Source organism: Pimephales promelas, chromosome 6, assembly GCF_988280905.1.
Source record: "Pimephales promelas chromosome 6, fPimPro1.hap1.1, whole genome shotgun sequence".
Lineage (NCBI taxonomy): Eukaryota > Metazoa > Chordata > Actinopteri > Cypriniformes > Leuciscidae > Pimephales > Pimephales promelas.
In genome coordinates this window covers 3,667,264-3,789,159 of record NC_142774.1, presented here as the reverse complement: position 1 = coordinate 3,789,159, position 121,896 = coordinate 3,667,264, and the positions used below count along the sequence as shown (strand labels likewise).

Below are 121,896 nucleotides of genomic sequence, written 5' to 3'. Positions count from 1 at the left end.
TTTTTTTTTTAGACAAACACAAAAACACGTAAATGAAAAAAATAAAAAATAAAACTTGTACGTCTCATATTCTAATGCAAATAATAATATGTCTAAAACTTCAGGTTGTAAATTACCGTCACTTTTACGCACACACAGCAGCGCACTGATGTGTTTGGTTGGTTGGTTGGTAGGGGCTGGTTGCAAGCGAGCCGCATTGTAAAGCGTGGGACAGATTGGGGGTAGCGGTTCATTAGCATATTATTACCCCGGCATGTGGCACCCCGTATAAAACTGGCGGCAGGCGGCCTCGCTCCAGATACAAACGCACAGTGTCCGTCGGAGAAAGACGTGAGGAGGGATGTTGGACCAGTGACAAACCCTGGTTTAGGATCAGACGAAGAAGGAACTATAAGAGCACACACGCGCATTCTTCTCCGAATTTTGAGGATTATATCATTCCGACGGAATTCCACAAGAATTCTATTTTAATTTGGAACTTTCACTTTGTTTTTGGACGCACTCTTTTTTTTCGCGGGGAAGAACTGGGAATTGTTTTGACATGAAAGGGAACTGCGTGCACGCTCAGTATCTTTTGAAAGCAAGCCTCTTCCAATGAAACAGCCGGCGAAAAGAAGAGGCTTTTAATACGAGGGATCTCCTGACTGATCCAAGTTTGCTCAAAGACTTTTATTAAAAAAAAAAAAAACCCTATCTATTTATTTATTTATTTATTAATCATGGGACGCCACTTACTGTTGCTCTTCTCCATCCTGTGCATGCTGCTCTGCCAGGTAAGGACTCCTCACTCATGTCAGAATAAGGTAATGTGTTAAACTGCAATCACATTTAGATCTAATTCTCATACGTTCATTCTTATCCAGGCGTCTTCCTCGGGCGTCTTCGAGCTGAAGTTGCAGGAGTTTTTGAACAAGAAGGGCGTGCAAGGCAACAAGAACTGCTGTAAAGGTGGACTTACCACCCCGTACCAGCAGTGCGACTGCAAGACTTTTTTCCGCATCTGTTTAAAACACTATCAGCCCAATGCATCTCCAGAGCCACCCTGCACCTACGGAGGCACCGCCACCCCTGTGCTGGGGTCCAACTCTTTCCAAGTGCCCGATAGCTTACCGGATGGCTCTTTCACCAATCCCATCAGGATGAATTTCGGTTTCACGTGGCCGGTGAGTACCCTTTAGTATACCAATGCACTGACTTCAAAAGTGAGCTCATTTTCTAATGGAGAAATCTGTTTTTGCTGTTGCAGGGAACTTTTTCTCTCATCATTGAAGCGGTGCATGCTGATTCCAAAGAGGATCTGACAACAGGTATGTTATCTGACAGTAAAAAGAGATTTGTGTATGAATATTGTTTTGAACGGCATGACTGAAAAAATCAATTTTCCACACAGAAAACCCAGAGCGCATCATCAGTACCATGACCACACAGAGGCACTTGACTGTGGGCGAGGACTGGTCTCAGGACCTTCACAGCGTGGGTCGGACCGAGCTCAAGTACTCCTACCGCTTTGTGTGTGATGAGCACTACTACGGAGAGGGATGCTCCGTGTTTTGCCGGCCCAGGGACGACGCATTCGGTCATTTCACCTGTGGGGGAAGTGGAGAAATCATCTGCGACGCGGGATGGAAGGGCCAATACTGCACAGAACGTGAGTAAAAAAATATTCTATATTACTAAACTATTGATGGTATAGTAAACGTAACGTTCTGCTATCATGAAGAACTCTGTGTAAAAGGCTGTGCTGTTATTTAGAAAAGAGAGGGAGAAAAAAAAAGTTAACGGTTACAAACAACTTGTAACTAAAACCCTGCCCCCCACACTCACACTCACTCACACTCCCCCTTCCAGCCCACTCTCACAACACACCACTTGATTTATTCCAGTCGGGAGGAGGAAAGTTTTTAGGAATAATCTCACGCGTGCCATAAATTTACATGCTGCCGTTCGATTGGCTGCTCGCGGAGTGGGCCGGCTGCCGATTGGCTGGCGGAGGGGAGGTATTGTTTGAAGTGGGCAGCTGCCGGGAGTGCGCAGACAATGGAGCAGCTGTCGCCCGCTGGCCGCGCATACACCAGCTGTCCACTCTTATCTTCCCTACCCGGAGACATCGAGAGCACAGGGGAGGAGAAAAAAAGTTTTGACCCATAGTGAAGAGAGGGAGGAAAGAAGGGTCCCCTTGTTTGCGAGCGCCCTATTGTTGTCATGTGTTAAGCAGAAATTCTTCAGAGGTGATTAGGAGATTTGAGCATTTATTTTCAAAGCTAGACAGAACGCTAATAGGTTTACGTGGCTACCTCATTTGAAATGAACATTTTATGGGAAAAGTTGTGGATCCTTGATCCTAATGCAGGTGTTTTATCCTCCTTACAGCAATCTGCCTCCCAGGATGTGACGAGGAGCACGGCTTCTGCGAGAAACCTGGAGAGTGCAAGTACGTTCGTCACAATGCTCACACTGTTGAAATCACATTCAGGACTGATTTTCCAACTGGATCTTTTGTGTATATTGTGCATCAGGTGCAGAGTGGGCTTCAAAGGACGCTACTGTGATGAGTGCATACGTTACCCAGGATGCCTTCATGGGACCTGCCAACAACCATGGCAATGCAACTGCCAGGAAGGCTGGGGAGGCCTCTTCTGCAACCAAGGTAAGACACACAAAAGATCAAAGAAAAGCATTTATAATGGCCTTCGAAGACTAAATGACAGAAGGATGTTTGATAGAGAGGCTGGCTGAAGGAGAAATATGAGTTCCCAAGTGCACAAGACCACAAAAGAAAGAGCGAGCAACAGCTGTCCAGCTGTGGTTCAACCATGTGTCGCTGCTTAATCCACATGTGCTCAACATATGTCCGCCTCTGTTACAGATCTGAACTACTGCACACATCATAAGCCCTGCCTGAATGGAGCCACTTGTAGTAACACCGGTCAGGGCAGCTACACCTGCTCCTGTCGCCCAGGATTCACTGGAGCCAGCTGTGAGATCGAGGCCAACGAATGCACAGGGAACCCCTGCCGTAACGGAGGAAGCTGCATTGTAAGTGTACTTGTTTTATACAAATTAGCCACCGTCTTGTCTCGGTCCGGTTCCAAACGAACTCTGGCATGGTTCGAATTTCTGCCCAATGAATGGATGACCTTAGCACACATGTGTTTTTGTTTACAAATTTTGGTTCACTTCCAAAACCAAAAATCAACTTTGTATTTGGTCTGGACCAAAGCAAGTGAACTAGCGGACTTTCCTGGTGTTTGCAATAAAACACTCGTTCTGTTTGCTGAGCATCCCATACCTTTTGCTTTCACAGGACATGGAGAACACCTACAGCTGTAGCTGTCCACCGGGCTTTTATGGCAACAACTGCGAGCTTAGCGCCATGACGTGTGCGGATGGGCCGTGCTTTAACGGCGGACGCTGCGCCGACAACCCAGACGGTGGTTATTTCTGCCAGTGTCCCACTGGATACGCAGGGTTCAACTGCGAGAAGAAGATCGACCATTGCTCCTCCAGTCCGTGCTCCAACGGTACGTTGCACTTTTGTATCGATCTTTGTGTTGAAACCAGTCCAGAATCTCATTCTCTTCCCACTTTGATCCACAGGTGCACGATGCGTCGACCTGGTGAACTCGTACCTCTGCCAGTGTCCGGAAGGGTTCACGGGTATGAACTGCGATCGCGCCGGGGACGAGTGCTCGCTGTACCCTTGCCAAAATGGCGGGACATGTCAGGAAAGCGCCAGTGGCTACATCTGCACATGCCCACCTGGTTACACCGGACGAAACTGCAGTTCACCGGTGAGCCGCTGCCAACACAACCCCTGCCATAACGGCGCCACCTGCCACGAGAGGAACAACCGATACGTGTGTGCTTGCGTTTCGGGATATGGAGGACGCAATTGCCAGTTCTTGCTTCCGGATAGAGCCTCCCAAATAGCCAGTGACGTTCCCTGGACTGCCGTGGGATCGGGAGTCCTGCTGGTGCTGTTGTTGGTGGTCGCATGTGCCGTGGTGGTGGTTTGCGTCCGCTCGAAGGTTCAGCAGCGCCGCCGGGATAGGGAGGAGGAGGTCGCCAATGGGGAAAACGAAACGATCAACAATCTTACAAACAACTGTCATCGTGACAAAGATCTGGCTGTAAGTGTCGTCGGGGTAGCACCTGTCAAGAACATCAACAAGAAGATCGACTTTCACAGCGATCACGACGACCTGAGCATGATGGCCGAGAAGAGGAGCTATAAGACAAGACATCCACCTGCAGACTACAACCTGGTGCATGAGGTAAAATACGAGGTGAAGCACGAGGTGAAACTGGAGCACGCCGGGAAGGAAATGACGGCGAAGGAGTTGTCCGATAGCTGCGAGGACGTAAAGTGCCAATCTCTGCAGGACTCTTCCGAGTTCGAGGAGAAGCGCAGGAAACGTCTGAAAAGGTAAAACTGGTGTTATTCTCGTATTGCGGTTTCTTCTCGTAACTATCGACTCTCAAACGTAAGCATCGCTAACACACCATTCCCTCTCTTTTCTTTACAGTGATGCATCAGAAAAGTCAAAACATTCAGAGTCAAGGTATTCTGAATCAAAGTATTCTGAATCTAAGTACTCAGAATCAAAGTATTCAGAATCAAACTATTCCGATTCGCTGTATTCCGAGTCAGCATGTGCGTCGGCATGTGCATCGGCATCCACGTCGGCTTGTGTCGACACCAAATACAAATCCGTCATGGTGATGTCGGAGGAAAAAGATGAATGTGTAATTGCAACAGAGGTGAGTTGTCTTTGCATCAGGCAAAGAAAGTACATCCATTCAGCATCCTTACCTTGAATCTGGGAACTAACAGACTTTTTATTGTCTCGTCCTTTTCCCAATCCCAGGTGTAATGGGCCTGCAGGAAGCCGATGCTCATTGTGTCCTATGGGAGACATTTTGAACTCCCTAAGAAAATGCTGCTGCTCGAAACCTTAGGTGGAAACGTCCCACCTCGTGACTACTGCTGCTGAGAAACTAAGACTGATTAACTGATATTCAGGATGAGCTGGTTCTCTGTACTGAAGGAAGCACAGGCAGTGGTGGCCTGTAGGCTTGGAAACTTGTGGAAATGATAATGATGGCAGGAGTGTCATTGAAATTTCAAATGTAGTTGTAAAATTTACCTGTAAAGCCATTTTAAAGGTGTTGGACAATGTGTGTCCATTTTTAAAGTTTTTTTTTTTTTTAAACGTGGCCTCATCACACACGAAAATGGCATTAGGAAAAAAAACGTAACGGAAAGATACAAGGAAAGTAAAGTGTTTTGCCATGTGATGTCCAATACTTTGTCAGCATTGTGGCAACGTTTTAACAATATTTTGGCAACATTTGCTGGTTTTTCGCCAATAATTCCCACAGGCTTTTACTGTGCCCAGAGACTGCACCAAACATTAAGGATGTTAAGGAAGTAGTTTAAAATAAATGTGTCACAAATTTTCTTTGTGACAAGTTGTGACAACATTTTAGCAATATTTTGGCAACATTTGCTGGCCCCACAAGTCAGTGTACAAGGGACTACATCAAAACGGTGGATGTTACCAGACCATACTGGCCTGTCTTGCACTGGGTTAAAATGTCACATGATGTCATATCCTGTCACATGACCAGTGGAAACTATGTTTATTACTTGATCACTGTGTAAATGGGAAAAATAAGTGCTCAAAAAAAAAAAAAGAAATCTCAAAGTCTTCCAAGCCTCCGCTTTTTTTGCATTATGGTTTAGAAAATGTGCGTAATTTGTTTTTCGACGTAAGAAAATACGTTTTTGTTGATGATGAATAATATCCTCGTTTGTATGTATTTTTGCTTTCTTTTTTATAACAAGAGTTGTATGATTTAAGTTAATTTATTTTTATTTAAGTTTCTAAATATTTGTAATGTTTTTAAGATTATTTAAGTTTGCGTTTTTCCTAAGTTGCTCCTGTTACTTGCAAAGGCACTTCGGGTTGCTGGGATGTTTTGAGAAAAAGATATTTAAAGAAGGATTGTAAAAAAATGTTATTAATGCTATCGTTTTCATTAACAGGTTTTTGTTTGATTTCCTTTCTCTGAATGAAGGTTTAGCTTAAATTATTTTTCCAAATAAAGATTATGAACTATTGAATATATGTTATTGTTTTATTGACCGCTGCACCACATACATTGGTCTTAAATGTCGACGCTCAGCATCTTTACATTCATATTTCAAAACCGACACTATTATAGTTACAGCATTTTTAGTATAACGTAAAGACAAACTTTTAAACCACATGAACATAACACCAAAAACAATCTTTTAGAGGCTGCTAAATTGGAGCCTCTTTTTATTTAAGCCTCTTTTGTGGTGATTCACGTCTTTATCAAGTCTTTTCTGGGTGTTGGATTTATGACTTTTATGTGTGCCACTCTGTAAGGGTTAGAAATGGTTCCTTAGAAGAAAATAGGGAATAGATTGGGATGCGAGTTCTTTATAGGGATGAGAACGAAGCTAATCATTAACATCTGCTCTGGCCTCTTGGTCACCCCATACTGGGCTATTCATCGCTTTACCCCACATTCTGCCTGCCGCGGGTGCATCGCTCAAGCCTTTGAGAAAAGCCGTCAAATAGCTGCAGGATGTTTACAAGTTTTCCAACCAGACTAGAGAGACACAATTTAAAGCTTTGGGAAGAGCTGAGGGGGGAAAAAAAACCCTGAAGTAGTTGGCAGATTTCCTAAATGGATGAATCTATTTGGCAGGTGTTTTGGCGGGAAAGCCTTTCTTGATTTCAAACATGCGTCACTACAACAACCAAAACCAAAAAAAGTTGTTTTCAATGCATTTCTCTTAAAGACGTTTGTGCTTTCTATTAAGAAATAACGTTGCAAGAAATTTTGTATCCTAACACTGAAGTAGCTAGAGAACAAAACGTTCTTTGTTGAGCTTTTATGGCTAAACATTAAGCTGGAGGAGAAGTTCAGAGGAGTTCTGGCTGAGGTCTCTTACAGCACTCATCAATGGAGCTCTGGGGAACAGGCAGAGTCACACAATGTAGTGGCGGACAATAGCCGATACAAAAGGGCACCATTTGGGAGAGGCAGTGTGTGCCTATGAATGGAGGGAAGGGAGGGGGCAAGGAACGACAGATGTTGTCTGTCCTCCTGAGTCAAAGCGTCCTGCAGCCAGAAAACACCAGCTAGACCCCACATGGCCATGGATGAGAGACACAATGGAGACCCTTCAGCTCACGTCTCTTGGTCTTCTCTGATATTTCGCATCTGAACGTAACTTAAAACTACTTCGCATTGCACTGCAACAAAAAGCAATTCATTTAATTTAGATAATTCAATAATTGTTGATCAATAATTAAGAACTTTATTTTAGGGAGTTTTAAACTTTATTTACACCAAGACAAGCCTCACTATTATTACTACTCATACTTAAAGTTATGGATGTTTTCAAAACATAACTCGCAACTCATTCACTCATAGAACACATGTGAATTTTGATTGACAGCCGTCACAACCTTCCAATCATTGGATAGGATTTTTAAAAAAAAGGCTGATGTATTGGTACTTCTGATGAAGCGCTGTTAATATAGGTTAAAAACTAGGCCACAAAAAGAATAAATAAAATGCTTTCAGGCAAAAGAAGGCATGCATGTTTTCTATGATCACGGGTGGTCACCCTAAAAAACACATTAGCAATCTTAAACCTTTGACACCACCCAGAACACCCTAGCAATCACATAGCAACACCCTGGCAACTACTCAAAACACCCTAGCAATCTCAAACCTTAGAAACCACCCAGACCAGAACACCCCAGAAATCACATAGCAACTACTCAAAACACCATAGCAATCACGTGGCAATGCCCTGGCAACTACTAAAAACACCCCAGCAATCACATAGCAACACCCTAGCAACTACTCAAAACACCCCAGCAATCACATAGCAACACCCTAGCAACTACTCAAAACACCCTAGCAATCACATGGCTATGCCCTGGCAACTACTAAAAACACTATAGCAACCTCATAGCAACACAATGGCAGCCTCAGCAAGACTCTGGCAACCACTCAGGTTGCAATGTCATAGCAACACCCTGACAACCATCACTGTGGTGAGTTTCGCATGGGCAAACACTTACATCTTTTAGAAGATGTAAAAATCGAATTAAACTTGAAATATTTAATATTTGGTGCCTAAAGAATAAATATGGGCATGGAGCAATCTTAAGTTGCAACCAAGAAACATAGTTTTGCACAAAAACAACCCAAGATCAAACTGGGTAAGCGTTCTGCACTTCAATTAGCACTAGATCTTGAGCTGGCATCAACGTGACTTCATGGAAAACGAAGAAGGCAAGGCAATAAGAGGTTTGCTCTGTGATCCCTTGCATTTTAATGAGCCGATCATGTAGAGTCCTCAGGGAACAGACAGTAACACTATATTCCGGCACAACATGGACGCTAAAATACTAAACAGAAGCGTGCTCAAAACCGCAAAGTCATCATCAGTCACATCCAACTGAGTCGTGAGGGCTCGGTTCACGTCCACTGACTCTAACTGTTAGTTAGGCTATTAATGCGCCATTATTACCAGCAGGTGAAGTTGGAAAACTGTCCAAGGAAGAAACTGAGGCTGGTTCGGGCAGAGCTGAAGAACAGAGGACGAGAAGAAAATGTGAACTGGGAACAGGAGAACAAGGAAGAGGACTCGGGTGCAATAGGGACAGACCAGGTGTGATGAAATAGTCATGAGGAGAGGCAGAGTCTAGCTTGAGTTACACCTGCCGGTCCTAAAGTAATGAGGAAACAGCGAGAGGAGGAACGCCACAGAGATGGGGAGAAGAAGGAGAGATACAAGACGCTGGCAAGGGCATTAGTGAAGTCCTGGGAGCGCTGAGAAGGTTTGTGTTTTATGTGTGGACTTTGCTTAGCTTAGCTAGTCTATCTTTGCTGGCTATTTTCTGCTAACTCTAAAAAGTGTTTGCTAACTTTGCTTGTTTGTGCTGTTAGCTCACGCATCACATCGTAGTGTAGCTATTGCTTTTTTGAACGTGTGTTGAGTTATTTGACATAGTTAACATTACTTGATTAGTTGCTTGAGCTCTGGCATAACATCCATCTAACCTTTAAGCCTCGAGGAACTTGTTTAACCCACAAGCTACATTAAAATATCCTGTTTCTGGTACAGATCCTGCTAAGATTGCACTTATCGCTGTATTTAGGAGTTAAAAGTCTCTACCTTCACCTTAGCGATGTAAATTATTCAAGAGCACTTGGATTCCGTCACAATCTGCCAATCAGGAAGATTAAGGTGATCCTGAACAAGCAGCTGCTGTGATGTGAATTTGTTCTTCTCTACTTGATGTATTGACGTTTTGGAGGGTCACTAGTCTCCAACAACATAATCAGGAAAATCAGATCCTTATAAATTAGGGCTGTCAAACGATTAATCGCATTCAAAATAAAAGTTTGTGTTTACATACTGTAATATATGTGGGTGCACTGTGTATAATTATTTTTTATATACAAATACACACACATGCTTGTATATATTTAAGAATATTTTCATGTATACACTGTGTATAGATTTATATATAATTTAGATTATATATTTCATATATAAATAATATTTTTTTCTTAAATATACATACATACACAAAATAATTATGCACAGTGCACCCACATATATTATGTAAACACAAACTTTTATTTTGGATGCGATTAATCGCAATTAATCGTTTGACAGCCCTAAATATAATATCAATGATAGTAAAACATACTGCTGTGGACCGAAGGTTAATGTTGCATTATATGCAACTCTTTTATTTTCAAATTTACATTCAGAAATTTCTATTTATAATATCACATTTCAATAAGAAAATAAGTTAAAACAATAACATAAATTAACAAGAAATTAAATTGCACACTATTTCCCCCTTCTGTTAATATGGCAGGGCAAACCAAAGGTCATCAGTGGCCAAATGATTCAGGCATCTCTGGCTTAAACGGTTTACAAGCTTCTCTCGAATCAAGAAAACATTGAAGAACGGCATTCACATGACCTGACACACATCTGTTTCTTAAGGTCAGCATCATTCTCCTCGAACTGCAGCACTATTTGAAATATGTCAATATGTTACTTGACCGTGTCTAATTCAGATAATGGATGAAGACGAAGACTCATTAGAGAGTGATGTACCATCTGCTTTAATCTACTATTATAAACTACACTGAAAACCAGGAACAGGCAGTAAAGGGTCCATTTCTACGACATCCACAAGTTCAGTAGTTTAGTGAAAGTGTCAAAATTGAAACAAAATACCATTAATAGCACTGTATAAATATGCTACACAATTTCAAAGATAACATGAAACACAACCGAGCAATTGCCATGTGCACTCCAAACTTTTTCTTTCTTAGAATTTGAGCTTCACTTTTCTTGTTTTCCAGTATTTAAATATTTAAACATTCCTAAATGAAGATATTAGCATGAGAAGCAAAATGACAAAAATATCATGTGTCGTGTTTTGAAAAATGCATCAAAAGTAAGTGAGTTCATGTTTAATGGGGTAAGAAAAAAAATAATCCCTTTTAATTAAGTTATTTTTTCTTGTTCACTGTAAAAAAATGTTTTAACTTAAAAAAGGTATTTGTTCGTTTTGCCTTAAAATTTTAAGTTTAGGCCCGGTTTCACAGGCAAGGTTTAGATTAAGCCAGGAGTTTAACTATGACATTTGATAGCGTTTGATACCTTGTAAGGACCATTAGATTTGGATGAGATGCATTTGCATATTTTTTTCTCCTTCTCTTGTCTGATCTCTCCTTAATTTCTTTTCTTTATTTAACAGCTTTAAAATAAAGTGTGACCTCTGAGAGAGGACCTGAAGAACTTCTCTGCAATCTGAAGGAGCGATTGTTTCAGATCTGAAGTTCTCCGAGTCAGACCTAAATCATGACTCGACTGGAACCGGCTCTCCAGCGCTCAGAAAGTCGCTCAGTGATAGAAACGCAGAGCAGGAGAGGAAGCATCAGCATGAGCAGAAGAGAAAGTGTCAGCCAACACACAGGTGAGATTTACCGTAATTACACAAGGACAGCCCTTGACGTTCTTATCGTCGCTTTTCACGTCTGCGTTGAAACATTCCCTGCTCTGCGTTTCATCAAAATGAACGAGTCTTTTTCTGAGTCGTTTGATTCATTTAACGAACGAAACGAACTAATTGACTCAGGAAAAAGATTCGTTCAGTTTGATGAACGAGTTCGAACAGTTGAGTCACAAACGTACGTCACAAAACAGAGCAAGGTGAGCATTTGAGCTTATAAAACTTAAACTTTGTTATTTATTTATTAAATGAGCGATCGTTTCACTTGATAAGACCCTTATTGACTGTCTGGAATCGAAAAAACCCCCAAACAATTTAATTAAAAACAAAAAAAAGAAAAAAAGAAAAAAGAAGCAATAGTTTTCTCTCCCATCCTGTACCGAACTGTGACTTACGCACCGGACCGTCATGTTTGTGTACCGTTACACCGCTAATAAATAATAATAAAAAAATGATCATACATGGATTTATAAAACATTAATTATGTATGTGTCAATGCCTTTTCTTCCTCAAACAGAGACTAGAACAGAAACAGAACAAAGTGGTGGACGTGCCATTTTTAAAAGAGCCAATCGTTTCCTCTCACGAGACCGGGAACAAGAAGATGGCAGACCTCCATCTCCCTTGCGTCACTACGAGAGAGGCCACCCTCTTCCGGCCAATCACAGTCCAGAACGTAAAGCCGCTATCCCTTTCCGAAACCGTGACCTGGGCCTCCCGTCCCATAGGAGGCGCACTGACAATTTGAGCGATGAGGCAATGAGCGGCCTCTCCCCCCAGAGACACATGTCCTATTCAAATTTCAGACGTGGAGACAGCCAATCCCGCGCAAGTCCTCGTTCCTGCAGCCCGAGATCTACGAACGTCTCCCCACAGAGGCGGGGGGAATCACGAAGTTCGTCCCGTCGCCGAGGTTCAACAACGCACGGCCATCGCACATCCTCACGGCAGGCTTCTGGGAAATGCACTCCGTCACGAAGACGAGATTCCATAGTCACGCGCACCACGACCCCCACAGGTACGAATAAATATGCAGACTCCTTTAGCCCCGCCCACAAAAGAAGCCCCTCCCAGAGTTCTTACGGGCACAGCTTGGATTCTGAAAAGCTGTATAAGAATCTCAAGTCAATCGCGAGTTCGGCCGAGTCAGACGCCTCCGAAGAAAGGAACAGCTGGTCAAAAAGTTTACATTCTGATATGGAAATCGACGGCGACTATAACGAACGCAACCACAGCGGTCGCAGCAGTCGAAAGAGTGGTGGTGGTCGCCATACTGGCTACAACAGCAGGGATTTCTCTCCAAACGGAGACAATCGTCGAAATAGTGGTGGTTATAATAGTCGCAACAGCAGAAATAGTGGTTTTAACAGTGCTGGTAATTCGACACCTTATCGAGATTATGATGAACATGGTACTTTAAAAAGCAGTTCAAAAAATAAAAATCGCAGGAATGGCGTGTTCACCTCAGAAAAACAGTCCAGATCTGATTCGCGTCAATCACTAAGCCCCACCCACTCTCACCAAAGCCCCACCCACTCACCTATAAGCTCCACCCACTCTCCTCTAAGCCCAACTTCACCAGCATCAACACCAAATATCTCCCAATCAAGGCGGAGTCGGAATCCAGTTCCTACCCCTGATTTGCCCAAATCCCAAGCCTTAATTGCAGAGACGGAAAAGCCGGTCACTGATCGGAGCAGAAGCAACATCAGGCGGGGCTTGGAGGCACTAATTCTCTCCGAAAACACCAGGTCTTCCAGCCAACCAGCAGTGCCAGAGATGACCATTGAGGACTACGTGATCATAGCAGATATTCCCCGATCAAAGCTGTACCCTGAGGAAGAAGAAGCGATAGTAGTGAGAAGGAGACCGCAGAGCAGGAGCCCACGCAGAGACAACCAACACAGGTCAGAGATGTAAAGAGAGAGGGAGAGCGATACAACTTTACCGCTGATATGGTGCCGGTGCACCATAATCATCGTCTTTCAGCTTTCAAGCCAATGAAAATACAGACTGTCTGGTTCTGAGAAAGCACCAGCACCATTTCAGTGGCAAAGGGGCATGAGTGAGTGAGTAAGAGACAAAGTGAGAGAGAGAGAGAGAGAGAGAGATTTACAAAAAGAATTTAAGATATAACATGAACAAAATCAGCTAGAAGGAGCGCAAATTGCCCAATGGATTTAAAAACAGAGTCTCAAGACGTGAAATATCATCTTAGAAACACAACACTTGTTTAAAAAAATACAAACTTTACAATCAGACTTCATAAATTTGAAGACACCCATCAGGGTCAACATCGCAAATACGTGTTTTTATGCCCCAATTTACGGAAAACATCCAAGTCATTAACCAACTTGTAATGGCTAAACTCTATTTTGAAAGGGGATTTTAGAGAGAGAGAGCGAGAGAGAGAGAGAGAGAGAGAGAGAGAGAGAGAGAGAGAGAGAGAGAGAGAGAGAGAGAGAGAGAGAGGAAACCTTGTCAGTAAAATGTGCTTCTTCTTTCTGTGGCTAAAGCTATGGGGATGGGAGATATGGTGATGATGAGCATGAGGTTTCAGAAGAGCGAGGCAGAGGACGAGAAAGAGAAAGAGGAAGAGACCGCAGAGAGAAAGAGCGGAGATTTCCAGACAAAGAAATAGGACGGTCATCATCAAAGACCAACAGCACTACATCAGGCCATTCACAGGTGCTGGAGTTCGCAAAGCTTCACACACTTCCTTTTCTCATCTACTCATCATACTTAAGAAATCCCAATAGACTTACACTTAAATCTGAGACATTATAGAGATTTTGGTGTGGGTCGGTGTGTAGCAACCCAGCAAGCAATATCCGTCATTTCACCATCTAGGTTAACCATAGACCCGATATAGTCCAGCTATGTAACCCACCTAGCCAAAATAACCTTGAATTTGGTTACATGTCGGTTTTGCTAAAATAACTAATGTATAATATTTATAATACTCCATTATTAAGCAAAGTGAACAGGGATTACAAGGTGTTTGGTTTCATTTCTTCACTCATTTCATTTCTTTGTTATCTAACTGAAGACTATTCTTAGGTTATGGTTTAGACATCTATTAAATTTTCACTGACGGCCACTGACTGTGTGTTTGGATGGCTATTAGACATCTTTTAAACACAAAGTTGCTTGCTGGAAACTAAGCAACCACCCAGAACCTAAAACTACACACTAAAAAAAACACCAAGAACACCTACACAAAGTTACCGACACATGCCCTGCCGTCTGCCAACCACCCACAACAGTGATTCCTTGAGAAAATAAATACATTTATAAATATAGCTTATTAATTTTGCTGAGTCAGTATCTCTCTGAATATGTTCTCAGAGGTCCAGTAAAAAAGCAGAGAACATTAGGACGGTAAACGGAGGACACACAGGTCCACAACAGCCCCCTCAGATGCAGGTAAAGTCACACACGACACTTTACCAACACTGAGGTATTCAGTTTCTAGTCCAGAAGCAGGTGTTTATGCTCGCAGGACGGACGAAAACGCACTTTTGAGCTACTAGACAGAAATAACATTATATTTAGCGCTCGATATAGATGTTTTAGTGAAGTTATGAGCGGATTTGAAGCTTAAATCATTCTGAGAAAAACTGTAGTGTATAGTTTAGTGGTAATGTGTCAAACCGCGAGCTGCTAGTTCGCGGAAGCTTGAGGTCACATGACCAGCTGTAGCGTAGAGATGCTTGTCTTGTCTAGTCACGAAGAAGAAGGGATAATTTAACGTGTTTGTATTAATGATTATTCAATTACGTGCGGACACTATTTAAATTAGCGCGAATTTGTATTTATTTAATTCACAAGTGCAAATATTCAGTTTGACGACACAACGTACTAGCTAGAATTGAGCAACTAAACCAGTTTGTTCCCTATTTCATGCCAACAACCGGATAACCATGTCGGTAAGTCTTTAAAAATGTATGTAATTGTTGAAATACTTGTTGTGAATGATTCATTCACGCGCTCGTCCCTCCTGGCGCGCGCGCGAGACTGGAATGTCTCGTGCTCGGGATTGCTGTGTTCTGGAATGTCACACTGTTGCTCTGAAACATTCATACTGTAACTGTAGACGTTGAGTTGATTATACACATCAAATTGCTTATGCATGCACTTGTTTTAACGCAACTGGTTCTGTTTTCTATAAGCTTGACCTTCTGAACTGTAAAAAGGGATGGATGTATTTGCTGGATGAAGATGAAGAGGTAAGGATACAGGACTTTCTTTGAACTCGATCCTTTGAATGATCGATCTGTCTATGTGACTTCCTATTTTAACACTTACTAACTCCCGTTTTATGGCATTTTGTATTATTCAGGAGACTATGTAGGATATTTGTGCTTTCAAAAAAATGTTTTAACTTTTAAAAGGCGATTAGACATAGTGAAGGAAATGAGAAATGGTGCTCATTTACAGAACCTAAGATAGACGTTCTCTTATATTTACCTTCCCTATAAGGTTCAGAGAGATTTTGCTTGGTTTGTGTTACGGCATATATATGTTTGACATCCTTCTGTTTAACTGCAGTGGAGGAAGCACTGGTTCGTGATCACTGATTCAGAACTGAGATACTATAGAGACTCTGAAGCTGAAGAGGTGAGCGACCGTCAGTGATGATTATTAACTAAAGATGTACAGATAGTGCTTGAGGAAATAAACATGAACATGGTAAAATGTGTAAATGAAACCGAGAGTACTATATTTATTATACTGTAGTATTCTCAGATTATCTGAATAGGCATGGCAGATAATTAATAATAAAAACTATCCTGAATTCTGTTTGTTTTTCACTTTGGTAGAGAGATGAGGCAGATGGTGAGATTTATTTACGTCACTGTCTGCAAGTGGAGGAATATGATGCCGACAAAAACTATGGACTTCAGCTGCATGTGAGAACTTGTCACAAACGTTTTTAGAGGCCAGAACGCAAGAATATATTTCTAAAGTGTCCCGAATCTCTCTGATTGGTTTGCAGATGCGCGATGGACTGGTGACGCTGTCAGCGATGACCTCCAGGATCAGGAGGAACTGGATCGACACGCTGAGGAGGAGGATCTCCTTCAGGGATTCAGCTGAAAGCATACAGTATGATCAAACCGAGGGGCATAAAAATGCCGAGAATCAATTAAATTTCATTTTTAGTTAAGACAATAAATACTATTTTTAGGGGTGTAATTGAGCATATATCATAGTACACAGTGGTATTTGCTACGAAGTCTTAAAAATATGCAAAGCAAATCTAAATAAAAGAAGTAATTGAGAGAGCATCTAATGAGTTTCATCATTTAAAATGAATAATGAGAATTACAAACAGTCTTAAAAGTAAAATAGCTGGATTTCCGGCAATGAGATTTTGAGGGGCGCGGAAATTGTGATTAATTTTCATGAAAATAATGTCAGAATGTAAAATTTGGCTTAATATTTCTTAATCTCTATGAAAAAAAAAATAATACAACAAATCTTAGACCTAATTTTGTGCTAAATACAATTTCTTCTTGTTGTTTTTTTCATTTGATTTCAGGTTCATGTTTTTGTGATATTCACCCATAGAGAATTTATTTGGATATTCAAAACATATCAAATATCCACATTAAAACATTGCTATATTAAAGTCCCTCTGTAGTCAACAATTTTATCCCTTAAAACTCATCTTTGATCAAAAAAAAGTCTACACCTTTGCCTCATTTAGTAAATGCAGAATATGCAAATGAGCCCCGCCTCCACTCACTCAGCTCAGAGTTCCACTCGTTGGTGATCACACGTTGATCTGATTGGTTACAAGGTAGTGTGTGACGTCAGAAACACCAACGATTTCAGTGTTTTTGAGATTGTCTTTGGCTCAGTTTTAAAGAGCAAATACTCAGTAATGCTGTCGACTTATGAATTTACACATGGTTTGTCTTAAAGCATATTAAAAACACCACACATACACATAAACACACATTAAAAGCTGTGTTTTCACCACAGGGGGACTTTAAGGTAATCTAAGATTTTGCTTTGGACTTTTTAAAACTGAAATTTAAAACCATAATTGATGTCCAAGAGGTTTGACTCGAGTTTGTAATTCTCTCTCTGTTCTCAGACACGCAGACCACAGTGACATCAGCGACAGAGAGAACTCCAGTTCCCAGAATGCACCATCCCGAACCTCTCCCGAACCCCATGACCCAGGGTCAGATGTCGGCAGTCCATGTCAAGGTCACAGCGACATGACGTCCTCACCTTTGACCAACCGAAGGGAGGCGGGCGAGGGCCGTGACCGAGATCAAGAAAGACGTCTGGAGGACCGAACCAAGTGGTTCCAGGAGGGAATATCCGACAGGGAGGGTGAGGACCCCTGGGAAAAGGTGGAGTTGAAGAAAGGTGCCACTCCGGTGATCCCGGCTAAGACTCAGGTTCCCAAAACTCAGACGGTGCCGGACATCGAGAGAAAGTGGGCCGACTTTGAACAGCTTCCAATCGGATTGAACAAGTCACCTGTCGGCTCCCAGAATCCACAAGCGACAAATGAGGTGCTTCAGCGAGAGGTGTGTTTTTGGATCATGGTTGATGTAGTAATGGGATTTAGGCAACATAGCTTAAGGTTACACTTTATTTTACAGTGTCGTCGTTGTTACATGTACTTACCATATTAATAACATTAAATTATGCATAATTACACGCAGCTAACCCTCAACCAAAACCCTAACCCTATAGTTAATTATTAGTACTCAGTGCTTAAATATAGACTTACACTGTAACACAGATACCTTAAAATAAAGTCTAACCGTAACTAATTACAAGTACTTTCGATTCAGTACTTGAGTAGATTTTTTAATTTCATCTACTTTCTTGAGTATAATTAAACTGTGGTACTTTTTCTTTCACTTGAGTTAGTTAAAAAATAATGTATTCAACTTCGCTAGGCCTCTGAATGAAACAATGAAACACATGTGCATTTAGCGCTCCATATTGCTAACATCGCCTCATTTTGGATAAAAAATAGAAACATATACTGAACACTGAAGTACTTTGTAATGTAGTAACTTGAGTAGTTTTTCAGCAAACAACTAACTTACTCTTACTTGAGTCATATTATTTTCCAGTAATTTTTTTATAGTTTTACAATATCAAAACCGTGGTACAGGATTTTAATGGCGGCATATACAATCATCCATAAACTGGTAGTTCAAGGATCGGGTGAAGGGTAATAGCAAAAAACAAAACAAGAGTCAATAAATAAAGACATTCAACATATTCTTTCTCAAGAAAGTTCCAAAGAGGGGAGCAAATACACCAGAAATCATTCTTCCACATAATAAAAGTGAACAGAAGTATACATTTTAAGTAGCTACACTATAAAGAGGTAAAACACATTCTAGATCATGGTTGAGGTGTAATTCATTTTCCAGTACTTCCACTTGTACTCAAGTCAATTATTTTTGACAAGTACAATTGTTTAGTACTCTTTAGAAGATAACGTTTAGTAAGCATCATCTTCATGGGTCAGGTGGGGTCTCTGAGGCAGCAGATCGAGGCTCTTCGCGAGGTCCGTGTGGCGGCCGGGGTCGGGGGTCTCTGCGCTCCGGATGCGCCCTGCGCTCTGAGACTGGAGCAGATGGAGCGAGAGCACAGAGAGAGAATGACCGAGATACACAATGAGCACGAGAGAGAACGCAGAGAGTTGGAGAGAGACAAACAGAGACTGCTGCAAGAGGAAGCCAAAAATACTCTTCAAGGTCAGTGTGGGTCGCATATGGGTGGCATAACGGTACCCCACAGACAAAGTATTCTGAAATAATTCTACTTTCTATTCGTCAAAAAATCCTTGATAAAATGTCTCCGATTTCTGAAGGATCATGTGACACTGAAGACTGGAGTAATGATGCTGAAAATACTAAAAAAAATATGTTTTAACTTATTCACTTATTTTTAATTTTAAACAAATATTCACTTAAAAACAGTTATTTTAAATTGTAATAATATTTCACAATATTACTTAAAGCGTTTTTGATCAAATAAATGCAACCTTGGTGAGCTGAAGAGACTTCTTTGAAAAACATTGAAAAACCCTAAAATTTCAACTAGGAATGCACCGATATGAAAAATGAAAGCCGATACCGATAACCGATAATTCTTTAAATTTGAAAACCGTTATATCGGCCGATAAATCTAAATCAAATTTGTATCAAATTTTTGAGAGCCTGATTACAAAAACAAAAATCTCACCATTAAAATCCATGTCCCAAGCACACGATTATAACGATGTTCTCGTTATGATTTTATGTAGCCTATGCACGTTGAAATGCATTTTCCTTTTTTTGAAGTGCTTCCAATCATATTTCAAGCAATTAAAAACCATCACGGTGAAGAGTGCGCGTCTGAAGATTCTCAGTGGAAGGAAATCATCTTTAATATATCAGCCAAATGTTCTTATCGGGCCGATAACAATAACATTGAAAATAAACATGTATCGGCCAATACCGATACGGTGGCTGATATATCGTGCATCATGCAACAGTGGCGCCCATCCCAAAAAAGACCTAGTGCTTAAATTGAGTGATTTTGATGTATATCAATGTTCATTTCAAATACCAATACTTTTTTTCATCTTTATTCATGCAGCTATGGAGGCTCTGAGGAAATCTCACCAAGAGGAGATTGAGAGACTGAAGGTTCATGGAGGAGGAGAGCCAACAGACCCCTCGATCAAACAACAGCTGTACGTCCACAAATTACTCATAACACTCAATCAAATGTGCACAACCTACACAGTCTGACAAGGAAACACCACAAAACTGCTCTAAGCTCATTTTTTTTGGTGCGTCGTATAAAGTGTATCGTATCGAAGCGAACCGTGACACAAGTGTATCGTATCGAATCGAACCGTGACACAAGTGTATCGTATCGAACTGAACCGCGACACAAGTGTATCGTATCGAACTGAACCGCGACACAAGTGTATCGTATCGAACCGAACCGTGACACAAGTGTATCGTATCAAAGCGAACCGCGACACAAGTGTATCGTATCGAACCGAACCGCGACACAAGTGTATCGTATCGAACTGAACCGCGACACAAGTGTATCGTATCGAACTGAACCGCGACACAAGTGTATCGTATCGAACTGAACCGCGACACAAGTGTATCGTATCAAAGCGAACCGCGACACAAATGTATCGTATCGAAACGAAGCGCGGCACAAGTGTATCGTATTGAACCGCGACACAAGTGTATCGTATCGTACCGAACTGTGACACAAGTGTATCGTATCGAAGCGAACCGCGACACAAGTGTATCGTATCGAACCGAACCATGACACAAGTGTATCGTATCGAAGCGAACCATGACACAAGTGTATCGTATCAAAGCGAACCATGACACAAGTGTATCGTATCAAAGCGAACCATGACACAAGTGTATCGTATCGAAGCGAACCATGACACAAGTGTATCGTATCGAAGCGAACCGCGACACAAGTGTATCGTATCGAACCGAACCATGACACAAGTGTATCGTATCGAAGCGAACCATGACACAAGTGTATCGTATCGAACCGAACCATGACACAAGTGTATCGTATCAAAGCGAACCATGACACAAGTGTATCGTATCGAAGCGAACCGCGACACAAGTGTATCGTATCGTACCGAACTGTGACACAAGTGTATCGAACCGAACCATGACACAAGTGTATCGTATCGAAGCGAACCATGACACAAGTGTATCGTATCGAAGCGAACCGCGACACAAGTGTATCGTATCGAAGCGAACCATGACACAAGTGTATCGTATCGAAGCGAACCGCGACACAAATGTATCGTATCAAAACGAAGCGCGGCACAAGTGTGTCTTATCGAAACGAAGCGTGGCACAAGTGTATCGTATAGAACGGAACGGTGACACAAGTGTATCGTATCGAACCGAACCGCGGCACAAGTGTATCGTATCGAACCGAACTGCGACACAAGTGTATCGTAACGAACCGAACTGCGACACAAGTGTATCGTATCGAAGTGAACCGTGACACAAGTGTATCGTATCGAACCGCGACACAAGTGTATCGTATCGAAGTGAACCGTGACACAAGTGTATCGTATCGAAGTGAACCGTGACACAAGTGTATCGTATCGAACCGTGACACAGGTGTATCGTATCGAACCGAACCGTGACACAGGTATATCGCATCAAACCGAACCACGACACAAGTGTATCGTATCAAACTGAACTGTGACACAAGTGTATCGTATCAAACTGAACTGTGACACAAGTGTATCGTATCAAACTGAACTGTGACACAAGTGTATCGCATCGAACTGAACTGTGACACAAGTGTATCGCATCGAACCAGGTGTTTGATTGGGAAGAATCAATTGATCACTCAGTTAATCGATGACTGGGTCTGTGTGTCCATCAGCCACGAGTCGCTCTCTCTGCAGCGGGAGCTGGGCGGTCTCTCCGAGCGTTATTCCCAGCAGTGTGTGGAGCTCAGCCGCGTCCAGAACAGCACCGAGGAGCGAGAGGGGGCGATCCAACAGAAGGAGAGAGAGATGGAGCAGCTCCGCCAGGAGAACCAGGTAGACCGGAAGCGGGATGAGAGGAATGAAGCCATTGGAAGATACACAATACAAATAATAGAAAATAAAATTTAAACTTCTAGCATCCCCAAATTTCAGATAAGCCAATTAAATAATGCATGATACACACACGGATCTGAGACTTACTGGACCAAAAAACATATTCTTCCTGGGATGATTGCCCATACAAGGAAATCATAATTATGACATTATGATTGTCATAATTGGACTTTTTACATTTCTGACAAACACAGGAAACTTTTTTTACTTCTGCTGTTTGTAACTGACGCTTTATGTATTTTATAAAATACGCTGAAAAAAATCCCACTAGTAATTAATTATGGTGACATTCAGGCGTGCTGATTTCATAAACACGCTCGTTTAGACATCACATTTCATCCTGTGACTCAATCCATCATGTCATATATTGAAATCTAACCCAGAGCACCTTTAAATTTTCAACACACATCAGTTATTCAGAGGGACAGAGCGACTGATTTCAGTGTGTGTGATATGTCTCGACACACAGCATCCTGTTTCACTGTCGGTGTTATTGTCACCAAACAAACGGTCGCCTCGCTGTCAGTGTGTGAATGAGCAAGGCTTCTTGTGTGGTTTTTAGCTTGGATGTGTCAATCACATTTCCTCTTCCTGTATACACAGGAACTGCAGGCGCGTCTGACGGAGGAGATAAGTCTCATGCGATCCTTCATCACTGGTCAAAGGTCAGGAGTTGTTCCCCTCGGCAGCTACGAAAGGAGCACCTCCGAATTAGAGGTGAGGCTCTGACCTTCGACTAGATTATGTCTTCATGATAATTCAGAGAGAAGTATATTAGAATATTCTAATTAAATCAGCATGTAAAAATTCACTACTGTTCAAAAGTTTTGGGGTCATATTAGAGTGATTTCTGAAGGGTCATGTGACACTGAAGACTGGAGTAATGATGCTGAAAATTCAGCTTTGATCACAGGAATAAATTACATTTTAATATATATTCACATAGAAAACACTCATTGTGAATTAGAAAATATTTTCACAATATTTCTGTTTTTACTGTATTTTTGAGCAAATAAATGCAGCCTTGATGAGCAGAAGTGACTCGTTCAGAAACATTAAAAAAATCTTACCGACCTCAAACTTTTGACCGTAGTGTAATGAAATAAGGAAGAGTAGATAAATTGATGTTTTTGTAAGAAATTTCCTGATATATCAAAAGTTACTAAAACTCAAAAGACTGTTGTAAGATGCTAAACACTATATTTGATACTGTACGCAAAGAATAATCAATAACAAACCAGTCAATTCACTACCCATCAAAAATATGCTAAAATAGATTAGGAAAACACACAAGAATTGACAATACTGTAATCCTCCATTTTGTGTCCAAAAATGATCCACTACATGATTAATCCACAAAAAATACTTCACAAATAAATCACAGATTGTAAGTGAAATTATATTTCTATATAATCCATTTAGAAGGAAACAAGTATTCAAGAGGTCTCTTTCCTCATGGCTGTCACCGTTGTTGACCCAGTTTCCTCTTTCATATAACCCTGATTAAAAGTCCTCTGCACTTTTGGTGGTGTTTAGGAATCAGAAGAAATGTCTCCAAACATCACACCATCCAGTAGAAGAACATAGGCTCATTTTTAAGTTTGAGGGGTGAGATTGAAGGTGCCTTTAGGGTGTAATTATGACATCAACCAGCAGGGGCTAATTGACCATCCCAACGATCCCAACCATCAATCAATCAATCCTCGACTCCTTATTATACGTCACATTTTCTGGAAAAGCATTTAATAACCAGGGATTTCCACTCAACTTTGCATTACTGTGTTTCAGAACATATAATGCATAAAAAAAGAGTGTGTAGTTTGGCTTGTATTGGAGTGTAGAGACACGTGAGGTGGATGGCGTCATCAGGGGCGGGGCATGTGATGTGCGCGATCTGTGGGCAAACGCTGCCATCTATTGATCATACGACTAAATAAACCTTTGTTATTTAGCAGATCCATGGTTTTCCGTTCTAAATCCTTATAAGTGTTTGTGGTTTATAAATTATTAATGATAAAACTAGTTTGGGCGTTGTTGACAAATAATATTAACAATTGAAAGAATATATTCTAGGTGCTGTGACTGGTCCTTGTTTCCTTTTTTTTTTTTTTTGCTCTAATAGTGTGATAAAATAATTTTTTCAGGAACAAAATGAAATTTTTGGATTAATATGAAGTAAAAAAACAAATAAATATTTGTATCAGAAATGGAGAAATGGTTTAGTATAGTCATTCTGTCGTGTCCATCTGTAGATGTTGCTGAAAGTGAAGGAAAGTGAGGTGGATTATCTTCACAAGGAGATCAGCTGTCTCAGGAAAGAGGTCCAAACTCTAACTAAGGTACAAATTCAGCATTAAATCAAAATATTATCCATTATTCATGCTTATTACGGAGAAAATAACTTTTATATTGTTGTATTCGGCCATGAATAATTGATTGTTGATTGTAATGTTGTTGTGTGTGGGTCCAGGAGAATGAAGCGCTGAGCGAACGCTATAAGGAGGTGTATGTGGAGCTGACTGAGTTAAGGGGCCGCAGTGAGAGAGACATCAATGCACTTAAAGAACACCTCAAACTCACTGATGCTGCGCTGGAGGAGGGGCGTCTCCTCGGCAACAGCAGAACCGGCCAATGAGAACACACCACGAGATCAGACGTTAACTCATCGGATTCGCTCATGTGTATACAGGATATTGTGTTATGTAGAGGTCTTTTCTTGGTTAACTTAAAAATCATATTCTTTAGAAATGACAATGGTGCTAAAAATTCAGAAATATTACATATTCTTAAAGCAAGATGTATTTTAAGTTAAACACAATAAAAATGCCTCTGTTGGACTTTCTAAGTGTGTGAAAATGTATTAATATTAATGTAGTCCAATCAAACACGCACTCACTCACTCACATTTATAACAAAAACACAACGAGCAACTTAACATTCAATCAATTTATTAAATAGAAGAGAGGCTATTGATGAGGGCAGCCTCAAATCATATTGTCCTAGACAATGTTTTAAAAGCTAAAAATAGCATTAAACGTTGGCTTCTAGACATGTTTAGTGTAATGTGGGAATCTGAACACTAGAGTGTGTTGAAAATCTTTATTATTGCATAAATATATATTCTGTTGATCTGCATCTGGCACCTCTTGGAAGATCTGCAGACCGCTGGAGTGAAGCCTGCACAAGAACATAAACATCTGCAACCACATACACACAATATAATAGTAATACATAAGTTACACATTATAATGGTATAAGTCTACCTTTGCTCAATCGTCATCATCATCATCATCTGGGACGAAGATCTCATGTTCCTCCAGAAGAGCAGCGAAATTTTTACTGATCAGATTACCAACATAAAGGAACGGAATCACCACTATAAACATGCGGGTCAGACCGAACGGGACCTGGGGAAATATTATAGAAATAGATCAAAAATTATACCTAAATTAATAATGTGTTGATATTGAAACCTTCACAAAGAATCATTTGGCGTTTTAAATATAAATTTAAAAACATATTTATATTTTGTATACGGTACACTGAAAACACAGTCGATAAACTGACATATAAATAATTGATTTTTAGAAACAGCCGTCACGTCACGAAATACACTTCCTCTTTTGATAAAATATGTGCCGCTCCAGCAATATGATTGGCCATCAGTCATGTCAATCAAGACGTTCTTATTTTTCATTGGCTACAAGAAGCCCTACCCTGGTTCCAACGTATCCTTGGGAGCCTCTAACTGAAATGCACATGTATAAACTCACCTTAACTGGTTTAGGAAGGACTCTCCCCGTTGTGGATGTCACGGCGTTTCGGCTGAGAGTCAGTCCTGTCACATTCACTGATTTTGGACCAGTGTTGCGGCTCAGTGTTGCTGTATTTCTAAAGACAACTGCTCGAGAGAGACGAGCCACCAAAGACGCCATGTTTCCTGTTTGTGCGCTTCAGAGGAACGCCTAGTGGACCCGCCTCCTTTGGAATTTGGATTTATTATTAGGGGGAGGAGTGAAAATGCTCCATAGTGTTATTTTTTACAGTCTATGGTGTTAACTCAGCAAAAAAAAAAAAAAAAAAAGACAGAATTGATGTTAATAATGTCAATAAAGATTAAATGACAACGACGCTATTCATTTTAATGACTAAATGGGAAATTGTTTCACAGAGACACGCCCGTCAGTACAAGGTCCTCCTTGGCCTTGATCAAGCTCGACATGATAAAGCACGATAATATGACAGATATTTATAAAATATTTATGTTAATTATTAAAGTGTACTTGAAAGTGATCATGTAAAATAAAAATTAGAATATGAACATTTTAATTAACTGCAGTATAAATCGATTGTGATAATGTTGACTTGAATGCATATGCCAAACTAACGTTGTTGATTGGTTGAAAAATTTTCAGACCCAGAACGTGGGAAGTAACCCGCCCTCATTTCCTTGATTGACGGCTTTTGTGACCAATCAAAGCTCTCATTGGAGAAGGCAGAGCCAATCGGCGAGCTGCTCGGGCTGGACTGATGGCAAATCCAAAGAACTGGCAAAAATCAAAAATGGCGCCCAGCTCGAAATCTGAGAAAGATGACAACAAACAAAAACACCAGAGAAAACATAAAGATCACATCATCAAACTCCTCACTCGAGGGCGGGTAGGTAGAAAGAGGGACGTTGGCCCAAATGTCGCATTTGTTGCGTGAAATGTTTCAACAGCATAACGTAGATAATAAAGTGTATGTTATTAGCATGTTTAGCTGTAGCCTCATTAAACGCCTTTATTATGTGTCTATCAGAGTTCATTATTTGTGTATGTGAAGCTATTAAAGGCCAATCTTCAAAAAAGCGAAAATATTCCTTTGCAGCAGTACATGGGTCTTTAGGGCAGTTACAACAACAAACAATAGTCCTGTTTATATGAATCTGTCATGATTGAGATGTCCATCAATTATAATAACATAATTATCTTATTTATTGGTTTGCACTGACATCTATCAGTAACATTCAAATAACAGCATCTGTCCTGAACCCCATCTCATTTAATGAAAAATGTCATTTTTAACATACACGAATGGTAGGAATGCCTCAGCCAGGTTGAGTTCAGTGCAAAGATGATTTCAATAGGTTATCATAACTATCAAGGTCTTGATATTTAGCAATTGATTAAGGAGATTTGTCAGTCTAAAAGGGTTTGGCTCACGTGTCTCTGTAACTGAATTAAAGTCTCTGTCTGTCTGTCTTTTAGCTGAATGGGCAGCTCTCGCAGCGGCTCTTCCGAAAACTCCCTCCTCGCGTCTGTGTCCCGCTGAAGACCATCGTCAGTGAGGAGTTCCTCAGAGCAGGGTGAGGAGAACGTGCGATCTGTGTCGGAGCGATGTGAATGCTGTGTCTGATTCATCTCTCTGCTATCACAGGCACATCTTCCTGGGCTTCACCAAATGCGGGCGGTACGTGCTGTCCTACACCAGTGACTGTGGAGAGGACGATGACTTCTCCTTCTACACGTATCACCTGTACTGGTGGGAGTTTAACCTGCACAGCCGCCTCAAACAGGTCTGTCAGAGCTTCGGATCCTGATTTAAGGTCACCATGAAATCGAAATTGACTCTCATAGTACTCATTATAAATTGCAATCTTTAATCAAAATAACTTACTTGACATGTTTACTCAAATGAGAAACATAATAAAATCAAGTCCCACCCTACTTTTGTTCTTAAGCCAGAAAAACTGTGAAACAAACATATATATAAGGCTGAAATCCCCTCTAAAACATTAAAGAATACATTTTATTTAATATAGTACATTATTTTTTTTTGTCTGTTTTGACTGGAGAGGATCACAAGTGTGACCTCTAAGTGAGGGTTTGACTATTTGAACAGTCTTGTGGCTTCTTCACATCTAGAGCGACGTGACAGGTCAGTTTCTTTCTCTTTGCAGGTGCATCATGTGCGTTTGTTTGCGGGCGAGGACATCTACACCGATCTCTATCTGACCGTCTGCGAGTGGCACAACGATCATTCCAAGCTGGTCGTCTTCGGCTTCAAGTAAGAGTCTGTCTTCCTCCTCTGCGCTGGGTCGGTGGCAGGGTTGCTTTAGTAAGAATTTAGTTTAGATAAATCTAAAGCCATAAAAAAGTTTGTATCTTGAAATAAAACAATCATTAACTGAATTAAAATATTAAAAAATATATATAATTCAGGTTTTGTTTTTTGTTTTTTAGCTTGGGTGTATGTAAACCTGTTGTAGGAGACTCAAAATAGCACAATAGTGGCGCTTGAACTAAAAATTCAAAATGAAATGTCGTATGGATGATGTAAACTTGTGTTTTCTGTGATCTGTCAGCACACGCAGCTCCAGTTCAGCCCTGATGAACATGATGATGAGTGATGAGAACAACAGAGACATCTACATCACCATCACCTCAATGCCTCCTGCAGAGCCGTGCAAACAGTGCTGTCCCACGACCACCGTGTCCACCATACGCACAGGTACACACACACACACGCTTTATTACTGAACGCTCATTAGGGATTGAAACGGAGCGGCTGAACACCTCTCTCCGGTCTCGGCTCAGGGGGCGAGTGTCTGCAGCACGGGTACGTTCTGAACGCTCGCTATCAAGTGGTTTATCCGTTCCCGACCTTCCAGCCGGCGCTGCAGCTGAAGAAGGACCAGGTGATCCTGCTCAACACCAGCTACTCTCTGGTGGCCTGCGCCATCTCCCTCTGCCCAGGTACACACACACACACACACAGCGCACTGCTTTGTTGATGTTTGTGTGCTCTCTCAGGTGTCAGCTCTTAATCAGGAAGTTAATGATGGTCAAATTCCTCCATCAGATATCAGGCCGATTATTAACCGATATTTTTTAAATGAGTGGCAAGAAGAGTGGAATATGTGCAAGAATAATAAGTTGTATGAAACTCATCCGGAAATAACAAACAGACTTTATACCAATTTTAAATCTAGATTTGACCAAGTGGTCTACACCAGATGACGTATGGGTCATACACGTTTGACCCATGCTTTTTTGCTTAAAGGTGAAGACCCAACTTTATGTATGTTTTGTAAAATTCCCTTATCTGTCAAACATGTTTTATTAGATTGTCCTGGACTTAACTTACTTCTTTGAAGGACATATTTAATGAGATTATGCCTGAAAAGGTTCTGGATTTTTTATAATTTAAAAAAAAATATTGTATAATATGAGTTCTTGTTTATATTTGTTTTGTTTTTGTTGTATTTATATGATATTTGTATTTTTGTAAATGAATTTTTTGCCATGAAAATAGACTCCTGACATGGCATGAAATAAAATAATCTGAATCTCTCAGGTGTCAGGATGTGTGATTCGTTTAAGAAATTGTTCAATTTCAATTAAATGGATAAAGGAAGTAATTTACTTCAAACTCATGAATTTACTTTTTCATTTAAAGACTCACAAAGTGTCATTTGTAAGAATAAAAAAATACAAAAAAAAATATTGCATATTTATATTTAATATTTTTATATAGCTTATTTATTTATTCATGTATTTGACTAAATTATTTCAAATGTAAATTATGTTATTTAATACTATTTTTAATTAATTTGTGTGCTCTACAGTTCAGACGGGGACTTGAAATTAAAAATGAAATGAATACTTTTATTCTGTAAGAATGCATTAAATGAATGAGACGAAAGATAATAAATGCTGTTGTTTAATCTCTCTCTGTAGGAGACGAGCAGCAGAATTGTCAAAACAACCAGATTCTGTACCGAAAGAGAGAAACGTCCTCCTCCTCTCCTCCTCCTCCTGCTGGACCTTCCTCACCATCCTCATCCTCATCGACCTCATCTGAGGGGTCACCTGACCTCAGCCAGTTAAAGCCCCATTTCATCCCGCTCTCTCCCGGCCAATCACAGGCTGCCGTGCGGGCCAGGGAGTTCGCCGCTGACATCTTCCGCCGAGCTCAGGCCGGAACGAGGGAACACGACAGGTGCAAAGCCAAAGAGAAAGAAGAGAGAGAACCCCAGCGATCCCACGGCGAGGAAGAGCGAACGAGGGAGAGACGTGAACGAGACGCTGAGGTCCCGGGACCCTCGTCTTCCTCCTCTGTGGGGAACCAAAGCTCAGTGCTGCCCGCAGAGGCAGAGGAAAGCGCTGTGTGTCGCGCTGTCATGTCTCCGGGATCCGTCTCCTCTCTGTCTCCACACGCTCATGAACCTTCATCCTCCTCTTCCTCCTCCTCAGAACCTGCTTACGTCAACTACTCCACTCTCAGATACAGACTCCCACAGGCCCGAGCGGCGGAGCAGCCCAGTGGTACTACAATTACTAACATCTAATCTATCTATCTATCCATCCATCTATCTGTCTATCTATCCATCTATCTATCTATCTATCTATCTATCTGTCCTATCTGTCCTATCTATCTATCTATCTATCTATCTATCTATCTATCTATCTATCTATCTGTCTGTCCGTCCGTCCGTCCGTCCGTCCGTCTGTCTGTCTATCTATCTATCTATCTATCTATCTATCTATCTATCTGTCTATCTATCTGTCTATCTATCTATCTGTCCTATCTATCTATCTGTCCGTCCGTCCGTCCGTCCGTCCGTCCGTCCGTCTGTCTGTCTGTCTGTCTGTCTGTCTATCTATCTATCTATCTATCTATCTATCTGTCTATCTATCTGTCTATCTATCTATCTGTCTGTCTGTCTGTCTGTCTATATATCTATCTATCTGTCTATCTGTCTATCTGTCTGTCTTTCTATCGTTCATTCGCTCTATCGTTCATTTTATCTATCGTATCTTTCTAACTAATCTTTCTTTCTAACTAATTTTTTTTTCTAACTAATCTTTCTTTCTTTCTAACTGTTCTTTCAGTCTGTATGTTTTCTACTCTCTAAAACGAATCGTTTGTTTGTGAATCAGTCTACAGTGGTAGTAGTACTGTATTTAATTTTGATTTACTTGAAGTAATTTATTCATAAACCAGGCTTCACCAGTTGTACCTTATGATTTTGATTCTGATTCACTAAAAAGAACCATATTATAAGAGTCATTTGTGTGTCTCACGCTTTCTTTTCTTTTTTGGGGGGATTTACTAAAAAAAGAAATTATTCAGATGAGTCATTTGTTTGTGAATCAAACTACCCCGGTTGCACTGTATGCCTGTGATTCACTTAATGGACAACCGAGTCACAAGAGTCGTCGTGAATCAGTCGACTCTGCCAGTGCTGTGTGTTTTTGATTCACTTAATAGAACTGGTTCATAATAGATGTGATAATTCGTCAATGCATCTGACTATTTAGTATAAAGTGTGTAGAAATTGTCTCATTTCTTTTTTCCTGAACCAGTATATAATCTGTTGTCTGTGTGTGTGTGTGTTGTCTTCAGGAGAGGAGGATGATAAAGTGCAGCTCCCGTTCACTGTGACGGACCTGAAGGGGCGAAACTTACAGCTGGTGACGGGACAGTACAGCGGTCAGGTGTGTGTGTGTGACGTTATCATGAGACTGCACATGCCCAACTCTGCAGGATGTTGTGTGTGAACTCTCGTGTGTGTCTCTCAGTGTGTGTGTATCGAGCAGCTGACGCTGGATTTCGAGTACCTCATCAACGAGGTCATCAGGAATGATGCGGTCTGGGGCTCGCAGTTCTGCTCCTTCAGCGACTATGACGTCGTCATCCTCGAGGTGCCGTGATTTCTGCTGTTTTGTGTTTCAGTCTTCACTTGAGTTGTTCATGAGCACCATTTATTCATATCACACATTTAAGCTAACGAATATTTCAACGATCAACACAAATAGTTTCACGATTAAAAGTTGAATTGAGCATTTTTTGGTTCGGTTCTGATGGCTTGGCACATTGGAGTGTTTTTTGTTACTGGAACTGGAAGAGGTTAAAGGTACAATATTTAGGATGTGTTGTAGTAAAATATCCAAGAACCACTAGGCCAATGTTATATATTTTGTTTAGTTGATTACATACAATATCCCCAATGTTTCCAACTATTCGCGAGAAAATTGCGATTTTAACCGAGGAAACCGCACTTGTGTATAGTTCGCTAGAATGAAATGTCCTTATTCCTTTATATCCGGGGGACTCGCGTCTCTCTTTAGCAATCGCACCCTGCTTCACCACAGTCATGATAAAAACATCAATGTATTCAATCATCAATCAAGATCCATAATTCCGCTTCATGCTTTGCGTCATCAATATACGCATTTGTTATTGTAAGAGGTTAGCGACCCCTGGTGGCCAAAAATCCTACATATAGTACCTTTAAGGAAAAAAAAAGACTATTTATAATGCTAAATTCTTAAATTTGTAAAATATGTATTGTGTGAATATATATATATATATATATATATATATATATAAATTAACCCTGGCGGCTCATATGGGTGCGAAAGCTCACATCTCAAATCAATGTTCCTGTGGACAGAATGAGTGTAGTTGTACCGGCGGAACCCAGCTGTCACTCTAGCATGTGTTCTGTTGTTGCTATGGTGACAGGTTTGCCCGGAGACCAACAAAGTGGTGATCAACATCGGCCTGCTGCTACTGGCCTTCTCTAATTGTGAGGATGAGCACTGCAGGTACACACATACTCTCTTTACACACACTTACACACACACACACAAATGAAATGCTCATTAACACTTTCTGCTCTGTCTTTGTTTGTAGACCAAAGTCGTATCACTCCAGTCTGCAGGTCAGTTGGGACTTAAACACGGGAGCCTGTCGCACAGTCGGCGTGGGCGACCTCACTGAGGTCAAAGGTCAGACCAGGTAACGCCCTTCAGATGCTCTCCCCGAGTAGACAGATTTGTGTGTGTGTGTGTGTGTGTGTGTGTGTTGGCCCATTCACTCAGATTCACTCGTGTGCTTGTGTCTCAGCGGGAGTGTGTGGAGCTCCTACAGGAAGTCGTGTGTGAACACCGTGATGCGGTGGCTCGTCCCCGAGAGCAGCTCGCGCTACATCAACCGCATGACCAACGAGGCCATGCATAAAGGTGTGCTGTACACACACACACACTTGCATCAATACACCAACGTTTGGACATAATTTTAAAACTGTAATGTTGTGAAATATTAATGCCATTTAAAACGGCTGTTTTCTGTGTGAATATCTGTTAAAATTGTTCTGGGTGGTTGCTATGGTGTTGCTAAGGTGTTCTAATGTATTTTGGGTGGTTGTTAGGGTGTTGTAAGGTATTTTAGGTGGTTGCTAGGGTATTTTGAGTGGTTGCTTGAGTTTTCTGTGAAGTTGCTATGGTTAACTATTTATGAGTTTTAAAGTTCATAAGTATGAATTTATGAGAGTATGTTAATGAAACACATGATTTCTGAAAACATAAATCATTAGTAAACATAAATCATAAATCGCACACACGCATCAATACACCAAAGGTTGGACATAAGTTTAAAACTGTAATATTGTGAAATATTAATACCCTTTAAAACGGCTGTTTTCTGTGTGAATATGTTAAAATTATGATTATTATCTATGTTGTAAACAATATGGGTCGAAACCTTATATTTTATATGCATTGAAACATATTTTACAGGATTCTTTGATGAGTGGAAAGTTCTAAAGAACAGCATTTATTTAATATACTAATTATTTGTAACATTATATAAATGTCTTTACTGTCACTTTTGATTCATTTAATGCATCCTTACTGAAGTATTATTAATTAATTAATTTTTTTCTTTAAAAAAAAAAAAATCATACTGACTCCAAACTTTTGAACAGTAGCGTATAAATTGGTATTTTTATATTTACAGATTTATATTTTCTTTTCTGGTATTTTAACTTTAAAAATGGAAGCCACGTGTTTTTTCCTTCAAGTAAAAATAATAAAAAGCTAATTTAGAGATTAATAAATTGTCACATAGTAAAGGGAGGTGAGTTACGTATTTAAAATGCATTATTTGATTATTTAAAATAATTTATTCAATTTTAAATTATATTTTTGCCTTTTATTTTATTAACTTTATTTAATAACTAATAAATTAACTCATTTACTTGACTTCAATTAAATAATACCACTTTATTTGTTACTTCTAAAAGCAGTTCGTTTCCGCCACAGAAAAAAAAAATGAAATTGAAAAAATGAAATCTCGCAATTTTTGACTTTTTTTCCTCAGAATTACGTGATGTAAACATGCAATTGCGAGTTATAAAATCAGAATTGTGAGATATAAACTTTTAAATTGTTTTATTCTCTGGCGGAATCAGGCTTCCATAAACAATACACGTGTTACTTGTAACATGTTACCCACAATCCTTTGTGTGATGTTGTTTTTGCAGGTTCTTCTCTCCAGGTGTTGGCTGATAATGACAGAAGCACGTGGATCGTCCTGTGAGACACACACACACACACGTGCTGCTCTACAGTCCAAACGCACTCGCTCTCCGTGTCTCCGTCATGTGGGAGTGCATTATTCAGGGACCGGCAGATAAAGACTCGTTTGGGCCAAACCGATCCCGCCTGTGTGTCCCGACACTCTGGGATCTCCACATCAGACCTGTGACTTTACGAAACACGCCATTCAGATGCAAAACACTGCTGAAGAACTGAAGTCTGCCCACACACACACTTGTTTTGATGTTGTTTGGAAAGTGCATCAGGACGGTTTGGTGGGCGGATAGAGACAGCAGAGAAGAGACGCTGCTTTGTTGTTATTTTTGTTTTGTTTGTTTCAGGACACAGTTGTTTACACCATTTAGACATCAGCCAATCAGAAGCCGTCGACGATGACAGTGGTCGTGGCCTCACAGCTGGACTGGATGAGAATATTGTTTTTACGCAACATTGTTTTACTTTATTTTTGATAAAATTAAATATTCCTTGAATAGTTCATGGGGTTTTATGACTCTCATTGCATCAGCAGTGCTGATTTATATATGGTTATAATATTTATCACCTTTTCAGATTTCAAGATTGTTTATAATGTCCATTTTAGTCATTTGCATTAGTTTCTTTAATATTTCTATGTCTGTTTTTAGTCATTTCAGAACGTACTTTTTCAGTTGGTTGCTCCTATCTAATATTTCAGCTTTATTTCAATTACTGAAAAAATAGTTTTAGGCAACAAGTATTTGTCTTCCGAATGCAAGAATTTTCTTAAAAGCTTTTTTTTAAAGGGACACTGAACTTTGAGGCACAATAATACAGATTTTTACATCAATTTCTGCTACAGTTACACTTCAAATAAGGCCATTATGGTTTCAACAGTACATGATAATAAAACTATATCATACATTAGCATAATCAAACACTGGAATCATTTTCATACGACTAAATCCATACAATTTGCATATAGTACAATTGAAGAAACACTGATATATATGTAGTATATATATTCAAAAACAATATAAACCTGTGCATTCATAATCATAAAGCATATCTATAGCGTTTAACCATCATTAAAACTGCTGCCAAATCATTAAAGTCCCTGTAAAGTCGAAATTAAGTATGTATTCTGAGTTTGTCACACCACAGAAAAATGTGTAATTAGCCACCCAGCCAAATTTGAATGATAAAAACAGTCGGGAAGTACATAAAATAAGCTATCAAAATCATGAAAAAATGAGCAGATTCTCTGCTCTCAAACGCTGGGGGCGTGTCCGCTGGCTGCGCTGAAACCACGCCCACTCACGGGAAAGCTGTTGACGGTGATATTAGCTGATTAGCTTAATAGCTTTTGGAGACGGGAGGATGAACACTGAGGCGGGAGATCGTCGTTTCGGCCACGTTCACCAGTAACAGCGGATCATCAGTGAATCCTCTTCATCAAGGTAACGTTAGGCTCTCTAAAAACCTCTTCTTGATGTGATCGTTTTTAAGGGAATTTAAATGAAGATACCGATCTGTTTTGTACATGATCGCATCCAGGTACGTTAGCAGCCCATGCATGTCCGTGTCGAAGGCATAGCTAGCTAGAAAACTGTAGGCTCAGCTGTAGTAACTAATAGTACTGACAGACACTCGCGATTGAGCGGTGAATGCGAATGTGATCGGGGAGTGTGTGTGTGTGTGGAGAGGGGGAGATCAGACTCCGCGTCATTAAATAGTGGGGTGTCCAGCAGCTCATGGGTTCCAGTGCGTCATCGAGCCCTGTTTTAGCCCCGCCCAATTAATCCGTAAAATTGCAATGGTGAAAAACTGTTTAACGGTCTAACTCCACATTTCAGTACTTCACAGTTCAGACTTTGTAATATGTTTTAGCAATACATATGCAACATTTATAATGTGTTTAGAACTTTTTTGTAGAATTGACTTTACAGGGACTTTAAATTTGACTTTGAACATCGTCCACACCACAACTATGACGATATCGCCGCTTTCAAAATGACTTTCCCCCCATAAAAACACTGACAGCCAATCAGAATCGATCCTGCTTTAACGAGCTCGAGCATTTAAAGCGACAGACGACAAAACTGCAGCGCGCGCTTATAATAAACAGAACATGTCTTCCGTTAGTGTGTATGCTAATATCGTTATAGAGCATCACAGTCCCGCCCACAGCCCGAGAGAGCGCTGCTGCCGGAAGTAAATTTCCCATTCATTTCTCCCATTGACATTTTGTAAAATCCATATCTAAAGAGTATTAGAGCATGTCTGAGGATAATCAGCTACGGCTGAACTCATAAGCATACAACACATCATTTCGAGTGAAAAAACGAAGAGAAAAATCCCAAAAAAGTCGAGGGTACAAGCCTGTGTACATATTTTCATTTCCGAGCAAAGGACCCAGATAGCAAACTGACATTGAATCAACATGGAAACATGACATCGAAACAACGTTGATCGGACATTGTTTTGCTCATCGAATTGACGTTGAACCAACGTCAGACGTGTCATTCTTTCAAAACTAACGGAAAATCAACTTGAAGTCAACGCGTTGTTTCAACGTTATGAAAGCAAACCAATTTTCGATTTTCATTTAGCTTTGAAGAATGCCGCGTCTGACGTTGGTTCAACGTTAATTCGATGAGCAAATCAACGTTGTTTCAATGTCATGAGAGACGTCGTTTCCACGTTGATTCAATGTCAGTTTGCTGTCTGGGGAACTACTCCTCCCATAAACCACCGCGCCTCACTGAAGACGTCTGAAAGCCACCCTGAAAGAGCCTTTGTGAGTGACTTCCAAATCTGACGACGGGCACGTGGACTTTTTCCTCCAGTGAATTTTATATAGTGAATGTGCAGGGAAACTCCTTTTCCTCAATTTACTCAAGCATTTGCAGCTCGACATGCAAAAACATTGAGTATCTGGCTCGCTCATTAGCTAAGCTGTGGCAACTGCACATCCAATGGCGCGCGGGCGTCTCAGAAGTGCGACCAATGATCTTAGCCCTACGTCATCACGCGATCTTCAGTCTTCACGTACCTTCGCGGGGTTTCAGACACGTGACACGACTTCCACCAATCAGATGCATCACTGTTGGATTGTGGGATTGTTCTGGATTGTGGGTAATGGAAGTACTTATCCAATACATCGCGAATAAAAGGCATTTATCTTAAAACCGTGAACTTTTGGCGTTTATATGAGCAATCGCTTAGTACAGCCGTAGCTGGTTTTAAGTCTACCATTTATGGTTACGTTTTTATGGCTTATATCTCAAATGTCAATGGAGAATTTGTATTGAATTTTTTCTTCCGGCACCGGCTGTGGGCGGGACTGTGATGCTCTATAGGTGTGTGAACGTGCCTTAATTAGTGCGTGACCGAAGCGTCCAATCACTAAACAGCTTTACTAATAAGCGTGTCCAGTGTGTTTGTGAATGAATCAGAATGAATGATGAGTGTGACATGAAGGACACTGACAGATGAAATGAATCTCATTATGAACACATGATTCTTTTAATTCATTGTAGTGGTCAATGATTAAACAGACATTGAGCCTCATTCATGAAACTTGTGAGGGAAATGTACATTTCTGCATTGAACTGAACATGATAGTTATGCAATAACTGTTGACACAACTAATTCTCCTCATGTTTAATGAACGAGGCCTGAAAATGTAAAGCATCCTCATTATGATTGTTTTTCGACATTTATTAATACGTTTATGGATCTCAGGATTGAATAATCCCTTCAAGGCACATTTTGATCCATTAGCATCGGACAATCCGACCAAATCAAAAAGCATCGAAATTAGACGTCCGATTAAAGCATAACAGCTGTATATATTTTCATTAATATTTAAAAAAAAAAAAAAAGAAGAAAATTCAAAAGCATGGAAGGACGTGAAATGCAAAATCTCTTCAGTGACTACACTCATGAATATTAATGAGGAACGGGTCAAGGTAAGGTATGATTGGCTTTGGCAAAGGATGATTTCAATGGCAGCATGGAGTATCAGAACCAGACTCTTAAAGGGACAGTTCACACAGAAATGACGTTGTTTACTCTCTCGTTCCGAACCGTATGTCTCTTTCTCACACTTTAGCAAGACTTTAATTGAATACTTACATTTTTGGATGAACTGTTTCTTTAAGAGTAAAGACACATGGCAGCTTTGATTGAGAAAATGAAGGCAATGAAAAATGTGTGTGTGAGCGCTTAATTAAGGCATGTGGATGTTACCGTTCATTTAGCAGCTCTGGGGTCTGATGCACCATAGGAAAGTCACATGATCACTTTCTCATTGTGAACTTCCTCGAACAATTCAGCAAGACTGACTGTGAAAGCATTGACTGTGGAACAGATGAACGCGTGTGTTAGTTCTGCGTGGTGTTGTTGAACAGCTCTGTTCTGGCCAGTTTTGTGGGCGGCTCCAGTGACTCCTCCCCCAGAACCAAGGAGTTTTCCGGAACGGCCATGTCCTGATCCTCATCGGTCTCGTCCGTCTCGTCGTCCTCTTCCTCATCTACACACATTCAGACACATGACATTTCCTGATGCTAGAATGTTCTGTGTGGTTGCTTACAACACGTGAATTTCTATGAAAGCTCACTCGACTTGACATTAACTTCTAACGGTTTCCAAGGTTACTTAGGCCACAATTTTGACAGACACCATGGGGGAAAACTGCCATATAGGCATTTTTTTTACATTATCTTATAATTTGGCAGCAGGTAAATTAGGCTGATGTCACTTTAAGACCTAACGCATGCGTTTTCTTTCTCGACTGTGCGCTCACTTGAAACATAACTTACTGTTTACGTGAATACTCGTCAAGACTAGGGTTGGGTATCGTTTGAATTTGAACGATTCTGATTCCGATTCCTTGTTTCGATTCCGGTTCCTAACGATTCTCGATTTCGATTCTTTTAAGAGGCAGGGTCAAAAAAGTTTAGCTAACCTTGCTAACCAACGGTCTTTCTGAAGGAAATAATCCTTCTGTCACAAATACTTGTCACAAATTTTGCCGAGATTTCATTAATTTTTTACAAAAGTGAAGCCACACTTTGGACCGCCGAGGTAAGCTACTCATGTTCGACTCGCGCGGTTATGCTAACACTGCAGGTAGACGCTTCTTCGTTGGTGTTGTTCAGCAGTTTCTTCTTCCGCTCAGCGGACTGTGAATATCGAAACTAGGAATTGAAATTTTAACTTTTGAACGATTCCGGGAAAAACGAAAAGTTAGTCCCGGTTCCAATCGATACTCGATTCTCGATACCCAACCCTAGTCAAGACTGACATTATTTGACTGTTTAAGTGCAATAGCACTCAATTTAGTACCGAGAGGCGGCTTATGTGGAAAAGTGCGAAAATCTGTTCAGCTGAAAATTAGTTTTGGAAGTGTTTTCGAAAAACACTACATTGCACCTAGTTTATTATTCGAGATGCCTTTTTGATGCTGAAATCGGGTGTTAATGTCAAGCCCTGCTCGGAAGAAAGATGTCAGGCATTTTGATTGTTCTGACTCTGTACCTTTATCCGGATCCATTGACCTCTGACTTCTGTTCAGACAGGCAAACTGAAACAACGAACAGGAAGTTAAATCGCTGAATGACTGTCTATTTGACAGTACGCGAGTGAGTGTGCATGCGTACCTCTCCCATAACAGCGATGGGCGTCTCTCCTTTGGCCTGTGCGACTCTGTGCTCGATCAGGTAGTACATGTACTCGTCATACAGCAGTCGGATCAGGTGAAACGAGCCGAAGCTGGCTGCGCTGCGCAGGGTCAGATCTCGGATCACCATTGAACTGTAAAACACAACACACACAGAGTAACTAAACACTCTAAAAGCACAGAGAATTTTGTTTAATCAGAGAATCAATACACAAAACTAAACTAGGCTTGGGTATCGTCTGAATTTGAACAATTTCGATTTCGATTCTGCTTTGCAATTTTCGATTCTTATTGATTCCTGATTTCGGATGCGTGTGCACCGTATAAAACGGCGTTTGAGTCGTCTTGTGCTTGAATGGTTTAAAGTCATTTTGAAATGTTTATTTTATGGCATGTATTCGATTGCCAACCCTAGTGATCACTTGGGGTGTAACAATATATATTGATAGTGAGACGACTCGACGCCAGGAGACGACTCAATGTTATGCCCTAAATAAATACTTGATTAACTAACTGTATCTTAACTGTACGTTTCTGAAATGCACTTTCTGTGAAGCTGCTTTGAAACAGTATGTATTGTGAAAAGCGCCATACAAATAAATTTGAACTGAATTGAATATATCGCAATTAGGGCTGTCAAATGATTAATCGCGATTAATCGCATCCAAAATAAAAGTTTGTGTTTACACAATAATATATGTGTGTGTAGTGTGTATAATAATTTTATATATATAAATACACAAACATTCTTGTATATATTTAAGAAATATTTTAATGTATATATTTATATATAATTTATATTTAAATATTTTATATATCAATTATATTTTTATCTTAAATATACATGCATGGGTATGTATTTATATATATACAAAATAATTATACACAGTGCACCCACATATATTACGTAAACACAAACTTTTATTTTGGATGCGATTAATCGTGATTAATCGTTTGACAGCCCTAATCACAATACAAAAATGCAACAATATGTATTGTGTATAGTTCACCCGAAATTTATTTGAATTATTTTCTCTTATTATTATCAGAGTTTTCGTGTCAGTACTACATTCTACATACACTAATGTATAGTAATGCAATGGGGGCATATTTGTGGGTGCCGATAATGTCAAATGTCACCAGTAAAAAAGGCCGACATTATTTTAAATATATCCAGTCAGTTCAAGCATATTCGTGCAAAATAATTCTTTTCAGCTTCATAGTCATGAATATTGTTATTCTGGTCTCTATTGTCCTGTGCTTTGGGTTTCCAGCACCAAGTTCAAGCCTATTCATTTACAATGTAACACCAAATTTAGCATTTTAAATCAACTTTTTAGTAGAGCCAGACCGATATATCGGCAGACCGATATTATCGGCCGATATTAGGCATTTTCCAAACTATCGGTATCGGCAGTTATAATGGCCGATAAATGAATATTTCAAAAATAAAATAAAAACGGACGAAACACGCTTGAACCATGTCCTTAATGTTGGAGTTGTATAGTTTGTCCACCAGAGGGCGCTCTACACCGTTCCTGTTGGCAACACTCGTTGAGTTGGTCACGATAACAATTAAAAGAACATCCCCATCAGTTCTCTTAACTCAAGTAAGCATGACAAAATTTGTGACTATCATGTCCAGTTTAAAATAAATAAATAAATAAATAAAATATCGGCCGATATATCGGAATATCGGATATCGGTCGGGCTCTACTTTTTAGCACATGTCTCAGAGAATCGCAAGATCGTGAGTTCAGTATCGCGATATGTATGGAATCGTGAAATGAGGGCCTCTTTACACCCCTAGTGTTCACTGATCGGCAAGCAGTTCCCTCACCTGTAGAAGCTCCACTTGAGCAGGAAGAGTTTGGCCGCTTTGGGTAAGGTCTGGCTGTCGGTGTACGGCTTCAGGACCTGTGAAACCACCCCATCCAGCCATGCCGCCCACTGCTCCAGAGAGTTCTGCTGCTGCAGGGTGATCTTAAAGTCCTGCTCCAGCCGCTGGACCATGCCATCTTCACAGCCACACACCCACGAGGCCTGCTCCTAAACCGTGTGGAGCACTTTTATCATGGATGGATGCACTTTGACGGACTTTTAAAAAATAAACGCCCATTCACTGCCACCATGACCTGTTTTAATATAACTCTGTTTGTGTTCGTCTGAAAGAAGACGAACACCTAGGATGGCTCGAGTGTGAGTAAATCATGGGGTAATTTTCATTTTTGGGGGAACTATCCCTTTAATATAAGACCTGCAGGGAGATAAGCGAGCTGTGTTACCTGTACGTTGGTGAAGTCGACGCGGTTGAGGTCGCTGAGCATCTGTGTGATCTGAGCCGTGTTCTGCAGGACGGCGCGGGCCGCCTGAGCCAGATGATTGAGAGACGTGTAGCGACGCAGAGTCTGAGCGAACGCTCCCGCACACACCACCTACACAAAACAACACACACCGTCCGTTAGCATGACCACGCCGAGGACAGAGGCGAGTCAGAGGCACATCTGTGTGCGTGTCACACCTTGATGCGGACCATCTCCTCCGGGATGCTGATCATGGCGTTAGTGAGCCAGTTCTCCAGATTCTTAGCAAAGTTACGGATGGCTTGAGTTAAGGCACCTGCAGGAACCGAGAGAAAGAAAGAGTCAAAATAGAGATAACCAGACCTCAAATTCTGCATCCAAAGTACAATTTTAATTTATTTTTATGGTGATTTGCTGCAACAAGATAACTTTTAGGATAAGAAAGTGTTGATAATGTTCTGTTGAATAGTGTAGAGTTATATTGAATTGTGAGGAGTTTGTTTGTATGTAAAGTTGTGTAGAGTTTCGGTAGCTAGCTATGTATATAATCTTTGGGACTAGACAATTTTTTATAGAGTTTGTGCAACTTACCAGGGATGATGTTTGTATGGAGTTTGTGTAAAGGGTTGTGTCTTAAAGAATTCTGTAATTTACTGTGGATTGAGTTGATATAGTTTGTGTAGAGTTGTAATTCACCGGAATGGTGTTTATAGTAAGTTTGTTTGGAGTTTGTAGAGTTTTGTGATTCATTGGGACTAGAGTTGATATAGTTTGTGTAGAGTTGTAATTCACTGGAATGGTGTTTATAGTAAGTTTGTTTGGAGTTTGTAGAGTTTTGTGATTCATTGGGACTAGAGTTGATATAGTTTGTGTAGAGTTGTAATTCACTGGAATGGTGTTTATAGTAAGTTTGTTTGGAGTTTGTAGAGTTTTGTGATTCACTGGGACTAGAGTTGATCTAGAGTTTGTATAGCGTTGTGTATCCCAGAGAGGTTGGTGATTATACATTTTGTAAATTCCATTGTGTAGAATTTTGTAACTTAGTGGGATGGAGTTTATATAGAGTTGTGTAACTCACTGGGAATGGGTTTTAGGAGATCAGGGATGAGGATTGCGAATATAGTTTGTATAGAGTTATGCAGAGTTTTGTAACTAATTGGAATCTATTTATATAGTTTGTGTAGAGTTTAGTAACTCACTACGGATATTGTTTACATGGAGTTATGTAAGGCTTTAAAGGCTTGTCTTGTAGACTTGTGCAACTTACTGTGGTTGGAGTTGATATAGAGTTTGTATAGTGTTGTAACTTACAGAGGATGTTGTTTACATGAAGTTCATGTAGAATTATGTCTTATAGAAGTGTGTGACTTAACATGGATGTTGGTTTAAAATTGTGTAGAACTGTAACGTATTGGGACTAGAGTTGATATAGAGTTTGGGTTGGGTTACATAGGGTTGTGTATGGCAATGGTGAGTATGCATAGCATTGTGTAGAGTTGTGTAACTCACTTGGAATGGGGATCTCCATTAGACTTTGGTACTTATATAAAGCTTGTTTAGAGTTTGTAAAGTTTTGTAATTAATTGGGACTAGAGTTTATTTTGAGTTTGTATTACACTATGTAGGATTGCGTAGCTCACTGAGGATTGCGAATATATATAGTTTGTATAGAGTTATGCAGAGTTTTGTAACTAAATGGGATGTATTTATATACTTTGTGTAGAGTTTAGTAACTCACTACGGATATTGTTTACATGGAATTATATAAGGCTTTAAAGGCTTGTCTTGTAGACTTGTGCAACTTAGACTTGTGTGGTTGGAGTTGATATAGAGTTTGTATAGTGTTGTAACTTACAGAGGATGTTGTCCTTACAGAGTCATGTAGAATTATGTCTTATAGAAGTGTGTTACTTAATGTGGATGTTGGTTTAAAATTGTGTAGAACTGTAACGTATTGGGACTATAGTTGATATAGAGTTTGGGTTGGGTTGGGTTGGGTTATGTAGGGTTGTGTATGGCAATGGTGAGCGTGCATAGCATTGTGTAGAGTTGTGTAACTCACTGGGAATGGGGATCTCCATTAGACTTTGGTACTTATATAAAGTTTGTTTAGAGTTTGTAAAGTTTTGTAATTAATTGGGACTAGAGTTTATTTTGAGTTTGTATTACACTATGTAGGATTGTGTAGCTCACTGAGGATTGCAAATATATATATTGTTTGTATAGAGTAATGCAGAGTTTTGTAACTAATTGGGATGTATTTATATAGTTTGTGTAGAGTTTAGTAACTCACTACGGATATTGTTTACATGGAGTTATATAAGGCTTTAAAGGGTTGTCTTGTAGACTTGTGCAACTTAGACTTGTGTGGTTGGAGTTGATATAGAGTTTGTATAGTGTTGTAACTTACAGAGGATGTTGTTTACATGAAGTTTGAATGTGGATGTTGGTTTAAAATTGTGTAGAACTGTAACGTATTGAGTTGACTAGAGTTGATATAGAGTTTGGGTTGGGTTACATAGGGTTGTGTATCTCACAGACAATGGTGAGTGTGTGTAGAGTTTTGTAACTCAGTGGGATGGAGTTTATATAGAGTTTGTGTAGAGTTGTGTAACTCACTGGGGATGGGTCTCAGGACATCAGGGATGAGGATTTCGACTAGGCTTTGGTACAGGAAGTTGTCGCATTCACGGGTCCAGTGCAGGACGGGCTCATATTTACACAACAGAACCAGAACTGACTTGGGCAAACGCTTCTCTGATTCATCATGACTGTCGAGACAGAGAGAGACATCAGGGAGACTCGCATCCCAACGCCTGTGACTGTATGAGAAGTCAATACACGTGTGTGTGTGTAAACAGCTCTCACAGGTCAAGTGTGTCCGTGTCGCTGGTTTGTCCTTCACTGAACCTCCAGAAGCTCTTCCACAGCGTCTCCACAAGAGGGAACTGCAGGTTTACCATCACGTCCAGAATCGCCTACAAACAAACACACATTATTCAAAAAAACACTACAATAAACACACATAGCTAAGCACACACACACACTCACCTCGCAGTGCTCTCTGTAGATCACCTGATATGTGTGTATGTGTTGAGGAAGGAGTCCGTCCGGCAGAAATTTACCCTCATCCTCGATCACGGGGAACTCAGGCAGACTGTGAGACGTATCTGAGACACACACATTCAAACAGTTGATGTCATTTCCTGTAGAATATGTGTCCGGAAGAGAGAGCCGCTCCTATATTTCCATTTTCCAATAACCGGTATATAGACAGATGTTTGTCCTACCCAAAAACTGCTGATACTGGTGAACCTGGGCGCTGATGTCGGATAGCCCCGCCCCTTGTTGATGCCCCACCCCCAGGCCCATTCCATTGGTCAGTCCTTCAACCTTCTGCACAGGCTTTATTCTATATAAAGAGACGAGGGCTGTCAATCAAACTAACAAAAGCAAGTGATCATCAACACAAACCTTAAACACACACACACACACACCTCTGTTTCTGCGAGTACGGCTGTTGTCTCATGGCCAGGTGTTGCTGGTCCTCTACCAGCCTGTGCAGAGGGGAGTTGCTCTTGATTCGAAGGCCATAGTAATGGTACTTCGAGTTCCCTCTGAAATACACACACACACACACACATTGATATACTATTATAGTTTTGCTGTTAAAGTGAATCAAACAACCAAAGAAAAACAGATAATCACTCGCTGCTCTTGACTGAATAACTTCAGTAGCTTTAATAATGCTCTGGCAAGGAGATAAATGTGTTTACTGAGGGGAGGAGCTAAGCTAATAGGGTAGATTCTGGGCCTGTCATGACGTCACACTGGAGCGTATACCAGAACGGCTAATTTTGAGACGCTGTTTCGGATTTTTACAATAGGGTGGTTGTGTTCACACACTGCGGACACATGAAAATGGTTCAAAACAATATGAAAGTGAATTTAGCATAATAGGTCCCCGGAAATTTTGTTGTGTATTTTGGCTTTTTGTATAATTCTATATATTTTTTAGTCTTTCTAAAAGTATTTCTAAAACCCTCCCACTTCATATTAAGTCCTGCAATACAATTGTCAGTTTTAAGACAAATTTGAAAACCCACTTTTACTCTCTTGCTTTTAATTCTCTTTAATTTTTTATTTATTTATTTAAGTGTATTTAAGGAGCCCTGTACTCATTTTATGAATTTGTTAAGGCATATTGTTTCTGCCTTTCCTGTTTTAACCTGTGAAGCACTTTGGGTCAACTGTTGTTTGGTTAAATGTGCTATACAAATAAAATGACTTGACTATTTAGTATAGTATTATTAGTTCTAGTTATTTTAGTACTTCAAGTTAAAATAAACGAAAATGACAAATGCGTTGTTGGTTGTTGTTCGTTGTTTGTAATTTTGGTTACACTTTATTTTAAGGGGACGTAGTTACATTGCACTCACTCAAATTCCATTCGTAAAATTTATTCGTTGTTCCTTGTTACTGGATAAAAAAAAAATATCTGGACATTTCGTTTCAATTAAATCTGACTGTGGGCGGAGTTACCCAGTACAATGAATATAGAAATATAGTGAAATGTTGCGTGCCGTGTCGTGCTTAAAGCTTTATTGTGCCACACCTGGTCTGGACAGTGTGTTTGTTTGTACCTGGTGCCGAGACGTCTGGTTCTGAGGCCCATGAACACGGAGCGGATGAGTTTTCCAAAGGAGGCGGCGTTCACGGGTTCTAGCTTGGTCTGCTGGCAGTGCAGGAGGTAATGACAGTAGAGAGTACAGCGAGGAAGACTTACACCTTCAGCTGTCTCGTAGTTATCCATCAGCCACTGCACCTGAAGACAGACAGCAGATGTCGAACGGTTAAAGGCTGACATGATGGGCCTTTAATAAATCTGGGCTGTTTATGCAATGTTTTTAAAATCAGTGCCACAAGACTAGAGAAAATGGGCTGTGAAAAAAAATGTAAACATCCATAATGCACATTTGATTTTGCAACCGCCCCAGTCCGTGGGTGAGAATACAAAAAATGTGAAGTTTGATCTGCAATTCTAACAAAAAAAAAACCCCTGAGCTGTCAAAAGTCAATCAGATATCCACGTTTATTTGTCAACAAAAGTCTGGTGGATGACATAAAACTAGGGATGCACGATATATCGGCCAGCATATCGGTATTGGCCGATATATGTTCATTTTTAATGTTATCGTTATCGGCTTGGTAAGAAAATTTGGCCGATATATTAAAGGGTTAGTTCACCCAAAAATGAAAATTAAGTCATTAATTACTCACCCCATGCTGTTCCAACCCCGTAAGACCTTCGTTCATCTTCGGAACACAAATAAAGATATTTTTGATTGGTGAGGACGTTCTCCTTCGACTAACTTTTGTTACCGGCTGCTGACCGCTTAGGAGTTTTACCGCCACCTACCGTATAAGATGATGATCCATATATAAGGCGCTCCGGATTATAAGGAACACTGTCGTTTTTTGAGAAGATTAAAGGGCACCTATTATGCCCCTTTTTACAAGATGTAATATTGGTCTCAGGTGTCCCCAGAATGTATTTGTGAAGTTTCAGCTCAAAATACCCCACAGTTAATTTATTATAACCATTTGAAAATGTAATTTTGGGGCCTGCTTAAAAATGAGCTGTTTCAGGGGGTATTCCACCTTAAATGCAAATGAGCTGCATATCCCCGCCCTGCCTTTGGATGAGGGCGTAACTTGATACCTATGGCAGGCAGTCGGTACTGAGAGAGTGAAGAGACGCGCCGTATTGAATGTCTTTCAGAGTACGTTTGAATCGGAATATATAAATAGTATGAAGAGACTCCGGCAGAATAAACAAATGAGAATGGACCAGTACGTCTCGGTATGGTTATTTGATACTTTTATGTACTTTAGAGTTGTAATAGCGTCCCATTTGAAATGATGGATGTCCAACACACACACACAGACACTAGCGCAATTTTTTGAAACTACATACACATTCTGTGATAAAGTTTGCTACGTACGAGCGAAATTACATTTATGCGAGGGACCTGTGGCGTCATGTTTAGCTACTTGTCATAGGTGCTTCTGTGGCAAATGTGAGAAGATGGCTAACTTACAGAACACCAACATATATGCAGTTTTTAATACAATATCTTTAAAAATATATATATTTATAAACGTGTGGTTACACACTATACAAACAAGGTTTTAAATTATATACACAGACATCCTATGACGGCAATACCTTTAGACGCATTTGTTGTTGAATTGGCTGATATTGACTGAAAAGTCATAAAAAAAAAATGACTTGAAAAATCATAAAATACACTTACTGTTACTGGGGTGACGGTGGATCGCAAACAGTAGACGACAATCCACACTTGAGGATTAACTTTTAAGCCACAACAACAGGATTAACCCACGAGTCCACGACAGAACATACATTTACGTTTCCAAGACACATTACCGGCTGTCGTCGTTGAAACAATGAAGGATGGTGTGTACAGATCACCGAGGGCGGGGTCTAGGCCACAGCCACACTGTCAATCAACCCCCTGTCTCCCGTTCTACGTCACAAAGACCTGGATCTCAGAACAGCTCGTTCTGAGACAGTGCATATGATTTATTGAGATTGTAAAAAAACTACTGGATGGATTTTTATCATTCTAGGGTGGTTTTGCTCACACACTGCCAACACACATTTATGTTCAAACACCATGTAAAAGTGAATTTTCCATAATAGGTGCCCTTTAAAGGCTTTTAAGTGCACCTTGTAGTGCGGAAAATACACTAATTGAAAAGCGTATGTACAGCGCGCATCTTCCTCTGCTTGTAAACAGAAAGTTTTGCGCTTCCAGCTATATCAGCACATCATCTTATACAGTAGGGGGCGGTAAAACTCCCAAGCCGTGAGCAGCCGGTAACAAGTCGAAGGAGATCGTCCTCGTCTCAGTTCTCGCGCATGCGCCCATAAGGAAGTAATGGAATAGTGGAATAAAGTCGTTATTTATGTTTTTTTCGCACAAAAAGTAGTCTTGTCGCTTGATAAACTTATAATTGAGCTGCTGTAGGCACATGGAATATTTAAACCAGTCCCTTAGGCAGTCTATATAGGACTGATCCAGCTCTCAGATTCAATCAAAAATATTTTTATTTGTGTTCCGAAGATGAACGAAGGTCTTACGGGGTTGGAACAGCATGGGGGTGAGTAATTAATGACTTAATTTTCATTTTTGGGTGAACTAACCCTTTAAAGCCGATAAATAATGAGACACTTGTTGAGAACTGTTTATGTTTTTGAATTTCTTGAAATATGATTGAAATCTCTTCAAAAAATGAAAATCTGGTTCGGGACAACATGTGCACCGCAAATCTGTCATATCGGCTATAAAACACTATAATGAGAACATCATTATAATTGTGCGCTTGGGACATGGATTTAATTGTGAGACTTTTGTTTTTGTAATCAGGCTCTCAAAATTAGATACAAATTTGGATTTAAGTTTATCGGCCGATATATCGGTTATCGGCCAAAATTTTCATATCGGTGCATCCCTACGTAAATCACTGCGTGAAACTCTCTCTGGGTGAGAATCCGAAGCTTCTTTCGTGCCCGTGCCACCAATGAACACAAACATACTCACAGTCGCAGGTGAAGCGCGTGTGTTGTGTGAGAAATTCTGGTTCCCTCCGCCGAGCATGTACCCGCCCTGAATCACGTAACTCCCCGCCCCTCCGCCGGTGGCCACGCCTCCTGCCCCGCCCACTTCCGAGGAAGCCCCGCCAGTCACCACGGTGATCCCCGAACTGCCCTCTGAGAACATGGACACCACCCCTGTGCCCATCCCGGACGTCACGGACACAGCCTGAGTGGTGGCGGGGGACGTGACCAGGGAGCCGGTGGTGGGGGAGGTCTCATAATAAGTGACAGAGGGCGTGGCTTGAGGGTAGAGGGAGGGGTCTGCGAACGAGTAACTATTGGAACGACTGAAAAGGGAAGAGAGAAAGAGAAATACAGAGCAAGATAAATGTTTTCAGGAGCATAGAGCTAAATATATCCCCAAAGAACTGTGTTTATGCTCACATTGCAGCATCGTTGTAGTTGGCGTCTCCCTCCACAAACTGGCCCGAGTACACATGCTGTAACCGACACACACAAACAAACATCAGTGTCACAGCAGACGTTTAAATGGCTCATCTGCATCCGTCAGATATAAGGGCGGACATCACAAATCATATTTATATGATGTCAAATCTAAATTGTGTGTGTGTGTACCTCAGGTGTGATGTGTAGATTACTGACCCCCAGTTGTCCACTTTGACTCTTGGTTACAGCCTGAACAACTGACCTCTGCTGGACACAGATCAGCACAGTTTATACATTTAACATTTATTACGGCTTTGATGTGTATCTATACACACACAAATGTACGTGCATTACCTGTGCTGTCTGCACCTGTTGCACTACCTGTGTGGGTACACCTGTCTGTCCCGCCGGGGGAGAACTAGATTCAGAGTCATTTGAGTGAACCGAGCCCTCTATATAAACAAACAAAAAACAAGTTACATAAGCATTAAATTACTGTATGATGTGCTCATTTGCATATTAAAGAGATCATATGATCAAATCTATTAAAACTAACTGTAACTTTAAGAACTCAAAGAAAACCATTTGACTCAAAACTGCAAAAGTGAGCTCTGGAATGATGAGCTCATTAACATAGGACCGCCCATATTCAGTGAACAGCAAATTGTCAATGGCATTGTTACTTATTTCACATGTAAAGAGGTCACCAGTCATAAGAGGTCATTTACATATCAGAATCTTAAAGGTACAGTAGCCAAAACAACCTAGAGGAACATTCTGGGTAAAAAAAGCTAAACAAAATGCAGCAAAAGTTAGACTATGGCCACTTTACGCTGCTGAATCTAACATCCACCACATCTTACTACAAAGGCGTATGTGTGTGTGTGCAAGAGAGACACACAATGAGAGGAAGACGCACTGAAAGGGAAGATAAAGAGACAAAAAAAAAAAACGAAATGAGAAGGAAACACGTGACAAAACCGCTCTCAGAAAGGAGGAAATGATGACTGTGTAAAAGGGGAAGATGCGAGTTAACTTTTACTTAGTACAAAACCTACAGAAGGAAATCCAAATATAATATCAACACAGATGCAGCTAACAAACAAGCCCTCATACTTACGATACAGCACATCCAGACTGTACAGACAGCTACTGTAAAACATGATCTGAACACACACACACACACACATCCAGCCATCTCTCTTTATATATCACGCTCATACGGGCCGGCCTTGAACAATTAATCTCCACAGATGGGGCAAGAAAGCTCTCGTTCAGGTAAACACGGGTATCAGATAGAGAACGGATGAGGATATGCATCGTTTACTTCACCTGTGGCTTTTATTTTGATTTTCGTTCTGTATTTTCCGTTTATCTCGCCCTCTCTCTACTCAATTCAATTATTCTCTGATATCGCCATCCTTCATGTGGTCAGCTTTCAACTATAGCTTTTCTACAGGTGTTTTGCTGCTCTCGTTTTTTCAAATCGAATACACGTTAGATAATATACTTACATTAAAAAAAAAACTACTTTTTCGATATTTTACATAGACATGTAATTTATGTTGATGTTTTATGCTGAGATTTTAATAATATATAACAAATAACTTAGCGATAAATACGTATATATTGATTTTTATTTAAATATAAAAATATAGTATTTTATTTTCTATTCATTTTAATATATTGATCAAATTATTACTGAATAATATAATTAATAATAATATAGTAAAAACAGAAATATATTACAATTTAAAAGAACTGTTTTTTAATGTGAATATATTCTCAAATGTAATTTATTGCCGTGATCAAAGCTGAATTTTCAGCATCGTCACCCCAGACTTCAGTGTCACATGATCCTTCAGAAATCGCACAAGAAATATTACAAGAACAGCATTTATTTGAAACATCATAAAAGTCTTTCCTATCACTTTCATTTGAGGTTTTTGTGGCCACTATCTATAATCTATCAGGTCATCTATTCAGCATATAACTCACACACACTTCTCCAGTCACTAAAGCACACACGGCTGCCAATTAGAGCGTTAGGATGTTCAGTCATCAGAAAAAACATGTGTATTATACAATAATCAGGATAATTAACAGTTTATTTCTTTATATACTGTTAATTATAGTGAGGAGGATTATTCAGCATACCACATGTCAAATTAAAAGTACAGGCACATGTGTGGAGATTTATTTTGAGGTCTTTCTATTCAGGGAGAGACCCAGAAAGTGTCAGGTGTCTGTTAGATCGCATTACACACACTTTTGTACATGCAATGCGTGTAAACTAGTAATGGTCTGTCTGCAGGTTCAATCCCAACTAAGAGTGACATGGAAAGTTAAGTCTACATGTATCTAGTAAAGTGCATGTGCTCACCAGTAACGGTCACCACTATGTACTGGGCGCTCCGGCCGTTTCCGGCTTGGGAGGCGGGGCTTTGTATCTCTCCTGTGACGTACTGCGGTCCCTGAGGGGGCGTGGCCAAGACTGCTTTCTTTTGAGTGACCGAGGGCGCGGCCTGTGCTCTTATGATAGACCCCGTCTGCGATGACGCAGACCCCGGAGAGCTCTGCATGTCGGACAGGAACTGAGACGTGCCGGTGGTGGAAGTGGCTTTCTGCTGGGTCGATGAGGCTGTCGTGACGTTGCCCCCTTGTGACTGGGAGGGTTGAAGATCCTCGGCGGTGTAGCCTGAAGTTGCCATGACGACAACAGCCGAAAATCCCTCTGCAAATAGAAGTGAAAAAACTCAGATTAAGCCATGCAGGACGTTAACAGATTTGGACTTGTTGCTTTAATTATAGGCAGTATTGCTTGCCTTGCACTGGAAGATATTTCACAAATACATCTGTTTCCTTATGGGAGAACACTTCAGGCAAACCTATTGGTTTTTTCATGCAGTAGTAAATTAAAAAACGCTGATTCATCCAGTAAATTCATAAGTCGACGGCATTGCTGAGTATTTTCTTCTTAAAACTGCAGTGAACTCAAAAACACGGTTTGAAATCGCTGGTGTTTCTGACGTCACACACTGCCTTGTAACCAATCAGATCAACGTGTGATCGCCAACGAGTGGATCTCTGAGCTGAGTGAGTGGGGGCGGGGCTCATTTGCATATTCATATAGCCACGCATACTGAATTAGGCAATGGTGTCGAGTTACATACAAGAGTTACGGGATTCAGAGTTACATTCAAGCTATTTTAAAGCATGAAGAAATTTCTTTCAAGGAAAAAACGTTTCAATACGTAATTTTGGATGAGTTTTAAGGGATAAAAAAAATGTATTGACTACTGAGGGACTTTAAAGTACTGTGTGATATCTATTGGTTAAAATATTTACCCTAATAAACGCGGACAGCCAAAACGCAGAAGTGAGTTAGCATTTTAGCACTCCCGGTTCCCTCGCTCTAAAGTCTATGGGTTTTTCGAATGGGTTTTTTGCTAAATCGCCTGAAATAAGGTCTGTGACGAACAAAGCCTCTAAATATTTCCACGTTTTGATCTATGACATAGAACACACAGTTATAACCTGCTTGTGGTTTTTTACACTTTATTGTGTCTCCTTGTGTTTTTTAAAAACTTTATATACGCTTCAAAATGTATAAATTTTGGATTAACCTGTAAAGATTATCTTGATAGACTAAACGTGTAAGGGTCACAACTCTTTGTTGAACACAGATCTTATCTTTTGCGATTTTCCAAAAGTCTATGGGGAAAATGCATAGCTTTTCGATCGAGGGAACTCATGCGCATGCTACAAAGTGACGTCCTCACTTCGGCACTCTATAGTACCTTATAATAAGGACACACATTTTCATTATGTAAAATATTATTTTATTAAGCAAATTCACAGGCATTTTTCTTCTGGTTTAAAACATAATATGCATTTAGAATATTATTAACAATTAAGCTAAAAAGTGTTAAGCATTTTGTCTCACTCAAATTCCAGTAGTAGTTTTGTTCAGTTAGGTCGCATTTCGTACATGTGGTAGTTTTTTTTTTTTTAGACTAAAACAAAACACATTCTCTTTCCCTGTCACACGCACATAAATCCTTTGTGGTTTTGAGCTGGCTAAACTTGTTTAACAGTACTCTCATTTTCCCTCAAATTAGAGGCAACAGGCGGCCCTTGCGTGCCCCGTCTTGTGATATGAAGCTCCTGTCAGAATTAGTCAGGAAGTCATTGTGTTAAACAAACTAAAAAGAACCACTCACATTATTAAAATCATGCCATAAAAAGAAAAACACGAGCGCATGAAATCACAACATGTATACGTTCATATCAAAGTAACTTAACAAGCATATATTCTTGGCTTATTCTCAAATTTACACGCAAAAATGTCAGAGATTCATTAACTAACTTAATAACTAATGATTTTTACTACTGAAATGAATCATCACTGAACTTAAACTGGACTATGACACCATTTACAGCTGCTGTACAGCCAAAAACAAACTTTGTTGCATTACTGTTATCACAGTAAAGCTGCTTTGAAACAATCTGTTTGTAAAAAGCACTATATAAATAAAGGTGACTTGACATGAGCGTCAACTTTGACTTTGATGAATCTTCTGTTATGACAGACCATAAATCTGTCCAAGAAAATCTTCTTACTATAGTCCAAGTGTATATGGTCAATGTTGTTATGTACTGAAGTACAACAGTAATAAATATATTTGTGATCTTTATGCTCATTTCGCCTCAATATAGTACCCGTGTTAAGATTGTATTGCATAATATTTACACATGTGTCTTGTTATTTATGACGTTTTTTCTTCATTGCTGCCAGAGAACAAAGTATATATGTAACTAGATAGACATCTGTCAATCACGCCCTTTTAAGTTCACACGCCCCGCCCCATTCGCAGACCACTCCCCCTCCACTCCCTCCGCACTGGAGCTGATCTGGCACACATATGGCTGTTCGACGACTCCCTCTACAAAGTTTTCAACCCTCTGAAAATACAATTCACGAGTGTTTGATCCAGCGAACGCCAACATTTCATCGTCATTTGCGTTAAATAAACGGAGCGCCGAATTAAGATTACAGTCGAATGCAGATTCACTGTCAAAAGTCGCTCTTTGACATTTGATCCTAAACTGTTCGCCCGTTTCAGTCATCAAGTCAGTTAAACACACTTCTGACGTCACGGTCAGCAACCATAAACAAACAACAACAAGTAAAAGTCACACACTCTCACGTTACAACACCCGCCATTTTGTAGCGCTCGAGAAGATTTGACATCGTCATAACAACCGCCAGCGCGTGCGAGAGGCGCGGGGTCGAGTTGAGGAGCGATAACTGAGGAAATCGCGTCAGGCACACTTCAGCACTTGCAACACAAAACAAGAGGAGGTTGCTTAAAATAAAGTTGTTGCGTTCACCTTTCGCTTCTTGCTGGACGATCTTAGTTTGGCGCGGAGTTTTATTTTCTTAATGCCTCAAATTGTTGTTGTTGATTCTCGTTGCTGGGTTCTTGTCGCCACGACTACCGTGACTATGGCGCCTCGTCCTCACCGGGGCAACTGTTGCTACCCACCCGTCTAAGCACCGCCCTCTTGCTTAGCAGCGATTGGCTGCGTGTCTCCAAGGAAAACGCTGTTCTCTCTTCATTATTGGATAAGACGAGTGCCTATAACTAACTGACATTGTCATTCGCTGACAGTTGCTGTCAGTCGAGTTGCTCTGTTACGCAAGAAGTACACGCCCCCTTCGCGTTCATTCATTGGACCGCAATTCTATCAGTCAAACTTCACGGTCAACCGTTACCCAATCAGTCAAGACGAAAACTGAAGCTAAATTAAAAACAAAACGTATATATATACACAATTAAAATGTATCAAAATAGTGTGTACAACTATAACAAAATCATTTATTATCATTACTCTTACAAAACGGTATATCAATGGTATATCAGTTTTTGAACATCATAAAGTATAAATACTTTATAACATCATCAGATGGCAACACACTGTGGAACTTTGATATATATTTATGTATTGTATTATATTATATTAACGTTCCATTTGCAAAGTAAATATAATCCAACATATTTTAAAGCTACACATCTACAGAAACATGCCCCCCCCCAAAAAAACAAACAAACAAACAAAACAATACTTTTTCATATTTCTTCCATAAAACAAGACAGAAATTAAGACTTGTATCCGAATACTGTACCCTGAATAAACAAATTATTCTCAGTTTAAGTCTCCAAATGTTTCATTTTATTTCTAATTTCGTATTATTTTAATTATAGCTATGCATGCAGTGTGAGCTCATTAGCATATTATTCATAATACTATAAATTATCTCTAAGGTCAGACAGGCAACCAATTAGCCCATTTGCTGAAGGCTCATCCATGTGCTGTTATCTCTGTGAATGCCAGTGTCTGAATCATATTCTCCAGACTTTCTTATCTCATGACTGTATGATTAAGAAGAAACGGGCTTTTGCTGATATGCTTATAAGCCGGTTTCTGATTCTAAATTACCACTTGCACATAACCATCACTTTCTCACATCCATATCCTCGACCTCTTCTTATCTGTCTGAAATGTCACCGGGGCTCTTTGTGTCAGGAGAGATCAGATAACCCAGCCTGCACCCCATAAGTTTTCTATTCTTCAATTCTTTATTCTGTATTGATTGAGATATTACTTGTAAATTCTATGGAATGGAAATAATGGAAATAATCAGTGCACAAGTCCTGGGTTTAAATTTTCTGATATATATATATATATATATATATATATATATATATATATATATAGTTTATAATCTAATAGTTTAATTATTTTGTTTTCTCTTCTGATGTTTAAAATTGAAAATCATCATGTGTCTGTAGGTGTAAATTCCTTTTGTTGAATACGACTATCAATGCATCAAAATGTAGATCCTTTGTTTACACACAATTAACATCTTGTAAGAGCTTCTGTCAAGTTCTGTTAATAAAAACAAATCTCAGAAAATATTAGTTTTCTGCGATTAGACGGTCGGTATAGCGTAAAAAAGGTCATCATGAGTAATGAGATCAGGTCGTCTCATCCGACATCTCCCCCATAGAGGAGCGCTGGGCCGGGGCTTTGTTTTCCTAAAGGTCTTAACCTGCTATCACAGTCTGCCCTGATGACACACAAGCAACGCTGGCTCCATCAACCCCTATAAAAGACACACCAGGCTGAGGCGACGTTAGACCCTCTTTCAAACCAAGAAGGACAACATTTCCAGCTCCTTAAACTTCCTCTCTCCACTTCCTCATGTGTAGAGCTGCAGTTCTCGCACTCGGCCTGTTGGTGGCGCTGCTGTATGGAGGCGCTCAGGCCACAGACGGACTCCCGATGTACGGAGTGAAGCTGTGCGGCAGAGAGTTCATCCGGGCGGTCATCTTCACCTGTGGAGGCTCGCGGTGGAGGAGGTCTCTGGATGTCTCAGGTGAGATAAATCAAGAAAGCAGAAGTTTTACTTATATGTTCATTCCAATAGAATTTACACAGTTAGAGGAATCCACATTTTGTTTCATAGATGATGCAAGTTTTAGCCTACCTTCTTACAGCAATACATAATATTTAACATTAACATATTGAACAGTATACATAATATTTAACATTAACATATTGATAACAATATTTAAATTAAATGATTATTTTTATTATTAATGTATGTTCATAGATATGTAGCTATGTATTGTATATTTATATATATACAGTATACAATAGTGTTGTCACGGTACCAAAATTTCAGTATTCGGTACCGATACCAGTTAAAATTCACGGTTCTCGGTACCAATTTCGGTACCAAAGCTTAGTTTAAATTTACATATATTTAAGTGTTTATCACGGTTACAAGTATGGAAACTGTACATTTGTATTATAAACACTTTAGAAAAAGATTAGATAAAATGACCTAAAATAAATTATACATTATACACTAACACATTTTTAAAGTTGTTTGTAAAGTTTTAATCCATTATTTATTTAATGCACAATGAATTAAGTGAACAAACATTAACAATCAGGTGTTTGTAATAAATAACATTTTCAAACATTAATTAATGTTGTAAAAATATATTGTTCACTCAATGTGTTGATAACTAAGTAATGTTTATGAATGGTATCTTTGTAGCATTACCATAAAACATGTTTTATTTGACTTGACTGTCCTTTTATTTAATCTAAAACTGCATTCATGTTTAATTTTAAAAAGGCTTTTTAAACCTGCTGAGTTATAAAGGCAAGAATACGCCTAGAACTGGCACTGACATTAAATGACAATACTAATACCATAGTACTCTGGTGTCGGGTAGATACTACTGTGTTCATGTACTCGTAAAACTACCCCGAAAGCACTTTAGAGGCCGTTCACATGTCGCGCGTGTTTTTTAATTATATAATTTTTGCGCGTGCTTATTCTTTCCAAAGCGCTTGCTCTCACGCGGCGTCTGTCGTTGCTATGCAACGCCAACGAGTTTTTATTATGAGCGCGCTTGCCTCGCGCCTATATTTGAAATTGCGTGTAATCGGCCTCTTATGGCAACGTGACATTAGCCTAATCCAAAATATTTCCATATGTGGCTCTTTCCTCCTTTCGTTTCAACAAGTGGATTCAGAGAGAGAGAGCCATATCAGCGTTATGAAGAGGACGCAACTGTGCACGTTTCAGACATCGCGTCTAGAACAGAACTGGACGAACCTGGTATTCGGTACCTAGAAAAGCTGGTACCGTAACATTTTTTTTTTTTAGTACCGACTTGGTACCGAAGTACCGAGTTTTTTGACAACACTAGTATACAATTATTATAAATAATAACATATTTATACAGGAGTAGTGTTCTGAAATGAGGAGGCGCAGTTTTTAATGTTTTTATTTTTTTAATAAATCAAATGTAAATTCATGTCCCAATTAGTCACATTACATTTCCATGGTTAAATAAACATTACATAAAAAAAGAAACCAAATAAATGTTTGAATTTTTTACAAAAACAATGTTATTATAGTGCTATTTATTAAAAACAAGTAATGTTTTCAAGCCTTTTTACATTTATTCCAACATAATAACTAAAGGCAGTGATAACTTAAACAAAATCTTTTATTTGTGATATAACTGATGTTCAGCTATTTAATAGAATCATCAGTCATCAAGCACTTTAAAAATCTGATCAACAAGACACATGATTTGAGGAATGTCTGTACTGAATATATAAGTTCAGGTTTGCTCAAATAGCTATACGCAGTAATAACAGTGTTCCTCCATTGTTCTCGGGTCAGGTGACCTGTCCAGTGACCCGCTCTCCACTCATGACGACGAGGCGTCTGACAGCTGGGACCCCATCCTCCTCCCGGGACTGTCCCACAGACCCCGTCCCGACGCAGAGGGCCTGGCCTGGGCCGGACAGAGTCAGGAGAGCCCCGTGTTCAGCCGTCCCGCTCGCTCCATCATCTCAGAAGGAGTGCTGGAGGCCTTGCGCACCTCAGACCGGAAGGGTCGGGACGTGGTGGTCGGGCTGTCCAACGCCTGCTGTAAATGGGGCTGCAGTAAGAGCGAGATCAGCTCGTTATGTTAAAGAACTGCACGATCCCATTCCCCTTCCACTTCCATCCCAGCCTTCCCAGATGTGAAAAATGAAGAGGTTGTTCTGATGAAAATACTTGTTTCATTGCCAAAGTGAAGCGCTTGTTTGTTACCACGTTCAAAACCATCTCTTCATCTCTGTCTTTGTATGTTCTTGTGTGGTCTTTGATTTAATAACAGCAAACAGGAATAAAGTTTTGATTGGTTAGATAGAGTTTATTGTAATTTGGTTTATATTGGATCATTCAATATAAAGTTTATAGAGTGCACACTTCAATTATATGCAGTACAATAAAAAAAAAAAATCTATGGAATTGGTAACATAGCTTAGCCTAAAGCATTTATTTTATTTTTATGTATCCAGGAAGGTCCCATTGATATTAAAATAAATTACCATATTAGCATGTATGTTGTGAATTCTGTACATTATGCAAATTAAGCTGTATAATAACATAATTGACTAAATATGTACGTATATAGCCTACAACAGAACACACTGCACTGGACACTATCCTGGAGATAACTGTCTTTTTTGGTGGGTCATAATCATACCTGGTATTTGTTGCCTTTTGTCCATCATAAAAATCAAATCACACTCAGGTTTTTCATTTAGTCACGATAGGGTGATGCAAAACATTTGAAAAAATATTCTGGTCAAACTCGGGTAAATAAATTGAACCATTTATTCAACAAAATAAATGAAATGGAGGAGCAAAATTGTCCACCCAGTTAGGGACATATACTTTTAAAAAGTATTACATTATTGATACTCTAGTAAATGTTCAATATCACTGAATTATTAGGGTTTTTTGCTGATTTTATGAAATTATTGTATAAAAGCTCAACAGGGTGGAAAAGTGGTATAACGAATGGATGATTTCCTATTGCTCACATACAACCAATAACATTATTACTTTAGTTTGAACTGGATTTATTTCCAATACGAAAAATGGACACCGGTCAGTGAATTGAACTCAAAGAGATGGGGATTTGAAGAATATGGGTAACCAAACAGATGATGGGCCTCATTGACTTCCATAGTATTATATGGTTATATATATGGTTACCAACACATTCTTCAAAATAGTGTCTTTTGTGTTCAACAGAAGAAAGAAACTCATACAAATAAATGAGGACATTTTCATTTTTGCGTGAACTATCCCTTTAATGAGGCCACGTGACCATCTTGTAGTATTGCAGTATGCCATTCTAGAGCATCATGAGGATAATGCCATACGATGGGATACCATGTAAATACACATTAATATAGTAATAATCACACATTATTTTGGCAGATCACAGTACCATGATACTTCTAATGGAGGCCAATGAACCTAAATGACCCATTATTTCACCGTTGTCTCCATCTACAGGTCACAGCATGAATAACAGTTCTCCACAATCAATTTAAATCCGCCACAAATCTTCTTTAACAAAACATAGATCACAATTAATGTGTTACTCGCGATATATACATTTTTTCTCGCATAAAGTAGGGTGAGTACTTACTAAGTAACTTAGTAGTAGCGCCGCTTCTTGTAGTTTTATGTTAATGAGGTATGATGTCAGCGTAACGGTACGGAAGCCGCGCAGATCCAGACTGCGCGATTAACGCGTCCGCCATGCATCAGGCGCCGCCGGTGAAAGAAGAGCACAACGATTAAATCCCGCAGAAATCCCGTAGAAACCCGCGGCGAGCCATCCGTTACCGCGACCCGACGTCCATCAGCGCTCGTGCCGCGGCAGAGAGACATAAACGCAGATAGACGGACAGAGAGAGCCACTGACTGAAGGTGAGAGCGTTTGGCGGGTTAGCACAGCGGCTAACGGCTACATCAGCGCCTGTGTGTGTTTATTCATCATCTTTACAAACGCTCAACGCGCACATCTAACCGATTTAATGTGTTTTTTTTTCGTGTGTGATCGGTTAACGCGTCTGATATAAGCTGGGGAATTGGGTTAAACCGGGCCGCGTAAACACACACACACACACACGGCCTACACTCGTACACAGAAAGATTATACACTAATACAAATACACAACACACAGTAATACATACACAAATACCACACATACTCACTCACGCAGACAAACAGAAACATGTAACAGTTAGCTACACACCCTCACATACACTACACTTGGATCATACACACACTCAGTTTTATACTCAATATTTATATACTATATATAATATATATGTATATTATATATAATTTAGATATATATAGAGATAAAAAGATAGTCATAATATAGCTTATATACACTTAAATATAGACTCTTATAGGTTTATACAAACAATATGCATAGAGGCACTTAAAGGGATAGTTCGCCCCAAAATGAAATTTCTGTTATTAACTACTCCTCAGGTTTCAAACCCGTAACATCTTCGTTCATCTTTGGAACACAAATGAAGACATTTTTAATGAAATCTGAGAGCTTTCTGTCCCTCCATTGACAGGTTTTAAGCCCCAGAAAGATAGTAAAGACATCATTGAAGTAATCCCTGTGACTCCAGCGGTTTACCCTCAATTTTATGAGGTGACGCGAGTGCTTTGTTCAATTGGTATTTGCCACTTTATTGAATCTTTTACGCACGTTCGACGACAGCAACACGCCACGTGTCTGTGTGTCATGTCTTGAACAATTTTTGCTCAAACAAAGCACGAATTGAGGTTAGAGACTACCACTGAAGTCACATGAATTTCTTTAATGATGTCTTTACTACCTTTCTGGGGCTTCTGGTAGTTGCGTAGCCTGTCAATGGAGGGACAGAAACACTCCGATTTCATCAATAAGATCTTCATTTGTGTTTTGAAGATGAACGAAAGTCTTGCAGGTTTAAAACAACATGAGGATGAGTAAATAATGACAGAATTTTCATTTTGGGGTGAACTAATCCTTCAATAAAATAAGTGCACAATAGGTTCACAAGTCCACATTGAAACTTGTAAATGAACTGTGAAGCAAAGCAACATCATCATGAATAAAGAAATTTGAATATTCCGCACCATTTCTATGTGACTAATCAAATGAGTGGCTTTGATCATGTGACTCTTTGTACATATGGTCTGATGCTCTTCCATTGAAGCCCGAGATGCTGGAGAAGATGATCGGCTTTTGTTCATGAAGCTCCTGCAGACGTCATCAAATTAATCGTTTCACATGCAGAGTTAAGAGTGCCGGCCGGGAACCCGGTTCCTTCTAGACTTTCCCTATGGGGGTTTTCAATTTGTGTTGAAACACAACATGATGATGCTTTGACTTTATCATCTACAACGTAAATCACACACCCATGAAACATGTGATATTAAAGGAGATAAATGCAAAACCCATGCATTTTCATGAGCGTCGAAAGACTCATTCACACACACGGCCCACTCAGCCTCCGCTCACATTCACACTCTCGTCTGCCTCGATCCCAATTAAACCTGATCAGATGGTAAAGCGGATGTGTGAACGTCCCGTCCAGCTGCTCGGGTGGATTAGCCTGCTTTCAACAATTAATAGTGTTTTAAATGGGGTATTTGCCTTCGGTCTGAGTGCATGTGTCTGTGGACGATAGTTTTGTGTGTTGTTTGCTCAACTACCAAGAAAGCAGTAATGGTGTTTCCTACAAGTGTGTGTGTGTCACTCATCTACCTATGTTTTCTGTTGTGGCACAGGATGGAGTGGCAGCCGGATGAACAGGGTTTACAGCAGGTGCTCCAGCTGTTGAAGGACTCTCAGTCTCCAGATACGGCCACACAGAGAGCCGTTCAAGAGGTGTGTGTGTGTGCACATCATCACTTCTGATCAATATCAGTGTTATCTGTCTGTGAAGCTCATTTGTTCAGGTTATCGCTAAATGAAATGTGAAATTTAGCTGTTACAGCGGAATGAATGGCAGGATTGTTTAAAGGAACACTCCAACTTTTTTGGACTTTGGCTTATTCGCTGTATCCCCCAGAGTTAGATAAGTCCATACATACCTTTTTCATCTCCGTGCGTGCTGTAACTGTCTGACGCACCCACTGCTAGCCTAGCTTAGCACAAAGACTGGATGTAAATGGATACAGCTAGCATACTAATCCCAATAAGAGACAAAATAACGAAAACATTTACCTATTTAAAGCCGCGTTCACTTCGGTGTGTTCCTTGAACACAGGGCTCTTGTGACTGTAGAGATATTGTTAATGTTACAAAATATTTATATTTAAAGTAAATGTGGTTCTTTTGAGCTTTATATTCATATAAAAAGTATCAGCAAATCATATTAGAGTGATTTCTGAAGGGTCATGTGACGCTTTACATTTATTGTGACAATTATTACATTTTATATTGTATATTTTGTATTGTAATTCACCTGCTCGGGGACTACAGATGGAAACTAGCTTAAGCTAAATCTGGTGCAAAGCATCTTTAATTAATGTTTTTTTTTTGCATATTGTCCCTGTTGAAATAAATAAATAAATAAATAAACTAAACTAAACTTTCTTTCATATGCACCAATATAACAATTCATAGTATTATTTAGTGCTATATTTCTACAAGCAATGCAGAGATTTGAAATGATGATCCGTATGATTTTTTGAATCAGATTCTTGATTCGTCATTCGTTGAATCAGACCGTAAACGAGTCATTTGTGGAAATGAATTGAACTTCTTCACTCCAATGCCATTTTTTCTTTTCTTTTAAGGATTAAACCAGACAGACTAATCTACAGGCATGGGTTTTAGGCAATAAATATTCGAATAAAAAAAAGTGTATTACATATAGATATGATTTAATATTTGCTTCAAATTATGTGCAACTATTAAGAACTAAAATCTAGTGGTTTCGTTTTCATCTCAATGTCTGATATCCGATCTCTCCGTCGTCTGTGCACTTCATCATGATCTTTTTATCAATTTTCCAATAGAAACTGGAGCAGCTGAATCAGTATCCCGACTTCAACAACTATCTCATCTTCGTCCTCACCAGCCTCAAATCCGAAGGTCTGTATTATCCCATCATGCTTCATCTCATCTCACACACACACACTCTCTCCGGTCACACGAGGAACACGTGTCTCTGTGTCTCTGCAGACGAGCCCACCCGTTCTCTGAGCGGTCTGATTCTCAAGAACAACGTGAAGGCTCACTACCAGAACTTCCCTCCGGCTGTGGCCGACTTCATCAAGAGAGAGTGTCTCAACAACATCGGAGACCCGTCCCCGCTCATCCGCGCCACCATCGGTCAGTCCGCATTAAACCCCACAAACCTCTTTAGAGTTGTCTGGCTGAGTTCATTTGATTCGATCAGTGTTTATTAGTGTGCGTTTTCTTTTAGAGAAGTATGCATTATTGTAAAGGGAGCAAATATGGGCCAAACTGCTTTTACACCCGTAGTTGAATTGGTGTGTGTGTGTCCGCAGGTATTCTCATCACTACTATCGCCTCTAAAGGGGAGTTGCAGACATGGCCAGAACTGCTGCCTCAACTCTGCAACCTTCTCAACTCCGAGGATTACAACACCTGCGAGGTAACACACTCAATCACTCACTCACTCACTCAATCACTCACTCAATCACTCACATACTCACTCACTCACTCACTCAATCACTCACATACTCACTCATATACTCACTCACATACTCACTCACTCACTCACATACTCACTCACATACTCACTCACTCACATACTCACTCACTCACTCACATACTCACTCACTCACTCACTCACTCACATACTCACTCACTCACTCACATACTCACTCACTCACTCACTCACATACTCACTCACTCACTCACATACTCACTCACTCACTCACTCACTCACATACTCACTCACTCACTCACATACTCACTCACTCACTCACTCACTCACATACTCACTCACTCACTCACTCACTCACATACTCACTCAATCACTCACTCACATACTCACTCACTCAATCACTCACTCACTTACACACTCACTCAATCACTCACTCACTTACACACTCACTCACTCTCATTCACTCACTCACATACTCACTCAATCACTCACTCACATACTCACTCACATACTCACTCACTCACATACTCACTCACTCACTCACATACTCACTCACTCACTCAATCACTCACATACTCACTCACTCACTCACTCACATACTCACTCACTCACTCACTCACTCACATACTCACTCAATCACTCACTCACTCACTTACACACTCACTCACTCTCATTCACTCACTCACATACTCACTCACTCAATCACTCACTCACTCACTCACTCACACACACACACACACACACACACACACACACACACACACACACACACACATAATGTAGTATAGTTATTGTTTACTACATGTATATTTAGTGTTTTCTAAAATGACCGGTATTCACCCCAAAATGCAGTGCTCTTGATGTGGCCTTCTGTTTGAATAAAAGTGTGTGCTCGTGTGTGCTTAATTTGTCTGCAAAAATACACTGCCGATGTTTGGCAAGCCGAAGTTATGAAGTTATGTGTTTTCAAGATGATAATGACAACGTAGTGAGCAGAGATCAATCGATATCTGCATCATAATTGTGTGATGAACTTTAAAGTTAAAAAACATTAAAAACATTGACTTTTTTAGAAAATTATAACAGTACTATAACATTACTGTATTTCTTGTTACATATTGTTTGCAAATGCTGTTTAAAAAACAGTTATACTGTGCAGTAGGCAGTGTTTGTATCTCACACTAAGGGAATGGAATCGTCCATTTTGATTTCATGGTGACTTTAACCTGTGTGTGTGTGTGTGTGTGTGTGTGCAGGGTTCTTTCGGTGCGCTGCAGAAGATCTGTGAGGACTCGTCTGAACTGCTGGACAGTGATGCTCTGAATCGACCCCTCAACATCATGATCCCCAAATTCCTGCAGTTCTTCAAACACTGCAGCCCCAAGATCAGGTACAGGGCCGCGCGCACATCTCTTTACAATTAAATACGGTCTGTTTTATAACGAGTAACGTGTCTGTCTTCAGGTCTCATGCCATAGCGTGCGTGAATCAGTTCATTATCGGCAGGGCTCAGGCTCTCATGGACAACATCGACACATTCATAGAGGTGAGTTGATCACTGATTGCTGTTATTTCAAGCAGTGATTTTAATCTGGCTTTTGAAGCAGAAAGAGTTTTTAATGACAGATTCACACTAACCATACAAATGAGCTTTTTGCCTTAAATTTGCCTTAAAGGAGTAGTTCACTTTAAAAAAAACATTTGCTGATAATTTACTCGCCCCCATGTCATCCAAGATGTCCATGTCTTTCTTTCTTCAGTCGAAAAGAAATGAAGGTTTTTGATGAAAACATTCCAGGATTTTTCTCCATATAATGGACTTCAATGGGAACCAAACGGTTCAAGGTCCAAATGAGAGTTTCAGTGGCACTTTAAACGACACCAGACGATGAATAAGGGTCTTAACGTTGGACCCTTATTCATCAAAACGTTAGAAAACGTTAGACGTTTTGAAAATGAATAAAAACTTTAAGATTTATAAGCACTGTTCTGTGATGCGCGTTTCTGACTCTCCTGTTCAAACTCGTTCATCAAAATAAACGAATCTTTTTTTCAAGCCATTTCGTTCATTTTGTTTGTTGATAAGACCCTTATTCATCGTCTGGAATCGTTTAAAGCCCTTTGAACAGTTTGCACTGAAACTCTCATTTGGACCTTGAACCGTTTGGTTCCCAATGAAGTTCATTATATGGAAAAAATCCTGGAATGCTTTCATCAAAAACCTTAATTTCTTTTCGACTGAAGAAAGAAAGACATGGACATCTTAAATTAAATTATCAGCCATTTTTTTTTTGTAAAAGTGAACGACTTTTCCGAGTTTTCCGTTCAGTGAATCATCTGAGCCGACTGATTGATTCAGAATGATTCGATAAAAAGAATCACATGATTACACGGCACGGTTATGAATAACACTTGTAGACTTCATCAAATCACGGTTGTAGTAGTTTCTAAAAAGCATACTTTACTAAACAAGTACAATTGTGTTGACGGTGCACTATGAATGAATCTGTAGTTATTCCTGTGGTGAAGGCTGAGCTCATCTGTGTTTTCAGTCTCTGTTCGCGTTGGCGGCTGACGAAGACTGCGAGGTGAGGAAGAACGTGTGCAGAGCTCTGGTCATGCTGTTGGAGGTCCGAATCGACCGTCTGATACCGCACATGCACAGCATCATACAGGTGACACATGCGAACATATGAGGCGTTGTTTACTGTGGAAAGGTGGAGGTTTGAGTCTCACCCGTGTCTCTCTGCAGTACATGCTTCAGCGCACGCAGGACGCGGATGAGAACGTGGCGCTGGAGGCGTGCGAGTTCTGGCTGACCCTAGCGGAGCAGCCCATCTGTAAAGAGGCTCTGTCGGGACACCTGGTCCAGTGAGTACTGCAGGCCATCACACACACACACAGATGAAGCCCCTGGCCTCCGCTAGGGTCTGTTTGTGAGATCTGATCTGATGTTAATGTGTGTCCCTGCAGACTCATCCCCATCCTGGTGAACGGAATGAAGTATTCTGAGATCGACATAATTTTACTGAAGGTGAGTCACCAGATATGACGCACAATCTGTTGAGTCAAATCATGTTTATTGCATTAGTTAGGTGTGGTCACATTATCAATTCTGATGCAATCGCAGTATTTATTACAGGGCTCGACGTCATGTGCTTGTCCTTTGACTAAAATGCATGCTTGTCCTGAATTATTTTTATTTTTTTGTGGTGTCAATTTTTATTCTGAAGGAATTTTCTCATCAGCTTTGACATTTAAATCTGCATATTTATGGCATTTTAGGCCGCGGAAATCAGAAAAGGTCAGAACACAAAATATCAAAACAACAGCTAATTAAAAATATGAATACAGGGCTCGACATCATTAACACGAACAAGCTGATTTTTTTTTTAATTGAAAGACAATTTTACTTGACCAACCGCATAAGTGGCCTGATTAAAGTGTCAAGTTTCACTAAGGAATCACCAAAACACGAGATTTTGTTAGAGGTAGTGTGTGTGGCGAGCAATAGTGGATAGTGATATATAATAGGGCTGAATGTTATATTGCGATTATTGAGGTCAATATTGCGATTGCGATATAATAAACATGGTTTCATGGGTCAACTTGCTTGGTTTTAAAGTAAAACGCACACAAGATTAGTGATCATTCTGTGTATTTCTCAACTCAAACTAGCAACAACTGAATGATTGATCAATAAACCATTGGATAAATGGTTGATGTCTGGATAAAAATGACGACACCCCCCACATTTTAAACGTTAATTATAGCCATCCAACATTACAGTGATTTCATCATTACAATTGAAAGCTATCTATTTTTTAAATATTTATTAGGCTTAAAAAATATAACAGCTTCAAACAATCCTCACATAAACCCATAATGCCATATTTAGCTGTGCCCTTCATGTCTTAAAGGGATACCTCACTTTTTTTTTGTTTGGAAATAGGCTCATTTTACCACTCCCACCAAGTTAAAGGGTTAGTTCACCCAAAAATGAAAATTCTGTCAGTATTACTCACCCTCATGTTGTTCCAACCCCGTAAGACCTTCGTTCATCTTCAGAACACAAATTAAGATATTTAAGATATTAAGATCGCTCCTGCATACAGTCCATAGGCTTCTTGAGGGACTGGCTCTTGCTGTCCACGAAAAGTCATTAAAGACATCGTTAAAATAGTCCAAGTGACTACAGGGGCTCAATCTTAACTTTATCAAACGACGAGAACACTTTTGTGCGCAAAAAAACAACAAAAATAACGACTTTATTTCAACTATTCGTTTATTTCTCCCTCTGCGCGAGTCAGGTTACTAGTTTAATAGCGTAAGCTTCTGTTATTGTACGTCACACGCATCACACACACATGACCAGCGTCGGCCAATAGTGAGCCTACGTGTGACGTAGCTCTACGCTATCACACTACGTTAACTGACTAGAGGCGCATAGAGAAGGAAGTGAATAGTTGAAATAAAGTCGTTATTTTTGTTGTTTTTTTTGTGCACAAAAGTGTTCTCGTCGTTTGATAAACTTAAGATTGAGCCCCTGTAGTCACTTGGACTATTTTAACGATGTCTTTAATGACTTTTCGGGGACAGCAAGAGCCAGTCCCTCAAGAAGCCTATGGACTGTATGCAGGAGCGATCTTAATATCTTAAATATCTTAATTTGTGTTCCGAAGATGAACGAAGGTCTTACGGGGTTGGAACAACATGAGAGTGAGTAAATACTGACAGAATTTTCATTTTTGGGTGAACTAACCCTTTAAACAGTTGAGTTTTACAGTTTTCGAATCATTTCAGCCGATTTTCTGATATTTAGAAGAATATCAGCAACCAGACAGTTTCTGGTCTCATTGACTTACATATAGGAAAAAAAAATAGATTTTCCTGCTTTTTTGTCCTTAGCCAATCACATGCCTGCTACTGAAACGGTCTGGTTACTGATATTCTTCTAAATATCAAAAAATCGACTGAATGGATTCGAAAACAGTAAAACTCAACTGTTTAACTCTGGGGGAGTGGTAAAATGAGCCTATTTCCAAAATATACCCAGCGCTGCTAATTTATCAAGATCTCCTGAGGAGCGAGCACTATGTAGGTGTGAATCAGAATGCAGCTGCAGTGTGTTTATGTGTGTGTGTGTGTGTGTGTCTCAGGGTGATGTGGAGGAGGACGACAACGTTCCTGACAGCGAGCAGGACATCAAGCCTCGCTTCCACAAGTCCCGCACCGTCACGCTGCAGCACGAGGGAGGAGAAGGAGAGGAGGGCGAGGACATCGACGAAGATGAGGATGACGACGACGACACGCTGTCTGACTGGAACCTACGTGAGTAAACCGACCGATCGGAAATGTTCTTATGCGTGTATGTATGTAATTGAATTTGCAACATCAGCACTGTTATTAATCTGATTCCAGCTGAATAACGACACTATTGCTTTCTGTACAGCTGCTTATAACCGAATTGAACTCGTTTCGAAATTGTTGAAATTTACAGTTATTGATCTAAACTGAATCAACATTCAACTCGCTGAAATATGACACTATTGTATTTTTAGAGCTGATTTTTGAGCTTGACTTATATTGGATGTTGGGATGCACCGATATGAAAATTTTGGCTGATACCGATAATTCTTTACATTTGAAAGGCGATAACCGATATATCGACCGATAAACTTAAATTCTAATTTTGAGAGCCTGATTACAAAATCAAAAGTCTCACAATTAAATCCATGTCTCAAGCACACAATTATAATGATGTTCTCATTATAGTGTTGTATAGCCGATATGACAGATTTGCGCTGCACATGTCGTACCGAACCATATTTTTATTTTGAAGAGATTTCAATCATATTTCAAGAAATTCAAAAACATAAACTGTTCTCAACAAGTGTCTCAGCTGAAGGGAATAATACATTATTCATCGGCTTTAATATATCGGCCATGTTTTCTTACAAGGCCGATAACGAGAACATTAAAAATGAACATATATCGGCCGATATGCTGGCCGATATATCGCGCATCCCTAATTTGATGTCTTATGCTTGCATTGTTGATCATTATTTTCCTGTTTATTCCTGTGAGGCTGCTTTGAAACGTCCTGTATTGAATAAACCGCTGTAAATAAAGGTGACTTGACTTGTATGTGTTCACAGGGAAGTGTTCTGCTGCGGCGCTGGACGTGTTGGCTAACGTCTTTCGGGACGAGCTGCTGCCGCACTTGCTGCCGCTGCTGAAGGGTTTGTTGTTCCACCCGGACTGGGTCATCAAAGAGTCTGGGATACTGGTGCTGGGAGCCATCGCTGAAGGTCTGTATCTCTCACACACACTCATTTCACACAATTTTGTTTTGTGTTTATGGTTGTAAGAGTGCATATTTAATATTATTTACCTTTTTTTAAACAAGAGCTGAGAGTAATTACAAAAAGACATTTCAAAATAAAAGTCCCGGTGTAATTCAGGCTTGTTTTATAGAGATAGGAATCTTTTGGTATATCACGACTCGATTTGAATCCGTTCTTGAGGCCATGATTCAATTTTTAAATCGTGCAAAACGTGCATTTTGATTGTAGTTTATTGTTTTGTGTTACTTATTTGATTCTGTAGATCGTTTATTAGGTCTGGAAGGGAAAAAATCCTATTGAATTAATTAATTGTGAACCTTGAAATTTGTTTAGTTTTTCTTCCCATTTTTCAGTCTGCTGTAGGGATGGGCAACGATTAATCGCATCCAAAATAAAAGTTTGTGTTTACATAATATATATGTGTGTGTGTTGTGTACAATTATTTTGTATATATAAATAATAATAATAATAATAAATTTTATTTGTATTGCGCTTTTCTTGTACCCAAAGCGCTACAATCAATACTAATACTAAATACTAACACATGCATGTATATATTTAAGAAAAATGTGTTCTTAATATATCAAATATTTATATTTATACATAATATTAATTATGTATAAATATATATATATATAAAGTATATACATGCAAATATTTCTTAAATATATACATGCATATATTACGTAAACACAAACTTTTATTTTGGATGCGATTAATCGTTGCCCATCCCTAATCTGCTGTATTAAAGCGAGGCAGAAAATGTTATTTTAATTTTTAAAATTAAAAACAGGAACAAAAGCAAATTAACAAATTAAAAAAATATACAAATTAAATAAACCTAAAAACCTGTCTGGTGCAGTAGCACGTTTATGAAACGTAATACTACCGAAATTGAATAATCTAATGTAAAAATAAAACACTGTATATTCTTCACTTTATGAATTAGATATAAATTGATTCATATTAACAATAAAAAAGTGATTCAGTCAAAAGCAGAGTGATTTTTTATTTTGTATTTTTTTATTATGGCAGCAGTTTATGAGGTCCCTTTAAGAATAAATGCATGCCTATAGTTACACCTGATTTCCCTTTTAAAAGGTTTGATTTTAGAAACTCGGCCAACACTGACTGAATCCTCTGTCTCCTTCAGGCTGTATGCAGGGGATGGTACCGTACCTGCCCGAGCTCATCCCACACCTGATCCAGTGTCTGTGCGATAAGAAGGCTCTGGTTCGCTCCATCGCCTGCTGGACGCTCAGCCGCTATGCACACTGGGTAGTGAGCCAGCCGCCGGACGCCCACCTCAAACCGCTCATGACAGAACTGCTCAAACGCATCCTTGACGGCAACAAGAGGGTGCAGGAGGCGGCCTGCAGGTGTGTTAGAAATGACGCTTGCTTATTTAGAGCCGAATCATTTTGGATACGGCTGTGAGACTAAATTTTGGAGTAATAAAGTAACTCTGTAATGTGTTTTTCAGTGCATTTGCGACTCTGGAGGAGGAGGCGTGCACCGAGCTGGTTCCATATCTCAGCTTCATATTGGACACTCTGGTGTTTGCCTTCGGGAAATATCAGCACAAGAACCTGCTGATCCTGTACGACGCCATCGGCACCCTGGCAGACTCCGTCGGGCATCATCTGAACCAACCGGTAACACCATCTCCCACCTCCTTTTACACTCCGGCAATTTAAAATTAGATTATTTTTTTTATGTTTTTGAAAGACGTAATTTCTTTGCATTTGTTTGATCAAGTACAGTAAAATTGTAAAATATTAATACTATTTAAAATAATGGTTTTCTTTGTGAATTATGTAAAAATGGAATTTATTCCTGTGATCAAAACTGAATTTTTGGTCTTAAGTGTCACATGATCCTTCATACATCACTCTAATATGATGATTTGATGCTCAGGAAATAGTTCTGATTATGATCGGTATTTATTTGAAATGGAAAACTATTATAAAATGCTGGAAAAAAGTAATTAATTCTTCGCTTTTTCTATTTTTCCTATTAATAAAACCATATACCACCATCTTTTATCTGATTGATAAGTGAAAATGCTTTTTTTTGTCATTTTGACAGTGTTTTTTGTCAATAAATGACATGTACGTTTGGGTTAGAGGCTGTTAACTTGATTTAAAAATCAAAGTACAGTATCACTAAATCACCTGTAGAGCTCAGTGGTGTGATCTTGTGTTGTGTGAACAGGAATACATCCAGAAACTGATGCCTCCTCTGATCCAGAAGTGGAATGAACTGAAAGACGAGGATAAAGACCTGTTTCCCCTACTGGAGGTGAGACGCTCCGAGCGAAAGCCTTCGGTTCATAGTTTTAACGTCGTGACGCGTAATTGTAGATTCGTTTTGAAAGATGAAACAAATAAAAGGCCCTCATTTCTTCTGTGTTTTGTGTTTAGTGTTTGTCGTCTGTGGCTACAGCGTTACAGAGCGGTTTCCTGCCGTACTGCGAGCCCGTCTATCAGCGCTGTGTGACTCTGGTGCAGAAAACACTTGCACAAGCCATGGTAAGAACGTGCACTTTAGTCAAGCACATGTGCATGTACATCAGTGTACCACAGAGTCATTAACATTAACCCACCCCTGTGTGTGTGTGTGTGTGTGCGTGCGCAGATGTACAGCCAGCAGCCGGATCAGTACGAGGCTCCAGATAAGGACTTCATGATTGTGGCTCTGGATCTGCTGAGTGGTCTGGCCGAGGGTCTCGGGGGTCATGTGGACCAGCTAGTTGCCCGTAGCAACATCATGACCCTTCTGTTCCAGTGTATGCAGGTACAGTGTGTGAGACGGGTTAAACATATGTGGTGGTGGTCTTCCCATTTTTATTATTTAAATAATTTACAATATTATATAAAATCAACATATTCTAATCATTTCAATATTTAATATATTATAAATGTATGTTATTGTATTTTTATCCACTGTTATTATTATGATTATTTGAATTATATTGTTATAAAAATAATTTATTTTAGTAAAACTGATCATTTTAATTTTATATTTACTATATTACTCGTATTTGTTTTATGATTGTTGTTTATATTATTATTATTATTTGAATTTACAATGTGTTATTAATCTTGTAATAAATGCATATTAGTTATTATTTGAAATATTTACTATATTTTAAAATAAATGTATTTGTTATTTAAAACTTTATTTTGAAAATATAAATATTATTTACTATATTATGCATCTATTTTTTGTTGCCTTATTTATTTATAAGTAATTATATTGTTATAAAATAAATTCATTTTAATCAAATTAATCATTTTAATGAGGATTTACTATATTACACATTTGTTTTATGATTTAGTTTATAATATTATTTGAATTGTTTACAATATTAAATGTATTAATTTTGTTAATTATAATTACAATATTTAATTGACTACTTTATTACATTTATTTATTTTATTTCTTTGAGTTATTTGAATTAACTATATTGTTATAAAATAAATGTTATTTGAATGATTAATTATATATATATATTAATTATATATATAAATATTTATTAATGTGTTTTTATTCTTATTTAATACTTCATATATTATTTACTATATTATGCATTTATTTGTTTTATACAGTTTTTTTTATATATGTAATTATGTATTTTAATATATATTTTTTAAATGATTTACTCTTGTTAATATAATAAATGATGATAAATAATGAACGTAGTTGTTGCTGCACTGTAAACCCAGTAAAGAGTGACGCTTTTGTGTGTAGGACACCATGCCCGAGGTGAGACAGAGCTCGTTCGCTCTGCTGGGCGATCTGACCAAGGCCTGTTTTCCACACGTCAAACCCTGCATCGGTAAGACGACACCTGAGCACTCGATCTGCGTGATGCACCCTTACATGCTTGCTTATATGATTTAATCCCGGAAACTGTGTGTGTGTTTAGCGGAGTTCATGCCCATCCTGGGGACGAATCTGAACCCTGAGTTCATCTCGGTGTGCAATAACGCCACCTGGGCCATCGGAGAGATCTGCATGCAGATGGGTGAGGGGCATCGCACGCATCACTGGATTAGAATGACATCATCAGAGATTTAGAACCATAGAATTCGATTGGCCGTTTGAGTGAGTTCGTAGTGAGGTGATTGTGACCAGTGGCTCATGTGTTGCCGTAGGTGTGGAGATGCAGCCGTATGTGTCTCTGGTTCTTCCTCACCTGGTGGAGATCATCAACAGACCCAACACTCCCAAAACCCTGCTGGAGAACACGGGTATGACCTCTGACCTCATTCATGACATGCCTTACACACACACAGCTGATAAACAATCCTAACCTGAACTCCTGTTTACAGCCATCACGATTGGTCGCCTCGGGTACGTCTGTCCACAGGAAGTGGCTCCCATGTTGCAACAGTTCATCAGACCATGGTGAGTCACTACATCTAGAATTATTTGGGAGAATGAATACAGCAAGGGTGCATAAGTTTTCTATAAAATGCTGTTCTTGAACTTTCTTATAAAATGTATTAATGTTTTATCCCCACAAAAATATGAAGCAACTGTTTTCAACATGGATCATAATGATAAATGTTTCTTGAGCATCAAATCATCATATTAGAGTGATTTCTGAAGGATCATGTGACACTAAATAGTAATAATGCTGAAATTTTAGCTTTGATCACAGGAATAAATGACATTTTAAAATATATTCACATTAGAAAACTGAACAATATTAGTTTTTACTGTATTTTTGACCAAATTAATGCAGCCTTGGTGAACCCTTACCAAACCAAAACTTTTGTTAGTTAATTTGATTTTTTAATAATAGTATTCCATGTTTGGTTAAGAACGGCTTATCTATTAACGCCAGCTAAGTTATATTTTTTGATTGTCTTTTTGCAGGTGCACGTCGTTGCGAAACATCCGAGATAATGAAGAAAAGGACTCCGCCTTCAGAGGCATCTGCGTGATGATTGGTGTGAATCCTGGCGGCGTGGTCCAGGTCAGTTCTGACGCTCTGACTCCAGTGTGATCGACACTGATGTCACTCATCCCTTCATCACTCATTTCCTTTCATCGGTCTCTCCCTCCACAGGATTTCATCTTCTTCTGTGATGCGGTGGCCTCCTGGGTCAACCCTAAAGATGACCTGAGGGACATGTTCTACAAGGTTAGACGGGTGTAATGATGCCCTCATGTCACGATTCGACACATATCACGATACTGAACTGATACGATGATATTGCGATACTCCAAGACAAGATGATAAATGTACTTGATTAAAATGCTAAATTTGGTGTTACATGGGTGTAAATGAACAGATTTGGTGCTTCAAACCCAAAGCACAGGACAGTAGAGACACCAGAATAACAATATTCATGATTCTGAAGCTGAAAATAATGAAATATTTTAGACTATATATCTTGAAAATAATGTATCAAATGATCAGGAGCCATAAATATTCCCCCATTGCATTATTATACATTATTTTCAACATAATATATAGTAGTTTAATGTAGTACTGACACCAAAACTCACACAGTAATTTTTATTTTGGTTGAACTATCCACAATATATATATTGTCACTATCAACTATACATAGTTGCACTTTTGTATTGCGATTTGATATATTTTTGCACCCCATTAGACGCGCATTGAGCTGCGATCACATCAAAAATGTCAGAGCTATAAAAGATTTGAGTTGTTAAATGAGGTCGTGTGTCTGTAGATCCTACACGGTTTTAAGGACCAGGTCGGCGAGGAGAACTGGCAGCAGTTCTCGGAGCAGTTCCCGCCCATCCTGAAGGAACGCCTCTCTGCATGCTATGGCGTGTAGCCCCGCCCCTCTGCTTCACACACAGCAACCGCTGTCAGGTGAGTGACCGCTGTCTAGGTCTAGTCATGTTAAGGGTAAACTCTCACTCTGTATATCTGCGCTACGTGGCAGATAACAGGTTTGTTTGCGTAGTCAAACTGATAAACTGTCGTAAACTTAAAAACAAACAAACAATAATAATAACTGTCTGGTGGCTATTTTTAATGTTTAATTTGTTTTTTTTTCTTAATTACTGTACTACAAAAAATAAAAAGATAGCATCATAAAAAAATATTATGTAAATATCTAAATATATTAATTTGAAACAAATATTAATTATAAATATATTAAGTAATAACATGCATGTCATTTATATTTATGGATCCATTTTTTTTTAATCCAAATTTATTGGTAACACTTTACAATAAGTTTTCGTTTGTTAACATGAGTTAAATGCGTTAGTTATCATTAAATAACAATGAACAATACTTCTACATTTATTAATTTTAGGTAATGTAAATTTCAACATTTACTAATGCATTTTCTGTGAAAAAATTGATCAAAATGTAAAATTACTTTTTTTTTTAACTTTTTTTATTAACTATCATTAAAGTATAATATTGTTTATTATAATAATATTAAAGTAGTAATATAAAAGTAATTGTCAAACCTATAATTGGTCCAAAAAAAAAAATCTTGTTTCACTCTGATAATACGACAAAATACCGAAGTCAGCCGCAACTTCAGGTTCATGCAAATTTGTTAAAGATTAGGTATAAAAGTAACTGTCAAACTGATAATCGGTCAAAAAAAAAAAAATCTCGTGTCACTCTGAAAGTACGTCAAAATTAGTGCGAAGTCTGTCGCAATTTTCGGTTCACGCAAATTTGTTATAGATTAGGTATAAAAGTAATTGTAAAACCGATAATCGGTCAAAAAAAAAAAATCTCGTTTCTCTCTGATAATACGTCAAAATACCGAAGTCAGCCGCAACTTCAGGTTCATGCAAATTTGTTAAAGATTAGGTATAAAAGTAATTGTCAAACCGATAATCGGTCCAAAAAAAAATCTCGTTTCACTCTGAAAATACATCAAAATACCGAAGTCAGTCGCTACTTCAGGTTGACGCTAATTTGTTTAAAGATTAGGTATAAAAGTAACTGTCAAACTGATAATCGGTCCAAAAAAAAAAAATCTCGTTTCACTTTGAAAATATGTCAAAATAAGTGCGAAGTCTGTCGCAATTTTCGGTTCACGGAAATTTGTAAAAAAAAAAAAAAAAAAGTAATTGTCAAACCGATAATCGGTCAAAAAAATCAAATAAAGAGATGCTAGAATCTACTTTGCTCTTTTTTGTCTCCCTCTCTTTTTCAGTTGAACCTTTAGGAGGGGGGAACTCATCCATCTGTGTATTGCACTGCCCTGATCATGGGGGAGAGGGACGCGATTGGCCGCTCCGCCTGACGGACAGATCCCACGCCCTTTGTGTGTCCATGAGGGTGGGTGGGTGGGTGGGAGGGGGGAGGGGACTCCTCTAGTTAACTGCAGAATGCACCCAATCACGGGGAATAAACCTAAAAACGTAGGGAAGACGAGAGATAGTGTAACCGAGGGAGAGCGAAAACTTAAAGAGAGCGGGAGGGAGGTCGTAGGTTTAACGGGAGGGAGGTATAGACAGTTATCTGGGAAATTAAGATTAAGATTAGGGAGGGAAGCTAGACAGCAACTGTTATACAACTTTTTTTAATCTCAAGTTAATCCCAGGCATAAGAATCAAACGCATTCACACGCAGACTGACCATAGAAACTCTTGCACATGAAGTTGCAATAACTACGAGCGGCCTGCGGTGCCAGCGCTGCCGTAGCAATAGCATAATCAGACTTTAACACTGAAACTATCTAGGAAAGACTAGCGTCGTTTTTCTTTTTTTAATAATTACCATTTGAAAAAAAAAAAAGATGGTTAGCGCGCTATGGCGAATTTGTGTTTATGATCGTTAGTAAGGGAGCATTTATGAATTCACAGTTTTCATCATCATCCTCATCGGCTTTGTCGTCGTCCTGTCCGATTGTCGTCATGATTCTCTGCTTGCGTCTCTTATGCGTATCGTTTCTTTTACAATGTTTCTTCTCACTTTTTTGCGTAGTTGGCTTGTAGTTTTTTCCTGGGCTTGGTCAGTGTTCGCTGTTTACATCGTAGTTTACAGATTTCAATCACACCGTAGTTTAATCTTGTCGTGATTTCCAGAGATTCGGTCTCGTCGTGAAGGAGCTGGAACGGAAACTCCACAGTATAACGATCATGACTTGCGTTATGTGTGTGTGTGTGTGTGTGTGTGTAACAGTAGCTGTGTTGGGAGCTTTTAAGTGTGTTTCGTTTGTGTCATTGCCATGTATTTTTTTTCGTACTTCGCATACGTGTATTCTGCGTTAATAGATTGTTAATTGTTTTAAGGTACCTTACACTTGACTCCTGGACCCCTATTGACCTGTAAACTGTGACCAACGATGTGTGTGCGCTTGTGAGTGTGTGTGTGAATGTATTTGTACCGATAAATGTTGATGCCATATTGATATTTGGTATTTAGTGATTTAATCAGCTTATCCAACAAACTACAACTATATCAAATATAGTTTTACAACAATAAGGTTAAGGTTTTTTTAGTTTTGCTGCTATTGCTGATTGATGAATAGAACTGAATTCACAACATTTAAATTCTATTGGTGCAAAATGCATAATTTAAATTGGATTATCGCTTGTCATGCACTTTTTTGTGTCTGTTTTTATTCTTTTTTTTTGTAAGGACTTTGCTGGTAAATTTACTGATAAAACTGTTGGATTCATCATGTGTCTTGTTTTTTTCTCGTCGTGACTATTTGTTGGTTGGAAGATTTGAAATAAGAGCAAGCTGAAAGTAAAGACAGGAAGTGACAGTTGGAAGGATGGCGAGGCGGGGAACGATTGCTGCGTGTCGAAATCTGCACTGAGACTCTGAAAGACAAAAACAATCACACCTTTCTCTCTTTACCTTGCCAGGAAAAATAAAACGATTTTTTACCAAGCTGAAGAAGTGTTTTCTGTCTTCTGTGAGTTCTTGATTTCTTTCGATCACATCCCAGACAGCAAACTGACATTGAATCAACGTGGAAACGACGTCTCTCATGACATTGAAACAACGTTGATTTTGCTCATCGAATTAACGTTGGTTCAACGTTAATTCGATGAGCAAAACAATGTCAGATCAACGTTGTTTCGATGTCATATTTCCACGTTGATTCAATGTCAGTTTGCTATCTGGGATCTCACCTGCGCACTTGGCTCGCGGCGTTCGTGGTTCGACTGCTTGAGACTGTTTTCGCGAAGTGGACTGTCTTTATAAAATATCTTCTTATTAAACGGTCTGTACACCGACTCGCCGCCTTCAAACTGGCAGTTGAAATTATCTCTGTAATACGCAATACATTCCCGACGGACGTCATACACATTGAAAAGACGCGGGTAGAACAAAATGGCGGAGAGATTAGAAAGGTTGATTCTGTCCGTTCTGTATGATCTCTCTGATGAGGGTTAACTTGTTATAGATTTATTAATAGGAAGGCTGCTGCGTGAGGAAAGTTGCTCAGGACGTCGACTAAAAATGTGGTAGGTATATAGTGGTTAATAGTTCAATGTCTGCCTACAATTTAATTGAATTAACTGCCCTAATAACGTTAGAAAGTCATGAAAATAAAAAATGACATGACAACTTACCGTTATAAAATCATTATTTATTTTATTAAACGTTAAGAATTCAGGTTTGTTTATCAGTACCATAGCAACGCTCAACTTCCTGGAATTTTCGGATGGTAACCGTCCGTAGATTTTCGCAAGAGTTCGCATCCGGATGACCAACGGACACGATTTTCTTCACACCACACTAGGTCGGACCGGGTCGGACCCATTCGCATGCGGTCTGCGAATCTCCATAGGAAATGAATGACTTCCGGTCGTTTCGCAGCCGCATTGGAGCTGATTTTGCATTTTGAGCCTTGTTGGTATTAACTAGCGATTTTTATTTTCATTACTCTATGCCCCATATGTAGCGTCAAGCTAAACAGTTTTTAGAGATAAAACTCTTTACATTCGATAATCACGAAAACTCAGAGAACGGTTGACAAGTACCAATGTGTTATTAGACCAAAGGTTCATTTTGCGCCGGAGTTCTCCTTTAAAAACTGCCGTCAAAATTAACACGCTGTGGCTTTTATTTAATATTTGTACATTTTGAGATCTATATGCACAAAAAACAAAAATTTTAAATTTAAATTCTCCATGTAAAACACTAAAATGTTGATGACATCATGGGTGTGTCAGTTTCTGAAAGAATGAGAATAATTGAATAATTAAATGTTTTATATATATATATATATATATATATATATATATACATATAGTTGATTAGACATGTGGTGTTCATAATATCTGGTTTGGTTGGATAGAAAGTGGCCGTGATTTGAGTTCAGGATGTAAAAATGAACTAAAGTGTTTGAGAAGACTAGCATCTGTTGTTCATGCTAATTCGAATCAAATAGTCATTTGTTGTCCTGATGAAAATTACTTGAATGAACAGTTTAAGTTTGAGATTCTGTAGATTTGAATCTCTGGCTCTCCATCTTTCTGAAAGAAATATGACATGATCTTCAGAGGAATTAAAGGGTCATTCCACCTCTGGAAAGATGAATGTGTATTTAAAATGGGTAATTTATGTGCTAGAAATGTGAAATTATTTTTTTTAATTTGGAGCTTTCTAGACTGAGAAAAGCCAGGAAATGTATTTTGGCTCATGTGGATGAAAGACAACAACTCCCAGAATGCACTTGCTTTGCTGCCGTAAGAGGCTACGCCTACCGGTAACAAAGCGCAGTAGTTAAACAATACTACTAGTGAGTCTCCATGATGACTATAAAAAAAATATATACGGGATTCGGCTTTTGCGTTCTACAGTCGCCATTAATCATGTTTACTGTGGCGAGCGGGACGAGTGAGGGCCGCGGGAGAACGGCGCGAGTCATGTTTACTGTGGCGAGCGGGACGAGTGAGGGCCGCGGGAGAACGGCGCGAGTCATGTTTACTGCGGCGAGCGGGACGAGTGAGGGCCGCGGGAGAACGGCGCGAGTCATGTTTACTGCGGCGAGCGGGACGAGTGAGGGCCGCGGGAGAACGGCGCGAGGCCGGTGGCGTGATTACCGATGAGCGACACCTGTGAGACACACTGGTCTCGTATCTCTCACGGAGGAGCGGGAATTTTCTTAGCAATGTTAAAGCGCACATCAACCGATCACTTGTTTAGCGTTCATGTAAACACTACATTCAGATTCACCAATCGGGATTAATTCAGTTAGACTGAAACAAAAGCTGTGCATGTAAACAATGAATGGCGACTGCAGAAAGCAAAAGCTGAATCCCGGACATATCGACGACCGGACATGTCCGGAAAAAAGAGGATGGTAGCCCCGACTACTCAGCTTTCTCCACAGAAAAAGAGCCTGCTAGCTTAGCTTCCAAAACAAGATGGCCGACACCGTGTGTAATCCCAATCCTCCATAATGCATCCGTCTGCGTATTCAGTACCTTCGTATTTTCAAAAGGTTTCTGCTGGTGAAATCAAACGCACTGGCACTGATCTGTGATTGGTCTGTTAGCGCATTAGGTCCAACCCCCTATGGGCGGGTTTGTAAGGGTGGGATCTAGTGCTTGTAGTCTTTACAGAAATCCCCCTCTCTTACACTTCCTCCTACAATAACGTAGGCTAAATGACGATTTTACCAAAATGACCAAAAAAAACAAAAAAACGATTTTTGTGTCATTGTAGGAGGAAGTGAAAAAGGTAAATAGCAGATTTCTCTCTCATCTCAGGGGAAAACGAGAGTGTTGTTGCAACTGTACAACTGGGTTTCTAACAATGGAAAGCTTAATGCAAATGGGTGGAGTGTCCCTTTAAACCACACAACCACGCAAAGCTTTTTTTACGATGCAATAATGGAGATCATTTACAGTAGACTCACCTTTTATAATGAAATCCAACTATTCTGCATCTGAAAAGAGTTTGCGAGGCACCAGACGTGTTGATCACACACTCCCTTTGTGTGTTTTGACAGTCTCTGAGATGATGACCCAGCCTTATCTATGTGTGTGTGTGTGTGTGTGTGTGTGAAACAGCTGCAGCCCATAACTACTAACCCATATCCAGGAAACAGATGAGCAATGGCAGGAAGTTTAGGTTTGACGTATCTGATCATTTTTACTGTGCAAACGCTGTGCATCGGCCGTACACTCAAATGATGAGATGACTAACAGAAGATATTCAAATAGTTTCAGGAACTCCGATACGCACGCGGTGTTGTGTGTAAACCCTGTGTATTGATGTTTCCACTCAGAAATCGTGTTTCATCAACATTTGCATTTGCATCAAATTGAGGATACAAACTCAAGTGAGAAATAAACATGTCTGGTGGACTTTCAGAGGGGCTGATCTTTTACAGAGTTTGTTTCGCTGTTAACGGGTATTTAGCGATGAGACCCGAGCTGAAATCTCGTGCGTGTGTGTGTGGGTGTGTGTGTGTGCAGTAGGAGAAGGCGAGATGTTGAAGTGTGTGTGGTGTGACAGTAGTCGTTATTAAAGTGAAACCCAGGAGGGCTGGAGCTAACTAAACCACTATAAAGAGGAAGAAACTATGATCACATGCAAGAGAAACAACAGATCACACGAGAAACAGCAGTTTGTGTGTGTGTGTGTGTGTGCTATTAATATATAAACAATATTCTTGATTAAACTATTTAAAAGATACGGTTAACCCCCAAATAAAAATGTACTTTATATCTTTAATTGAACATTTATGTCTGAACACCTAGGGTATCAAAGACCACTACACAGATTTGTGCCTGAAATATGCATAATTTTTGTTTAATAGTCTACCAAGGTTTTATGATAACAATTTCTGTGGTCCTTGTGCTCTGAAAATAAACAAAAATTTAGACAAAAAACAAAAAAACATTTTAACCCTCTGGCGCTGTCTCGTTTTTTGACAGAAAATGTTGAAGTTTTTTTTTTAAAGACTTTTTTACTTCATCGGAATGATACGAAACTTGGTTTGTGAACACACACACACACAAATCATGGAACTTATTTGAAAAGGTTAAATGGTCCTGAAAAAATTAGTCACACTTAAAGATGATTGCATTGGAAACTAATGGGAAACAAATAGTATCTAGTGGAAACTTCTGGTACTGCGGCCAAACAAAATCTTACTGAAAGCTATATTTTTTTGAGATATCAACCTCAAATTTAGAACTTGTTTCAATTTATCGCTTTGACTTTCTCACAGTTTTAGAGTAAAACATTTATTTTTAAATATGATATATTTCATATAAAACGTAAAAATAGTATTTTTATCATAGACTGTAGAAAAATATTGACACGTGACGTCACCCACTTGGATGTGGCTGTGGTTACAAGAGGTAAAACGATATAAATACTCTTCGTTTTCTCACACAAACCGCTCGTTTCGTGTCTTAGGCCATCAATGTGTACTTACATTTACGAGTCATTAAATCATGTTTAATCTGGACTTCTCTGTGCATGCTCTTTGAGGTGGTGACCATAGACCTCCACTATATGACTGAAGACAAGAACAGTTTGACCTAAAAATATAAAAATTGAAAATACTGTGGAAACAAAGACACCTACATCTTGGATGCCTGTGAGGTAAGCTAAAACATACCAAAAATGAATTTCAAAGTGAACTATCCCCTTAATCTTTAGAATAAGAACTTGGAATTGCAGTTTAAGTCAATTCCGTTGGATTCTAGAGAGAGAGAGACCATAAGGTTGCAGCATGATTTTCATGCATTTTTAAAAACAATAATAAACTTAAAGTTCTATAACTTTTTTTAGGTTCACCTTTTTCACTGAAGCAATAATCTGCCAAATGTCTTCTTTTGGCAGATCAAATTTAAGATTTACGACAATTCACAGATAGTTCACCCAAAAATGAACACTGCCATTTAAACCTGTGTTTGCTGAGTTTCTCAAAAAAGATGAGAAACTCATAAAAGTAAAAAGTTTTAATAAACACAAAAAAGATGTTTTGAAAAATGTTGGTAACCAGACGGTAGCCATTTACTTCTTCTATGGGAATCAATGGGGCCCAAGTTTGGTTACCGTTACCGACATGCTTCAAATTATCGTCTTTTGTGTTCAACAGATGAAAGAAATGCATACAGGTTTGGAACAACTCAAGGGTGAGTAAATGACTAAAGTTGACTAAATGTTTGGGTGAATTAAATTTAATTTCCAGATCTATGCTTAAAAGGTGATTAACAGGTAAGAAGGTAAAAAAAAAAGATTAAAAAAAAAAAGATGCATTTTAATTTTTAGTTTGAGGAAATTATGTAATGGATAGTGCACAAAGCTTTAAGGAATAAATGATGGGATTTAGTTCAGGAAAATCCCATTTATTTTAAGCGAATCTGTTTGATTCAAAGAATCGGTTCAAACAGAATCAGTAGTTCTAATATGGGGATGTTGTACTATTCAGAAGGATTATTTCTAAAATTATTGATATTATTAATGTAAATATAAACAATTTTAATCATTAATCAACAATATTGATCTAACTTCACAGTTTTACTCCTACTCAAAGTCCCTAACGGTCGAGTTTACAGCTTTAGTTTGCGAATCGTTTCTCCTGATTCAGCTCAAAATAACGGTTGACGTAACGGGATTTATAACTGTCTCTGCATTGTGCTGTTTAAAACTTAAATAAATAATTATGAGTTAAATACTGATTAGACCGTGATTTTTTATTTTATTTTTTATTTTTAGACTTATGCTTGCTTACAACAGCTGTGAGGAGTTTCCCACTCGGACACAATTCGTCATCAGTGAGAGTGAGCTGAATTCACACTCGGTGTAACTCAGTAAAACTCATCTAAAATGGAAGTGGAAGAGAATAGAAAGATGAAGAGATCATAAGAGGTGAGAGAAGACGACGGGAAAGAAGTGTAAACGACACACACTTACTGAGATTAGCAGAGGAAACCGTTTTTTTCTTTTTCTAAAACACGAACCCATTAGGCGTAACGTTACTATTGAGAATCATGAATCTGTCTGCAAACATACATAACAGCTATAATATAACGTTACATCCTAAATGCTTTGAAGGTGTTGTAGAAAGTTATCAGATGGATTAGTGCTGGTTTTCATTTCTTCTTGCTTTCCCCTCATGAACTGTGTGTCTCTAGCGGGCGACAGAAGAACTGCGGCCGGCGGAGAGACCGTGAAGTTGCACCATCAAATCAAGACCACTTCTCTCTAAAATACTCCGTTTATTTTTGTTTATAAGTGTGTGAAAATTGACATACATCAGATGAGAACAATTTATATACATTAACAAGAAACAAAATCGACTTAATATCACATTAATACATGCCCTCAGATGAAAATATAAGGACTCCCCCCCCCCCCAGTAATCAGTTGCATTACTTTCAGTTTTCAGAAAAGCCATTGTTTCACTTTTGATTGTAAAATCCGTGTAGATTGAGGTAAAAAACAAACAACAGAAGTTCACCGCTCAAACAGCCTGGTTAATATTAATGTATACAAGCTGATTTATGGTTTATAACGGTAAATACTCTGGAGTGATAATATAATAAACCATCAGTATCACATGGAAAAATAAAACCAGCATTTCTGAGGGAAAAAAAAACAAGAAAACAAACAAATAAATATTAGTTTAGTGTTGGAGGAGCTTATTTATTATTATTATTATTATTATTTTAAAGCTTCTGATTGTCATTGATATTTTTGGATCTGTTTCCTCAAGAAAAAAGATTTTGTCTGTTAATAGTGTTCTTTTTTCTTTTTTAGGTTTTAGCAAATAGATGAACTCAATTCAGATCTCCTAGTCACAAGTGTTTACCGAAGTCTAGTGTGAAGATCTCTGACTGAACCTTCTCTCGTCTACTGTTATTTCTTCTCATCATCCTTTCAAAACACACTTACTGTACACATTCGCTGATGGCGCTAGATTATAGCTTCTTTCTTCAGGGGCTTGAACCAGCAACCTTCGGCTTCCCAGCTCGATGTTAGGGATCCCATCTTTTGTTCACTTTCACTATCACAATGATGCTTTCTTTTCACACTGCCTTTCCTTCTTACCGTTTCTGCCTTGTAACTACGTTTTCTCACCCATTTTGTCAATGTGGAAACTACTGACCAGTAGAATTGCGTTGGCGGTCTGAGTGACTCAATGTCAGTTAAACACTTACTAGCCACAAAATGCCAAATGAAGCTCAGTTAAACACACAGCATGATGTCAGTCCTTTCAGGAAGTGGATCTAATCCGAGATGCATGTCTTTGCTCTGAGGTTTCAGGTGTGTGCGCTCCTCAGAAGTTGCTGAAGATTTCCTGTTTCTTGCTCCAGTCCATAGGAGGCGCTCTCTTGTTGGCCCGCTTGGCCCGGGCTTTCTGCTTGGCCTCGGCCGCGGTCAGGCTCAGTTGCAGACCGCTCTGCCAGAACGGATCAGATTTGGCATCTCGGTTTGGTTTGCGGGCGTCATCGCTGGACTGATGGTCAGAATCTGTGAGCTATGAAAAGATACAACACGCTTTAAAACACACATGCATGATTGCGGAGAATAAAATATATTGTGCATTTTACTTAAAAAATAATCTCAGCTAACATGAGCAACATTACAGTAAATATTTCCTTCCGTACATAATTTGCACATTTTAACGCTTATATTCAAAGTGATAAACTCTGCATTCAAGTTATAGATATTTTGTGTTTTTCACCACAAAGTACTGTGAGTCACAGTGAAGCACATAATAATAATGATCTAATTCTTATTTTAATTGATTCATTTAATAATACATTGTATTATTAAATTATTATTAAACCAGATTAATTTATTATTATTATTGTAACAGAAGTTCCTTTATCCGAGACACATTTCTGCCATGGGAGACATTTAAAATTAATTTAATAATAATTATTATAATAATGTATAATTATCAAATTATTATTGTTACCACTATACTAATAATATATTCTAATGATATATACATTTATAAATATATAAATTGTTAAATTATTTTTAGTGTTACCAAACACAATGCAAATGATTTACTATTACATTTAGTAATAATATACAATATTAAAAAATAATATTGAATTATTATTATGATGATGATTAATACAATGTATAATAACAACAATAATCATCATATTATATTATTATTATTAAAGTACTATTATTATAATTATTGTTAATCAACAATAAATAATAATTATTAAATTGATTAATAATATATCAATAAATTATTATTAAAATCAACAACAACTATGATAATAATAATTCTTATTCTATTTAATTAATTAATAAATAATATATTGTATTATTATTATAACAGAATTTCCTTTATCCAAGACAAATTCTGCCATGGGAAAAATTAAAATAACATTTTTTAAATTTGTTAATTAAAATTTGAATAATACCCAATTTAATTGGTACCAATAATAATAATACTATATCATATCCATCAGTTATTACTATAAATCAACAATAACAACTATACTAATAATATATGTTAATTTAATAATATTTCATACTGTTAAACGATTATTGTTACCAACAACAACACTATATTCACTATTAAATTAATCTACCATATTAGAACAACAATAATATATCATCATAAAAATGTTACCAACAATAATTATGGCAACTATAATAATAAGGATAATAATGTGTTAAAAGTTCTGAAGGCTAAACACATTTGTTTTGAAGAATTGTTCATTCTGAAAGCACAAAATGGAGACCTATATATTGTATTATGTTGCAAATATTGTTTAAACTGTGTGTGTTCTAGTGTTCCTCACACACACACACACACACCCTGTTGCTGTTGTCGAAGCTGCTGAGTTCGGCGCTGGTCTCGGAGAGAGTGGAGCGAGACGAGGAGCTCCTGTGACTCTGGTGTCTCGGAGAGCCGTCTGTGATTGGTGGATCTGTCAGTGTGATGTTGACGATTGGCGGAGAGATCCCGGGGTTGTCAGATACAGGGCTTTCTGTGCCTTCCATGATCGGCCCGTCCACACAGTCCTCTGTTAAACAGAAAAATAATTACAGTCATCATAACTGATTGTACAATACATACATATGACACGCAAGTGTTTGCCCTGAACATTAGTAATATTTGCGTAGGGCATCGCCATGTTTTGCATAAACTTTCCTTCTAATGAACAGTACCAGTCAGGTGATCTTTCCAGTTTAGTTTCCAGTTTTATGAGCACGTTTATAGCATTATTATCACATGTTTTATGAACATTTCATTTAACATTCAGCAATATTTTTGCTCTGGACGATGACATCACGGTTTACTCCAAAGGGCCTATATCCATAAATACTTTTCTACAACAAAAATGAACCATCACTGAACTTACTTAAGCTGAACTGTGACGCCATTTTCTTCTATTTATTTTGGTTATTTGGTTATTTTGGTAAAGCTGTGTTGTAAAAAGCGCTGTAAGTAAAGGTGACTTGACTTGACAAACACACACTGTATTATTATTCTGATGTTTCATGTGTGTGTTTGTGTTGCAGATGAAGCCAGAGACACTTCAAATCATCATATTAGAGGTATTTCTGAAGGACCATGTGACACATGTGATAAAGAAAGCCCGTGGTGTACCTTTGAGATGAGTAGATGTGGGCACGATGCCCAGGCGACTGAAGAGCTCATCTGTGTCCGGATCGACCACCAGCAGACGCGTCTCTGTCCCGCCCGCCTTGACCAGCGCCACCACCTCAGCGTGACGCAGACCCTCAATGCTGCAGCCGTTCACCTGGAGACACACACCTCAGGTCAGTTTGGCTACACATTATATGTGGCTGAGATACGACAACATTTTAAAGTTGTCCGTTCATGTTCGCGATTGTGATCCACTCACATATATATTTATGGTAGGAAATTTAAACAATATCTTCATGGAACATGATCTTTACTTTATATCCTAATGATTTTTTGGCATAAAAGAAAAATCGAGAGTTTTGACCCATTCAGTGTGTATTGCTATTGCCACAAAGACTGGTTTTGTGGTCCAGGGTCACGTACAATATACCAGATTACGAATCCCAATGCATTCAATTCCAGCGTCACATGATCAAAACACGACAGAGAGAGACCGAACCTGTGCGTTTCTGCTTATACACATGCACACTATATTACTTATTCATTATATTCTTTTTATATACTATATCATATAATATTATATATAAAAGAATTAAATATATTATAATATACTATAAATAATTATTTTGATTTAACATAATTTCATATAATATAATATTAAATTAAATGATGTATAATACATATTTGTCTCAATATTTGAAAACAACTTATTATACGGAACTATATTATTTATAATATTGTTTATTATATAATTTAATATAGTCTATTTTACGAAATACTTTCTAAAAATCTTAAAGTTTAATAAAATATATCACAAAATATAATATTTGTATTTTAAATGAATATATTATAATATTATGATAATTAATTACATTATTGATTATATTTATTTGTTTATAATATATTTTATTATAATATACTAAATATATTATTTTATAACATCATATTATTAAATTGAATTATGTATGTATCATTTGACTTTGTACATATCGATTATATACATAATATATTAGTGCTGTCAAATCAATATATATATATATATATATATGTACATATACAAACATTTACGTGTCAATAACATTCAATCACAAATGGATTAATCTCATCTAACATAACATTTTGTAAATATATAATATGTGTTATACAATAAAACAAACTTTTATGTTAGATGTGATTAATCGTGATTTGACAGCACTAATATATCCATTTATACATAATCTGTTAATATTATTATACATAAATATTATTTATATTGTAATCTACTAAATATAATATAATTATTTATATTGCATAATATAATATAATGTAATATAATATAATATAATATGTCTCAACACATCCAGGTGCGTCACACACACAGCGCTCGTCCAGCAGGTGGAGAGAGAGAGGCCGTGTCACTTCCTCTTCCTCTTCCTCTATTTGAAGAAGTCTTACGTAACTCACAAACTTTCATCTGGCATTTGTTTTCCAGCTGTCTCTGCCTGATAATAGTGTTTGGGGTGTGTGTGTTCCTGTGGATGGTGAGACACATAAAAAAACTGATGCAAATGTGAAAGTCGCCCACACAGGAGGAAGGGTGTTTTACCGTGGAATAATAATACGCGGTTTGTCAATGGCTTATTAATAAAGCAGACACACACGCAGGGTGTCCACCGCCATGTCACAAGACATCGGACAAATCCAGTCCAGAAAGTGTCACATCTAAAATCCATGATGCTTATTCTCCTATTGTTGCTTTGAACAGCATTTTTAAGTTTCTATGAGATGAATTAATGCTGAATGTAATTTTACGACGCCCCACACCAGTAGTGATCAAAGAAACGCACAACTCTAGTTGGAAAGCTTCATTAATTCATTAAAGAAAGAAACATTAATTCATGATGATTTTGTGAATTACTGACTATAAATAAGTGTTTTGCTATTTATACTCGAATGCAGTCTGGGACGAACACAGCTGACTGGATTATACGCTGCTCGTCAGTCATAATTACTGATCTGTCTGTGATAATTACAGAAAACGGCTGCAAATTAAATCCATTAGGAGGGATTTGCTCTCTCTGACGATCACGGTGTCTCACACACACACACACAAGTATGATTTATACGCTGTTTTCCTCATGGGAACCATTGGCTGGACCCCACAATGTACTGTAGGTGATTTCAGGTTTTACTATACTTGTGGGGACACGCAATGTAATATAAACATGAACAAGCACGTACACACACACACACACACATAAAAGCAAACTAACTCCCTGCTCTAAAACGGGATCCTCCCTTCACAAAGTGAACAAACCGAACTGACAAACTTCCAGGCGTTTCTCTTGGATTGGCTAATCTGTCTCCCCAGAAGCGGTTTAATCTAATCCAGTGCTGCTAATCTGAGCTCGTGTAATCCCTTCCGATCACCTCGATGAGCCGGTCTCTCGGCCTCAGTCCCGCGCGCTCTGCTGGAGAGTCGGGGTCCACCGAGCGGATGTGCTGACCCGGGTGGGACTTCTTGCAGTGCAGGTTGAAGCCGTAGCCCTGCTCGCCCAGGGTCATGTGACACAGTCGAGGACGCAGGTCTTTCGTTACCGCGTCCACCTCCGATAATGCCTCCTCCTGGAGAGAGAGAGAAACAACAGATCAGAAATGAAATGGAGAGGAAATATAATGCTCCGTTAAGTCAACAAAACTGGAAATTTGACTGTTTCAGGCTAATAATTAGCTAATGAAACCCGATTCATAAATCAATCAGAGGAATACCGTTAAAGTGTTTACCGCTACAGGTTTTGTCTGGATGTGCAATCAGTCCACATTAACACTATTTTCTGTATTTTTATTTACTTAATACCTATTAATAGGTATTTTCCAATCCTAGGGTGTCATATAGTGACGCTTTTGACATTGCGTCTAAATCCGACACACATGGCACCCTTTCAACACGCTTCGGTTATGGGTAGGTTTAGGTTTGGGGTAGTGTTAGGGTTAGACCACTAGGAGGCGCCTTCTGGCCCATATATATCTGCGTCTCATATTGACGCTAAAGGGTGCCATGTGTGTCGGATGTAGACGCGATGTCAAAAGCGTCACTATATGACACCCTAGGATTGGAAAATACCTAATAATAGCTATTAAGTAAATAAAAATACAGAAAATAGTGTTAATTATATATAGTGTGTAGTGTATATTCTGTATTTTTATTTACTTAATACCTATTATTAGGTATGAACATTTTCCAAACCTAGGGCGTCATATAGTGACGCTTTTGACATTGCGTCTAAATCCGACACACATTCGGTTAATCATCACACACACTTCGGTTATGGGTAGGTTTAGGTCTGGGGTAGTGTTAGGGTTAGACCCCTAGGAGGCGCCTTCTGGCCCATATATATCTGCGTCTCATATTGACGCTAAAGGGTGCCATGTGCGCCGGATGTAGACGCGATGTCAAAAGCGTCAGTATATGACGTCTGGGATGAGAACGAGCTGGTGTTTTCTGTTAAGACATTAATATTTGATCATTTTACATGTTGTTCAGATGATCACTTCCTGTCTAAGGCTATGTTTACATGGAAACGATTCTGAAGAGAAAACGCAAAAGTGGCGTTGCGTTATCACTTTTTATTCTTCATTTAGACGAGCGTTTTTGGTGGGAAATCCGCTTGCAAATGGTGTGAAATTCAATGTAGTATGCACTACAGGTAGCTAGGTGGCAATGTAGAGCACTGCCAGACAACAACCCCAAGTCCGCGCGCCTGCGTACAACCAGAGAATGTCTAATTGAAGAGAATTGGCACTGGCTGGTTACTTCCGGGTTCTGGACTGGCTGCAGTAACGCGTCTCTGTCCATGCGGGGGCGCTCGCGGTCGAGTGCAGAATGAATGGGAGTCAATGGGGTTTCACCCCCAGAAATCCACTTTTCTCAGGATGTAATTTTTTGTCAAGTAATTTGAAAGTTGCATTCAAAGGGAGGGCTAAGAAAATACACTCAGCTGAAAATTGCATTTTTAAGTTCACTTATCTGTTCTAAAAATCCGTTCAAAACTGTGATGACGTCACACAATAGCAGAATGCTAGCGTGTTCCGGCCAACAACAGCCTAACCTGTAAGAAATCAAAAGGGCATAAGTACTCGTTCATTCGACTTTTGGCCTATAATCTATATTGAACTTGCGGAATCAACAATAAAATCTATTTTGATTTAACGACAAGCAGGTGAAAGAGACACATTTAGCCGTTTAGCCCCATAGACTCCCATTCATTCTGCACTCGCCCGTGATCACCTCCAGTGGAATTCTAATGGAACTGCAACCAAGGTGATGCACAACGGGGCTAATAGGAAGTGCCAAGGCTCCCCGTTAGACGGGCTCTGGTACAACCTTCAGTTTCAAGCAGACTTTTGCGTTTTTACCCTTTATTTGTGAACACGGCGGTGGAGCGTTTTTAAGATTTCCACTCTTGAGGGTGGTTTCACTTTTTTGCGTTTTTCAGCCCCCAAAACACAGTCGCCGTATAAACGAAAGGCACATCCGATAAAATATTTTTACGTTTTCACCCGCGAGCGTTCTCGTGTAAACAGGGCCTAAATGGGCGAACTCGCACCCCAAAATTTTCAGGACTCGCAACCGTATTCTCGGTAAACCCGCGCCGTGTGTACTGCACAACTACTTTTCAGTCACGTCTAGCTAGTCTCAGACGCCGCGACCAGGGACCTACGGCTGAACGTCTGATGCAAACGGCACACTGATTGGTTGAATTCTACGGGACGTGTGTGTCGCGTTCTTTAACGATCCGCCAGGAAACAAAGATGCCGTGATGCCAAACCCCCTTATGGAAAATATTCAACGGTACAATTGTCTTTAATCCCGTTATACATTTTTTGTGCAATCATTTAGGCTTATTTATCTCTCTAAAATAAATTAAAATGAACGCCAACGTAAAAATCATAATATGCCAAATTGCATTTTGTTCATTTAATTAATATTCTAAATTCAGCAATATTATGATTATGCTCTCACTAATGTTTAGGTGGGGAGCCAGTTTTCTCATTCAGAGGTGCGTTTCCTATGGTCGCGGGATCCGTCGTTATTACCAATAGAGTTCAATGGAGCTTCTGGTTTAATGACAGACACTGGATGAAAACTACAGCTATATGTGTCTCAGTCACCCCTAGTCACATGTCTTCCTTTGTCCTGTTTTCCCGCCACTCATCTGTTTCTATGGTAACTGTCATTTAGTTCATTATCTGTACTGTGTACTTAAGCCCTGTGTTGTTGCTGATGTTTGATTGTTCTGTTCATGATTCTTTTGTTCCAGTTTGCGAGTATTCAAGTTTGTTTGAATAAACACTGGTGCATTTAAGATCCTGCATCCTTCCCTGCTTCAACTGCAGGACCCTGGACCTCCACGAGGACGTGCGAGTGCGTGACCAGTGGCTCGTTTCCTTACAGAAGTGAAAGACGCCCAGAAGGAATAAGGGACATTCTGTGAGACACCATGTCACTTCCTGTTCTAAGACAATACCAGGGTGGTGTCTGTTTGTGTCCCATGGGGAAGAGTGACTACAGAACCTCGCCTTACAAACACACACATGTGCTCTACCTCCTGAGGGTGAGACCGCTTAATCTAATCTTACACACACACACACATAAAACAACGCTCTCACTGAATTCTGGGAAAATTTCCCAGAAATCAGACACCCCGGACCAGAGAGTGTGTGAACAAAGCAGGTAAATGAGAATTAAGGTCACTGAGAGAGAGAAAGAGAGAGGATGAGGACAGCGAATGAATGAGAGACACAGAGAGATGGACATATAGTTTCACTTAAAGGGGACAGATCTGTTTTTACAGCAAAAAATTCAAATGTGATGCCTTAAAGAGCTATTTGTACCTTAACTTATTTTAGCGTCTAATGCAAGTCATGGTTTCTTGCGTGATTAACAGTCATAATTACAGTCTGATTTTGTTACTGTACCTTTAAGGCTTCCGTATATATAGTGTACCTACCATATGCACTACTGTTCAAAAGTTAGGGCTCATAAGACACATTTTTGTTTATCATTATTTCATTTCAAGTCCCCCTGTGGTGAAAATCAAGCTTTTAGTGTTGTTTATGTGTCTATGTGGTGTTTTAATATGCTTTACGACAAAGCATGTGTAAATTCATAAGTCGACGGCATTGCTGAGTTTTTTCTCAAAAACTGAGTTTCTGACATTGTAACCAATCAGGAGTGGAGGCGGAGCTCATTTGCATATTCATAGAATCACGTATACTAAATGAGGCACAGGTGTCGAGTTACATTCAAGCTATTTTAAGGAAAAAAACAAGCTATTTTCGGTGATCAAAGATGAGTTTTAAAGGATAAAATGATTGACTACGGGAGACTTTAAGAACAAATTATAAAGAAATTAATATTTTAATTGAGCAAGGATGCATTATTAGTACTCACATAGTTCTTTTGGGTTTTCTGATTTCAGGATTTTATGTACAAACACCTACCAATGCTACTACGAATCGTGTTGAAAAGGACTTCACCGATCCACACAATAAAGACACTGCTGCTTTCACACAGACTGTACCTGCGTGCTGGTCTGCGATGTGCTGAGGTCAGTGATGAGGTCACAGACGGGGTCAGGCTCGGGCGTGGTGCTGGATTCGACAGTGAGTTCGGTGAAGGGTTCAGTCTTGGGTTCATGGGGGGACGCCAGACGGGCACAAGCTCTGTAGAGCGGGGAGCCGTTCATCACTCTTCCAGGGCTGCTGGGACTCTGAGAGAAATACCAGAAGACAAGACAGTCTGTGGTCGGTTCTGTACTCGGTAGTTTCACTGGTCAGGTGTGTGAATGCCAGTATTGTTTGTGTTGTGAGAGGTCAGATGCTAGTGTTTGGGGAAGCTGCTTTTAAACTGCTGTTTGCCAAGACACAACCTACTCATAATTTAAATCACAGTCAAACTAGCCTCTTGAAGATATGATTCATTTCTATAATCATAAAGATCTATATAAAATTATAAGATAACCCATTTTTTATTGTTTTTGAAGCCCTTCCTGTAGGGTTATCTCTTAAAATTCATCACTGATCACCTAAATGACATATTTAAATGTTTTTACCCTGAAAAAAATTCTTCATGTCTTAAAATAGCTTGAATGTAACTCGACACCGTTGCCTCATTTAGTATACAGGGTTCTATGAATATGCAAATGAGTGCCAACTCCACTCCAACTCCACTCACTCGTTGATCTGATTGGTTAGTGTGTGACGTGTTTATGAGACTGTCTTTGGTTCGCTGCAGTTTTAAGCAGAAAATACTCTGTCGACTTGTGAATTTACACATGGATTGTCTTAAAGCAAATTAAAAACACCACATAAACAACTTTAAAACGTTGTTTTTCACCAAAGGGGGACTTTAACTGGTAAAAACACAGTAACATGAGACCTCAGATGGCTTATTTTGTATACAAACGCTCTTAGAAGAAAAGGTTCTATATAGAACCTTAAAAGGTTCTATCAGCGCAACGTATTTGGAACCCCTAAAAGGTTCTATACACTCTTAAAAAAAGGGTTCCTCTGGGTTCTATATAGAACCCTGGGGTTCTATACTTGGCCAATAGAACCTTTTACCAAAAAAAAAATGGTTCTATATATAGAACCATTTTGGAGTTCCATATATGAAGCGGGGGATGGAACCATTTCTGGTTCTAAATAAAACCATTTCTTCTAAGAGTGTAATGACAACAACAGCAATTTGTAGCAAGTTACATGAATAGATTAATTCGGATTAGTTAGTAATACCAATAAGACTCAACAATTCTTCCACCAAGTAATTCAGTTAATTAGGTCAATTACAGGCTGTTCATGGTTGCCAAGCAACTTAGCTAATTAATATGGCTCATCTAATCAGAATTAAGAGTCAGATTTATTACAAAAGCTTCAAATCAGATCAATATTTACATGAAGCGAAGTCAGGAAGAGTTCAGTGAGGCTCACAGCATCAAACTTGAACACTTATTATAATTACCGGCTGAAATACACTACATGACTTTTAATATATTAAGTTAAAAACCCTTTAAAGTGAAATTTGTCAGCTCTGATTGGCCAAAATCTGCAGACAGCTAGGCATTGAGTCGCCCAGACTGTAAATTGGGGCAAAAATATGTGCCAAATTGTAGGAATACCAGCCTTAATGAAACTAGAAAACACTCTAATTTCTATAAAAGAAATGAGAAAGAGTACAGAAATGGCTTGTTACTGGAAAAGCAACACTTTTTAGTTGGTTTAGTCACTTTTAGTTTCTCTCAAACACTGGTAGACGGTTGTTGGATTGAATCCCATTGCAGATGGCGTTCAGAAAGTCTGCAGCTAAAAATAAAACCAACAATAACATGATTGCATGTTGACTATCAGTGGATTTGGGCTTACAGGACTCTTGCTGTGTTGATCCTATACCTGTCTGCTGTCAACACACCTCACCTGACCTGGACACATCAAGGCGCAGAAAGTGTCTTCGGGTGGATTAAATGTATCCCTCGTTTCTTCATCAAAAAAATCATCATTTTTTTAAAGATATACACTCTTTAGAAAGAGGGTTTTCCCAGCGATGCCATTAAAGGGGTGATTAATATGTTCCTTGAGGTCCACTTATACTGTATCCAGTGTAGACAGCGTCGTTGATTATAATGCGTTCTTTTAGCTTTTGACGCACTGCAATGCTCACAATACAGTGTAACCAAATGTTAGCCGTTATTAAGTGACTGAATGCCAGTGGGCGGGGCCTATGGTCCAATAATGTAAAACTATTGGTCGATGTATTGCTCTGAAGGCAGTCATATGCAAATGTATTTGCCTGTGTGACGCCACAGATCCCGCAATATCCAAACAAGCCGTTTTTGGAGTTTGATTAAATAAATGCTTTGTTTATAATGAGGATGATATTTTAAGCTATGAAATTTAAAGGTTGTTTTAATGGTACAAAGACCTCTTACATTGATTTCTCATGTCTCGACCCCTTTAAAGAACCATTTTTGATTCCCCAACAATTCTTAAAATAACCATTTTTTTATCAGTGTGAATTTTGTTTTTTTAATAACCTAAACTAAAGAACCCTTTTCACTATAAAGAACCTTCTGTGTAATTGAAAGGTTCCATTGGTGTTAAAGGTTCTTCTTCTAAAGAACCTTAAGAGTGTTCTTAAGAGTCTATATGGTTTTTATTAGGTTTTAGTTTATATTATATATATTTCATTTCAATTTGAGTGATGAAAAAAAATTCATGTTTTTTATTTAGCATTAGTCAACAATAATAACAACCCTGCTTTGCAAAAAATGTCACGTAACCTGACATGTTCACACACCTAATTTGACTAGCTTCTATCAAGTGGCACATTCATTTCCTCCCGTTTTACATTGAGGGTTGGATTAGACTAAAAACTTGGTATTCCCCTGAAGGGCACATGCAAACACAAGCACTTCTGGAGCTTATAAAGGTCCGGAATGAACTAAATGTGGCACATGGAATTGAATGAACCATTTCCCAACCCTATCCTTCATACAGTATGATCTAAACATAGCACACAGCTCCTCTCTGGGCTGGATTTCCCCTAGACTTCCTCTCAAAGAGTCTCCCACAACAAGGGAAGGTGCATGTACGGAGAAGGAGAAGGTATGGCATGTTGCTTCCAAGTCCACCTATTTTATGAAAATAATACCTTGTTGATGAAGATGCCCTCTGAGCTGTGTCTGCTGTAGATAGGCGTGGCGGGGTCCCGCGGGGAGGCGCGCGGTGAAGACGCCGCAGAGGAACGAGCAGACAGAGAGCCCATCTCAATCGCCCTCTCCTCCGTACACGGCAGCCCGTGGAACTTCAGGAACTCGTCGGTGACCCGGTCCACCACCAGCAGTCTGGTGCGGTGCTCCACCTCCAGGATCCGCTCGACAACCTGAGAGAAGAGGAACCACTGAAACGTATCACACTGTACCATGGCATTACCACTGACAATTTAATCATAGTATTTTATTCTTTGAGGTACCGTGCATACTCTCTTTTGCGTACTCTCCCAAAGGTATTGCGTTCCTAGAGAAATGTTGCATTCTCTTGGAAAATCACTGAAACTGAAAGTTTTTCCTCCCACCTCATGTTATTTCCATTACAAACATTTAGCAAATAAATGCAAAGTTTCTCGGGGGAACGTGATGTTTCTCGTGGGAGCGCAAAAGTTTCTCGCGAGTGCGCAAATGTTTCACTGGCGAATGCAAAGTTTCTCGCGGGAGCACAAAAGTTTCTCCAGTGAGCGCAAAGTTTCTCGCGGGAGCGCAAAAGTTTCACTAGCGAACGTAAAGTGTCTTGCGGGAGCACAAAAGTTTCTCTAGTGAACGCAAAGTTTCTCGTGTGAGCGCAAAAGTTTCACCAGCGAACGCAAAGTTTCTCGCGGTAGCGCAAAAATTTCTCTAGTAAACGCAAAGTTTCTCGCGGGAGAGCAAAAGTTTCACTAGCGAATGTAAAGTTTCTTGTGGGAGCACAAAAGTTTCACTAGCGAACGTAAAGTGTCTTGAGGGAGCGCAAAAGTTTCTCTAGTGAACGCAAAGTTTCTCGTTGGAGCGCAAAAGTTTCACCAGCGAACGCAAAGTTTCTCGCGGTAGCGCAAAAATTTCTCTAGTAAACGCAAAGTTTCTCGCGGGAGAGCAAAAGTTTCACTAGCGAATGTAAAGTTTCTTGTGGGAGCACAAAAGTTTCACTAGCGAACGTAAAGTGTCTTGAGGGAGCGCAAAAGTTTCACTAGCGAACGCAAAGTTTCTCGCGGGAGCACAAAAGTTTCACTAGCGAACGTAAAGTGTCTTGAGGGAGCGCAAAAGTTTCACTAGCGAATGTAAAGTTTCTTGCGGGAGCACAAAAGTTTCACTAGCGAATGCAAAGTTTCTCACGGGACCACAAAAGTTTCACAAGCGAACGTAAAGTGTCTTGAGGGAGCGCAAAAGTTTCACTAGCGAATGTAAAGTTTCTCGCGGTAGCGCAAAAGTTTCTCTAGTAAATGCAAAGTTTCTCGCGGGAGAGCAAAAGTTTCACTAGCGAATGTAAAGTTTCTTGTGGGAGCACAAAAGTTTCACTAGCGAACGTAAAGTGTCTTGAGGGAGCGCAAAAGTTTCACTAGCGAATGCAAAGTTTCTCACAAACCACAAATGTTTCACAAGCGAACGTAAAGTGTCTTGAGGGAGCGCAAAAGTTTCACTAGCGAATGTAAAGTTTCTTGCGGAAGCACAAAAGTTTCACTAGCTAATGTAAAGTTTATCACGGGAGCACAAAAGTTTCACTAGCGAACGTAAAGTGTCTTGAGGGAGCACAAAAGTTTCACTAGCGAATGTAAAGTTTCTCGCGGAAGCACAAAAGTTTCACTAGCGAATGTAAAGTTTCTCGCGGAAGCACAAAAGTTTCACAATCGAATGCAAAGTTTCTCGTAGGAGCACAAAAGTTTCACTAGCGAATGTAAAGTTTCTCGCGGAAGCACAAAAGTTTCACTAGCTAATGTAAAGTTTCTCACGGGAGCGCAAAAGTTTCACAAGCGAATGCAAAGTTTCTCGTGGGAGCACAAAAGTTTCACAATCGAATGCAAAGTTTCTCGCGGGAGCACAAAAGTTTCACTAGCGAATGTAAAGTTTCTCGCGGAAGCACAAAAGTTTCACAATCGAATGCAAAGTTTCTCGTAGGAGCACAAAAGTTTCACTAGCGAACGCAAAGTTTCTCGTGGGAGCGTAAAAGTTTCTCTAGTGAACGCAAAGTTTCTCGCGGGAGCGCAAACGTTTCAAAAAAGTTTCATCAGCGAACGCAAAGTTTCTCGCAGGAGAAACGTTTTGCCAGACAAATCAAAGTTTCTCAGAACAACACATATTTTTTTTTACCATTAACCATGTCACTTAGGGCAGTGGTTCTCAACTCTAGCCCTCGGGACCTACTGCTCTGCATATTGTGTATGTATCCCTTATTCAACATACCTGATTCAGATCCTCAGCTCGTTAAGATAGACTCTGTGAACTGAGCTGACTGAGTGTCAGATAAGACAGACATACAAAATGTGCAGAGCAGTGGGTCCCAAGGACTGGAGTTGAGAACCACTGCCTTAGGGGCTCTATACCAAATGCTATGGTACATGAAGATTATGTCATTCAGCATTGTAATAGCATTTTAAATATTTATTGTACCATGGATCACCATAATTGTTCAGATATAAAGACACTACAGTAAAAAGTAAAGAAAGACAAAAATCTATAAACTTAAGGCGGTCCACTGTTTATATATAGTTTTCCCCAGTGAAGTGATAACTATGGTAATGTGGTTACCACGGTAAATGTTTGTTAGGGTGGGGGCGAAAGTGTAGGTTTCGCAGAGGCGAGACTGAACTGTTTTCTTAACATCTACACACAATGATACAATCTTAAGCAAATATACATTAACTCTGCCACGTTAGTGTGGAATAGGACTATTGGAATAGCCTAACACGACCGGTTTCTCAAAAACACACTCAGATCCCTATCTAGACAGCATTGCGGGTCTCACGCGCGTTAGGAATGGCGTGTTTTAAAGGATGATGCTGTCTAGGTAGGCATCTTACTAGGTTTTTTTGGGACACGCCCCCAGGTGAAGTGGTCCAACAGGTTCTCCTCTCTCATTTACCTGGTGATGCGTCTCTTCCTCCACGTTCACCCCGTTCACCTCCACCACCCGGTCGCCGGACCGGAGCCCGGACAGGTCCGACGGGGAACCCGGCTCGATCTTGCGGATGAACTGCGCTCCACTGTTGCGCTCCCCGTGCAGATGAAACCCGTACCCACGATCTCCTTTAGTCAAATAACACAGCCGTGGACGAAGCTCCCGCTCCAGGATCTCTCTCTCCAGAGTGTTCGCCATATCCAACTGCACTCTTGTTCAGTCACAACATGAATAGGCCTATATATATGCTCCTATATGATGAGTTTTAAAGGCGCATTATTCCACATGCTGAGTCTGCAGCCGTTAAAATAAACAACATAGCCTACAAAACGGTGAGAAATAATAGGCTATTTTTTGTACTGATTTAATTTTAAAATAAAAATAGCCGACTGTAGGCCTATATTAATAAATACAAATAAAAACTAAACAACACATAAAACACCGTACACTTCAGCGCTAAACGCGCTTAAAACCGTGTCCTCCGTTTGCTTTAATAAATCCCGCCGTGTTAAAAATATGTTTACTTCAATTTGTGGTGAAAAACAGATCTTTACTCGAGTGTATCGTCCACAAAATGACTCTCTTCATCACACTTACAGTCCGATAAGTTTTTTTCAGTAGGCGTTCCGTCAGTCGCGCGCATTCCACAAGCGTGCCAGTGGTACACGGATGCGTATATTGCTCAGAAATAATATAATCAATCAATAATAGTCAAAATGAGTCTCTGAGGCATCAGTGTGCGAGTGTGAGAACGGAACAGGTGGAAGAGGATGAGAGAAAAACTAAAGTGTGTGTGTGTGTAAGAGAGAGAGAGAGAGAGAGAGAGAGAGAGAGAGAGAGAGAGAGAGAGAGAGGAGGAGGATTTGAGAGATCAAATGTTGGATAAGTCACAGATATCCATGCGGAACTCTTCCTCTTCATGTGTGCTTTCGGACAGATCTGGGATCAGCTCATCTAACCCACACAGATACATAACTGAGGAGCAGTGGTGATCAACTACTGTATAAGGTCCATTATCACCCACTGCATTTAAAACAGGTCAGCTCGCCCACACGCTCAACACCAAAACACAACGAATAAATCATCCAGTTAGAAACCAGTAGATTTGCAATGCGTACAATGATGACGCTAGATGTACTGTATTTGGTAATCTGACGCTTTCCCACCTCATATTCATATCTGTAAATGTGTGTAGGTGCATTTTTTTGTGAAGTGATTTTTGACCAGTCTGCCCTCTAGTGTTGACAAAAACTGTTAAGGCCTCAAATTAAATGTTCAAAATGTAATATATTGAATAATGAATGTTGCAAACAGTAGTGCGCTATTCACGTGACCTCATGACGTTGCACGTATAGTTCAGTGATTCGCGTCAACAACATATTTCAGAAGAAATGGTTATTTTATTAAATTGTGACACACTGTCATTAAAATGTTTGGGGTAATAAAAAATAAAATAATTTTATTCCGCAAGGTTGCATTAAATTGTACAGCAAAAACGTATTAAGTGTAACAAAATATTCCGATTTTAAATAAATGTTGTTCTTTTGAATTTTTTTATTCATTAAAGAATCCTGAAAATATGTATCCTGGTTTCCACAAAAATATGAAGCAGTTTAACTCTAATCAGCACTGATGATTATAAGAATTCAGCTTTGATCACAGGAATGAATTACATTTCACTATATTCTCATAGAAAACAGCTATTTAATTTTTTTTACTGCATTTTTGATCAACTAATGCTGCCTTAGTGATCAGAAGAGACTCTTTCAAAAACATGAATTATTCAGAACTTTTGCCAATTTGCATATTGTACCTAATAAACACACTGCAAAAGTACACTAATATGCTGTTCTATACTGAATACTAATGCGCAGTGCTGCGCATTTATATCATGGGTTACAATGTATTTTAAGATGTCTGTGTTACAGTGCAATTATAATAGTAATATTAGAGCAATATTAATTAACAAAATGTTTTTACTATAGGATTAGGGTTTTGGTTGAGGGTTAGTTTCATGTAATTATGCCTAATTTACTGGTAAGTACATGTAACAAGGACACTGTAAAATAAAGTGTAACCACATCATTTATATGGAAAACTGACTCAATAGAAGGTTGACCGCAGTGCATTGTGGGATGCAAATTTTGGCCATTTTTATGATATTTTATGAAGGAAAATTTGAAATAAGAGTAGTATGCTGTTCTAACAATGTCCTTTAATCTAAAAGTACTATAAAACACGTTTTCCATTTAGTTACAATATTGATAACAAACGTAATCAGTTCAAGCTGAATGTAAGACAGAGGTCTGTCCTGATGGTGGCGCTCCTGCTTTCCCCTTCCGTCGGTTTCCTCTGGGCTCCTCATGTCCCAGGTTTCCTTTAACCTTTGGTGTTGGAGATGCTGGACTGGACTTGAGCCTCTTCCTGGGAGAGGATTGGTGTGCGGCGGGACAGGTGTGCTGATTCAAACACACGGAGCACAGCGGGCCGACAGGTAAACACACCTGCTGCCCGAAACCAACCAGCAGCCAGTTGATCTCGCTCCACAGATCTCTGCAACAAGGGGAAGGGCAGAAAAGAAAATTGCGGTACTTCAATGAAATTGTCTTTTGGAAATGAATGTTGGAAACAACAGGACGAAAATAGAGGTTACCGTGGTAACCACTCCTCGAGAGCTCTCCGTGTCTCCTCTGGTGTCTTGGTCTTTTTCCTGGTCCATCCGAGCCTGTTTGAGATTCGGTGGACGTGGGTGTCCACGCCTACACACACAAAATATTATAAATACAGTATCTACAACTAAAAAATTAAAACTTGTCAAAGTTTAAAGAAAGATTTGAAATTTTTAAGAATGTAGGGTGTCGTTTAAGAGATTGGTTGCTAAGCAGCTGTAAGAGTGTTCTGCTAGTTTAGAGGGCACTGCAAGGTGGTTGCCATGGTATTCCGAACGGTTGCTAGGCAATTACAAGGGTATATAGTTCTAGGTGTTCTAGTAGTTCTATACTGTTTAATACATGGGTGTTCTAGCTGTTTTACATGTAGTTGCTAGGGTGTTATGGCTAATATATAAGTAGTTGCTAGGGTATTCTGACTGTTTTATAGGTGGTTGCTAGGATGTTCGGACTGTTTTATAGGTGGTTGATAGGGTGTTCTGACTGTTGTATATGTAGTTGCTGTTTTTGAGGTAGTTGCTGTTTTTTTGTCTGTTTTACAGGTGGTTGCTAGGTTGTTCTGACTGTTTAATAGGTGGTTGCTAGGATGTTCGGACTGTTTTATAGGTGGTTGCTAGGGTGTTCTGACTGTTGTATATGTAGTTGCTACTAGGTTGTTCTGACTGTTTTATAGGTAGTTGCTGTTTTATAGGGTGTTCTGACTGTTTTAAATGTGGTTGCTAGGGTGTTCTGACTGTTTTATATGTGGTTGCTAGGGTGTTCTGACTGTTTATATGTTGTTTCTAGGGATTTTTGGCTGTTTTATAAGTAGTTGCTGTTTAATAGCTACCTATTAAACCCTTTTGCTAGGGTGTTCTAGCTGTTTCATGGGTACTGTAGTTTCTAGGGAGGTTTGGCTGTTTTATAGGTAGTTTCTAGGGGGTTTTGGCTGTTTTGTACTTAGTTGCTAGGGCGTGCTGGATGTTTTATAGGTAGTTGCTGGTGTTTTGGATGTTTTATAGGTGGTTGCTAGGTTGTTCTGACTGTTAGGTGGTTGCTAGGGTGTTCGGGCTGTTTTATATGTAGTTGCTAGGGTGTTCAGACTGTTTTATAGGTAGTTGCTAGGGTCTTCTAGCTGTTTCATGGGTACTGTAGTTTCTAGGGAGGTTTGGCTGTTTTATAGGTAGTTTCTAGGTGGTTTTGGCTGTTTTGTACCTAGTTGCTAGGGCGTGCTGGATGTTTTATAGGTAGTTGCTGGTGTTTTGGATGTTTTATAGGTGGTTGCTAGGTTGTTCTGACTGTTACGTGGTTGCTAGGGTGTTCGGGCTGTTTTATATGTAGTTGCTAGGGTGTTCAGACTGTTTTATAGGTAGTTTCTAGGGGTTTTTGGCTGTTTTATTGGTTGTTGTTGTTTTATGGGTAGTTGTTAGGATGTTTTTGTGGTTTTATAGGTAGTTTCTAGGGTGTTCTGACAGTTTTACTGGTAGTTTCTAGGGTGTTCTGACTGTTTTATAGTTGCTGGTGTTTTGGATGTTTTATAGGTGGTTGATTGGTTGTTCTGACTATTAGATGGTTGCTAGGGTGTTCTGGCTGTCTTATATGTGGTTGCAAGAATATTCTGCGATGATTTTTCTCCGTTAACAGAACATAAAGAAACATCGTCAAGTCAAGATAATAAGTTAGCTTCCTCCCTACCGATGCCTGAAACCTGGTTCCAGGCGATGTCCATGGCCAAGTGGGCCATCTTAGGGCCGACGCCCGGCAGACGCATCAGACCCTCCAACGTGTCAGGAATGTCTCCGCCAAACTCCTGCTGGATCAGAGCCGTGGCCTGCTTGATGTACTTCACCTTTGTCTGAGAGGACACTAGTGAGTTTTTGACTCTTGAAATCTGTTGCTCTAATTATATACACATGTATTTTTGAACACTTATGTGACATTTACCCTCCAGAAGCCCACAGGGTAGATGAGTTTGCCCAGAGTTTCCTCATCCATGTTGAGTATTGCGTCCACGCTGAGGTCATGCTCACGTAACCTCTGCATAGCGCCAGCCGTCACAAGATCTTTCGTTTGACTGGACAACATTAAAGAGATCAGCACGTGGTAACGACGCACCTGAGGAAGGAAGAGAGAAAGCTGATTGGCTGTCGATTACCTCCGGTGGTCTGCGATTGGTTCTCGCTCACCTCAGGCGGGGCCTCTGTGTCGTAGCATTTTTCCGCTCCCATTTGGTCCACAGGAGCGTTCCGTTTGCTCCTCATCTCCCTGATAAACGACAGCTGTGTTCTCCAATCACACGGTTCCCTCTTAAGCCCCGCCCCTTCCTCTTCATACTCCACCTTTAAACTGCCCCGCCTTGTTTTCCTAGATGACGTCACAATGGCTTGATTATCCACTGCTTCTTCCTTCACTTTTATGGTTGTCTTTTTGCAATTTGACACAGTTTCTGTGCAAAAAAAAGTAAATATGCATGAATAATGATATAATATATTTAGAATAGCATTGTTTAAAATAGTTTTAGCACTACCTGTGCAGTTCATCTGACCTGTAGGAGGCTGTGCATGCGTCTGCAGTGAAATACTCTGCTCGAGTACTTCTGCTTTCACTTTTGGAGGATCATCTTCTGATTTGAGCCCTTGAGCCATTCTGGATCTCAATCTACGGATTCCTCCTTTATTTACAGCACTTTCCCCCATCCTATCATTTGAAGAAGTGTCTAACCCAGATGTTGAATCGGTGAAATATGGAGAGTTCATTCTTACAGTCAAACGACGAAACATATACACACATAAGCTCCGGACTGGCGCCAACATTAGTTGACACTTTACGTCACAAATATAACATTAGTTTTATTAAACACATCTCCTAAACCCAACATCAGTATCCATACTGTCGAAAGAACGCGATGCCAGACTCCTGAGTGAATCATTCATTTGAGCCGAATCTTTAGAATGAATTCGTTCGCAATCACAACACCTCTCTGAGCGAATCGTTTAGAAATCGGATTGAATGGATCCGAGTGGAATGACACAAAGGACTCACTGAAACGACTGTTTGATCGGGTTCATTGAAAATGAAATGATTCTCGGATTACACGGTTTCATAAGCGTAAATAATTTGTAGTTTCTTAACACAGCATGCGTGTGTAAAGTGAACGAGCACTCGCTGCTCTCGGAACTACAATTCCCGGCCGTTGGCAGTCACTGACTTGTTTTTGTAGGAAGTTCATGTCAGTGTAATAAACATGACTTCCGGGGGGCAGTAAAGGGGGCTGGTGTGAGAGCTGGGGCAGTTTCTGCTGGGTGAGACACTGTGTCACATATAAATGCATAAATCTGGAGCGATTCGGCTATATCTTTTAATTTATATCTTCTCAATATCAGCCCACTTCTATCATCCGCAGACGGTAAATAACAGTGTTTGTTTGTTGCATTGGCTTGTTTGTGTATTGAGACTGTTTTATTTATTTATTTCGCCTTGTTTATTTGTCCACAGCGGGTATCTGCGTGTATTTAAACGGTTTATTTGTCTTGTTTATTTTCAGGTATTGTTCTCTGTGACAGCCAGAGAAATATTCAATATTAAACGCACGCTTTTTGTGAGCTTGGGCTGAACTGAACTGTCACGAGGTGTCAGACGTTTGACTTCTGTGTATTGTTTTTCTGCCCTGTTTTCATGACAAAAGAGGCAATATTTCACTGGAATATACATTTATTTATGTCGCAAAATGAGTTATGACTTAATTTATGACGTCTAAAGGGGTCTTAAAACCGTTACGTGCACGCGCAGGTCTCCTGAGGTCAAATGTACTTGAAATGACATGTCCGAAATCACACATGTAAGGTTGTTTGAAGGATTTTTTTTGACTCTGGGACCACACTACCAGACTATTTAATATTATGTGTGATATCTTTCATTAACAACATAATAATCATTTATTCGTAATTCTTAAGATATATTACAAAGAAAGAAAAATAATATATAGGTGTAATCTAAAGTATCTCTCATTCCATCTCGTTCAGGGTCTGTCACAGGCGTGAAGATGAATAAACAGCCCAGTAAAGAGTCTCTGCGGGACCGGCTGAAGGGAGTGTTTGGCCTCGGCCCGCCCCGGCCCCACAGCAAGCAGACGGAGAGCAAACCCTCAGAGTTTATCATCACACTGGAAATCCTCATGGTCAGAGATGCTCTAACTGAATGTTCACATCTTCTGCACTTCTTGTGTTCCTCATATAATCTCTCTTATCCCATCGTTCAGGAGCTCACTTCAGAGTTCAGCCTAAACCACCGGATCAGAGTCATCCACCAAGTGTGTGAGCTCGCCAAATCCAAGAAGTTTGAGGAGGTGAGATCGTAGAGGTGCAGCTGAATGTATATGTGCGGATAAGTGGATCTAAAGTGTGTGTGTGTGTTTCAGCACGCGGTGGAGGCGTTATGGAAGGCCGTGGAGGATATGATGCACCCCGATCAACCGCCTGAAGCCCATCATGCAGTGCTGGTGCTGCTGAGAGCCATTATACAAGGACAGGTGTGCATTTTCAACACTTTAGGAACAACAGTGCTGTGCCCTGCGAACAGAGCTCACGTTCTCTTCATGCTCTTCTTGTGTAGGGTGAGCGGTTGGGTCCATTGAGAGCGTACTTCTTCAAGATCATTCTGGACTATCAGCCCTCTAATGAAGATATGGCCGAGAGACTGGAGGTGTTCAAGGCCCTCACGGAGAACGGGAAAGACATCACTTACCTAGAGGAGGAGATCGGTACGTTGTTTATACTATACATATGTATTTATACACAGACATATATGGGGCTGTTTACACCTGTTATTAAGATGTGTTTCCGTCAATCTGATTACAAGGTGTAAATACAGGTGTAAACAGGGTTTTGAGCTCGTCCACTTTGCAAAATGTGTTAAACACATTTGTCCGGATTGCTTTCATAGTGTAAACGCCCATGTGGTCGACTGTGTCCAAACAGCCACAAAAGACCCTCTTCTCTCCATCTACTGATCTAATGCGTAACATTATGAAGAGCGGGGTTTAAACTATCGGCTGGAGACTCAAGTTTGGTTTGAAGATGAAAAATGTGTCAAGCACAATGTTATCTCATCATTCCTGATTTTTAACACGCACTCGCAGCGTTCGGCTAATCTTGCGTCTGTCAGAGCGGAAACTAAAGCTGATGCTCACTGTGTTTTTCCGTCGTCTCCGGTCCCTGTCCATTACATTGATCTGAAAACACACACTTTTACCCTTCCCTTGAGGAAATCATGACAAAAGTGGCTGAAAGTGGACAAGAGAGACCAGGTGTGAGCGGGAATGTGTCTCTCTCGTCTACTTGTGATCCGATCCGCCAAAACGCATCTTAAAGCAGTAGTTCACTTTTAAAACACAACTTTTGCTGATAATTTACTCGCCCCCATGTCATCCAAGATGTCCATGTCTTTCTTTCTTCAGTCGAAAAGAAATTAAGGTTTTTGATGAAAACATTCCAGGATTTTTCTCCATATAATGGACTTCAATGGGAACCAAACGGTTCAAGGTCCAAAAGACACTTTCAGTGCAAACTACAAACTGTTCAAAGGGCTTTAAACGACTCCAGACGATGAATAAGGGTCTTATCAAGCGAAACGATCGCTCATTTAAAATCAAATGCTCACCTTGCTCTGTTCTGTGTGACTCTCCTGTTCGAACTCATTCATCAAAATGAACTAAACTTTTTCCGAGTCATATGGTTCATTCAACGAACGAAACAAACAAATTGACTCGGAAAAAGATTTGTTCATTGTGATGAACAAGTTCGAACAGGAGAGTCATGAAAGTGCATCACAGAAACAGAGCAAGGCGACCATTTGAGCTTATAAAACTTAAACTTTGTAATGTATTTATTAAATGAGCGATCGTTTCGCTTGATAAGACCTTTATTCATCGTCTGGAATCATTTAAAGCCAGTTTGCACTGAAAGTCTCATTTGGATCTTGAACCGTTTGGTTCCCATTGAAGTCCATTATATGGAGAAAATCCTGGAATGTTTTCATCAAAAACCTGAATTTCTTTTCGGCTGAAGAAAGAAAGACATGGACATCTTGGATGACATGGGGTGAGTAAATTATCAGCAAAAGTTTTTTTAAAAGTGAACTACTCCTTTAACACCAGGAGTAAACAGGGCCTAAAACTCATTTGCTCACCCTCATGTTCTCCCAAACCTGTGTGATTTTTCTCTCTCTCTGGTGTCTCTCTGAGCCGCTGTTTTCCGAATAATGACTGTGAATGGTGTTTGTGTGTCTTTCAGCTCGGTTCGTCCTGCTGTGGATGGAAATCGGTCTGTCCTCTGATTTCCTGCATGTCCTCGTGAACCTGGTCAAATTCAACTCGTGCTACCTGGATGAGAACGTCTCCCTCATGGTCCAGTAAGAAAACACTCGCACGTCAATCTCAACAAGTTCAAAATGGATGATGAAGTATCCAGCACACATTGCTCCTCCTCCTGTAGATTTCTAAAAGTGGATAATTAATATGCAGAAAATCGAAATGTTAGAAGGTTTTCATCTTTGTTTCTCACAGGAAAATCTGCTTTCTGTGTAACCGGACGACTTCCTCCACCGATATTGAGGTACGTCAGATCCAGTCTTTCAGGATTACCATCAAGCCAGTGATTGCTGATCCTTTATCTGTGTGTGTAGGTTGCGCTGCAGGTGTTAGACGCTGTGGTGTGTTATAACTGTCTGCCCTCGGACTCTCTGACGATGTTCATCATCACGCTGTGCCGAACTGTTAATGTGAAGGAGTTCTGTGAATCCTGCTGGAAGGTACCCGGAAAAACCCAGTCCATTTGATGCATTCAGCCGGTTTAAAGAAATCATTGATGCTCAATGTGTTTAATGTGTCTGTTTTAAGCATGCTTTGACTTCCTCTCACTTGATCTTTTTGTCTCATTGTGTGTGTAGTTGATGCGTAAAGTGTTGGGGACTCACCTGGGTCACAGTGCCATATACACCATGTGCCGAATCATGGAGGAGAGGTACGGAGTGACTTATACGGTTTTTATTAATATTACAGTGAAAGACCATCAAAAAGCATTTTTTTCCTCCATATTCTTTTAATACCACACATAGCCACATAACACATTTTTTAGTAATTAAAAGAGTCTATATTTAAGAAATGATGTTCAGCTTTTTGTGACTATAATAAATGTAGGCTGTTGTAAGTGCCAATAGTCTTATTAATAATATGTGACTATTTTGAGTTTGACGGTTTGTTAATACAATAATTTCAGTTGTTTGATTACTTTTGTTTTTTTTCGTTATCTGAATGTTTACTTGAATACTCGATACTAATATTAGACACCTGGAAAAATACTTAATTTTTATCTTATGATTTTCATCTATATTGCTTAGTTTTTTTTAGGAGAGCTGTCAGTCCATGAATAGGAAAACAAAGTAACTTTAGTTGCCTATTTGGAAAAAGTATATTTAAAAGTAATGCGTTACTTACAAGTTACTTGAAAAAAGTAATCTGATTACTTGTAATGCGTTACCCTAACACTGTTCTTGGTGCATATCATATTTTTATATTATTACGGCTATTTGTAATACCTTATTTAATATAAATCAATGAATGTGCTAAAAACTGTGATGTTGGCAGCACTGGTGATCTCAGTGTGTGTGTGTGTGTGTGGTGTAGGGTGTACTCGGAGGACGCCGCTCTCCTCAGGGGTGCAGTGTTTTTTGTTGGGATGGCGCTGTGGGGGGCTCACAGACTACCGGCCCTCAAAAACACCCCGACTCTGGTCCTGCCTTCCTTCTACAAGGTATCTATCTATTTGCCATCAGACTATCTATCTATCTATCTATCTATCTATCTATCTATCTATCTATCTATCTATCTATCTATCTATCTATCTATCTATCTATCTATCTATCTATCTATCTATCTATCTATCTATCTATCTATCTATCTATCTATCTGTTTAAACCTACTACTGTTTGACCTCTAACCTTTGTGCCCAGGCCATGAGCTGCTCTAATGAGGTGGTGTCCTATGAGATCGTGCTGTCGATCACACGGCTCATCAAGAAGTACGGGCGAGAGCTGCAGGTGGTGACGTGGGACATCCTGCTGTCCGTTATAGAGAAACTCCTGCAGCAGATACAGGTACTCACACACACTTTTTTTTTTTTTGTTCTGAAACACGGGTTAAAGTTATTGCAATGTTGCAATTTCTTCTTGGTTTTGGTTCGCTTTTACAAGGCAATAATTCTAGTCGAACCATAGTTTGGGAATAGTTTGAGCAGGAATCAAGGCTTCACAGGGACAACATTTGTATCATGAACATATTTCGGAAAAGAGCAATTAGGTGGCGTTTTAACCCTCTGATGCATGTAAAATGAACTAAAGGAGAAAACGCTCCAATTGAGTAATTTAGATGTCGGGTGTTTAATATCTCCTGTGTGCAGACGATGGGCAGTCCTGATCTGAAGGTGATCGTTTATGAGCTGCTGAGCACCGTCGAGGAGCTGTACGAGCAGAACGACTTCCACGGGTCCTCGGAGAGATTCTTCAGCCTGGTGGAGAAGTGTGCTGACAAACGTCCCGTGAGTTCCTCTATCTCTCTACCTCTCTCTCTCTCTCTATCTTGACCTCTCTCTACCTCTCTCTTTCTCCATCTGTCCTCTTCTGACGCCGTCTGGTTCGATTGACTGTCGGTGACTCTTCTCTGGCAGGACGCGTCCGTGTTGACGCTGATTTCCTACAGAGCTCAGTCCATCCAGCCGGCTAAAGACGGGTGGCTGCAGAACCTCCTGAAACTCATGGAGAAGTTCTTCAGGTCTGGAAACTTCAAGTCAACATTTATTTATTTAGCGCTTTAGACAACACGGATCGTTTCAGAGCAGCTCCACAGGGAGTAAAACGAGAAAATTACAATGTCAATGTTGTAAAATTAATTTCAATTTAAGCTGTTCTAACAAACCCCCAATCTCTCTCTCGGTCAGGAACGAGAGCCGTACTATGATCAGGATCAAGGTTCTGCACATCCTGTCCTTCGTGCTCAGCACAAACCGTCAGCTCTATGAAGTCAGTCCTCATCCACACACACGGATCTCTCCATACGTTGGTGAGAGCCGCATTATTCTTGACCATCTGTTTTCTCTCTCTCTCGGACAGGAGGAGCTGATCGAGGTGGTGGTGATTCCTCAGCTGGGTCAGATCGCCGAGGATCGAGACCTGTCCGTCAGGAAGCAAGCCACGCAGCTGCTGGTGGACCTCGCCGAGGGCTGTAACACACATCACTTCAGCAGCCTGCTCGACATCATAGAGAAGGTGCTCGCTGATCATCATGATGATGACGTCACTGACGGAACTCCATGTGTTCCGTTTTTCTCCTGTTTGAAATTTAAATTTAAAAATTCCATTTTTTTAAGTGTTCTATTCACGTCATTTAAACAAGCACGTCACAATTAATACGAGGTTATTTAATGTGATAATTCTCAAGAATTTAATTTGATTTTTACTTAGTTATAATAATTATATAATTCATTCTTTTTTAATTACATTTAAATGTAGATTTATTATATATTTATTAAAGTTGCCTATTAAATTTAACATTAGTATAGATTTATGTAATTGTATTAATACATGTATATTACGTTTAAATTAGTCGTTTAAAAACGCGTTTACTTCTGATCGACAGCTATTAACTGGAGCAAAATTATTCAGTCATATATTTTTTTAAAGCTAAGAAGTCCTCCTACCACACAATCACTATTAAGCGTTTATAAATTTTTTTCATTCATGTTTTGGAAATTTTATGTTGATTCTTTGTTTATGTAGCATCTCAGAATTGGCACAGCAATATGTGGATGAAGCTCATGTCTCCTGTGCTCCTGTAGGTTGCCAGCCGTCCGTTATCATGCTCTGCGGAGGGAGAACGGGAGCTGTGTGTGGAGTCGCCCATGGAGGACGTCCGAACCGCCATACTGGGTCTGCTAGACATACTGCAGGTACAGCCACACCTCGCCGCTTTATCAGAGGGATCATGAATATTCTCCGTAACAGCTCCAGTGACTGTGTTTCTACGCTTCTCTAGAGTAAACTGTACAGTCTGCCCGCCAGTCACGCCAGTCGAGTGTTCGAGCTGCTGATTTCCCATCTGCAGCTTCACTATAAGAACAAATACTGCAGCGCTATCGGAAGCTCCATACGGCTAAAGGTCAGAGTTTGTAAAGCAGCACCACAGCTAATAACTGACATAGCTAATGACTAGCATAGCTAATAACTGACATAGCTAATGACTAACATAGCTAATGACTGACATAGCTAATAACTATCATAGCTAACAAATAAGATAGCTAATAACTATCATATCTAATAACTAACATAGCTAATAACTGACATAGCTAATGACTAACATAGTTAATGGCTAACATAGCTAATAACTGACATAGCTAATAACTGACATAGCTAATAACTATCATAGCTAACAAATAAGATAGCTAATAACTATCATATCTAATAACTAACATAGCTAATGACTAGCATAGCTAATAACTGACATAGCTAATGACTAACATAGCTAATAACTGACATAGCTAATAACTGACATAGCTAATGACTAGCATAGCTAATAACTGACATAGCTAATGACTAACATAGCTAATAACTGACATAGCTAATAACTATCATAGCTAACAAATAAGATAGCTAATAACTATCATATCTAATAACTAACATAGCTAATAACTGACATAGCTAATGACTAACATAGTTAATGGCTAACATAGCTAATAACTGACATAGCTAATGACTAGCATAGCTAATAACTGACATAGCTAATGACTAACATAGCTAATAACTAACATAGCTAATGACTAACATAGATAATAACTAAACTAACATAGCTAATAACTATCATAGCTAATAACTAACATTAGTTAATGACTAACATAGCTAATAACTGACATAGCTAATAACTGACATAGCTAATGACTAACATAGAATGACTATTTTAGCTAATGACTAACATAGCTAATAACTAGCATGGCTAATAACTGACATAGCTAATGACTAACATAGCTAATGACTGACATAGAATGACTATTTTAGCTAATGACTAACATAGCTAATAACTAGCATAGTTAATGACTAACATAGCTAATAACTAGCATAGTTAATGACTAACATAGCTAAAGACTCACATAGTTAACATAGCTAATGAACATAGCTAATGACTAGCATAGCTAATAATAAGGTCAGACTTTTGACTTGAGTTAGTAAAGAATTACCATAGCTAACTAACATAGCTAATAACTAACAATTCATGGAAACACCTCGACTTCAGAAAAGGTTAAAGTGTTGTCTTCTCCCGTTGTTTCTGTGTCAGGTCTTTGATTTCTTATTGCTGATGAGGGCGGACTCTCTTCATCGCCTGGGCGTTCCCAATAAAGATGGAGTCCTGAGATTCAGCCCATATTGTCACTGTGACGTGGGGTAAGAACACAAACATGCCTGTTTGTTGCCGTTTTCTCACACACACTTATTAAAGAGGATATTTACCAGAGTTATTATTAATTTTAAATTAATATATTTATTTTAATTAATTAATTAATACATTTATGTAAATTAATTCATTTTTAAAATTAACTTAAAATGTATTATTAAATTCAATTACAATACAAATAAAATGTATTTATAGAATTAAATGAATTATAAACCATTAGGAGGGTATTTCGATTATTTAAGATTATATCATATTATTTTAGATTATATAGACAATATTCAGATGTAATAATTAAAGTATAAATGCATTTTAACATATTTTTAAATCCAATTAAAATGATTTAAATTTAATTAATAATACATTTATTTAAATGTATTGGTAAAATTAAATTAAGTATAGAATATTAAGAGTGGTGCTTAGAGTAACTCAATTTAAATTAATTATACATTTATTTTACTTAATTGTTAAAATTAAAATGTTTTATTAAATGAAGTATACAAATGTATAATTCATTATTTATTATTAAACTAAATTAAGGAGGATATTCAGGTTGACTAAATGTGAAAATTAACAATTATTTGTATATTTAAATTGTATTACATGTAAATGTAGTTAACATGGATTTATAAAATGAAATAGTTAGAGTTTTTAGAAGTTATTTAGAAGTTATTAATATAAATATAAAATATATAAATTTTTAAATGGTTAATTTTTTATTTATTTATTGATTTTAAATTACATAAAAAACAATTAAATCCAAATGAAGTATACATTTATTTAAATGTATAAATTATTAAGGAGCATATTCTAATATTATTCATTTTAAATAAAGTATTAACTTTAAATTTATTATTAAAATTAAACTAAGTATAAATGATTAAGGGGGCATTCAGGTGGATCAAATCTCTCCTCAAACATCTGATGATGATGATGATTTATTTGTCCTCGAGAGGAAATTGGTTTCCACCCTAGATGCATACATAATACAAACACACATTTATTACATAATAAGAGCATGAACATATAAACATCTACAAAAAAATAACAACAAGAGGTCATACGTGACGTATCACAGGCCGATTTCCTGTACTTAGAGCTTGTGTACATGCAGGAACACAACTCTTACTAAACTTGGCCTTCCTGCACATCGGTAACCCAGAAGGATAAAATAATTTTAACTCATTAAAAGTGTTTTTGAGCCTTTCGCAACGTGAATGTCGCGACACTATCCGATAATCTGGGGGTAGGAATACCAATAATTTTACTCTCTAAATGAGTCATCTTAAAGAATGTGTTTTTCAGTGAGTCGGAGAAGAGGGTGTCGGATAAGAAGCCGGCGGGAACGGTCTCTCCCCCGGCTGGGAGTCCAACACCAGCGGCTCCGCCCTCATCCATCCGCACCGCAAATCTGCCCTACAACCTGGCCTTCAACGTGCTGCTGCAGTGCCTGAAGATGGTACACACACACACACGCGTGCCAGAGATATTCCACCACAAAATACAGTTTTAATACTATTGCAACTCATTTTTCGGGGTAAAAAGTAGCACTTGAATGTGAGTTACACCTGGTCACATTATGTTAAACACACTACATACATGTATATTCATGCATATACCGTCATAAACAGCCCTTTGTAAGTGCCGATCTTGTGTAGGAGACTGACTGGAAGGTCCTGAAGCTGGTTCTGGATAAGATGTCGTGCACAATCCAGTATAAAGTGCTGATCTTGTCGTCTCCGTGCAGCATCGATCAGCTCTGCTCCACCCTATGCTCCATGGTACCGTACACACACTTACAAAACATAAACACCTACAGTGACTAGATGAGATGAACCTGATGGGAGCTCGCTGATTTGAGAGTGTGTGTTTGTCTGCAGGTCACGGACCGGCTAATATCGGAGCGTTTAAAGAAGACTCCCGATGGATTCTCCCTCACGGATGTTCAGCTGGCTGTGGTTCCTGTCCTCACTGCCCTCACCTCCTACCACAGCTACCTAGAACAGTCCCGACAGGTGACACACACACACACACACACAGTATATTATTACAGAAGTTTATAGTTTGGATATAAACACTGATCTCTGTATAACAATAAATATAGAGCAAATCACCTTTGTAAAGTAACTTGACGCATCTTAGCTTGCAACGTCAAGGTCACAGGTTCGATTCTCAGGGAAAGCAAGAGCTGATAAGAATGTAAATGTGTACCTTGGCATTTCTTTGGATAAAAGCATCTGCCAAATGCATAAATGTAAATACCAATTGTATCAATTACATCATTACGCCAGTAGGTGGCGACAAGTGACTTAAAAAGTGTATTCAATCATTAATTCAAGAGATTCATTCAAAAACGCTGAAACAAATGAACTACTTCATGCATTCAACCCCGAATAATTATTTTATTTGAAATAGATTGCCGCAATTAATATTTTGTCAGGACCTCCAGTAATTCACATGTTGTCTGAGAATCGTGATCTTTGTTTGAAACATTAAATTGTGATTCTCGGTTGATTTAGAGTCGTGCAGCTCTACCACACAGCCTATTGGTTTTATAAATAGCTAATAATCAGAGTTTCAAACCAGTTTTTGTCGTTAACAAAAACGAAAACTACTAAAAATTAGGGCTGTCAAACGATTAATCACGATTAATCGCATCCAAAATAAAAGTTTGTTTTTACATAATATATGTGGTTGCACTGTGTATAATTATTTTATATATAAATACACACACATGCTTGCATATATTTAAGAAATATTTTTATGTATATGCTGTATATAGATTTATATATAATTTATATTATATATAAATATTTTATATATAAATAATATTTTTTTCTTAAATATACATGCATTTGTGTTTATATATATATATATATATATATATATATATATATTAGGGCTGTACAAAAATTAATTGCGATTAATCGCATCCAAAATAAGCCTGTGTTTACATAATGTATTTGTGTGTGCTGTATATATAAATACACACACATGCATGTATATATTTAAGAAAATGTGTTATTTATATATAAAATATTTATATTTATATAATATAGATTATGTGTATATATATATATATATACAGAATTTAAGCACTAATAATTCTTAAATATATACATACATGCATAGGTATTTATATATACAAAATAATTATATACAGCACACACAAATATATTATGTAAACACAGACTTTTATTTTGGATGCGATTAATCGCAATTAATTTTTGGACAGCCCTAATATATATATATATATACAAAATAATTATAAACAGTGCACCCACATATATTATGGAAACACAAACTTTTATTTTGGAATGCGATTAATCGTGATTAATCGTTTGACAGCCCTACTAAAAACATTAATGTTAGTTGAAATAAAATAAATTTGAATAAGGTAATTGATATTTCAGGTTATCGCCAAGGCAACATTTCTAAATTTTGTTTAGTTGAAGTACTAAAAGTGAAAATAACAAAAAACTGAAACCAATAAATTCCATACAACTTTTTATCATCATATTTTTTATATTAAACTGAGAATAAAAACAAATGGAGGTCCAAACCTGGAAAAAAATAAGAGATAAATAAATAAATAAATAAATAAATAAATGTATTAATAGGAAAATAAATAATTAAATAAATGACTATTATTCTATTTATTTATTCAAAAATATATATATTTGTAATACTAAAGCAAAATAAAGCATTACTTGCTGTATTTATGAGTCATTTTTAATATTGAGAAGGTTTAGTCAGATCTAGGAATTTCAAAGTGAAATCCAAGCGTAATATTTTTTTGTGTTAGTATATTTCAATTAAATATGAATTTATTCACATTTATTATGACATATAAGTGTATTATTCAGTTCTGAGTTGATAGCAGGCAGTCATCCGAGCGAATGATCCAGTCACATGACTCATGTTGGATTTGGTTTATTAGAGGTGTTCTCCATATGTGTGTGTGTGTGTGTGTGTGTGTTTCAGAGGGAGCTGGTCCAGTGTTTGGAGAAAGGCCTGATTTACCGCTGCGCTAAGCAGTGTGTGGTGGCTCTGACCATGTGCACCGTGGAGATGCCTGACATCATGATCAAACTCCTGCCCGCCCTCATCGTCAAGCTCACACACATCTCTGCCACCGTGGCCATGGCGTCTCCCATGCTGGAGTTCCTGTCCAGTGAGCCCTCGCCTTTCTTTCTAAATCCCGCCCGTTCTCACCCGCTGACCAATCAGAATAAAGCACAGTTTGTCTTTTTCGTCTGCAGCATTGGTGCGGCTCCCGCGTCTCTATGCTAACTTCGTAGCTGAGCAGTACGTTAGCGTGTTTGCTATATCCCTGCCGTACACCAACCCTTCAAAGTGAGTATCGTCACACACAGACGTTACAAATAATGTTACAAACACAAATAACTTTCTGTTCATCAAAGAATCCTGAAAAAAGTGAATTAAACTGTTTGTTTAACACTGATAATAATCATAAATGTTTATCATCATATTAGAATGATTTCTGAAGGGACTGGAGTAATGACGCTGGAAACTCAGCTTTGATCTCAGGAATAAATTACATATTAACATAGATTTTAAAATTTAGATTTTAAAATATTTCACAATATTACTGTTTTTACTGTATTTTCAATCAAATAAATTCCGCCTCTGTGAGCTTTTTTTTTGTCTATTTTAACCCTCTGGGGTTGTTTGTTTCAGAGTCACACTCGAGGTGTTCGGGTCCAAATGGACCCAAAGGGCGGGATTCATATTAAAAAAAATAAAATAAAATCATGATTTATTTTTTTTAACTCGTTTTTTATGCTGTTTTGAGAAAATTTCAAAAAATAAAAAAAAATTATAATTGGTATTAATGCAATAATTATGACAAAATTTCCCCCCATTGAACATAATAGAAAAAATATTTTAAAATATTTATTTTTATTTTTTTAAAAGCGGTATTTCATTTTAG

At 39.1% G+C, this 121,896-nt stretch overlaps 10 protein-coding genes across 17 annotated transcripts in view; 6 read left to right on the top strand and 4 right to left on the bottom strand.

The window, feature by feature from the left end:
• The first annotated feature begins 317 nt into the window (after window positions 1-317).
• dla (deltaA) lies at window positions 318-6,118 on the top strand. The gene is given in 12 exon segments (XM_039685304.2): window positions 318-773; window positions 864-1,163; window positions 1,247-1,307; window positions 1,391-1,648; window positions 2,371-2,431; window positions 2,517-2,647; window positions 2,867-3,036; window positions 3,305-3,521; window positions 3,598-4,426; window positions 4,527-4,629; window positions 4,632-4,761; window positions 4,869-6,118. Coding segments are annotated over 11 exon segments (2,295 nt in total). The 5' UTR covers window positions 318-719; the 3' UTR covers window positions 4,743-4,761; window positions 4,869-6,118.
• Window positions 6,119-8,591: 2,473 nt separating this feature from the next.
• triobpa (TRIO and F-actin binding protein a) lies at window positions 8,592-24,578 on the top strand. Of its 3 annotated transcripts, none has more exons than XM_039685281.2 (16): window positions 8,592-8,894; window positions 10,842-11,060; window positions 11,614-13,003; window positions 13,613-13,784; window positions 14,445-14,522; window positions 15,269-15,325; window positions 15,648-15,716; window positions 15,920-16,009; window positions 16,096-16,205; window positions 17,203-17,647; window positions 18,610-18,838; window positions 19,725-19,821; window positions 21,519-21,678; window positions 22,342-22,455; window positions 23,991-24,077; window positions 24,209-24,578. In XM_039685281.2, the coding sequence occupies exons 2-16, from the start codon at window positions 10,946-10,948 to the stop codon at window positions 24,371-24,373; spliced, it is 3,378 nt and encodes a 1,125-aa protein (XP_039541215.2). In that variant the 5' UTR covers window positions 8,592-8,894; window positions 10,842-10,945; the 3' UTR covers window positions 24,374-24,578. The 3 variants fall into 3 exon arrangements, with proteins under 3 accessions (XP_039541215.2, XP_088988070.1, XP_088988071.1); XM_089131944.1 differs by lacking the exon at window positions 8,592-8,894 and adding an exon at window positions 9,946-10,078; XM_089131945.1 differs by lacking the exons at window positions 8,592-8,894; window positions 10,842-11,060; window positions 11,614-13,003; window positions 13,613-13,784; window positions 14,445-14,522 and adding an exon at window positions 14,809-15,025.
• A 196-nt stretch (window positions 24,579-24,774) lies between these two features.
• smdt1b (single-pass membrane protein with aspartate-rich tail 1b) lies at window positions 24,775-25,714 on the bottom strand. Its single transcript, XM_039685292.2, has 3 exons — window positions 25,512-25,714; window positions 25,002-25,145; window positions 24,775-24,915 (listed from the first exon to the last, which is right to left on the bottom strand). The coding sequence occupies exons 1-2, from the start codon at window positions 25,671-25,673 to the stop codon at window positions 25,008-25,010; spliced, it is 300 nt and encodes a 99-aa protein (XP_039541226.1). The 5' UTR covers window positions 25,674-25,714; the 3' UTR covers window positions 24,775-24,915; window positions 25,002-25,007.
• Window positions 25,715-26,243: 529 nt separating this feature from the next.
• On the top strand, window positions 26,244-34,602 carry dcaf15 (DDB1 and CUL4 associated factor 15). Its single transcript, XM_039685261.2, has 13 exons — window positions 26,244-26,397; window positions 26,988-27,085; window positions 27,157-27,295; window positions 27,680-27,786; window positions 28,085-28,230; window positions 28,317-28,475; window positions 29,460-30,047; window positions 31,129-31,220; window positions 31,305-31,427; window positions 32,251-32,333; window positions 32,422-32,526; window positions 32,635-32,750; window positions 34,052-34,602. The coding sequence occupies exons 1-13, from the start codon at window positions 26,269-26,271 to the stop codon at window positions 34,105-34,107; spliced, it is 1,941 nt and encodes a 646-aa protein (XP_039541195.2). The 5' UTR covers window positions 26,244-26,268; the 3' UTR covers window positions 34,108-34,602.
• Window positions 34,603-35,455: 853 nt separating this feature from the next.
• rln3b (relaxin 3b) lies at window positions 35,456-60,131 on the top strand. Of its 2 annotated transcripts, XM_039685258.2 has the most exons (3): window positions 35,456-35,542; window positions 57,420-57,586; window positions 59,420-60,131. In XM_039685258.2, the coding sequence occupies exons 2-3, from the start codon at window positions 57,493-57,495 to the stop codon at window positions 59,713-59,715; spliced, it is 390 nt and encodes a 129-aa protein (XP_039541192.1). In that variant the 5' UTR covers window positions 35,456-35,542; window positions 57,420-57,492; the 3' UTR covers window positions 59,716-60,131. The 2 variants fall into 2 exon arrangements, with proteins under 2 accessions (XP_039541192.1, XP_039541186.1); XM_039685252.2 differs by lacking the exon at window positions 35,456-35,542 and having other exon boundaries at window positions 57,336-57,586.
• rfx1b (regulatory factor X, 1b (influences HLA class II expression)) lies at window positions 37,804-55,676 on the bottom strand. 2 transcript variants are annotated; one of them, XM_039685239.2, is made up of 18 exons: window positions 55,537-55,676; window positions 52,526-52,876; window positions 50,497-50,594; window positions 50,332-50,409; window positions 50,140-50,195; window positions 49,700-50,042; window positions 46,715-46,896; window positions 45,569-45,688; window positions 45,362-45,483; window positions 45,123-45,241; window positions 44,940-45,049; window positions 44,691-44,842; window positions 42,290-42,387; window positions 42,054-42,203; window positions 41,609-41,817; window positions 39,749-39,902; window positions 39,627-39,672; window positions 37,804-38,619 (listed from the first exon to the last, which is right to left on the bottom strand). In XM_039685239.2, exons 2-18 carry the CDS (start codon window positions 52,851-52,853, stop codon window positions 38,471-38,473), a joined length of 2,514 nt encoding a protein of 837 aa, XP_039541173.2. In that variant the 5' UTR covers window positions 52,854-52,876; window positions 55,537-55,676; the 3' UTR covers window positions 37,804-38,470. The 2 variants fall into 2 exon arrangements, with proteins under 2 accessions (XP_039541173.2, XP_039541180.2); XM_039685246.2 differs by having other exon boundaries at window positions 50,332-50,406.
• Window positions 60,132-61,304: 1,173 nt separating the features above from the next.
• tnpo2b (transportin 2b) lies at window positions 61,305-80,458 on the top strand. Its single transcript, XM_039685234.2, has 25 exons — window positions 61,305-61,516; window positions 63,387-63,486; window positions 64,623-64,698; window positions 64,789-64,938; window positions 65,118-65,224; window positions 66,496-66,629; window positions 66,704-66,785; window positions 67,792-67,914; window positions 67,992-68,110; window positions 68,213-68,273; window positions 70,399-70,570; window positions 71,398-71,550; window positions 72,740-72,965; window positions 73,070-73,241; window positions 73,801-73,887; window positions 74,010-74,117; window positions 74,224-74,382; window positions 75,340-75,427; window positions 75,518-75,616; window positions 75,747-75,842; window positions 75,924-75,999; window positions 76,474-76,573; window positions 76,667-76,741; window positions 77,301-77,446; window positions 78,762-80,458. The coding sequence occupies exons 2-24, from the start codon at window positions 63,388-63,390 to the stop codon at window positions 77,406-77,408; spliced, it is 2,670 nt and encodes an 889-aa protein (XP_039541168.1). The 5' UTR covers window positions 61,305-61,516; window position 63,387; the 3' UTR covers window positions 77,409-77,446; window positions 78,762-80,458.
• Window positions 80,459-86,734: 6,276 nt separating this feature from the next.
• nherf2 (NHERF family PDZ scaffold protein 2) lies at window positions 86,735-103,614 on the bottom strand. Its single transcript, XM_039685233.2, has 7 exons — window positions 102,768-103,614; window positions 99,811-100,041; window positions 96,686-96,874; window positions 92,532-92,726; window positions 90,123-90,276; window positions 89,327-89,535; window positions 86,735-88,016 (listed from the first exon to the last, which is right to left on the bottom strand). The coding sequence occupies exons 1-7, from the start codon at window positions 102,999-103,001 to the stop codon at window positions 87,816-87,818; spliced, it is 1,413 nt and encodes a 470-aa protein (XP_039541167.2). The 5' UTR covers window positions 103,002-103,614; the 3' UTR covers window positions 86,735-87,815.
• A 712-nt stretch (window positions 103,615-104,326) lies between these two features.
• nthl1 (nth-like DNA glycosylase 1) lies at window positions 104,327-108,564 on the bottom strand. Of its 2 annotated transcripts, none has more exons than XM_039685231.2 (6): window positions 107,979-108,564; window positions 107,638-107,897; window positions 107,396-107,566; window positions 107,147-107,306; window positions 105,457-105,562; window positions 104,327-105,356 (listed from the first exon to the last, which is right to left on the bottom strand). In XM_039685231.2, exons 1-6 carry the CDS (start codon window positions 108,262-108,264, stop codon window positions 105,086-105,088), a joined length of 1,254 nt encoding a protein of 417 aa, XP_039541165.2. In that variant the 5' UTR covers window positions 108,265-108,564; the 3' UTR covers window positions 104,327-105,085. The 2 variants fall into 2 exon arrangements, with proteins under 2 accessions (XP_039541165.2, XP_039541166.2); XM_039685232.2 differs by having other exon boundaries at window positions 107,997-108,561.
• Window positions 108,565-108,680: 116 nt separating this feature from the next.
• The window catches only part of tsc2 (TSC complex subunit 2), a 50,866-nt gene continuing 37,650 nt past the window's right edge, over window positions 108,681-121,896 (top strand). The window contains exons 1-24 of one of the 3 annotated variants that reach the window (XM_039685228.2): window positions 108,715-108,753; window positions 108,835-108,857; window positions 109,474-109,628; window positions 109,710-109,796; window positions 109,869-109,979; window positions 110,063-110,210; window positions 111,742-111,859; window positions 112,014-112,062; window positions 112,133-112,258; window positions 112,397-112,470; window positions 113,133-113,259; window positions 113,459-113,602; window positions 113,905-114,042; window positions 114,172-114,275; window positions 114,442-114,523; window positions 114,614-114,769; window positions 115,339-115,449; window positions 115,536-115,658; window positions 116,829-116,935; window positions 118,248-118,401; window positions 118,601-118,723; window positions 118,823-118,957; window positions 120,927-121,116; window positions 121,205-121,298. In XM_039685228.2, the coding sequence (XP_039541162.2) occupies window positions 109,494-109,628; window positions 109,710-109,796; window positions 109,869-109,979; window positions 110,063-110,210; window positions 111,742-111,859; window positions 112,014-112,062; window positions 112,133-112,258; window positions 112,397-112,470; window positions 113,133-113,259; window positions 113,459-113,602; window positions 113,905-114,042; window positions 114,172-114,275; window positions 114,442-114,523; window positions 114,614-114,769; window positions 115,339-115,449; window positions 115,536-115,658; window positions 116,829-116,935; window positions 118,248-118,401; window positions 118,601-118,723; window positions 118,823-118,957; window positions 120,927-121,116; window positions 121,205-121,298 (2,636 nt within the window). In that variant the 5' untranslated portion in view covers window positions 108,715-108,753; window positions 108,835-108,857; window positions 109,474-109,493. Of the gene's footprint in view, window positions 108,858-109,473; window positions 109,629-109,709; window positions 109,797-109,868; window positions 109,980-110,062; window positions 110,211-111,741; window positions 111,860-112,013; window positions 112,063-112,132; window positions 112,259-112,396; window positions 112,471-113,132; window positions 113,260-113,458; window positions 113,603-113,904; window positions 114,043-114,171; window positions 114,276-114,441; window positions 114,524-114,613; window positions 114,770-115,338; window positions 115,450-115,535; window positions 115,659-116,828; window positions 116,936-118,247; window positions 118,402-118,600; window positions 118,724-118,822; window positions 118,958-120,926; window positions 121,117-121,204; window positions 121,299-121,896 lie in introns of all 3 variants that reach the window. The other 2 variants (XM_039685229.2, XM_039685230.2) reach the window with 2 other exon arrangements.

What these genes read in the sequence shown, in the direction of transcription:
- triobpa (XM_039685281.2), top strand. Translation starts at nt 10,946, where the DNA reads ATGACTCGACTGGAACCGGCTCTCCAGCGCTCAGAAAGTCGCTCAGTG. An exon ending in AACAGCCCCCTCAGATGCAG is followed by an intron (nt 14,523 to 15,268) that starts GTAAAGTCACAC and finishes GTTTTCTATAAG; the next exon opens with CTTGACCTTCTGAACTGTAA. An exon ending in GGAGCACCTCCGAATTAGAG is followed by an intron (nt 22,456 to 23,990) that starts GTGAGGCTCTGA and finishes GTCCATCTGTAG; the next exon opens with ATGTTGCTGAAAGTGAAGGA.
- smdt1b (XM_039685292.2), bottom strand. Translation starts at nt 25,673, where the DNA reads ATGGCGTCTTTGGTGGCTCGTCTCTCTCGAGCAGTTGTCTTTAGAAAT. An exon ending in TCCTTCCTAAACCAGTTAAG is followed by an intron (nt 25,146 to 25,511) that starts GTGAGTTTATAC and finishes ATATTTCCCCAG; the next exon opens with GTCCCGTTCGGTCTGACCCG.
- dcaf15 (XM_039685261.2), top strand. Translation starts at nt 26,269, where the DNA reads ATGGCAAATCCAAAGAACTGGCAAAAATCAAAAATGGCGCCCAGCTCG. An exon ending in TGCACAGCCGCCTCAAACAG is followed by an intron (nt 27,296 to 27,679) that starts GTCTGTCAGAGC and finishes TTCTCTTTGCAG; the next exon opens with GTGCATCATGTGCGTTTGTT. An exon ending in CGGGACAGTACAGCGGTCAG is followed by an intron (nt 31,221 to 31,304) that starts GTGTGTGTGTGT and finishes TGTGTCTCTCAG; the next exon opens with TGTGTGTGTATCGAGCAGCT.
- rfx1b (XM_039685239.2), bottom strand. Translation starts at nt 52,853, where the DNA reads ATGGCAACTTCAGGCTACACCGCCGAGGATCTTCAACCCTCCCAGTCA. An exon ending in ATCTACACATCACACCTGAG is followed by an intron (nt 50,196 to 50,331) that starts GTACACACACAC and finishes TGTCGGTTACAG; the next exon opens with CATGTGTACTCGGGCCAGTT. An exon ending in CACGCGCTTCACCTGCGACT is followed by an intron (nt 46,897 to 49,699) that starts GTGAGTATGTTT and finishes GTCTGTCTTCAG; the next exon opens with GTGCAGTGGCTGATGGATAA.
- rln3b (XM_039685252.2), top strand. Translation starts at nt 57,412, where the DNA reads ATGTGTAGAGCTGCAGTTCTCGCACTCGGCCTGTTGGTGGCGCTGCTG. An exon ending in GAGGTCTCTGGATGTCTCAG is followed by an intron (nt 57,587 to 59,419) that starts GTGAGATAAATC and finishes TTCTCGGGTCAG; the next exon opens with GTGACCTGTCCAGTGACCCG.
- tnpo2b (XM_039685234.2), top strand. Translation starts at nt 63,388, where the DNA reads ATGGAGTGGCAGCCGGATGAACAGGGTTTACAGCAGGTGCTCCAGCTG. An exon ending in GCTGTCTGACTGGAACCTAC is followed by an intron (nt 70,571 to 71,397) that starts GTGAGTAAACCG and finishes ATGTGTTCACAG; the next exon opens with GGAAGTGTTCTGCTGCGGCG. An exon ending in GGCATCATCTGAACCAACCG is followed by an intron (nt 73,242 to 73,800) that starts GTAACACCATCT and finishes TTGTGTGAACAG; the next exon opens with GAATACATCCAGAAACTGAT.
- nherf2 (XM_039685233.2), bottom strand. Translation starts at nt 103,001, where the DNA reads ATGGCGAACACTCTGGAGAGAGAGATCCTGGAGCGGGAGCTTCGTCCA. An exon ending in AGGGCATCTTCATCAACAAG is followed by an intron (nt 96,875 to 99,810) that starts GTATTATTTTCA and finishes TATTTCTCTCAG; the next exon opens with AGTCCCAGCAGCCCTGGAAG. An exon ending in CATCGCAGACCAGCACGCAG is followed by an intron (nt 92,727 to 96,685) that starts GTACAGTCTGTG and finishes CTCTCTCTCCAG; the next exon opens with GAGGAGGCATTATCGGAGGT.
- nthl1 (XM_039685231.2), bottom strand. Translation starts at nt 108,264, where the DNA reads ATGTTGGCGCCAGTCCGGAGCTTATGTGTGTATATGTTTCGTCGTTTG. An exon ending in ACACAGAGGCCCCGCCTGAG is followed by an intron (nt 107,567 to 107,637) that starts GTGAGCGAGAAC and finishes TTCCTTCCTCAG; the next exon opens with GTGCGTCGTTACCACGTGCT. An exon ending in GAACCAGGTTTCAGGCATCG is followed by an intron (nt 105,563 to 107,146) that starts GTAGGGAGGAAG and finishes TTGTGTGTGTAG; the next exon opens with GCGTGGACACCCACGTCCAC.